Source organism: Harmonia axyridis, chromosome 6, assembly GCF_914767665.1.
Source record: "Harmonia axyridis chromosome 6, icHarAxyr1.1, whole genome shotgun sequence".
Lineage (NCBI taxonomy): Eukaryota > Metazoa > Arthropoda > Insecta > Coleoptera > Coccinellidae > Harmonia > Harmonia axyridis.
The window spans coordinates 35,930,765-36,052,660 of NC_059506.1; the positions used below are offsets into that span (position 1 = coordinate 35,930,765).

Consider the following 121,896-nt stretch of genomic DNA (forward strand, 5'->3'; position numbering starts at 1 on the left):
CAAAATCTTGGCTTGATGAAGAGTTTCCGGGGTCTGCACCAGGAAAATCAACCATTGATTGGTATGCTAAGTTTATACGTGGTGGAATGAGCACCGAAAACGGCGAACGCAGTGGACGCCCAAAAGAGGTTGTCACCGACGAAAAAATCAAAAAAGTTCACAAAATAATTTTGAATGACCGTAAAGTGAAGTTGATCGAGATGGCAGACATTGTGAAGATATCATCTGAACGTGTACATGATATCATTCACGAATATTTGTACATGAGAAAGTTGTGTGCAAAATAGGTGCCGCGCGAACTCACAATAGATCAAAAACAACAACGTGTTAATGATTCTGAGCAGTGTTTGAAGCTTTTTAAGTGCAATAAACCTGAATTATTTAGGTCGATATGTGACAATGGATGAAACATGTCTCCATCATTTCACTCCGGAGTCCAATCGACAGTCAGCTGAGTGGACTGCACACGATGAAGCGAATCCAAAGCGAGGAAAAACACAACAGTCAGCCGGCAAGGTATTGACATCAGTATTCTGGGTAGCGCAAGGCATAATATTCATTGTTTACCTCCAAAGGGGCCAGACCATCAACAGCGATTATTATATAGCGTTATTGGATCGTTTGAAGGATGAAATCGTTAAAAAACGGCCCCATTTGAAGAAAAAAGGCGCTGTTTGATCAAGACAATGCGCCGCGTCACAAATCAATGAAAACAATGGCAAAATTGCATGAATTGGGCTTCGAATTGCTTCAGACCTCAAAAGAATGCTCACCGAATAGAAATTTAGCGCCAATGAAGAAGTGATCGCCTAAACTAAGGCATATTTTGAAGCGAAAGACAAATCGTACTACAAAAATGGTATCGAAAAGTTGGAAGATCGCTTTAATCGCTGTATCGCCCTCGAAGGCAACTTTGTTGAATAATAAAATCGAATTTTGCCAAAAAAAAAAAATGTGTGAGAACCATAAATACTTTCTTAATTATTTCGATGGTTACTTCCTATAAATCAACTCAAGAAAAGTACATAAGAAACACCAAACATAACCCTAGAATGTAAAATGTGCGTAAACAGAGTTCAATAAACCCCAAACCACGAAGAAAACAAATCCATACAAGGCTTAACCTCTTGATTAACGTCTTCAAGATCCAGAAGATCAGGCATTCTTAATGAAGCCCACTAATAATCATAACTGCCCAGTATAAATGTTATACAATTAACAAATGAGGTGTAATTTGTTCACCGGTGAGGAAAAAAAATTGACAAGACTTTGGGTGGGATACAGAAATTAATCTACTACGAAATTATTCTTTTATTAATAACGTGTTTGGTGATTTTTCAATTCTCACTCTCTGACCAAACACCGTATAATTTTTGGGATGAAATTCTGGCGGGTTGAAACGAAAGATAAAGCAGAAACGTACGGTATAATAATGGGGCGAGGAATTGATTATTGATGCCCCAAAATAGATGCCGATGTTAGAGACTTGTTCATGAATAATTTTGGGGATTAACAACTTCAAAGGCAATTTATTAATGAGGGGACTATCTTGATATAGGTGTGATCTACGAATTCGTGTGAAGTGGGTTTAACAACGGTTTTTTCGGGTCACCCTATATGTTTTTGAAAACGAGAATTAATTGAGAATTTGCATAGGTACTTTGAAGCATTTAGTCATCTGAATATTCACACTTGAAATTGGACCTGAAATGTTTCATTCCAAAATTTCGCAAATAACTTTATAACTGAAAATTTGAATCTCCTCTACAAGAAAAATTATGATACCTAGATCTAGACGAAAAGTTCGTCGCGAACAAATGCCTTGTTATCAATCTCTATGAACAAAAGAAGCATAGCGTTTTTTAAAGACAGACATAAGATGTTAAATTATGTCAATGAAGATAATACATCGCTAAAAAACGCTCCGAAGTTCATACCACAGAATATGAAGAAAAAGACGTTTTTTTGCGACTTCAATATTAACTATTCGAGTTTTATAGGAACAAGGTTCTCATAATAATCTGGATTTTAATATAGTGATGAAAATACATATCTTCCAAGAAAAATTAGTGAAAATATCAGGCTTTCAAGGAGCATAATAGCAATTTCACACTATTTCAGAAGTATCTATTATAAAAAAGTGAAAATGCTGAAATCGAGAGGGGCAACATTATACAAAAGAGTCTTTCAATTAAAAATTACCGAAGTCATCGTGTGAAATCAACAGTTAGAATAACAGCTACATATTAATGTTAATCGTTCATCGTAGAACCTACCATATTTAAAAAAAAATGACAGAAACAGAATTGATTGTGATTCTGAAACTATTTCCCTCTATTCAGACAATGTTAGTCTTTTTTGTAAGGTGATCAAGATAATTTTCTTGCAATCTATACAAAATAGCTCACTTTTGACACTTAATAATAAAAAATTACCAATACGTTTCGAAAGTAAATATTAACACAATATTATTTGAATATTCAAAGTATGTAGCGCCACCTCTAGAGAAAAAGCTTAGGTATAATGAAAGATTTTGAATATTTTCGTATTAAAAGTTCAGTATTTCAGAAGAGAAATTCGAAAAAGCTCATCTTTCATGAAATCCTGTTTCTGTATTCATTATATCACTTTTCCTTCATTAGAACTTTATGCACTGACGAAACTTGCCCCACATCTGACTGTAGGTTCCAATTTTTCTCCTAGATGGCAGTCTATAAGCTAGAAACGCTCAATTCAATATCTAGCTGGATATTACATTTGATTATAATCCCCACGATATCATACTTTGAAAGTAAAAAAGCTCGACTCAGTTCATTGTTATTTGATTCATTTCGAATGCAGTGGGTTCAGTATACTTTTTGTGGTAGCGTAGCACTTTTTAAACCTTCAATAAGATCATGTTCTATGAGAAATGAGAAAATGGTAGCACTTTTTTTATAAAAATGCATATCTTACAAATAAATCTGTACGTCTTGATCGATATCAGTCATTATTTTAGGAATATTCAGCAAATACCTTCGTGAAATTTTGTGAAGATCAAACAGAAACATTGTGAAGTTCTTGCATTTTACTTTAATTTTAAATATTTAGAACTATGAGCGTCTGGACCCATAACCTATTATTAATTCTGATACCTCTTAGATTTTATTATGATCTTTCTTCCTAAAATATTTTCAGATCTCTACAACATCCGGTTATACCGGAAACAGACTACTACTTCCTTATTTCGAATGGCACACCCATCATTAGATAGCTTTTTTCAAGAAAATTTCGGAATATACCATACCTTGGGTAAAAACTCAACGGTTCATGAATTAATGGGATTCTAATGAAAAAATGGTAGCTATGAGGACATTTTTCGGAATTTTTCGGCAGAAATAGATTTTTTCGAAAGAATGACTTTACATAGCCCAACAGAGAGTAGTCTAGCGGTGTTAAATCACAAAATCTTGGAGGCCAATTCACAGGTCCAAAACGTGAAATTAGTCACCAAACGTGTCTTTCAATAAATCGATTGTGGCACGAGCTGAGTGACATGTTGCGCCGTCTTGTTGGAACCACAGCTCCTGGACATCATGGTTGTTCAATTCAGGAATGAAAAAGTTAGTAATCATGGCTCTATACCGATCACCATTGACTGTAACGTTCTGGCCATCATCGTTTTTGAAGAAGTACGGACCAATGATTCCATCAGCCCATAAAGCGCACCAGACAGTCAGTTTTTCTGGATGTAACGGTGTTTCGACATACACTTGAGGATTAGCTTCACTCCAAATGCGGCAGTTTTGTTTGTTGACGTAGCCATACAACCAGAAGTGCGCTTCATCGCTAAAGAAAATAAAATGGACGTAGTGCGCGATACGTATTCCGCACAGAACCATTATTTTCGAAATAAAATTGCACTATTTGCAAGCGTTGTTCAGGCGTGAGTCTATTCATGATGAATTGCCAAACCAAACTAAGAATAAATCACTTGACACCTTTTAAATCGGTCGCCATCTCGAACAGTAATGCCAATTTAAAGTTATATACCTCGAAAAAAAACACCCGTTATTACGCATTCGGGAGTCTTTGGCCCATCTACAGTGACGCCATTGCCTTCGATCACTGAATCTATGAATGAAAAATCAATCCAGTCAAGAATTATCATCTCTCGAAAACAATATCAACATAATAACTTGTTTTTTCGTTCCAATTCCTCTAAATCGATCACAACATGTTGATCATAGCCCTGGAAATCAGCAGCCATTCTGCGAACTGAAGAGAATCAGCTTGAATAAACTCAAAATTGTCAATTCCTCCAAGAAATCCCTTATCTTGTCAATCCACAACGCTTCGAGACGAAAAAAAAAAAGTGATCGATCACCAGAAAAACCTAGCCCCCGCTCTTTTTCTGAAATCTGTTAATCAACCATGTTAAAGGTCAATTGTGTTCCATCAATTCAGCATCAGTGTTCAAGAAGTGTTTATTGGTGACACATCTGGTGAGATTTCAAGATGAAATACTTCAACGTTGTAGGATTTTTCTTTGTCGCCTACCTTTTGGTAGTGGCTTACTCTGGAGGTGAGTATTTTTTTCTTTTCTTCCGTTGAAAATTATTGTTTTTCTTTTTTTACTATCCGGTTTTAGTTTTGAAGCACATCGCTCTAAAGTTAGATTTAGTCGCCATGTTTTTCTGTACACAGTTTTTAGGGTGACGTAGTATGAGGGTCTAAACGAAACCCTTGGTGTTTCATTGTGTGCGTCTGTTATGTCTCAACTATTTTCCACGCTTTTTTGTCGATAACTATTACCTTGCTTTATCCATTTATAAAAATAGCTATATTATGGTGTTGTAAATAAATCACTCAAAAAAAAATTGGGAAAATATTCACCATTCGCGTAATAGAGAGTTAAGAAAAATATACGAGATATATACGAGGTGTTTCATAAATATTACGAACAAATTCAGGACATTATTCCCTGAGATACTTGGGGTTTGAAAGGTCCTTTATCTTTTCATTTATTATGTTGAAGAAAATTGAAAGAAAAGTTGAGAAAAAATAGTACATCAGAACCTTTTTCCGAAATCAAATTCATTTTCATAATTCTTATTGAATTCGGAACATTAAGGATGCACCACATTCAATAAAAAATTGAAAACAGATTGATATTTAAAAAACTACTTAGGTAGATCAATCGAACAATAAATTTATTACATCAAAAAGTTTCGAAAATATCGAGGAATTTGTTATATATTTGAAAAACATGTTCCTAACCCCCTGTATATTAATGGAACAGAATCTTTCCAAGTCCATATAACTCAGAGATTAACATACTGAATTTGTTCTCAATATTTATGAAACACCCTGTATAGTCAATTTACAATGTTTCGTTATGTCTTTTCGCAATGTGCAATTGTTTAAGTCGTCCTCCTATAACTTATCATTGGAAGTATGAAATATTGTAGGAAGAAGCTATTATATTCGAAGATACTCTGTTTGAAGGAATATGTTGTGTAGATATTTTCTTTAAGAGCGGATTTTGATAATTTTGAACATACTTGTTGCTACTTTTGGTTTTTGTTTCAAGTCATATGACCATAGGATAAAGTTGAAGTTTAAATTTCAGTGTAGAATCAAAAAGTCGTATAAAAATACGTTCAAAACTTCTTTACAGTATAAGCAAAATATGAATGGATTTTTGAAAAAAATCGATAATTTTATCGCAATAATTTCAGAAACTACTGAAGGAATTTCCTTCTGGTTTTCATAGGTTAATTGAGCTTAACTTGGAGCAAGATCCAAGCTTTGTTTCATTGAAATCGAATCAAAACTAAAAAAGTTATTATCAATTCAAGATATTCCATTAATAAATATAATGATTTCCCATACAATACAATATTATAATTTGTAGTATTGCTTCCAAAATATTATTCAACTCGAAGCATTCGAAATCAATAAAACTTAATTTCACTAATAGTCACATGAGTTTTCACATCTTTGTTAATTTTTTGTTAATCATCTTTATTTCCTTCGTTATCTTAATCTTTTTGTGAGAGATTATTATCTTTCGAAATATCTAATATTTTTCGGTATTTAGGCGTTGTCTAAAATCGAATCGTTGGGTTATTCTCTTTCTGTCCAGCATTTCTTCATATCCAAATGCTTCGTGCATCTTCTGAATATAATTGATATAAACTCTCAGCGCCAAGTGACCGTATATGACGTCAATTTAATTGTTTATGTCTAATTGAAAATATTAACGGCAGACTATACTTGGTGGGTAGATAGAAAGGAAAGCTATTCAACACTGTGTTGATTTGGATTTGGTTTGTATAACGGGTGTCCCTATGAAAAATTTTATTATTATTCGATTTTTTGTTGTTTAGTATTAGTTTTTTATTATATATGCATCCTGTTCTATGAATTGAAAAGCATGATGCCAAATCTCAAACCAAAAACAAGGTTATTTTCTCATTTTGGGTGTTTTATATCAAATCTACAGCTTTAACTTTTTGTACATCCTGCAAGTTGTTCCTAAAAGAGAAATACAAAAGAAATTAGACATTTCTTGTGTGATTTCAAGAAAAAAAGCCCTATAAAAATGAGCCCACAAACGTTTTATTTTCGAGATACAGGGTGTTACTTGTAGTCCTACTTTTTGTGATGAGCAGTTTATAGAATCTTTTTTATCTTCGCTACAAATTGTACAAAAACTTATAAATAATTTATTAATCACAGTCCACTGACAGGATCTTTATAATAATTTAGATTTTCCTGAAGATTACTAGAGAATTCTTTGAAATTTTATTCTCGAAATCGGAAGCAAATACGACAAAACTACAATAAACCAAAGAGTACTGGACCAAATTATCTCTTTACATTCTCCTGAACTAGGCACTTTTCCAGAAAAAATATCATCCTGTAGATTTGCATTCAAAGTTAGCATATAACATGATGAAAAAGCTGTGCCAATTTTAAGTTGAATATCTTGTGAAAAGGAAGGTGCTATGAGAAGAAACTTGCTAAAAAACAAACTTCAACACCCTGTATCTCGAAAACAAAGTATTTGCGGGCCCATGTTTATGGTACTTCTCAAAATGATCAGTCGTTTTCGTTTGTATCTCCAATTGACCATATTCACTGTCGCCATATTGTTGTGCGACAATACCAACTACCCAGTGTTCCCAACGGAGAAATAATGAGTTTACTAGAAAAATACCGCTTATATCAAAAATATTATCAGCCATAGAGATTATTCTTTCACTGACTATTTCCAAAAATGGAGCGAAGCTTTCATTTATACACTCGGCCACAGTTAATTTGTATATAAAACTACCTTTCACTAATGTTTTTATTTCCAAAAGGTGAAATTTTTGCGAAATATTGTCCCAAACAAGCCTATCTGGCGTAGCAGCCAGAAAAGGTACTCCGGGATTTACACATAAACCACAATTATAAACTTTATATTGTGGAATTTTTCTAATAAACTCAATATTTCTCCGTTGGGAACACTGGGTAGTTGGTATTGTCGCACAACAATATGGCGACGGTGAATATGGTCAATTTAGGAACACCCTGTAGAAAGAACACAACTGAGTTTTTCAACGCAAAAGATGCATTTTTAGAATGAATTTTCTTGTTTATGCTGAAGAATATAAGTGGATACCTACGTTCACCTTTTGAACTGTAAGGTTTCCAAGAGATATTGTTATTTTGCTCAAATTCTGATACGTATTTTCCTTTCCATTTACGTATTGAATGCAAAACTGAAATCTGATTCCAATATAAGACTTCGATAAATATCCATGGACACCAATTTTGGCGTTGCATGTAAAAGTGACGTTTCATTCTTTCAAAGAAAAAGACGAGAAAGGTTTTATTACAAAATTTCCAAAATATCTTATTTTTTCTTATTAGATGTTTGTCTCTTGATTAGGCCATCTCCTAAATAAAAATCTATTGCTTAGCTCATTCTTTACTAGTAGAGTATATTATGTTCATTTAAATGGCGACAGAGACTGATTGATCGACAACATTCAATTGTTGCATCAGATAATATTGGCTACTGGCGCGAAGCTTCAAAAAAATTGGAATTCAATTTAGATAATCGGAATCGATCTAAAAATAAACATGTACTCAAATCGATTTACGTTATTTTTAGCCCACTAACTGAGTAGTTAGACAACTGCAACTGAGAAATTATAATTTATTATTCTCAATTAATTGAAATGATTGTCCTTGATTTCTCAGAACTGCCATTTCGTTGATATTCTGGTATATTCTGGAAACTGCAGTCTGTGAAAATTCCTATTGAAACTACCAAATCATCGTGAGATTCTACAACTTTGAAATTGTGGTCTATATTTATGTTTTGTTTCGTTATCATGTGAACCAAAAGGATTTTAACTTTCCTAATGAAAATTTCAAATTATAAAGGGTGTTTTTTTTTAGAGCTATAGAACTTTGAATTGCAATAAAACAACTATGGATTATTCGATTGACATGAATTTTATTTATCCGCAAGATAATCTTGTGGCATTACATTTCAAATATGATTTCTGGCTGGCTCGGATGTAGTCAAATCTGGACGTCCAATTTTCGATGACTTTTTCCAACATTTGTGGCCGTATATCGGCAATAACACGGCGAATGTTGTCTTCCAAATGGTCAAGGGTTTGTGGCTCATCCGCATAGACCAATTACTTTACATAGCCCCACAGAAAGTAGTCTAGCGGTGTTAAATCACAAGATCTTGGAGGCAATTCACAGGTCCAAAACGTGAAATTAGGCGGTCACCAAACGTGTCTTTCAATAAATCGATTGTGGCACGAGCTGTGTGACATGTTGCGCCGTCTTGTTGGAACCACAGCTCCTGGACACCATGGTTGTTCAATTCATCATTGACTGTAACGTTCTGGCCATCATCTTTTTTGAAGAAATACGGACCAATGATTCCACCAGCCTATAAAGCGCACCAAACAGTCAGTTTTTCTGGATGTAACGGTGTTTCGACATACACTTGTGGATTAGCTCCACTTCAAATGCGGCAGTTTTGTTTGTTGACGTAGCCATTCAACCAGAAGTACGCTTCATCGCTAAACAAAATAAAATGGACGAAGTGTACGATTCGTATTCCGCACAGAACCATTATTTTCGAAATAAAATTGCACTATTTGCAAGAGTTGTTCAGGCGTGAGTCTATTCATGATGAATTGCCAAACCAAACTGGGAATAAATCACTTGACAGCTGTTAAATCGATCGCCATCTTGAACAGTAATGCCAACTTAAAGTTATATACCTCGAAAAAAAACACCCGTTAGATGGAAGAATCGAATAAAAATTTTTTTTCCTTTTAGGAAAAAAGATAAAAATATGCAATTTTGAGCAAAAATCTAGGTGATTGAGTCCGAAAAGAATTGTTGCCTGCAAACTTCACAATATGAAACCCTGAAATTTTAAATGAGCTGTGGTACAATGTTATTTTTCAGTATATGTAGAAACATACTTTGGGAGTTCCTTAAATAGAATCTTTCAAAAAAACTTACGTAATACTTCCGTAGCAATGATTACATAAATTAAAATAATCTATTCATGATAAATCGATAAAAATGCAACGCTCTCTTTGTTTATGTCTAAGTTTCTATATTTGTCACATTCTTCAGTATTTGGTTATCAAAAACCGTCATCACCAAAAATATTAGAATATGAAGGAACCCAAACTGATTTGTTTGGTAATAGTTGAAGTTTTAAGGTCAAATGTTAAGTACCTAGCACGTGATTGATTCTTCTTATCGTCCATAGTTTTTATATTTCAGCATAATCTATTCGTTTTTATTTTATTATGCTCTGGAAGCTGAAAAAATTGTGTTAATAATGAAAACAACTTTTATAGCTTACTGATTCTTCAAAATTTGTTCTCGTTCCATCATGATCATTTGAAATGTTCTTTGCATGACGTTTGGTATAACTGCAAAATCATTGAATGGATTCTTTCAAGAGTTGTCTTGTACACGGTGGCACTTAATTCACAACAAGATCGCAAAAATAACCTTCTGGTATTAAAAACAAAAACTCAATATGTGGTCTTGGTTTATTATGTCATTTGTCGAGTTTGTGGTTGAAATTTGTAGAAAATTCATCTTTATTGGGTCATAACAATCGGATCATTCATTCATATGTAGCTCTGCCCAGAATTTTGAAGAAAAAAATCATTTCAGCATGTATGCCTGAAGAGGAAGGTTCTTCTAAACAATTGGACTGCAACAGATGCAGATGCAGACGTGGAATTTGGCTTTGCACTAAAAAAGGCTGCCTTTCGAATTTTTTCAAAAGAGGTAAATGCATCAGATATCACGAATCCACGAAAATTCTGATCAATTTCAAGTTTTTAGATTCTCGGTATCCTTTATCCAGATGTTGATTAAAACTGAAATAACTTTATCTCCTCAAAATTTATTCGATACAATATTTATTTCGTCAATCACATGTTTTCTTTCTCAGATGAGTAGATATGTTTACGGAAAAATTAAACATGTACCTGTTGGAAAAACTATTGTATGGATTAAATTTCGCAATTATTTTCCTTTTAATCAGTATTAAGATGAATTTTCTACAAGTAGATACCAGAACAATCAAAAATTCAATAAAATATGAGGGCCTAGATACCATTATTTCAGAAACAACAAGTCAAATTCAGAAAATTAGGTTTTCAATTCGAATAAATCAATGGAAAAGGTCAAGAACTAGTACTCATTGCAGTTATTACTAAATCAAGCTCCATTTATGCGACTATTGTACCCTTGGAGACCAAAGTTCTCTATACCTTAACATATGGTTTACCACCAACCATTGTTGACGGTTAGTTAATCTAAATGACTATACAATCATTCTGAAATTCGTCCTGAAAATAATGTGGATTCTTTTACAAATTTAAACAAAATTTCAACCTTATCAGATTTTGTGTTACGCAAATATCAGGTCATTTTTTTATTTTCTGCTTGAATTTTCTATGGTTCTAAAAAGGGGATGAACAACGAATTTTGAATGAAGCTTGTTTAAAATTGTTAGAATATACACCCAAAATATCTACCCTATCGGATATGTTGGTAAGAAGATATTGGGTATCCTCTTTGATTTTCTATGTTTCTAATCACGTGATCAAATTCAGATTTTGTATAAAATTTGAAATTGTTGCTTCATCTCTACACTCAAAATCTCAACTCAGTCGATTTTGTGTTCACGGAAAGATTTTACAATTATTTTTTCAATATTCTTTTATGAATTTTTTCTGGTTCTGGTGACGAGATCAACATGAAATGTTGCAAGGAGCTTGAAATTGTTATTTCACATTCTAAATGCAATTTTCTTCATACCGATCGAATCAGCTGTGTTGAAATTATTAGAAAAACACAGTTTCGAACTGCTCTATCATCAGAACCTGAAAATTTCTTGTTTCTTGGTATTGCTGTTCGAGAGTTATCGTGTTCACGGACGGATTTGACCTAGTATACGTTATTAGTGAGTAGAAAGTTATCGTTTGAGACCTTTCTTGGATCGAAATTGAAGACATCGAATCGAAATGGCAAAAGGTTCAAAAATTCAAAGCCCCAAGGCGAGGGCCTTTGGCCCGAAAGTTGCTAAGGTTTATTATTGAAAATGACGAACAAACACACATCGAAAATATACTCGGTGAGTCCGTGATAAAGTACAAACCGTGCATTCATCACAAAACGCGATCAGATAAAGGTAAACATCGTACAAAAATTTCCTAGAATGTTTCAGATAATGAGGATGAGTTCAACTGTGACCATAAAGCAGTGACGCATTTCTTATCACTTTTGATTAATGACTTCATCTATCAATGAAATGGTTCGAACGAAACCAGATCAACCAAATGTTGATACGACATGTCAAATTGTATCTACTCTGAAGTCTTAAGAACCATATTTGAAAGCTCAGAAAATCAGTTAAAAAAGTGTAAAAGAGACCAATTGAAAATTCCTGGTCTACCATAGTAAAAGACATGTTTTCGTCAAAATTCGATTTTATTATTCAACATACAGCGATTATAGCGATCGCCGATCTTCCAACTTTCCGATACCATTTTTGTAGTACGATTTGTCTTTCGCTTCAAAATAGGCCTCAGTTTCGGCGATTACTTCTTCATTGGAGCTGAATTCCTTTCCAGCGAGCATTCTTTTTAGGTCTGAGAACAGGAAAAAGTCGCTGGGGGCCAGATCTGGTGAATACGGTGGATGCAGAAGCAATTCGAAGCCCAATTCATGCAATTTTGCCATTGTTTTCATTGATTCGTGACACAGCCCATTGTCTCAATTAAACAGCACCTTTTTTCTTTAAATGGGGTTGTTTTTTAACGATTTAATCCTTTAAACGATCCGATAACGCTACATAATAATCGCTGTTGATGGTCTGGCCCTGTTGGAGGTAATCAATGAATATTATACCTTGCGCATCCCAGAATACTGTTGCCATAACCTTGCCAGCTGACTGTTGTGTTTTTTCTCGCTTAGGATTCGGTTCCTCGTGTGCAGTCCACTCAGCTGACTGTCGATTGGATTCCAGAGTGAAATGATGGACCCACTAGTTTAGAAAAATTTAAAAAGAAACTTTGGTACAGTAGGTACTACAATTTTTGGTTTCTTATCGTTTTGTCGTATCTGCTACCAATTTCGAGAAAAAAATACAAACAATTCTTTAGTAAACCACAGGAATATCCAAATTATTATAAAGATCCAGTTAGCTGCGATGAATAAATCAATTAAAAGTTTTGATCCTTATTTACCCAATCTGAAGCGAAGATCAATAAAGATTCGATAAACTGGTATAAGCATCACAAAAAAGTAGGACTGCAATAAACACCCTGTATCTCGAAAACAGAGCGTTTGCGGGCCTGTGTTAATATGACTTTTTTTCTTAAAATTAATCAAGAAATCTCTAATTTTCCTTTGTACTTTCAATTTAGGAACACCCTGTATAATGAAAATTTCAAGGTTTATGCAAGAACAAGGGCATTGCCAGAACCGGTGAAAATGCAAGCAAAATATAGAACAAATTATGGCTGACATTATGGTTTACTAATTCCTTGTAAAACATTGTCAATGTCAATTCAGTCTTATTGAAATCAAATGAAATAGAATTGCCAAATTTCCTCAACATATGTCATTTTTCGTCTGTGTGTGTGCAACATGACGTAATTAACTGTCAAACGTCATTGTCAATCCTAACCTTACACTCTTATCGATGTCAAATGACATAGATATGACAGTTTTCTTAATTTACTATCAAATTTCGTCTGTGTTCGTGCAAAATATTCTCAGATGATATAAACTCGCGATTTTTCGGTACACCCACAAAATTTGCTTAGACATCGCACTAATGGTTGTTTTTTTCTCTTTTGCACAGAACTGCCAATCGCAGCCGATCTAAGGAACATACCCTGCGCACCCAACGACTATTTCCAAATCGACTGTAACACTTGTTACTGCAATCTGGAACAATCTGGCTATCTTTGTACTGAAAATATATGTACGGGGGACGACCATGTAGGACCATCGACTCAAATACCTCTGGCCAACTCCAGCATTCTGCTGATCGCCAACAACACGGCACAGATAATCAATAATGCCTCGGACATAGAGGACAATAGCACCTCTCTTCTTCCCAAGATAGACGTGACAGTTCTGAAGGATAAGACCAGGAGACATCCCAAAATTTTCAGTTCTAAAGCTGCCGATGTGAAAAACTCGACTAGCGCACGCGTCAACTAAATCCAGGTAAAAAAAAATAATTCGAGAACGACTCGCGGAGTGGTCACCCATTCGGATGGTGATCTCGCTCGTCGCTGCTTATCTGCAAGATTGGCGCAACTAAATTTTGTTTAATTTTGAGCCGGGATGGTCTCAAATGATAAAGGTTCGATCCATCCGGCCTTCCGTAAACTCGATAACTCTCGAATGAAAGACCTAGAGACTATGATCGTTGGAAATTGAGTTTTCCTGATAATAGCAAACCTGTAGATTAAATCAAGATGAAAATACGCCTTTAGATGTATATGCTATGTCAAGATTTATGTTGATTTCGTATCCAGAACCATAAAAAATTCCTTCATGGGAAGTTTATAAAGGGTGTTTTTTTTAGAGCTATAGAACTTTAAATTGCAATAAAACAACAATGGGTTATTCGATTGACATGAATTTTATTTATCCGCAAGATAATCTTGTGGCATTATATTTTAAATATGATTTCTGGCATATGACCGCCACGGCTGGCTCGGATGTAGTCCAATCTGGACGTCCAATTTTCGATGACTTTTTCCAACATTTGTGGCCGTATATCGGCAATAACACGGCGAATGTTGTCTTCCAAATGGTCAAGGGTTTGTGGCTTATCCGCATAGACCAATGTCTTTACATAGCCCCACAGAAAGTAGTCTAGCGGTGTTAAATCACAAGATCTTGGAGGCCAATTCACAGGTCCAAAACGTGAAATTAGGCGGTCACCAAACGTGTCCTTCAATAAATCGATTGTAGGACGAGCTGTGTGACATGTTGCGCCTACTTGTTGAAACCACAGCTCCTGGACATCATGGTTGTTCAATTCAGGAATGAAAAAGTTAGTAATCATGGCTCTATACCGATCACCATTGACTGTAACGTTCTGGGCATCATCGTTTTTGAAGAAGTACGGACCAATGATTCCACCAGCCCATAAAGCGCACCAAACAGTCAGTTTTTCTGGATGTAACGGTGTTTCGACATACACTTGAGGATTAGCTTCACTCCAAATGCGGCAGTTTTGTTTGTTGACGTAGCCATTCAACCAGAAGTGCGCTTCATCGCTAAACAAAATAAAATGGACGTAGTGCGCGATACGTATTCCGCACAGAACCATTATTTTCGAAATAAAATTGCACTATTTGCAAGCGTTGTTCAGGCGTGAGTCTATTCATGATGAATTGCCAAACCAAACTGAGAATAAATCACTTGACAGCTGTTAAATCGGTCGTCATCTTGAACAGTAATGCCAACTTAAAGTTATATACCTCGAAAAAAACACTCGTTACCATTCTTTCAATTGATATGATTATCTAGGTCACGAAAATGCTTACAGTTGGGCGATTAGTCCATTATTTCAGAAATTATAGGTGTCAAACTAAAATTTTCAAAAATATTATATTTCCTTCCAGAACTGTTCAGCTGTACACCAGGACAAGTGTTCAAAAAAGACTGTAACGATTGTAAATGCACCCAAGATGGAAAAAATGCAATTTGCACCACAAAAAACTGCTCCGATCCCACTCTACAATTAGCAGCCCCTTCTACACCAACCACTCTACTTTTCTCAGAAGAACCTCAAGCAGCATCCTCAACGCAATCGTCTAGTCCTGGTGCAACACCCAGTACAACACCTGGCAATCTGACCGGAGCAGAAAACCATTGAGCCGATATACCTTAGATTTTAGTGCAGTTGTGGCTTAAAACCGATCTATTCTCAGCTTCAAAATTAGTATTGTCTCTATTACAACTGAAGTATATCGTATTGTATTGAGTGTAACAGATTTAGGTACTGTATGAAAAATTTGAGTTAGCGTACAAAGTAGACAAGGATGTTTTTGGAGTGGCTGGGTATTTTGCCTTTTCTGATGGTTCTTAGTTATTTTCACTAAAATCATCGGTTGAATTCCATGATAACGTACTCAATTTCAAATCTCACCTATCGATTTTTTTTTTGTATGTCCATGTTTAAAATTGTTCACAATACACCAACTAGCCTTTTTAACTATGACTTCCTTAGTATTCCTTAATATTTTCAAGACTCTCGAAAGTTTAATCTTTCATTAAATAGACAAATTCTTAAGACTGGAATACAAGGTTTCTCTGATTATACCTCTACCAAATTCTTTCTTCATACATCATAAACTGTATTTTACATGTTATATTTCCATAAATGACTCCAACATAAATTAATATAACAAGCTATTAGAAAACATAGGAAACTAGTGAATACATTTGTTTGTTATTTTATATCGACTATCTGAACATACAAGCTAATAAAACAGCTGCAAAATTCCAGTTTTTATTGAGTTTTATTGATATTCAATATTGATCTTTGAATCTAGATAATAACAAATTTTTCCTGTTAATTTGTAAATTTCAAAGTATATCTATAGATGAAGAACCTTTGTTACTTATTAATTAGTTAAGAAATTGTCACCAATAACGTCTTTATGTGTTATGTGGACAATGAAAGTGTGTTTGTGTGATCACATGAGTTGACAAGAACAAAAAGTATTCTCCTATTTTAGTAAACTATTAATGAAGTTATCTTGTTTATTTCAACCACTCACTAACCAGATCACCGAAAAAAATTGATTTTTGTTTAAAAATTATTCAAATATTCTCCACTAGTGCCATCTGTATAAATTCTGTAGAATTTATTTTGATGAATAGTTCCATGACTGATTAACAGATGGCCTAATTGAAATTTCGAAAAATATAAAATGATTCGTTCTATTCCATATAAGAATGTATGGACTCGAAAATGTATCAGTTGAATTCATATATGTGATTTCTGAACCATTTCTCTTCATGAAAGAAGGAATAAAAACAATTCTACTCAATATGTACGAAAATTATTCAAAAATGCACAAGTAGCGCCATCTATATAAAGTCTGAAGAACATGTTTTGGTAGAATGTTAGTTCAATGTCTGATTAATAGGTGGCAATATTGTAATTTTTAAAAATATATTAAAATGATTCGATTCTATTCCTAATTCAATAACTTAAATCTGAATGAATTAATAAAAATCTGTGTTTTGAGCCATTACATAATATTAATTTACTTTTGGTGGAGTAGAATTGAATGAAAATTAAAGAAATTTGCAAACAAATTCCAAAAGGTTTTTTTTTCATTATTTAACAAAGAAGTGAGTCGAAAACTGAAAGTTTGAAAGTGAAAATTTGTAAAAAAAATGTTCGATGAAAAAAATTCAAAAAAGTTATTCCGGTACCGGGAATCGAACCCGAGCCTCCTGGGTGAGAGCCAGGTATCCTAGCCACTAGACCATACCGGATAATGTAGATATCTGGTTAGATTTGGGATCTGAACTGTCAATATGGCTAAATTAAAAGTTTTTTCAAAATCCATTTTGAATTATCATTAATGAAAATAAACAAACATGTTTGCCACCTCGAATTTACATTTTGTTAAAAATCATTAATAATAAACAATTCCTTCAATTAGTTCCAAGTTCCAATAACTCACTGGAATGGAAAGATGAATGATAACATAACCTTACTAGAAATTGGTTCAAAAACAAATAAAAATTTTCCATCCATATTCATCATTGTTACTCATGCTTTATAATAAACTCAGATAAAAATTTGATAAGCTACTTCGTAATGCATAATGATTAAAAACAGGAACATGGGAAAATCTATATTATCTAATCTCATTTTTTAACCAACAGTTGCATGCTTATAATTACTGCATTTCCGTTTTTTCTGATTAACACACTCAAAAAATCCCCATACGGATCCTATGAGTATCATTCTGAAATAAGCTTCACTACTTTTTGAGCTCTTTTTGGAAGAAGCAAAACAGAACATGAACAGTGGTGTTGATTTCGAACCTGCTATTGAAGGAACAATAATTGAAAATGAAAAAAAGGAACAAATAAAAGAGCCTTTGATGCCGCTCTGGTCAGAGTGTGGCCCACTAAAAAGTTTGGAAGAATTAGATATTGTTATTGATACTCCTCCGGCTTGGTTAAGCAACATAATTCCTTTGGAAAAACGAGATGAAACTGTTGTTCAGAATGTTTTATCAGATTGTCATTCTAAAATTTCCAACTATCAGTCAAGACCAAGGTTGGATGCAAAATTCGTACCAAAAACTTTGGTGTGTCACGATTACAAAGGAGGATACTTAGAAGATAGGTGAGAATATAGCTCCAAGATAAATGGTAAATTTATTCATTTGAAGCTACAACAGAGTTATTAATGTTATTGATTTTCAACTTGTGTATGTTTTGTATAATTTTTTCTTTTTCAGGCACCTCATAGTGGAATTGGATACAGGAAATCAATACACTTTTTATAATTGGTCCCACATTGATATTTTCGTATACTTCAGTCATAATTTTATTACAATACCTCCACTCTGTTGGATCAATGCTGCTCATCAAAAAGGAGTTAAGATTTTAGGTGATAAAAAAAGGAGCTGACCTTTCAGATGATTTTCTAAAATAATAAAATTCTAGGAACATTCATTACCGAATGGGATGAAGGCATTGCAATATGCAAAGACATTTTTAAAGATATGAGTACAATGCAGAGCCTCATCAAAAAGTTATGCAAAATAACTGAAATGTTTAAGTTAGATGGTTGGCTTCTTAATATTGAAAATAAGTTAGAAGACACAACTATTTTGAAAGAGTTCGTCAAAGAACTAACAGAACAACTGCATTCGATTAATGATGAAACTCTAGTAATTTGGTATGATAGTATATTAGAAAATGGAAAACTGCTTTGGCAAAATGAATTGAATGAAAAAAATCTGTAAGTATCCTTTTTTGGATTATACCTCAAGCCGTAAAACAAATTTTTCAAGGTGTTTTTTCGAGAGGTGTGACGGTATTTTCTTGAATTACGTGTGGACTGAAGAGACACTCCTACAGTCTATTAAAATGGCTAAAGAGAGAAGCTTGGATATTTACGTTGGTATTGATATCTTCGGGAGAAATACTTTCGGAGGTGGACATTTCAATACATACAAGGTGAGTTGCAACTACAACATATCGAAAAAATCCTAAAATTTATATTTGTCCAGGCTGCAGAAGTAATACGAAGGCATGGTTTATCAATGGCAATTTTTGCTCCTGGTTGGACCCACGAGTCCATTGTTCACACTGAAAAGGATTCAATAAGTCTGATGGAACATTTTTTCAACAAGGATTGTGCGTTTTGGAACAGTCTTTGGCCGTATTTGTATACACATCCTATAACGAAATATTTCCAAACATCTTTCTATAAAGGAGCCGCTTCTGTAAGTTCCAAATATTTTCTTTATAATCTCATTAACTTGATAATATTCATTTCATTTTTAACTGAAAGTTTCACTTTTCTTTGTTTATAGAACCGATTCAGTATTTCTTTGCAAGAAACGCAACTTTCAAAGATAGTACATCCGAAGTACAGTTATCTGGTTCCAAATTACGCAGAAATACCAACCTTGGAAAGAAAATGTCACTGTATTAGATTGGATTACAATGATGATACCTGTACTTGTTTGATAAACAAGCAAGGTATGAGCAGCGATATAATAATACACAATCTGTTCATTTGCAATATAGAAGCTAGCGGTGAAGTGATAGTTTATTTTAAAAAAAAGTGTAAACCGTTTGGAATACTTGGCTTGAGGATACTGACTTGTTTGAAAAATGGTTCGCGACATGTTATAACTTTGAATGGAAGAAAGAAAGAGAAACTAATACAAAACTGCTCCGTAACTCAGGTCAATCCACTTTCTGAAGAAACTGACTTATTTAAAATTTTCAAGAAACAGCAACAAGTAGTCGAAGGAGATTCAGAGATTATGTAAGTTCTGATTTTGATTTCAATTAAAATTCACTGTATAAGATTGGTGAACACAACGAACCCAAGTTCATTGATGAAATGAAAATCATTACATTTATCTGTAGATTTATTTTCAATTTTGGTTGAACATCCCTTTCGTTTTATTTTAGGGTGTATACTTTCAGTATTGGACCGTCCTATATACTAGAAATAGGTGCAATTCTAGAAGAGGGTGATGCAGTGTGTCTTGAGAGTTTTGGTATTGAACCATCTGGTGAAAAAAATATTGTCTTAAATAAAGAATTGGTGTAAGCCTGATGACTTCAATAAAGTTTGATATCATCGTAACGTTAACTTAATGTGGTTTGAAATGTCGATTTCCAAAATCATGGTGAATGTCCTTCCTCCGCATTTAGCTGTTGTAGAAGTACGTAAAAAGACCACGAAGACCTCATTATCTGTAGAAAGACATAAGTGTAGGTCTCCAAAGAAAAATTAGCAAGATCCAAATATACAGGGTTAGTATTAAAGTTGTACATTCGACTGATCACGAAAATGCTTGCATTTTGGGCGATCAGTACATTATTTCAGAAATCTAGGTATAGCTTCGCCCTTGAAACCTCAGTATGTTTTAGATGCGAACTTGATGTTTGAAAAACGTTTTATTTGAGGGGTCTGTGACGAATAATTCAGGAGATATAACGATTTTTGGAGGCAAATTCAATTTCTTCCAAAATTTCGAGTTCAAATTCTCTCAAAACCGCGAGCTTTCACAGGAGTGTATTAGCCTATTTTGAAATCGTACTGATTATAACTTTTTGCATGAACCGAATCTAGTGAAATAGTAAATGAAAAAAACTGTTCTATTCGATGATTGGAATATACAGGGTGTTTCCTAAACATGCGGCAAAAATTCAGGGGGTTGTTCCTTGGACTATTTTAAGCATGTTTTGTCCTTGGATGATTTTTGAAAAACCTCTTTGTTTCGAAGATACAGGGCGAACAACATTTTTCATATTTTTAAAATTAATAATAGTTTAAATAAAAATGCGTACCGCACTGTGTTTACTAAGTAGGTACAATTTATTTTTAAATTTGTTTAACAACATTCCAATTACTAAAAACGGCCAGTTTTTTGACTAAAAATTGATAAGTGCAGATGGTAAAGGAATACAGATTGAACACGGTTTTCATTTGAATTCGTTTTGTGATGTATTAGCAATTAACATTTTATCTTTGACTATTATGAATCGCTAGATTCATAATAGTCAAATAGTCTGCTTGTATGCTGGCTAGAGGTTGTCATTTTCAACAGTTTTTGTAGGTTGAGTTGAATTTTCATGTAATTTTTCATAATAAAATGTTATTATCTGAAATTTTGTTTCCCCTATATCTTCGAAACAAATAGGTTTTTCAAAAATCATCAAAGGACAAAATATTCTTAGAATAGTCCAAGGAACAACCCCCTGAATTTTTGCCGCATGTTTAGGAAACACCCTGTATAGTAAATTTTATGTGCAACTTTAAGATCCACCCTGTATATCACTCAAAACTATTCATTTTATAATTCTTACCGACGTGAAAGTAACTGTTGAAAGTTCAAAGAAGTGAAGAGCGTAAATTTTTATCGGCGTGGCTGTCTTTTGCATAAAGAAAATCAAATTTTTTTGAAACGGAATCGCAGATCCCACCCAGTTACAATGGAAAGATCCTGAATGTAATTGAATGCTCTGAAAATAATAGAAAAATTAAAAAGTTCTACTTATATCCAAATTGATACCTACCTTACTATGAGCTTCAGATCCAAACCAACAATATAAAAAGAGCTGTGTAGTCATTGCAAAAATGAAGGATGCCATCAATAACAGCTCTGAAGTTTGATGATTTGCGACCTTCAAAAAAAAATTATAGAGAATTGATCATTCCAATAGTCCACTTTGGATATTGAAGACATCATTTTTGTCATCAAGGTAGTACAACTTTTTTGAATAGATCTATTTTGTGTTTCATCAACCAATTCCTGATAATTTGTTGTCATAGTACTTTTACTTACCACAATAGATAGCCGAAAAAGAGATGTACAAAGTAACATTATAACCAGTGAGATTTCTCCAAATACTAATTGGGAAAAAAATATATTCACCCTCTTGGATAAACTGAAAAATAATAAAGCAATTAATCTCTGAAGAAAATCTCAAATATGTATTTGAAAAGAAAGCCTTGAAGGCAAACTCTAACACATAGGATGACCAATAAGAAACAAAACGTTAGTATCGCGTCCATTGAAGGTAAATTCTCTAAAATCCCCTAAAAGGGATATTACTTTGGTAATATAAGAATAATATCTTAATTTCCATAGAATGCTTAGAATACTTTGTGAAAAGTATTCAAGATCCTTGAAAAAAAAAAGATGAACAAGACTAAAATTCTTATCACTGTCATCTCACTTACAAAAACAGCTACAACACTGGAAGAAGCATTAGCAAATAAGTGGCTCTGAGGTGACTTTAAACACCTTTTCACCATAAATCCAGAGACATCATCAAAAGAGCGCTTATAGATTTAAGTTTTATATTGATTGAATTCAAAAGTTGTATTACAGCATAATATGTCATAAAATCTGATTTGATCCATGCATTATGTAACATAAAAGTAGTTAAACTAACTTATAACTCACAGCAAAATCTCCTTATGATGTGCAAATATATCCCTGAAGTACGAGTCATAATCATCCCCCTCCATATTTTCGCCTGTGGCGCCATCTCTCTGCAAAGGCTGAAAATTCTCTAGTTTGGCCTTCAAAAAGTCGCACTGACTTCCAATAATCGCCATCAAACCAGAACATAGAATATCGACGCTAGAATGGATGAAATGATTCAGAAAAGTGGCGATACACTGATGAACGTAGACAATCTCAAACCATGGAGATCCCAAGAACTGCAATGGTGGCCAAACGTCAAAAGGAAACCTTTTCTCTGCAAACAACACCGGTAAAGCCAAAAAACCTATCAGCGTGCAGATGCAGAACCAGAAGTAGGACCTGGTGATGAAGAAGTGAGACTTTAAAGAGTTGACGATGATCATCTTGTACTCAGCTGTCTTTGGCTGGATTATTTCCGAGTCTAGCTGTTGCATTATGGTCTTTAACACGTCTCTTTTGCGCAGAAAGAATATAGTCTGCACCATGGTGATGGATCTTTGGGTGCAGTAACATATTTGCTTCGACAACTTTTCCAAATCGCCTTGGCAGTAGAATATAGCAAGAGCCACTGCTGCGTAGTCTAGTACCAGGAAGAATATTAACACCCAGAGGGAATACAGGGTGTATATTTTCTTAGAGAAGTATTTTCGGTCGTCACGCCAAAGGCCACTTATTCGTAACAAAGTTATGGTAATACCAAGAATGCTAAAGATGCGAAAATCCTTCATTGTGAGGCTTGCAGTTTTAAGCTGAAAAATACCATTGTTAGGTGTTCTGCATTTATGAAAGAATCCACTTGGACATTCGGGTGCGCCCTTACACAAATGTCATACAAGGTGGCCAACAGAAAACAGACCAGCCGAATATTTTGAGCAAGTGTGAGTTTTTACCGGTTGTACAGGGTGATTCACCGGGATGGCCCATTAGACGTTTATGGAAAATTAATTATAATTTTGAGCTGAAAATTTGCATGTTGAGGTTCGAGACAATGATCTTTCTCCCTAAAATATTTTCAGATCTCTACAACTTCCAGTTATACCGGAAACAGACTACTACTTCCTCATTTTGAATAGCACACCCAGTACATTATTACATCATTAGATAGCTTTTTTGACGACAATTTCGGCAATATGCCATACCTTGGGTAAAAACTCAACGGTTCATGAGTTAATGAGATTCTTAAGAAAAAACTGTTGGCGATGAGATCGCACATTTTTTTAAATTTTTCGACAGAAAAAGCTTTTTTCGAGAAATTCCTTTTCTTTTTCGATTTTGCAAATACGTAGTAAAGGGTGTTTTTTTTTAGAGCTATAGAACTTTATATTGCAATAAAACAACGATGGATTATTCGATTGACATGAATGTTATTTATCCGCAAGATAATCTTGTGGCATTACATTTTAAATATGGTTTCTGGCATATGACCGCCACGGCTGGCTAGGATGTAGTCCAATTTTCGATGACTTTTTCCAACATTTGTGGCCGTATATCGACAATAACACGGCGAATGTTGTCTTCCAAATGGTCAAGGGTTTGTGGCTTATCCGCATAGACCAATGACTTAACATAGCCCCACAGAAAGTTGTCTAGCGGTGTTAAATCACAAGATCTTGGAGGCCAATTCACAGGTCCAAAACGTGAAATTAGGCGGTCACCAAACGTGTCTTTCAATAAATCGATTGTGGCACGAGCTGTGTGACATGTTGCGCCGTCTTGTTGGAACCACAGCTCCTGGACATCATGGTTGTTCAATTCAGAAACGAAAAAGTTAGTAATCATGGCTCTATACCGATCACCATTGACTGTAACGTTCTGGCCATCATCCTTTTTGAAGAAGTACGGACCAATGATTCCACCAGCCCATAAAGCGCACCAAACAGTCAGTTTTTCTGGATGTAACGGTGTTTCGATATACACTTGAGGATTAGCTTCACTCCAAATGCGGCAGTTTTGTTTGTTGACATAGACATTCAACCAGAAGTGCGCTTCATCGCTAAACAAAATAAAATGGACGTAGTGCGCAATGCGTATTCCGCACAGAACCATTATTTTCAAAATAAAATTGCACTATTTGCAAGCGTTGTTCAGGCGTGAGTCTATTTATGATGAATTGCCAAACCAAACTGAGAATAAATCACTTGACAGCTGTTAAATCGGTCACTATCTTGAACAGTAATGCCAACTTAAAGTTATATACCTCGAAAAAAAACACCCGTTAGGTATAGGGTTTACTGTGAATGATAAACCAAAAATTGACCTGTTTCTGCGTTTTCAGAAAAACTCATACTTACAGAAATATCCTGGTGGGCTATTATATATGGACCACCCTGTACTTAAATACAAACTCATAACTTTTTGTCCAGTGAGGTATAGGCTTTGAAATGAATCAAAAAATCAATTGTACAAATCCCCAATATCAAGATTTGCTTATGATGAATCTGAATATTAAAATCTACCAACCTGTTACAGATATCTTCTCACAATATTTTTTATACGGAACAAACCATTATAGGTACAAGAAATTGACGGTCAGAATGAAGTAACAATCGTCATTACCCCATATCATCTGATATTATCAAAAACCAGCTATTACCGTAAAATACATCCTTTTACATATCATTTTAAATGATTGGGTTTGATGAATCCTTCAGAAATTGTAATCCCATTCTTCAAATTGCAGCCCGTTTAAGTCATAAATATTCATGAATGTTCTAAATGTAGTTGTGTGAGAAGAGGATGTAGGAAATGATTTTAAAAATTCTTTACTATACAGGGTTAGGACTATTTAGATACAGGGTGGCTTAAATTACAAAAAAGTTGCGTAATTTAGGGATCAGTGTGTTGGTGTTGACAGATCCAAAATATCTCCAATGGTTCTCGAGATATCTCGAAAAAAACTGAAATTCGAGATTTTCTTTTCATCTGTCTAACCCATTTGTTCTTGAAGATAACTTTACGAAATTCGATTTTTAGCCATTATCCAATATAGAGATTCTAATGGTGTCGATTTTTTTCTGTTTCCCATTGATTCAGAGACGCGATAGTCAAAGGACGCCATATCGGATCTCCTTATGAGGTGATAAAGAAAAAAATTACGAATTCAACAATGTATTACACCCTACAAAAATATCTAGTCTAGCTACGCAAATTTGAACTTCCTTTTTATTTTTTTGGTCTAAATGACGGGTGTTTTTTTTTCGAGGTATATAACTTTAAGTTGGCATTACTGTGCAAGATGGCGACCGATTTAACAGCTGTCAAATGATTTATTCTCAGTTTGGTTTGGCAATTCATCATGAATAGACTCACGCCTGAACAACGCTTGCAAATAGTGCAATTTCATTTCGAAAATAATGGTTCTGTGCGGAATTGGTATCGCGCACTACGTCCATTTTATTTCGTTTAGCGATGAAGAGTACTTCTGGTTGAATGGCTACGTCAACAAACAAAACTGTCGCACTTGGAGTGAAGCTAATCCTCAAGTGTATGTCGAAACACCGTTACATCCAGAAAAACTGACTGTTTGGTGCGCTTTATGGGCTGGTGGAATCATTGGTCCGTACTTCTTCAAAAACGATGATGGCCAGAACGTTACAGTCAATGGTGATCGGTATAGAGCCATGATTACAAATTTTTTCATTCCTGAATTGAACAACCATGATGTCCAGGAGCTGTGGTTCCAACAAGACGGCGCAACATGTCACACAGCTCGTGCCACAATCGATTTATTGAAAGACACGTTTGGTGACCGCCTAATTTCACGTTTTGGACCTGTGAATTGGCCTCCAAGATCTTGTGATTTAACACCGCTAGACTACTTTCTTTGGAGCTATGTAAAGTCATTGGTCTATGCGGATAAGCCACAAACCCTTGGCCATTTGGAAGACAACATTCGCCGTGTTATTGCCGATATACGGCCACAAATGTTGGAAAAAGTCATCGAAAATTGGACGTCCAGATTGGACTACATCCGAGCCAGCCGTGGCGGTCATATGCCAGAAATCATATTTAAAATGTAATGCCACAAGATTATCTTGCGGATAAATAAAATTCATGTGAATCGAATAATCCATCGTTGTTTTATTGGAATTTAAAATTCTATAGCTCTAAAAAAAAACACCCTTTAGTAGTTCATTTGTTATGTGGAACCATCACTTAATTTTTGTAATTCAATACGAATGCGAATATTTTCGAAATGTGAAGAATATTTACCTTTTCGTCCAACAGACATTTTTGTGTCAGTTATTTTACAACTGTTCCTTGTTAATTCTTGGGTGGATAATCCCAAATTGGTTCTCAGATCTATAAAAAAAATTAGGAGATTGAAGTAAAAAGAAATTCCAAGTTTTTTCATGTTGAAATAACGAAACTGTGTGTTTAACTTGCAGCGTTTTATATTTTATAGATGATGTACATTTGTCATTATTAAATTGAAACACGAGTGAAGAAATTTCAGTGATTTCAATCTGAATATCCTCTCAAATTTAAATAGGTGCCGCCAAAGTTATTACAAGAGTAAATCATCCTTGAATAATTGAATTGCAAAATACTCAACTAATACGCAATATAAATCATAAAGTTGGCAGGGAATATATATTATGAAAATGAGTGGAGAAGTTAGGTTTTTGGGAGAAGAAGCAAAATTTATATGTTTTTAATATTTTCAAGAAATTCACAGAATTTTTTAAGGATATTGCATCTTATGAATCGATAATACGCAGGGTGTTCAATTTGAAATAAAGACGATTCTGTAAATTTTGCATTCACATAATTTGGCAAGCTGTTGTCCACACCCTGTATATCACAAAATTTCAGATACCATCTTCAAGATAGTAACTCATGTATAAAATTTCACCACAAATAAATTTCAGTAGGACTCATCATGACTTAGTTATATCAAATATTTTAACTAATTAATATCAAAACAAAACCTCTCATGTAAAATATCTCGAGGTGAGGGTTGCAGTATACTGTATAATAAAAAAAAATGACTAATGATACTTTCAAATTGGATCACATCCATCAAATTTAGCAGCGAACGTTTGTATCTGTTCGAAAAGACACAAATGAAAACTCCCAAGAGTAACTAAATAAAGAACACTAATTATACTTTCGAACCTGTCAAAAAATTATACAATATTTTATCTCTAATAAGCTGAGGTACGTGTAGAAACAGGAGTGAACTAAGTGAATTTGATATTTTAGGAATGTTCGCTTCATTGGGTATACAATTGGGAGTTTTTGATATTTGGGTTCATTTGATATTTCTTATTTTTGGTTTAGCATTATGGTTATTCTTTCCTAGCTCCTATTCGTCCAATTGAAAAGTCCCCGGTCTGATGCACAGATGGCGGTGCTAGTATTAAATTCATATGATTTTTAGTCAGTACCAACCTTCAAACAATACGTGTCAAAATTTGACAGCAGTCCGATCATTAGTTTATGAGATATTGCGTTGAGGGTGTAGCTACTTTTGTTATTTGAAAAAAGATGGAAAAAAGTGAATTTCGTGTGATGATAAAATATTGCTTTTTGAAGGGAAAAATACAGTTGAAGTAAAATCTTGGCTTGATGAAGAGCTTCTGGGGTCTGCATCAGAAAAATCAACCATCATTGATTGGTATGCTAAGTTTAAACGTGGTGAAATGAGCACCGAAGACGGCGAACGCAGTGGACGTCCAAAAGAGGCTGTCACCGACAAAAAAATGAAAAAAGTTCATAAAATAATTTTGAATGATCGTAAAGTGAAGTTGATCGAGATAGCAGACATTGATATCATCTGAACGTGTACATCTTATCATTCACGAATATTTATACATGAGAAAGCTGTGTGCAAAATTGGTACCGCGCGAGCTCACAATCGATCAAAAGTAACATGTTAATGATTCTGAGTAGTGTTTGAAGCTGTTTAAGTGCAATAAACCCGAATTTTTACGTCGATATGCGACAATGGATAAACCATCGCTCCATCATTTCACTCCGGAGTTCAACCGACAGTCAGCAGAGTGGACTGCACACGATGAACCGAATACATGGCGAGGAAAAACACAAAAATCAACTGGCAAGGTTATGGCATCAGTATTCTGGAATAAGCAAGGTATAATATTCATTGGTTACCTCTAAAAGGGCCAGACCATCAACAGCGATTATTAAATAGCGTTATTGGATCGTTTAAAGGATGAAATCGTTGAAAAACGGCCCCATTTGAAGGAAAAAAAGGTGCTGTTTCATCAAGACAATACGCCGTGTCACAAATCAATGAAAACAATGCCAGAATTGCATAAATTGGGCTTCGAATTGCTTCTGCATCCACCGTATTCGCCAGATCTGGCCCCCAGCGACTTTTTTCTGTCCTCAGACCTCAAAAGAATGCTAACTGGAAAGAAATTTAGCGCCAATGAAGAAGTGATCGCCGAAACTGAGGCCTATTTTGAAGCGAAAGACAAATCGTACTAGAAAAATGGTATCGAAAAGTTGGAAGATCGCTATAATCGCTGTATCGCCCTCGAAGGTAACTATGTTGAATAATAAAATCGAATTTTGCCAAAAACATGTGTTTTACTATGGTAGACCGGGGACTTTTCAATTGGCCTGTTACACTGTGTACAACAAGATATCTATACCGAATTTCATTCAAATTGAATGAGAAATGAAGAAGTTGTAGATGCGTACACACAGACAGACATAAAACAAATTTGTTGAAAAACATTGGAAACTATTAGAGGTTGTTTATTGAAATTTGGTTCGCAATTCAGTTGTCATCTAATATTGATTCCTATAGTTTGAACGGACGATCTATGACCACGAAGGTCAATTTTGAATTGTTTGTAATGTAATAACTTTGATGAATGAAATAATCATTACATTGCAAAAATTTTTAGGATTATCGGTTCTTTTTGTCGAGTTTTACTGCCAAATCCTCTCCTGTGAATCATTTGTAAGATGACGGTCCTAAAAATAGTCAATCGGCAAACAGCTATACAAAATATTTTCGAATGCAACCGAAAGTAACCCTTGACTAGATAATCAGACATCTGATGAGTTAGCAATCTGAGGAAATACCTCAGAACAGTAGTCACTCTCGGAGTTAATTAACAGTAAAATGAGAAAACTGACAGCGAGGAATATTTTGAAACATTTTATTTTTGATTAGGTGAGAATGACGCTTTCGATAAAGTATTCGCCAATACGTATCACGTTTAAGATGATAAGTTGTCGAGAAAATGTATAACTTCAAAAGATTTTGCTTTAACTGAGTATAAATTAAAGAAAATAGGAGAAAAATACATTTGTATTCCTTTTTTGGAATTTGTAAGACAAACAGCGTTTGGAGGGAACAGCATATGGATGGATGACCGCTATAATAGACGTATAAATCTTTCTCAAGGAAGAATTCAGGCTGAAGGTTTCTAGATTCTAGACCAGTTGATTTCGCCATATTGTAGAGCCTTTGGTTTGTGCATTTTTCGATAAAATGTAGGGTGTTCAATTTAAAATAAGGAAATTCTGCAAAAGTTCATTTACAAAATTTGACAAGTTGTTTTTTAATCCCTGTATATTAATGGTTCATGATAGTAACTCGTGTAAAATATTCAACGAAAACCATCTACTGAACACCCTGTGTGACTGAAAATATAGTTATTACATAGTTCTCAAGCAATAAGGAAACTTTACAAAAAGTTCGATATCTATTTCTTCCCTAACTGGATATAACAGGCCAATTGAAATGTCCCCGGTTACTATCATAGTAAAACACATTTTTTTGGCAGAATTCGATTTTATTATTCAACATAGTTGCCTTCGAGGGCGATACAGCGATTATAGCGATCTTCCAACTTTTCGATACCATTTTTGTAGTACGATTTGTCTTTCGCTTCTAAATAGGCCTCAGTTTCGGCGATTAATTCTACATTGGCGATAAATTTCTTTCCAGCGCGCATTCTTTTCAGGTCTGAGAACAGGCAAAAGTCGCTGGGGCCAGATCTGGCGAATACAGTGGATGCAGAAGCAATTCGAAGCCCAATTCTTGCAATTTTTCCATTATTTTCATTGATTCGTGACACGGTGCATTGTCTTGATGAGACAGCACCTTTTTTTTTTCAAATGAGGCCGTTTTTTAATGATTTCATCTTTTAAACGATCCAATAACGCTATATAATAACGGCTGTTGATGGTCTGGCCCTTTTGCAGGTAATCAATGAAAATTATTCCTTGCGCATCCCAGAATACTTATCTTATAACCGTGCCAGCTGACTGTTGTGTTTTTTCCTCGCTTTGGATTCGGTTCATCATGTGTTGACTGTCAATTCGACTCCGAAGTGAGCCATGTTTCATCCATTGTCACATATCGACGCAAAAATTCAGGTTCATTGCACTCAAACAGCTTCAAACACTGCTCAGAATCATTAACACGTTGTTTCTTTTGATCGATTGCGAGCTCGCACGGCACCCATTTTGCACACAGCTTCCTCATTTACAAATATTCGTGAATGATATGATCTACACGTTCAGATGATATCTTCACAATGTCTGCTATCTCGATCAACTTCACTTTACGGTCATTCAAAATTATTTTGTGAACATTTTTTATTTTTTTCGTCGGTCACAGCCTTTTTTGGGCATCCACTGCGTCCGCCGTCTTCGGTGCTCATTTCACCAAGTTTAAACTTAGCATACCAATAAATGATGTTTGATTTTCCTGGTGCAGACCCCGGTAACTCTTCATCAAGCCAAGATTTTGCTTCAACTATATATTTTACCTTCAAAAGCAATATTTTATCAGCACACGAAATTCTTTTTTTTTTCATCTTCTTTCAAATAACAAAAGTAGCTACAACGCAATATCTCACAGACTAATTATTTGATATGTTGGTACTAACTAAAAATCATATGAATTTAATACTAGCAATACCATTTGTGCAACAGACCAGGGACTTTTCAATTGGCCTAATATTGAGTACGTTTTTTGCAAGACCCTGTATAATGAACCTTCAAGTTTTCAATAGTGATAGGTAGTGTTTCCCTTTCCAATATATTCCATTGGTTGCGTGAAAAATACGAACAATAAAAATAATTTCCTCATCGAAAACAGAAAAAAAAATACAAAAATTCCAACAATTTTTATCGCAAGTTTCAATACATCGAACCTGAGAATTGCACTAAACCACTATCGCTAAAAATAAAAAACATCCATTCCCGAAATGCCATCTGCAAATTAGAAAATATTTCCTCCTGAAATAGAACCATGAAAAGAATCGACTAGAGCACTTCATTTGGCATCACTAATTGGAAAATAAACGACATGTTTTAGACCACATCAGACTATTTTCCTATCAGTTTTCAACCAGTAGATAGATTCCCCCTATTCGTCTTTTTTTTACTCCGGTAATGTAAAAAACTGGTGGGGGAACTATAAGAGAGAAAACATCAAGTTGACAATCAGTAAAGCTGTTTACGTGATATTTGTCTAGTTAAATCTGATTGAAGATGGTATGTTTAGCCAATAGTGAACTTTAACTAATGAGTTGGCCATAACAATAGTTTGCTTTTGAAAAATCAGAAAAATATTGACGTGAAGATGGGATTTTTATGGCGAAGCTTTTTCAAATTTGTATTCATGTAATTTTCACTTTGATATATACCTTATTTTAGTCTTCTGGGCACAATTTTGTAGGACGTGACACTTCAACAGAATGTCATGTAACACTTTTTTGAAAAAAAATGTGTTATAGGAAACGAAAGCGCTTATACAGGATGATTCAAAAGTCCGGATCATAACTTTCTGAAGTGATAATTCTAGTAGAAATATGAAGTTCTTTCAAGTAAATTTTTTTTAAATCTCGAACCCCTTCAGAGATACAGGATGTAGAACTTGATTTTTTTTCATTTTTTTTTAATTCTGAACGAGTTAGGATGTTAGAATTTCGTATAAATCTTCTTGTCATTATTTTTCAATCAACTGATGTGTATCAATTCATTCTTAAACCCCATATTTTGCGAGTTATTGAGAAAACAGTAGTTCAACTTCTGAACTGAACTGAATTGAAAAAAAATATTAAATTTCATTTCCTGAAATGTTTAAAGGATACCGAGGATGCCCAAAAGATGGCAATCATGAGAAAGGCCTTCCAAATGTTCGACACGACAAAGTGTGGTTATATTGAAACACTGAAAATTTCCACGATCTTGAACACAATGGGTCAACTTTTCGACGACCACGAATTGACACAACTGATAAGGAAGAATGATCCTGATAATAGTGGAAGGGTAAATTTTGATGGTTTCTGCAATATTGCCTCTCATTTTCTCGAAGAAGATGACGACGAATCGACCCAGCAAGAACTCAAGGAAGCTTTCAGGTAAAACATATAAGCATAAAGAAATGTTTGAAAATATCGGTCAAGATTATTGATTTGGTTCGAGATGAAGCTAGCGAGAAAATTTGATAAAACAAGAATTTTCTAACAAAATCTGTGATTCGTTAATATATCATATTATTCTATGAACGAATAAGACGTCACTTTGACAATTGATAAACATAGATATTCATAGAAACAAATTCAAATCAGACGTCAGTTTGACAAATAAAACATAATTGGAGCATAGAGTAACCACAATTTCTTTAAACTTCATAATTTGTGCTGGCAAGTCGCTTTCTGACTACTTTGAGTAATCGGATACAATTCACTCGAATATTGCAAAGCTTATTTGTAACTTCTTATAGATTATATGATAGAGAAGGTAATGGCTACATAACTACTGCAACCTTGAAAGAAATCCTTGGTGCACTTGATGATAATTTGAGCAGTAGAGATTTGGACGGAATAATTGCTGAAATTGACACTGATGGATCCGGAACTGTCGATTTCGATGGTGAGCCAATTCTTCTTCTTCTTTTCGTGAGTTATATGTCAAGTTCATTTTAATCAAACGATTTTTTTTTCAGAATTTATGGAAATGATGACTGGCGATTAAAATATATGGAGTACAAATAAACAACTAACTAGAAAAATTCTTAACACCCCACACTCTATTAAATAATAATTATTATAATATAAATTTGACTGAATAAATATTTTAATGTACCAACATCTTATCTATTACTTCCTTAGATAGACTGAAATTATTTGATCCTGATTTTAATTAGATCCAATTATTAGTTTTATACTTTGAATAATTTAGAGCGTGATATGTAGGTACTGAAAGGAAAAAAATCGAATAATTGAATTGAAAAAATTCTTATATATTTGCTGATTTTTAGTGAGCATGTTGCAAAATATACCTACAACATGAAGTATAAGTACCAAAAAATATTTCATATAAAATAAAAAAATATATAAAAAAAAACATTGTTCCACATTAACAAGTTACCATTCCTCCATTAACATCTATTGAAGCTCCTGAGATGTATGAACTCTTGTCAGAAGCCAGGAAAGATATTACCTCAGCAATTTCTGAAAAAAGATCGAGTTGAAATCTGTAAATACAACAAATATATCACTGAACTCCGTTTGACAAAAATAATAAGTGGATTTCTAGTTAGCTATATTGTTTTCGAGCAATTAAAATGGCATTTTTGCAAAATATAGTCCACATATTGAAGGAATTAAACAATTTCTGCACTAAGTTTGAATTACGCGCCATTTTGGCTGTCACAATGACACATTGATGACGTCATGACAAATTGAAAGGTGACATATGGGAAACATGCAGTGTTAGACGAACTTTATGGTTTTTGTGCCTCAGTTCACTAAAGTTGCAATACTTTTGGCAATAATACCTTCTGGGGTTCCAAATCTAGACAAAGGAATCTTGCTAGCAAACACCTCCTTCAACTTATCTGGCACCAGGTCTGTCATCGGAGTTGTGACAAAGCCTGGAAGTATGGCATTGACCCTTATGCCTTCCCTGCCCAATTCTTTAGCTGCTGTCTTTGTCATAACCTCAACTCCTGCCTTACTAGCTGCATAGTTGGATTGTCCTATGTTGCCGTTCTTACCAACAATGCTGCCAACGTTGATAACCGTACCTTTTGGTACTTGATGCTCTACCATCGCCTTGCAGAAGGTCTGGATTACCAAAAAAGTACCCTGAAATTTGCAGAAAACACTAAGAAGAGTTATTCTTATGTTTCATATAGAATGAAGTTCTCCATATCAGTTGAATGAAATGCTTACGACAAACTCTTCGAAATTTTAGCTGAGAGTACGAGTATCGAATACGTGTTTCGGTTACCAGTGTGAGTACCGATTAAAAGAATGCTAATCGGTTATAAGGACGACAATCTATTACGATTACAAGTATCAGTTACGAGTATAGATCACGATTACGGGTATCGTAACGATTATTACTAAAAGTATCGATTACAACCATAGAGTATAAGCATCTGCTGAGTTTTTTTAAGAATACAATTCAGTATATAATAAGATAAGATATAATATAATGTAAAAAAATATCTTGCCTTCAAATTGACATCCACGACCTGTTGGAAGTTCTCCTCAGAAAGGTTCAGCAAAAAATTGTCTCTGGTTATGCCAGCGCAGTTCACAATAATAGATGGTGGCTTGCTGTAAGTCTCCAAAACTTTTACAAGAGCAGATTTCACACTTGCAGACTCAGAAACGTCAAGAGCAATGGATATGTTTTTCGTTTCCTGCTTATCGATTAGGTCAACTGTTTCCTTGGCATTTTTTGCGTTGATATCCGCTGCTATAATGTTGGCACCATCGCGAGCCAATATTTTACAAGCAGCTCTACCAATCCCAGATCCTGCGCCTACAAATTATTACAATCTTAAAAGAAGATACGTAAAACTGCTCATATAAATTTATTGAAAATCGTATTCGCATTATTTTTTTTCCTAGGTGGCAAAATACTTTATTAGAATAATGAAAAGGACCCTGAAAATAATTATTTTTGTATACGAAGAAATTCAAATAGAAACAGATACTCATGGCCTACTCTATGTTACGCCTTTGGAATTATCTGATACATATACGCGACTGCAAAGCTAGGTTATGTTGAATACTCAAATAAAGTATTTATCGTATATAACTTACCAGTTATAAAAGCTGTTTTTCCGCTAAGAGACATTTTTTCGATGTTTGCTGAAAGTAAAAATAGTTCTTATATTCTTGATTCCCACGATTATAATTTGGGAATATCAAATAACTCAAACTTACCTATTTCATTAACTCTTATCGCCGCTCAGAGTAAAGGTCACACTTATACTTCATGTTCATGATCATATTTGATTCGTTTAATACCACCAACTATAAATGTTAAGTATCGTAGATACGTGAGAAAATATTCTGCCAAAAGATGCAGCACTATGTGTTTTTTTTTCTATTCTAAAAAAAATTACATACCGCAGGACGTTTTTTCGGATTCGCACGAGGATTTAAATTATCATTCTACATTTAAAAGCGAATTTTCATCTCGATGGAATCGATAATTTTGAAATAAACGTAAAAACAACATTTACGGAACCAAAAAAATAGTCCCAAAATCTTCATCTATACCTTTGGTAAACCGAAAAACAATTTTTGGTTCTTCTAATACATTCAAAACTACTGATTATGAAAGAAGCTTTCAGACTTGTTCAAAAAAGCCACAATTTCTCTCAAATTTTATTCAAGAACATCGACAGTCTCCACAAAAACTGAGTGAATTTCAACCACAAAATCCCTTTTTGAATAAATAATTCATTAAGTGCTCGCAAACAAAAATGAAAAGGCTCAAAAGCCAACCATAAATCAAAAATCTAAATATGAAGGACAGCTGTTCAGGTCTGAGGCTCTTCCAACGGGATTTCTGGTATCGATCACCTATTACAGACATATACTTCATACACATCTTATCATAAATACCAGACTGCAACAAATACCCCAACATCTTGTTGAATCTTTCGAAAAGAGGATGGTTCTTTCGGAAAACCATGACGTCATGAGTCACGAGATAGTACTGGTTCATTATGAAGACCAAAGGCTCTCTATCTTCGTTGAAGTAAAACTTTCCTATTTCATACTGAGTCAACTTCTCACTTCTGATGGACACAACGTTACCTTCGTAGGCAGTTTTGTTGGTGCAGGTTTCACAATTGGTGCAAGACATTACTCCCTTATGTAACCTAATCAATTTGTCTTCATCAAGATCAGAGAAGATGCAAACCTTCCAATCGACATCCTTGAATTCTTCAAGCTTATGTATCTGATGTTCGAACTTCTTCACCACCAGATTCGACAAGAGTTTGGCTGTGAAGTGGTTAAGGAAGATTAACAAAAAGAAGTACCACGAGGTGTACAACGTCTTCTTGGACTTTGTCTCCGACATCTTGACTTGAACGGAAGTGAAACACATGGAGTAGAGCTTCAACAGCTCCTTACCCCAGCTGAAGTGACCCTTCATGATTGTTCTATTGATCATGGATAAGGTAGCAAGGATAACCACGAAGACCACCAAGAACAACATCCACACTGTAAGACTGAAGGTGTAGATCAACCTTTTCCAAAATGGTCGTACCTTAGCTACTGGTATTATATAGGCATATCTGTTGACTGAAGTGCCCTGAGTGAAATCGAAGCTTATTGACCCTTGTTTAGTAGGATATATCCCTCCTATCAGAAAATCTACCTCTCTGCGCTGTAAATTACCCAAAGCACCGTTGAATGAGAAGTCTTCTCTGCTTTTCATACCAGCAAAAGCTTCCACCACAATCACTTCCGTTTTGAAGTTTAGCTTCTTGGACATGATGTTGAGGATGTCCAAGTCAATACCTGAATCTGGTACGCCATCTGTAAGGATTACAGAAGGGACGTTGTAACTTGCTCCAACTTTTATTAAAGGCAAAGTTTCATCTTTACTCAACTTCTGCCTTTGGGAACTTTCAAGTTCTTCTTCCTTACACATGGTCGATGGTTTATCGATGACGGTCTCGTTTCTGCTTCTTCCTTCAATCAATCGGCTGTATACTCGAATTTGATCCATCGAAACCTTCAAAATGATAGAGCTTCGTATGAAATACCAATCAAAGATATCATATAAATCTGCTTTAATTCTTTCGGTTATAATAACGAAGATAGCTCTTGGATTGAAGTATGTTCTTTTCTCCAAATACATCAGAGTATCGTTCAGTTCTTTCTTTCTAACATCTACAAGGTAAACTTCCGGTTGTTGTAAAGAGAATGGTATTTCTTCTTGATCCGAAGCATAAAGTGTTATTGGAACGGAAAATTTCAGGTCTGAATTCACTACGACAAAATTAGTGCTGTTGGCCAAAAATGGGGTGATAACTTGATTCAAACAATTCAGCAGTAGCATAGAGGATTCTGGATGGAAAGTTAAAGGCATTGTTGCTTTTTTGAGATTCGAGATGAAAATGTTTCGATATTGTAGAAATTTGTTTGGGGTAGGGCTGTGAAACATTTATATTTATAGTTGGAAGGAGGGTAAACAGAATTACAGAAAGGTGATGATATTTACACTCAACGTGTTAGTTTTATATAATCAGGACCGGCTCTAGAATGTAAAATTTCAGAAATAAGATCATATTAATCGCAAAGGAAAAACTAGTGAAATTCAATCTGAAGATTTATATCGTTCTTCTTTTTAGAAGCGATATTCATAATTTTACAATTTACATACATCATTGTTAAATAATTTTTATCAGTCTCCCTTGTAGAAATTTGAAAAAATCTTGTAATAACCTACTGGAATAGAATAACCATCAAAATCAATATTACTCAATATGATCAATATAACTTTCTTTCGAAGCTAGGCATAGCTTCATTTTGAAAAAGTGCGCTGCTTGACCTTTCAATTGCTTCTCTTTCGAATGAAATAACTGCAAAACTCCGCTTCTGGCTGTTAAATTATATATGGGAATGATGGATATCCGATTCATATACACGCTTTAAAAGACATAATTCGTCATCATTACCACTAAAAGGCTCAACAAACCGTTTTGCTTGTCTTTGAATATTGATGGAAAACTGCATAGTTGAATATGTATCAATATTTCCCCAAATTAATTCTGATTTATGTATACTCAAACAAAAAATATTATGATGAAAATAGGTCGTAATTGATGTTGATCAAAACTGCATTCTAAACATCTTGAAAGTATACAAAATTATCCAATTACATACTTCTTATCTAAACAGTCTCTTGAGTGAATATTACGGATATTCGACGAAATTATAGTAGAATCTGTTCGGCGTGAACAAGCGTTCAAAAAGGTAATCATTAAATATGATCAAAATAAATTCTCATTCAATTTGGTGGGAATAATTTCCAATTAAATAACTAAAGAATTGGGAAGACATGTAGTGACATCTAAAAACATTTTCTGGAACGAAAGGTTAGTTCAACTTTCTGTTCATAGATGACGCAATGAACGATGTGAAGGTTTCTATAAGTGAGGCTCCATCTATGCGCGTATTACTAAACTAACCATTCAGTTGCATATAGAAAACTATTCTCATCTTGACTTGAAAAAAACTATATTTCTATTACTACACCATCTATGAACGGAAATTCGAAGTTGGCTTTAGTTCTAGACCACGTTTCCAGATGTCACAACCTGTTATTCTTCCTATTTTCAAAATATACGAATTAAATTAATTTCAACAGACAACTGTTCCCTCTGATATTCATAGTTAGCATCTCATTATTATCAATCCTTGCAATTTCTGAACTAAAAACAGAAATCGAACTGTCAATATAAAATTATTTGAACAAGTAAAGTCGAAATACAGACATTGTGCTAAAATGATATAAAACGAGTGTTTCGTCTATCTTTGCTCACCTGTAAAGAATTTTCGGTTCTTCTAATGCACTACTTATTATAGAAAAAGCTCTCAGACTTGTTCGAAAAAAGACAATATTTTACTCAAATTATTTATTTTTCTTTTTTCAAAAAAACTTTCGCTAAAAGCTTGCAAACAAAAACAAGAGTGCTCAAAAACCAACCATAAGTTAAAAATTTGAATATAAAAGACAACTGTTCAAGTTTGAGGCTCATCCAACGGTTCTTCTGGTACCGATCGAATCCCAGAGGATTGTACTTCATACACATCCTTTCATAAATACCAGACTGCAACAAATACCCCAACATCTTGTTGAATCTTCCAAAAAGAGGGTGATTCTTTCGAAAGACAATGACGTTATGAGTCACGAGATAGTACTGGTTCATTATAAAGACCAAAGGCTCTCGATCTTCGTTGAAGTAAAACTTTCCTATTTCATACTGAGTTAACTTCTCACTTCTGATTGACACTACGTTACCTTCGTAGGCAGTTTTGTTGGTGCAGGTTTCACAATTGGTGCAAGACATTACACCCTTATGTAACCCAAGCATTTTATCCTTGTCAAGATCCGAAAAGATGCAAATCTTCCAATCGACCTCCTTCAACTCTTCCGGCTTATGTATCTGATGTTCGAACTTCTTCACCACCAATTTCGACAAGAGTTTGGCTGTGAAGTGGTTAGAGAAGATCAACAAAAAGAAGTACCACGAGGTGTACAATGTCTTCTTGGACTTTGTCTCCGACATCTTGACTTGGACGGAAGTGAAACACATGGAGTAAAGCTTCAATAGCTCCTTATCCCAGCTGTAGTACCCCTTCATGATTGTTCTATTAATCAGGGATAAGGTTACAAGGATAACCACGAAGACCACCAAGAACAACATCCACACTGTAAGACTGAAGGTGTAGATCAACCTTTTCCAGAATGGTCGTACCTTAGCTACTGGTACTATATAGGCGTACCTATCGACTGAAGTGCCTTGAGTGAAATCGAAGCTTATTGACCCTTGTCTAGTAGGATATATCCCTCCTATCAGAAAAGGTACCTCTCTGCGCTGTAAATTGCCCAAAGCACCGTTGAATGAGAAGTCTTCTCTGCTTTTCTTACCAGCAAAAGCTTCCACCACTATGACTTCCGTTTTGAAGTTCAGCTTCTTGGACATGATGTTGAGGATGTCCAAGTCAATACCTGAATCTGGTACGCCATCTGTAAGGATTACAGAAGGGACGTTGTAACTTGCTCCAACTTTTATTAAAGGCAAAGTATTTTCTTTGCTCAACTTCTGCCTTTGGGAACTTTTAAGTTCTTCTTCCTTGCACATGGTCGATGATTTATCGATGACGGTCTCGTTTCTTCTTCTTCCTTTAATCAATCGGCTGTACACTCGAATTTGATCCATCGAAACTTTCAAAATGATAGAGCTTCGTATGAAATACCAATCAAAGATATCGTATAAATCTGCTTTAATTTTTTCGGTTATAATAACGAAGATAGCTCTTGGATTGAAGCATGTTCTCTTCTCCAAATGCATCAGAGAATCGTTCAGTTCTTTCTTTCTAACATCTACAAGGTAAACTTCCGGTTGTTGTAAAGAGAATGGTATTTCTTCTTGATCCAGAGCATAAAGTGTTATTGGAACGGAAAATTTCAGGTCTGAATTCACTACGACAAAATTAGTGCTGTTGGCCAAAAATGGGGTGATAACTTGATTCAAACAATTTAGCAGTAGCATAGAGGAATCAGGAAGGTGAGATAGAGGCATTGTTGCCTTTAAGAGATTTGGGAGTGGTATGTTTTTTGGTATTGGAGGAAATAATTGTATCGGGTAGGGTTGTGAGAAATTATAAAAAATCGACTCATATATATAGAATGCAGTTTAGTTCGGGGTGTAATCAGAGTTGCAGATGGGGTTGGCATTCCCTCCTAAACATGTTAGTTATATGATCAGGACCGTCTTTAGAACCAAAATCTCTAGAGCCGCACAGGAAAAAACAGTGGAATTTTACTTAAAGATTTATATCATTTCCATTAATTTCTTAAAATGATATTTTTAATTTTACATCTCACATAAATGGTGGCCAAATAATTTTTCATAGTCTCCCCTGCAGAAATTTGGAAATCCTTGATTTTAAATAATACATAGTAAGAAAACGATCAAAATATGATCATTATTACTTTCTGTAGCAGCTACTGCAGCTAATCATAGCTTTATTCATGAAAAAAGTACATTGCTCGACATTTTTTTTCTTCAATAATGTACCTATACCTAGTTACAAATAATAGAATTGTTAAACTCCGCTTCTGACTATTAAATTATATGGGAATGATGGATATCCGATTCATATACACGCTTTAAAAGACATAATTCGTCACCATTAGCACTAAAAGGCCCAAAAAACATAAAAATGGATCTCTTAGCAAAATCGGTTTGTTTTTATATGACAATTGATGAATTGCATAGTTGATATCTTTTTAAAAAAAAATACCTTTCTTTATTCTTAGGTTGATATCAAAATAATATTCTGTTTTTATGAATACAACAAAATCACAAAAAATTGAGAAAATAGGTTGTAATTGATGTTGACATAACTGCATTATAAACATCCCAAAAGTATACAAAATTATTCAATTACTTCTTATCTAAACATTACTTTTGAGTAGAGATAGAAAATATATTCTTCCCAGAAATTATTATTGTAGGTAATGTCCTAGAAAATTCAACTCGTAAAATGTATATGAAGATTTATGTTAATTGCATACAAATTATTAGGTACATTTTCGAATAATCAATAAGACTTAAATGCTTTTGACTTGAGTCATTGAAAACAATTATTGCTTATCAATGTTGATAAATCTTGATAATCAGTTATTAAAAATTTCTGAATATGTTATATTATTATTGAATCTAACATATTTTTCGATTATGAGTTTTTTATTAGAATAATCCAAGATTATTTCTCAACAGAATCATTCAGTAAATAATTGTTAACAGTAAAATTCTATGAAGATTCTGATATTCCCCATTTAACCTAAAAAAGTGAGTTTGAAACTTTTGAAAGATTAAAACTATTTTCATGTCGTAATCTATATGTTTTCTTATAATATCATCATCCTCTTATTTCAATTGAAGTTTATGTTCTGAAATTTGTACTTTCAAAAACTCCCTTAACCTCAAAGTTGAACTTTGGATTGTTAGATTAGCAAATCAAAATATGTTGCTACAGCTCTGATCATTGCGGCAATAAAATTTCAAATCAATTCTCTTCCTTCTCAATTATGTACCTTAGGACTATTATTTCCAAAACCCTTCTAGAATTATCTAAAAAGTCTGAACAAACATACATAAGGACTTTGAGTCAATGTATTCAACGGTACAGTAAAGTTCAAAAATAATTATACTTAAGAGTTTTTTATTCCTATATTTTAGAAAGATGTCCAGTAAATTTAATGGTGAAGGAGATAGATTCCGCGGAATCACCGTTCATTCAAATGTTGAACCTTGTGAATCCTCAGATTTACCGAAGAAGCTAGAAGGTTGGAAAACTTTATTTCGAATCACAATTTTCGAGTTTTATTTGTATACTTGTAGAATCTCTCAATTACTGGAAGGAAAATAACAAGAGAACTATATGGTTTAAAGTATTTTTGGAGCAATCTGAGTGGGTACCGCATCTCGCAAAGGTATGGGTCCATTTTTAAACCTTAGGAGATATGAAATTATGCAAATCAGTTTCCTTTTTTAATGGACCTTTTTCATTATGTAATAATTTTTAACTTGTCTATCGAGGCGATTTCGCTAGTGCAGCCTTTGAACTTAAGAATATTTCAGAAAGGTTTCAAATATCACCATGCTAAAGAAAATTATGTTATGATGTACATGTGGTTGCCAACAGACGAATCGAACAATATACCTGCATACGCACATACTTTAGTTGGAGTAGGAGGTATCGTAGTTAATGACAAATCACAAATTCTTGTTGTAAGAGAGAAGTATGCAACTAGAGTAGCCTGGAAACTTCCTGGAGGTTATGCAGAGCCTGGTAAGTTTAAGATAGAAATTTTTCGAGTAAACTACAATAAATTTTAAGGTGAGAACTTGATTGATACTGCAGTACGTGAAGTTATGGAAGAAACAAATATCTCTACCGAATTTCATAGCGTCATTGCACTGAGACATACGCACGGTAGGGTTTATGATTGTTCAGATATATATATGGTTGTTAGTTTAAAACCAACTACAACGGAAATTAAAAAGAGCAATCAAGAAATATCGGAGTGTTTATGGATGGATATTAACGAGTACCTTAATCATCCTGAAATTCACTCTCTCAATAAATTGCTTGTTGAAAAGTTTCTACAATATAAAGACAAGAATGTATGCATAAATTGTGTGAGTGGTGTTCATCAAATATTAAAAGTTCCTTACACATTTTACTCGATTGAAGACGATAAAAGAGAAAATGAACCACAAGAAGAAAACAGATGATATAGGAATTAATATAAGGTTCAAACTTTTAACCTAGATAAAATATTTGAAATTAAAAGAATTAATTTTACATATTCTAATTTTTTTATTTTTCCTATCTCACCTAAAATTGAGATTTTCTTCACAAAATCTGTGAATTGAATAATGGAAGTTTAAAGAAAAAAAATTTTAGAATGGAATTGTTTTTATTAATTTTTTTTATACATATTTCTGCAACTCAGGTTGTAAGAATTGCATTGAAAATTGAAAACAAATCATAAATATATTGCGAAAATTTTTCCAACAAATACATGACGATATTTTGAGAATCATTTTTTTCCTAGGGCCTTTTGCGTTTGTGCAGTCTTCATCTTGGCTGCATCTTCCTTATCTGTAAAATGAAGAGGAATTAAGATGATTTAAACATTTTTTAACAATAAATCATAAAAATTATGATTTAGTTCAATTCGATATACCTACCTTTTAGTTCTTTTTCTCTTCTCAACCTTGCTTCTTCCCTTTGCTGCTTAATGATAGCTAGACGAGCCAAGTCTGCCTTAGCTTGATCTGTTTTACCTTCAGCATGAAGTTTTTGATAATGAGCCTTAGCTTTTTGCTTTTCTATTTCTTCTCTTTCTCTCCTAGATAGCTGAGGTGCAGCATTGTCTACATCATTATTGAGTGTTGACAATTTTTTATTTTTCTTTTGTACCCTATTTGGATTCTCAATCTCTATCAGACTCTGAACACCCTTTGCCTTTTGCTGAAATTGAATAATTCACATGAAAATAAATATTTAAAAAGGAGGAATTTTCAATTTAACCTACGTCATCATCATCACTACTTGTTTCTTCTTCACTTTCTGATCCTTCGTTAATTTTTTTATCACCTTTTGCTTCTTCTTCTTCATCCTCACTATCTATTTCATTTTTAGACCTCCACTTGGACTTTTCTTGCTCTTTACGTCTTTCTTCTTCCAACTCTTCTGGATTTGTGAATCTACGATTTCTGCCTTTGTGGCTAGTGAATTTTCCTGTGAAAAGATAAATAAAGAAAATTTGAGATATTTCGAAATTTGTCTTGGCCCAAAAAACATTCAACAAAATCAACTTTTCTAATCAATTGACTTGCATAAAGACCCCCAAACTAAACAGTGTCCACTTTTTGAACACGAATAGAAGTAATCCTATCATAAATGCAACCAATGATCCTTAAACGAAAATCAGATGAAACCCCAATTAAGAACGACAAAGAACATGATGCAACGATGAAAATTATTGAAAATTCAACTTACCTCTAGGCATATTTAAATTGCTAAGTGAAAAAGTCAATTACTACAAAAAAACACGAAACGTAAAACTTTCAATCCTCGATTGAACAAATTACAGTATATTGCAAAAATATACGGTTAGAATTTTTGATCTGAACCAATGCCAGTTTCTCAATTGTCAATTTTCTTTTAGCTGTCTCTGGCTATAACCAAATTACAAATCACAGAAAAATATAATTTTCGTTTTTTCTTCTATTTATGGAAAATTGTTGATGCGAGAAAAGAATGTTATCATATTTGTGTTCTGTGATTATCACTATCTATTTTTTTTTCGAAATCTGAATAGGGAAGATTCTTGTTTAAATGTTTATAAAATAAAAAAGCATATCTCCATTCAATAATGTAATTACTTCAGATTTCAAAGACAAACCTTCAACAATTAAAAAAAAAATGTTTATCACATCTAGGAGTACTCTATGTGTTGACCATAGAGTGCAATTTATTATATTTAAGGTTATGTAATATTCAGAAATCAACAATGATTCAAATTTAAATGCATTTCAAGGTTCTTGGTGTAATTAAATTCAAATATTTCAGGTGATTATATTGAAAATTGACATGGAGATTATATGAAATCAACAAGATAAGAATTCAATAATGAATGGTATTTATATTATGAATATTAACAGATGAAGACTATAAAAGGAATGGAGAAATAAAATAAGTAATTTTTATAAAAGAATATATATTAGCATATAAATTTTATTTATAATTTTTACATAAGCCTGGCATCTAGCGGTTAGTACTTTATTGATTTAGCGATATCCATTACAATGTTGAACATTTTCTTTCTGAAACCACTCACTATTTCTTGATCAAGAATAGGACATCCGTCAACAGTTCTATTACGCGTAGCATAATTAATTATATGCTCTGCATTGCAAAGTACGTGCACACCACAGTCATAGTTATTATTTTGTTGCAAACATCTGGCTTCTATTACACTGTCTTGAAATGGTTTACCTAAATAATTAGCTAATTTTTGACCGAATTCAATAGCCTGATGTCTGTTCAATCCCGAGCACGAATCAAAGTGGTAAATTTTAGAATCTGACTTCGAAAATACTAGTAAACTCCAATGACTTCCTCCAGCAGCTTCACAGAATTCATTGTCGTTTAGAGCAAATAGTAATAAGTTTTTTCTGTGGGCCTTCAGGGGTTCTAAGAAAGCACCAACTTCATTTGCAGGTGTCATCTTAATGCACTGAGTAACCTTGAATAAAACATAGTTCTTTAGTTTGGAAGACAGAATATTTGGATGAACTTACCTGTGGAGGTATACATAGTACACCTTTGTTCCCTCTGAAGATATTGGATTCCAGATATTCAAAGTAGAAAGCAATAACACTGTCATTCAGCCAGGAAGGTGTTTGGAGTAATTCTATATCTTGTTTTCTCAACAAACTGTCTTCTAAACACACTGTTATACCACTGTCAAGATTTGGATACATTGTCGAAGTCTTTTGATGCTATTTAATAATTGAAGGGAGTAGTTACACTAACAAATTTCAAGATGAAATGAAATGTGACATCTTACATAAATATCAAATATATATTTCAAAATAATTCAAACTGCATATTGAGGTTATTGACAAAAACCATAGAATATTCTTTAGTCAAAGAATATCGAATTTTCTTGTTTATTTTTGCTTAGTCTGGTAGTTGATAATTTTTTTTTTTTGGGAAGTTGATGTTCATTTTACCTCAAATATTGTAAATATCAACAAATCTTCATTATTTTAATCAATGCAATTCGACTGTTTTAGACTTTCAGGCGTTTAAGGGTCAAGTATCTATGCACAGAAATAACAACGTGAGAAAATGATGAGGCTATTTAACGTAAGAAAAACATAGCTTTATTGTTTCAAAATCGGTCCCTGTCGTGTTCGTCATGCCATGATTTAGAAAAGAGGGACTGCTGCTTGCTCTTTATCTGGTAAATCGAAGAACTGTGTTTTAATTTCCATATCAATTTGAGCATTTTCTGTCTATATTCAGCTATAGCCTTTTCTGTTATTTTCGGACAATCGTTAACAGTTCTGGCCTTGGCAGCATAAGTTATTATCTGTTCCGCATTAGCCAAAACGTGAATACCACAATCTTGAGGCTTTTTCTGCTGCAAACACTCGACCTAGAAATAGAACAGTTTTTTTTTGATTGGTGAACATAAATGAAAAAAAGCTCCTCAATTAAATATTTCCGTAAGTAATATCATTAGGGCATCTACTTTTTTCACAGGAAAAATTTATTGCCGAATGGTATTTGACAAGACTATTTCATGAAACTGAGATTCCTAGAAACCCTGGTTTGTGCACTGATTCGATTTTGTTGCTGACTTTTTGAGGTAGTCCACCCTGTTGCTTTGGCTAGAACTTACCAGAGTTCGTTTAGGGGTCGCTCTTTAGAATTGTTAGAATTCCTGCTATCTGTCTATCGGCTTCCAAAAATGAAATAATGATTTGAGAAACTACAAACTCTTACAAGGAATTAAAATATATCTATGGTTCAAAACCACAAAAACTATCACTTCATTACGGGCTCATAGATTTCAACGAATACGCATAAAATAACAGAATTAACAAGTTAAGATGAGGATGATTGAATGATATTTGAAAACTTAAGCAAAATGGACTTGATCTAAGAAGAACTATATACCTCTCTCATTTCGACGTTGATGTTGAAGTATGCTAGGAGTTTCTCATTCAAATTGCTGGCGGCAGATGCGTTAAAACCACGTTTCGAATCGAAGTGGAAAATGCCGTTGTCCCATTTAGAATAAACTAATAAACTCCAGTGCGAATGATCCAGATCATCTCTATCAGCGTTACCGTGAAGAGCAAAAATGATCAAGTCTTTCTGCTGCACCTCTAGGGGCTCTAAGAAGGCGCCTATCTCATTTGCTGGAGTGATTTGTATTAAGGCAGTTATCTGGAAGTCCCAAAAATTTAGGTTATATGAGGTTATGAGACCTCTTTGCTAGGTAATTATAATAAACTTGATAGAAATGATCACTCACTTCTGGGGGCACGCATATACTGCATTTATAGCTTGTGAACACTCTGGAATTCAAGAACTCGAAGTAGAAGGCTATGAGAGTTTCAGTCAGCCAAGCGCCAGAGTTGTTGAGAATCCTTATGTCTGATCCGGTTACTCTGCTATCTCCAAATGTTAAGCTTGTATCACTCGATTCTTGCTGATCTAAAGCTCGTCTACTCATTTCATAATGAATGCATATGCGTTTGATTTGGAAACATTGGTGTGTTAAATTTTAAATGAAACTTTGAAAAGATGACGCATGGACGAAATGACGTTTATGATCATTCGAAAAACTGAGATGCATAGAAAACCTGGTGTGTCTACTTATACTTGTGAAACTTACAGACAAAACGGGAGATTTTTTCCAGATTTATACCTACTTGATTTCGAGGGATCGCGTCTGTTTCAGATGGCGCATACATCGTTTATATGACCTTTGAGTATAGAACAATAATATTTTATATTCTATGCTCGTAACAATCTTCTATACTCTGTCATTATGGCATCAGTATTCTGGGATGTGCAAGGTATAATATTCATTGATTGCCTCCAAAAGGACCAGCCATCAATAGCGATTATTATATAGGGTGTTTTTTTCGAGGTATATAACTTTAAGTTGGCATTACTGTTCAAGATGGCGACCGATTTAACAGCTGTCAAGTGATTTATTCTCAGTTTGGTTTGGCAATTGATCATGAATAGACTCACGCCTGAACAACGCTTGCAAATAGTGCAATTTTATTTCGAAAATAATGGTTCTGTGCGGAATACGTATCGCGCACTACGTCCATTTTATTTTGTTTAGCGATGAAGAGCACTTCTAGTTGAATGGCTACGTCAACAAACAAAACTGCCGCATTTGGAGTGAAGCTAATGGCCAGTTGCACCATTTGCCTAAACAATGATTAAAATTTAAACATTGATTACTTTCTGATTTTTCTTAGGAAACCAGAAATTAATCTGTGATTAAATTTTTACTGGCCTTTATCCTCAAGTGTATCTCGAAACACCGTTACATCCAGAAAAACTGACTGTTTGGTGCGCTTTATGGGCTGGTGGAATCATTGGTCCGTACTTCTTCAAAAACTATGATGGCCAGGACGTTACAGTCAATGGTGATCGGTATAGAGCCATGATTACTAACTTTTTCATTGCTGAATTGAACAACCATGATGTCCAGGAGCTGTGGTTCCAACAAGACGGCGCAACATGTCACACAGCTCGTGCCACAATCGATTTATTGAAAGACACGTTTGGTGACCGCCTAATTTCACGTTTTGGACCTGTGAATTGGCCTCCAAGATCCTGTGATTTAACCCCGCTAGACTACTTTCTGTGGGACTATGTAAAGTCATTGGTCTATGCGGATGAGCCACAAACCCTTGACCATTTAGAAGACAACATTCGCCTAGTTATTGCCGATATACGGCCACAAATGTTGGAAAAAGTCATCGAAAATTGGACGTCCAGATTGGACTACATCCGAGCCAGCCGTGGCAGTCATATGCCAGAAATCATATTTAAAATGTAATGCCACAAGATTATCTTGCGGATAAATAAAATTCATATCAATCGAATAATCCATCGTAGTTTTATATCAATTTAAAGTTCTATAGCTCTAAAAAAACACCCTTTATGTCGAATAATAAAATCGAATTCTACCAAAAAAATGTGTTTTACTTTGGTGGACCGGAGACTTTTCAATTGCCCGTTATGGTTCCAATGCCGCAATTGACTCATGAAAGATCGAGCGCTCCAAAGCTCTGCTTTCCTCGATCCCAAAGGTTCTCGACCGAAATTAAGCCAGGATGAAACGTCAAAATAGGCACGTCTTAATGAAGGGTCCGATAACTTCTTATCTGCCTTTTTCTCCTCAATCTCCCCCCTTTCTTCTGGCCGTGCATGGCATAATAACGCAGCTCATCCGATGGAGTTTTCACATAACAGTTAATCGAGTCTCTCGTCCACGGTCTACTGCCGTCGACTCCTCTTCTCTAGGTCAGTGGTGCGCGGGGTCTGCTATCGCCTATCCCATGTCTTCGGCGACCTTCCAAAGCCGATGCCACCGACGTCCAAAGACGGCCCATTGAGAAGCGAACCATGTGTCAACGTCTCCTTTTGTTTTGTGTTGTTTACGTGCCCTCAGCATCGTGATCTTAGAGAAGTTCGTGCGTGGTGCGCCCTTTTTGGAGTTTTGAGTTGAGAGATGTGGGGCCTCCTTGTTTTGGTAAGTTTAGACCATCAGCTGATCGACACGGGATGCTAGAGATCGTTAAACCATTGACAAGAGTGTGAGCATTTGGTATTTACCTGTTGTGCTAACGGTAAATGTTTTACGTTTCTCGTGGGTCTTTTATCTCGTGGTTGTCGAATGAGAAATTTCGAAATATTTTGATATAAGACGATGTTTAAGAGTAGTGATAAAACTGAACAATGTTCAGGGAATGTTAAGTTGTTTAAATACAAAAATATCGAACATTTTTGTTGGATACCCTGCTTGAATTTTCTATTATTCTGGTGATGCGATCGGTATAAAATTTTGCGACAAGTTTGAAGTTGTTATTTTGTATCTACACTCGAAATTTCAACTCGATCGGATGTGTTGTCACTGAAATATAAAATTTTTGTTTTTCGATAACTTCCTTGAATTTTCTATGGTCGTGGTTACGTTATCCCTCAGAGTAATAAACGTAGATAGAGGGAGCTTATGTTATTTTCGGTTAGCGAATTTCGTCCCTAACATGAACTATCAACTTTGACATGAAGCGCGCTGAAATGGAAACATCAAATATACGATATTTCAATCAATTCGCGAGTTTCTCCACTTTTTATGTCCCATAGTGAATCAACGTCTCATATCAACTCAAAAAATATTGAAACAAATACCCAAATATATCAGAAATTCAGAAAACAAACTTCAAGCGCGCCAAACGACGTGAAACAACCGATGACACTAGGAGAGCAAAAGTTGCCAAACCTTGGATTTCAGTAGGTAGATACAGAAAATAATAAACATTCTGATCATTACAAATTCGACAATTAGGAAAAATATCGGATTCCAAATATTCTTATTTGCATATTTAATGGGGAATCACTCAAATAAATATATTTTATTCAATATAATATACAGTTGTATTTTTTTGGGATATAACATTATATACATTCATAAAGATATAGTAAAATTGTGGATTTGAAAATATATCACAATCCGACAACGTAATCTAACCATGTTGGGGACATGTTGAAAATTGCGTATACTCCCTCTATCTATGTTTATTTCTCTATGCGTTATCCACACAACATTTTGCTCAAAAATTTAATTAGTTATGCTATAGACTGTTCCTCGATTGGAGAAACAAACGCAAATGACAGATTGCTCGAATCATCTCAAGAAAAAAAGATGGGTCAATTTAGGACCACCCTGTATACATAAACGCAAAATCTTTTTTCCAATATTCTTCTTCAATTTGAGGACGGATTCATAATCAATGAATCGAACCTTATCGTTTGAGACCATTTCCAGCTCAAAATTGTGAGAATCATATTAATAACTATCATATTGAAAATTTTGAGTACTTACTGCTGTAAAAATTATTTTTGTTAAATTTTAATGGTCTAACCAAATTACAATCGAACAATTTCTGTGGAATTTTATAAAAGTTATGAACGGTAGATGTTAGAATTTTCTTCTATTAGTTTTTTGAATTCTATAGATTTGAAGATACTCCTGAAATTACCAAAATCCAGAGGTATTAAAAATTTTTTTCGAAGCTAAAGATCAGGCGTATTACGAGTTGGAAAATCATGAGAAATACTAGAAATGTATGTTCAATGAATCATTTATGCTGATCGAGCTATTTTTAGTAGGTGAAACTTTAACGGAAGCCTAAGTTTCACCATATCCATTTGAGTCAACTGAATTTGTCAAGCGAAATTATTAACCTACGTTAGACAACGTATGAAGTGGGACGACGATAGTCTGGTAAATAAAAGGAGGTTCTAACCATAAGAAGGAATTTAGCGAATAAATGGAACTCAGGTTCAGAACCCATAGAAAACTTAAACAGTGAAAGTAAAAAAAAGAATTAATATCAAAACTTCCGGATCTGTGCACTGAAAACATAGAATTATATTTTAAGGAAGAGAATTAGCATTTGAAGATAAAATGTACCAACAACAATACCAAACAATTAACAAAGATAATAATGACTTTTGTTACGATAAAAGCACATGACCAAACGTTTATCGAATAACTTTCACTGAAAACGGCATTCTTGCCATTGACTTCTTCGGCCATCATCCACATTGCATAGTTGTCATAGTTATTAATGAAAATATTCAGTTCATAATGCATACGACTTTTCCTCTAGTATTTTCGCTTTTATTTACTTCATCGAATGCACTAACAACTAACAAGAATAGTATCAACATTCTATGGTCCATCAGCTGATTGACAAACAGACCTATTCTTCATTTGATCTACTACCAATATACAGGGTGTAGAAAGGTATAATATTTATCGATTACCTCCAAAAGGGCCAGACCATCAACAGCGATTATTATGTAGCGTTATTGGATTGTTTATAGGATGAAATCGTTAAAAAACGGCCCCATTTGAAAAAAAAGGTGCTGTTTCATCAAGACAATGCGCCGTGTCACAAATCAATGAAAACAATGGCGAAATTGCATGAATTCGGCTTCGAATTGCTTCTGCATCCACCGTATTCGCCAGATCTGGCTCCCAGCGACTTTTTCCTGTTCTTAGACCTCGAAAGAATGCTCGCTGGAAAGAAATTTAGCGCCAATGAAGATGTAATCGCCGAAACTGAGGCCTATTTTGAAGCAAAAGACAAATCGTACTACAAAAATGGTATCGAAAAGTTGTAAGATCGCTAAAATCGCTGTATCGCCCTCGAAGGCAACTATGTTGAATGATAAAATCGAATTTTGCCAAAAACATGTGTTTTACTATGGTAGATCGAGGAGTTTTCAATTGGTCTGTTATTAGTGAAATTTATGAAGTGTGATTATGAAGGCCCCATCATACAAATCTGATATGAAAATGAGACTGAGTCAAACCATAAGCATTTTGAATGATTTAATCATCCCAATTGTCTGTTCTTATGGAACAACGATCAATAGAACCAACAAACCACATTCAGTAAATGAAACCACAAGATCTAATGGAGTAAAAGTAGTTGATAAACTGAAGCATTCTGGTGTAAGTGGTCGCCAATTCGAAAGTATTGTTTAATATCCTTCCGAGTATTAAATTAAAATAAACGATACGGAAAAAAAATCCGTTAATTCAATTTCGTCATCAGTAAAACCAGTCTTTCTTCTCATCGTCGATGCAATACGACTACAGTCGTTTAAAGATGTGGGATCTGATATGAAAACAAGATTTAGATCATTTTCGCTGTAGGAATATTAGGCCAATTGAAAAGTGCCCGGTCTGATGCACAGATGGCGGTGCTAGTATTAAATCCATATGGTTTTTAGTTAGTACCAACCTTCAAACGATACGTGTCAAAATTTGACAGCAGTCCGACCATTAGTTTGTGAGATATTGCGTTGTGAGTGTAGCTACTTATGTTATTTGAAAAAAGATGGAAAAAAGAGAATTTCGTGTGCTGATAAAATATTGCTTTTTGAAGGGAAAAAATACAGTTGAAGCAAAATCTTGGCTTGATAAAGATTTTCCGGGGTCTGTACCAGAAAAATCAACCATCACTGATTGGTATGCTAAGTTTAAACGTGGTGAAATGAGCACCGGAAACAGCGAACGCAGTGGACGTCCAAAAGAGGCTGTCACCGATGAAAAAATTCACAAAATAATTTTGAATGACCGTAAAGTGAAGATGATCGAGATAGCAGACATTGTGAAGATACCATCTCAACGTGTACATAATATCATCCACGAATATTTGTACATGAGAAAGCTGTGTGCAAAATGGGAGCCGCGCGAGCTCACAATCGATCAAAAGCAACAACGTGTTAATGATTCTGACCAGTGTTTGAAGCTGTTCAAGTGCAATAAACCTGAATTTGCGTCGATATGTGACAATGGATGAAACATGGCTCCATCATTCCACTACAGAGTCCAATCGACAGTCAGCTGAGTGGACTGCACACGATGAACCGAATCCAAAGCGAGGAAAAACACAACAATCAGCTTACAAGGTTATGGCATCCGTATTCTGGGATGCGCAAGGTCATTGATTACCTCCAAAAGGGCCAGACTATCAACAGCAATTATTATATAGCGTTATTGGTTCGTTTAAAGGATGAAATCGTTAAAAACGGCTCCATTTGAAGAAAAAAAGGTGCTGTTTCATCAAGACAATGCGTCATGTCACAAATCAATGAAAACAATGGCAAAATTGCATGAATTGCTTCTGCATCTACCGCTTTCGCCAGATCTGGCCCCCAGCGACTTTTTCCTGTTCTCAGACCTCAAAAGAATGCTCGCTGGAAAGAAATTTAGCGCCAATGAAGAAGTGATCGCCGAAACTGAGGCCTATTTTGAAGCGAAAGACAAATCAATATTTTCAGCTCAAGATTATGATTAGTTTTCCACAAACGTCTTATAGGCCATCCCGGTGAATCACCCTGTATAACATAAAATACTTCATTGATGAAAAAAAACCAAGTATTCAATTATCTTCGTCCTTGTTACACACAATAAAAAAATAGCTTTCAAGTTGAAAGTTGAGCAGCTCCTATTCATTATTTTTAAAATGACAATTGATAATTATTGTTATTTGATGCCGCATACGTGCAAAATTTTTCAGATGATTTTATTCGAATCCGGACCTGTCTTTTGTCAATTAACGGTCTTCGCAGAATAAGAAGTAACTCCCATATGTGCTGACCGAGTTTGATCGTACATGATGTCCATTTGCTAGCCTGCACTTGATTTTCTACTTTCTCCTCTGCTTAATAATAATGATATCGATTTTATTCAAGAGTAGGTAGAAGATCTGGACGATGCGCTTTTAGTTTTTAATGGCTATGACGTCATAAATGGGATCAAACGGGATTGTTGGATTCATAAAAAAGGAGAAAAAAGCCCAACTGAAATCGGGAGCTTTTGCGCTTTCGTTCGAATGTGTCATTTCGTATGAACCTTCAAACCGATATGAAAGGATTTCTGAATCGGCTTGCCATAAAAACAAAATTACGTGAAACTTTCAGCACAAAGTCATTTTTTCCTTTATTAAATTATCAATTCTCTGTAGAAAACGAAAATGCATTTGAAAACACCTCCAATTAAGGAACATCCTGTACATGGATACCAAATTACTGAAGGCGAACATTTGCTGCAAATTGCACGAAATGGGCTTCGAATTGCATCTGCATCCACCGTATTCGCCAAATCTGGCCCCCAGCGACTTTTTCCTGTTGTCAGACCTCAAAAGAATGCTCGCAGGAAAGAAATTCAGCGCCAATGAAGAAGTAATCGCCGAAACTGAGGCCTATTTTGAAGCGAAAGACAAATTGTACTACAAAAATGGTATCGAAAAGTTGGAAAATCGCTGTATCGCCCTTGAAGGCAACTATATTGAATAACAAAATCGAATTTTGCCAAAAATATGTGTTTTACTATGGTAGACCGGGGACTTTTCAATTGGCCTGTTATAGACCCTGTACCTATCCTGAAAATTTCAAGTCTCTAGCACATTCCCTTTGGTAGTTAGGTGTACAGGTGTTCGAACGGACGGTCAGAATTTATTCTGATCGAACCCTATCGTTTAAGACCTCTCGCAGCCCAAAATTCGAAAGATACAGATATCTGGGCAAAATGCTAAAAATATCAAACAAATTTTTTGGGTATTTCGAGAGATCCTTGAACTGATACCGCCAATGAAATCTCTCATTTATGATAATATTAAAGATTCTTCCAAACCAACCTCTTCTTTTTTCCGTCCAGTGAATGTGTTTAAGTAAAATTATACATAAATTGCATATAAATTTACCAAGTTCTCAGAGGAAGTATGTTAGTGGGTTAGGCTTGAATTGTGTGCTTTCACAGACTTGCCAATGAAGTAATTACAATCTGAGAGGCGGTGTAAATTTTCATTATGCACATTAAATTTCACGGACGGCTTCTTGTTGGGTTTTCCAAGATTTCACTCTGAAGCAAACGAAACATATAGGCTATTTCACAAATTTTTCGTATCCTGTCAAATTATCCAGGGATATTTATGGAATTTTGTTTATTATTTACAATAATAATAAAACTTTGAAATAGACAACATGATAGTTTTAAAGAATCCACGGCTGATGGTCTTAGATAATAATACAATACATGTAGAAAGAAATCTCAAAAATGACTCTGTTTCAAATAAAACATTGATATTAAGAAGATTTCCAATGAAATAAACGTGTAAAATAAAGCAATCGGCATTGTTATCTGAAATATCAATCAGTGCCAATGACGTCATATATGACGTAGTATAATATTCTATTCTATCTGACATAACCACAGAATAAAGTAATGCTTTCAATACAATGGCATTTATCACTTTTTTGGTAGAGTTTTCTTCAGGTCGTAAAAAATATTAAGAATATATTACAATTTTGATAGGCTAGATGACAGTATTAAAGAATCCAAGAACTAATAGCCTTAGGGAATAATATATGTTGAACGCCCTTTCAAACGGTCATAACTGACTGTCCTAGAGTGTAATAAGTAAATCGTTTGAACAAAAAGTCATCCATATGGTTCACTGATGGATCAAAATTGGGGTATATGGACCTAAACTGAGGATCTCTAAAGCCCTGGGAAGTGAGCCCTCTATTTTACAGACTGAGACACTGGCTGTTAACGTATGCCCTAAGGAGTGTATTAAAATGAACCTCAAGGGGACGCATGTCTACATCATCACGGACAGCCAGACCACGCTGAGATCCCTGCAATCGTACTGCCAAGGTCTCTGTTGACCTGGGAGTGCTGTAACACCATAAGGCAACTGGTCAGAGGCAATAAAGTGACTCTATTATGGGTACCAAGGCACTGTGGTATTGAAGGAAACGAAAAAGCCGATGAACTTGCAAAAAGTACATCAAGGTTAACATCTGCTGGACCTGAGCCTTTCTGTGGGCTAGAAAAAGACCAATATAAAGCAGCGGTCCATCAATGCGAGTTGAATAACAGAATAACCCACTGGATAAACACTCCTGGACTTACTCAGGTCAAGAAATTCGTGATGATTCCACCTACCTACGCCAGAAAGCTGTTGAAGCTGTCACGAGCCGAGCTTTGGGTGATGGTGGGACTGCTGTCGGTTCAAACATCATTTATACCGTATGGTACAGCAGATGAGATTTGCAGGCTCTGTGGATCAGAAGCTGAAACAGCTCAACACATGGTATGCAAGTGTCCAGAGCTGGCTGGCCTAAGAACCATTCATATGGGGAAGCCGGTCCTGGATACCCGAGAGATAACGGCCAAGGTCCCTAAGAAGCTTGTCAGTTTTATCAACGCCATTGACGACCTCCTTGGGTTTCCATGAATGAGTAGGGTAGAGAACAAAAGATCTACATGGTCGCAGTTCCCGGAAGGCTCACCGAGCCACAACGACCCCAGTTCAAATAATAATAATTGTATATGTTGAAAGGATTATAATAATATTCAAAAATTGTCTGTGCTTTCCTCCTTTAGATTTATAGTGCTACGCTATGCTTGTTCCAGGTACTCTTCACCGAATCCTCCACAGCATACGGTGGTTATGACACCGGCGAAGGTACCAATTCTTGTGGACGACCCTACAGAGCTGGAAGGATGCACAAGCCTCCATGTAATCTCGCAACGGAAGGAGGGTACTGCAAGGATGCTGGAGAAAACTATCCTTGGCATGCAGTACGGAGATTTGTCAAAGAAAACAGAGGCTTAATGAGGAGGATGTATGGGGAACAACCAGAAAGTGCCATTTTGAGAGAAGAACTTGCAAGAATGTCACCAGAAAATGTAAAGGACCGGTAGGTGAATTTCTCACTTCAAATCCTCTATTCTTCTTCTTCTTCCCCTTACATTAGGACCAAGGTCCTGTGTTTGCATCAATGGTTTTCCAGGCGGAGTTGGGATGATGAAGAGCAGCTTTCATACCATCTTATAGGCGGTCGTCCAGGTGGTCTAGGAGTATTGGGCCTTGTTTCTTTAGCTATCTTAGCCAACCTGTCATCTGGCATTCTATCTACATGGTCTCTCCATTCTCTTCTTCGGTTTCTTATTGAACTTTAAAACGACTGACGATGTCGTTCATAGCTTTACCTAACATATAGATGCGCGAACTTAGTTTTGAAACTAAACTATTCTTTACTAAGTTCAGTAAGCAGAACTTAGTTTTACAACTAAACTATTTTTAACTGTTACTGTTCTAAGGAACAGTTTAGCTTATGACAATTTAGTTTAGGACATTCAAGCTTAGGAGAGTTCCATTTAGGATAATTTGATTTGATACAACTTGGATATGACATTTTAGTTCAGAACAGTTTAGTTTAGGTTAGGACAACACACAAATCCATCAGTAAATTTTCTTTCTGATAACATCTTCTGGCCCGCTGCTGGAGAAGGCAAAAAAAAGAATAGTACAATTCAGTTCATGAACTTCTGAAATAAAAACTAAAAAATGAAAATGACATAGTCGGTTTCTCGCCAGGTTTCCAAGACACCAGCAACCTTTAGATTTGGAAAACGAACTGTACAGGGAAGATGAAGAAGAGGACTACGAAGACATACTCCATGGAGGGGCATATTACAAGGAAGAATACGAGTTGAAGTTCGAAGGACGTTACATGAGAGACGACGACGTCCTAAGAACCAAGTTCATATTTTCAGAAGAACCGACGATCTCCATCAAGTTGGCAGGCCTGAAAACCGCCCCCATGTTCAGGCAAGCCACTACTGCTGCAAGTACAACAGTGGCGAATGAAGGAACCATCGGTACCACTGCTTCCACAAGTGGTACCACCGCCAATCTTCCAAATGGTGGTACTACCGAAGATCCATCTCAAGGGTTGGAAAATTCAACGGTGGCTTCATCCAGGGAGGCTGACGAGAGTGTGGAATCAACAACTGACCTTGAGGAGGACACGACAGCTACGCAAGATGTGGAAAAAACGAAAGCTACTACGACTCCCTCTTTTACTCAAGTGACCACTGAGAGGACCGAAAATGTTGATGTTTCAACTCGTACATCGATTGGTGCTAAACCAAGACCAACCCAAGGAGTTTTGTTTCAGGATATGGAAGAGGCAGCTTCTGAAAAGGTCAAGGTCAACTTTAAGATGGCTGGTGTGTAAGTAGACAATAGGATCATTGAATTAAGGGTAGTCACTGTTATCTTTATGGCTAAACTCAATTTAGTACCTAAAAACTGTTTGATCGATAAGGAGATCAGTTTATATTACCTCAAAAAATATTAGGGAACATCACCAGTTCAAAACGTAATTAGAAATATTTCTTCAAAGCATTGATGTATTTTGAAAATATTCGTGAAGAAATCCTTAAAAAAAATCATTAAAAACGAGACAAAACTCAATTCTTTTGAAAATGTATAAAAAAGACTCCTAAAATACAACCTTTCGATGAAAGTTGGAACTATTGTAATATTCCTAATTTCTAGCGATGATTCAATCGTACTGGCAGCACCGCACTTTATTTTAGGCCCTCCTCTTCTGGGCAAATATTGACAAATCACGAGAATGCGACTTGGTGGTGTCCCCTTTTTGTATAAATTGGAAAAAAGAATTGACGTTATCAAATCGTTATTTAGTGTTTCTTTCTCAGAAATGCCTGTCCAGTGAAAGAAGAAGTGGTTGCCCCCTTTTGGGCCAACAATACTAGAGGAGAAGTTCTAGCCCTACTGAATATGTACCCTTTTGAGCAATACGTGCATTGGGAAAAATGTTCCTTTGAAAACAAACAGATGTACTGCAGGTAAGTAAATTTCTCAAAACAACCTTTCTGCTATATTTGTTAAGGGTTAGAAGCATGATTCAATTTAAAATAGTTTTAAATGACAACACTGTTGCCTGTTGACATTTCTTATGTCATTTGTGTTCAGAAACAGGCCAACTGAAAAGTCCCCGGTCTACCGACTGACTGTTGTTTTTTTCCTCGCTTTGGATTCGGTTCATCGTGTGCAGTCCACTCAGCTGACTGTCGATTGGACTCCGGAGTGAAATTATGAAGCCATGTTTCATCCATTGTCACATATCGACGCAAAAATTAAGGTTTATTGCACTTAAACAGCTTCAAACACTGCTCAGAATCATTAACACGTTGTTGCTTTTGAACGATTGTGAGCTCGCGCAGCACCCATTTCGCACACAGCTCTCTCATGTACAAATATTAGTGAATGATATAATTTAAACATTCAGATGATATCTTCACAATGTCTGCTATCTCGATCAACTTCACTTTACGGTCATTCAAAATTATTTTGTGGATTTTTTTTATTTTTTCGTCGGTGACAGCCTCTTTTGGACGTCCACTGCGTTCGCCGTCTTCGGTGCTTATTTCACCACGTTTAAACTTAGCAAACCAATCAATGATGGTTGATTTTCCTGGTGCAGACCCCGCACACTCTTCATCAAGCCAAGATTTCGCTTCAACTGTATTTTTTTTCCTTCAAAAATAAATATTTTTTCAGCACACGAAATTCTTTTTTTTTTCATCTTTTTTCAAATAACAATAGTAGCTACACTTACAACGCAATATCTCACAAACTAATTGTCGGACTGCTATCAAATGTTGACACGTATCGTTTGAAGGTTGGTACTAACTAAAAATCATATGGATTTAATACTAGCACCGCCATCTATGCATCAGACCGGGGACTTTTCAATTGGCCTAATAGGTTATGTCATTTATGGAAAGATACGTGCTTCAACAACGTTCAGAAAATGTTAAATTGTGTTACTTAGTTAATCGAATCACTACTCGTCTTATTGTAGACAAATTTGAAAGTGGTACCAGGTACGACTCAGTACTTGCTACTGGTACTTTGATATCGGTCCTGTAACATTCATTCTCTTTTTCTTCATCCTAACAGGGAAGGTTGTAGATGCGAACAGCAGTACCGCCTGCATCGCCTTTTGGCCTATGACCCTCAGAATGAATGCAAAGGAATTTTTTCGGACTGGTTCAGGTTCCCTTCCTGTTGTGTTTGCAAATGCTACGGTTTACCTTCAGAGTTCAGGGTAACTTCAAGGAGTCCAAGGAACAAGGAGTCAGAGTGGGTTGATACAGGAACAGTTGCAGATTGAAGTTGATTGTATTTATTTTGTATATAAAGAATTGTTGTTTTGTTACAGGCTCTTTGTCAGAAAGTATTCTTGTCAAAATACGCATTTCAACCTATTTCTGCTCTATTTTCTATTTGTTGTGCGGTTTATTAATTGTTATATATTTATTTATCATTCTTTTTCTTATTTCCAGTGTTCCTTTTGAATATATATTTTCAAATAGGCTAATAGGCAAGAAAAGTTTGTCAAATAGTCTATTGCTTGCTTAAATGCTTTTATGTATTGTATAACAGAAATATTAAACTTTCTTGTCCCTTTTTTGTTATTGACATTATGAGCTTAATTATTTTTATGTAGAGTGTTATACGTTTTTTTAATATTCTTATTCCTCAAACTATTGATGACTGAAATATTTATTAGGCAGGTATTTGCTTATATTTTTCCTTATTTTTTCCTATGTAGAATTGAAATAAATAAGTGAGAATGTTTTATAGAATAAGATATAAACCTTACAAGTTAATTTAAGTGTACATAATTTCCAAACAAATTGAAATTTGAAATACATATATTGAAAAAAAATATATAATTTACAACTGACTCATCAAATTTTTAATTTTATTCTTCGAAATATATATAAAAGGACCTGATGGTTGGAAAAACATCAAGTTTACGCATCTTTTTATTAGCGTGTAAACCGGCCTTTTCATCAATAGTTTTCATTTAATTTCAAAAATATAATATTTACATTTTTGAATAACTTCATTACTCAATGCAGTACTTACAAACAATTATGCAATTTATCGAAAGGCTCGTGTAATAAATTTTCCAGTTTGTAAAATTAATGAAATAAATGTTTTGAACTTGAACTGATATATTATTTTATTCTCTGGTTTTAGAAACGTTAAAATAAACATAACCTCAAATAATGACGGTTGCGCTAGTTTATAATTTGAACGTTTCATTGTTTTTAAATTACCAATTATATTCATATTTCTAAAATAAGATAAGAAAAACTTCTAGTTCAAAAGTTATAACGTCTTCAAAGATGAATAGAAAACTGGATAAATCAGCAAGTGGTAGTAAGGTTACTTTCCAAAAACACTTAATCAGAAATCCAATGAAAAAGAATTCTAAAGCTGTTGTCATAAAGGAGAAATTTCAAGTTGAACCGTTAATTTTGAATGATGGAGAATCAAGTGGTGAACCATTATCTTCACGATCGACGACAAAGAAAACGTCGTTCAATGTATCAGACATTGATACATCTATGAAGAGTCTTTCTCTAAATCCCAAATCGAAACCGAATTCCAAAACTAATTTATCTGAAAGAGATTCCAAATCAAGTAGCTCATCTGATAAAAGCACAAAACTAGACGTTCCTGGCATCAATTCTTCTTTGAATTTGAGTAGGAAAATTGATACATTGGGAAGAGTAAAATCAGCACCAATTAAAAGTTCTTCAGGAAAAAGAGCATTTGATGAAAAGGTATGTCTATTGATTGATATCCCAATTCAATGATATCGCATTGATTAAATCTTGTTTTTACATGTAAATGTCTCATCTAAATTCAATCAATATCCTAATGAAATTTGTTGTAGGTTACCAGGCAAGTGAACTTTCCTTACGAAAAAAAAATCTTTAGAGATTTGATGCCCCTATCATCTCCAAACAAACAAATTCATACCGTGATTTCATCTAGAGATCCTTTACCTCCAAAGGATAGGGAACCAGTTCTTGAAGACTTCATTGAACAAAAGACGATACAAGAGTATTCTTATATACCGAATTTCAAACTTGAAAATAGAAAAAGTGGGACACACTGTAATAATTTACGGTTATATAAAGTACTTCAGTTTTTAGAAAACTGTTGAAGTGTATTCTCCGATCTCATCTGATGTTTACCTGTTTAAAGTAATATTTGTGTGAAAAAATTAATTTTTATAAATACTATTAAGGAGAAAAAATATTTTTATATTGTTATTCGTAGACTTATTCAAATTTTTAGATAGTTATATTTTGACTGTGATCATTGAATATTGACAAATTTTGAAAGAAACCTGTTCATTATTTGTAACAATTACTGCGTTGTATTTGTATGATGTGTAATTATCATTAAATTAATTGTTTATATGCATATTTTTTTTTCTGTAGAAGGCAGATTCGAACCCATTTCAATGAGCTATTGACTATATCATCTTTGTCTAAGATCAGAAGAAATTAGAATTGTACAGATGGTTCTAGCAGCCAAAAACGTAAAAAAGGAGAAAATTTGGTACTCGGTGATTTCAAATATTCATGAATAGGTGTAATAGATATAGGTTATAGATAAATTCATATTTTTCTCATTCATTGGAGCTTCATATATTCTGTACTATTGCCAACAAGGTGAAAAAACTTTTAGATAAAACAATATGGGGACTCTTTGAGTTGAGAGGAAGGAAATAACGACATGAACTTTCAAGTTTTAGCAAACCCTTTGCCTTTATGGACTTTCTCGTTATCGTATCAATTGTTCCGGTTTATCTGACCTACAAAACATAAAAACTCAATCTAATCTTCTAAAGAGAAAACAAGAAACTGATTTCGTGTAAACATGTAGAATAGGTATAAAATAATAAGATATTTCATATTTTATGGTGCAAATATTATTTCTATAGTTGGGTCAAAGACAAATCCATAGATAAGGAATGGTTTATTTCTCTATGGACAAATCGAATCAGTTTAAGTAGGTTATATTTAAAAATTGTTAAAGGTTTACGCTAGTTATTTAAATATTTTTATATTATTACTCTTTGTCACAAATTGTTATTATGGCACCTCAACCTTCACTGAAAAATCTTACTAATCGAGCCTTCGGTAAACCTGCAGCACAACAGAATCCAGTAAGAATTATTAATTATAATGATTTTCACGACATGCTTGTACATTCACCGAATTCTATTTGGTTATATGTTATTATTTTTATTTAGACCCTGCAGGAACTAGGAGCACCACATGTCGATAGTTTCAACTTCTTGATAGAAACAGGATTGAATAAAGCAGTAGAAAATTTAGAGCCCAAACAGTATGCTATAAATGATGATAAATTAAAATTTATCATTTCGGAGGCTTCTTTATCAAGTCCAACTGTTCCTGTAGGAACAGTATGTTCAAACAGAGCTATATTCCCTAAAGAATGTAGACAGAGAGCTGGCACTTACAAGGGAAAATTACAGATTAAAATTGATTGGTGGCTAAATGAACAACCTCAGGAACCGATATATAAAGATTTGGGTGACATACCAATTATGGTAAAGGTAAGTAGTGATCTCATTCAGTTACTTCAGTGTATTCAATATTTTTTTATAGTCTAAAAAATGTCATTTACACAATATGACTCCTGAAGAATTGATTGCAGCAGGGGAACATGAAGACGAATGGGGGGGTTTTTTTATAATTAAAGGTCATGAAAAACTTGCTAGAATGCTTCTCATGACAAGAAGAAATTATCCAGTAGCTATTCAGCGAAATGGATGGAAAATGAGAGGTAAATTATTTTCTCCTCTGGGTATTTCTATAAGATGTGTGAGAGAAGATCACACTTCAGTGGTATGTTGAATTTTGCATGTATAAGATCAAAACAAAATTATACCAATTGATTTCAGGTAAATGTCCTTCATCATCTATATGATGGCACTGCAAAACTTATGTTCACTCATAATAAGACCCCATTTTTCATACCACTCATGCTTGTTTTAAAATGTTTGTGGGATTATAGGTCAGATTACATTATTAACAATAAGTTCATGATGAAAGCTTATGATGATAATAAGAAATACCAAGAGTAAGTTTCTACAAAGTTTAAATCTTGTTTTATGTAATTCTACCGTTAATTTTTTTAGTTGCATCTATCGAATGATGAGACAATTGGACGAACAGAATCTCCAAAAACACGAAGATTGCAAGAGTTATGTGGGTAAAGTATTCAGGGCCAAATACCCCGAATGCCCACCTTGGTATACAGATTCTGAAGTGACCGATTTCATCATTAAACATGACATTTTGATTCATCTGGACAATAATAAGGACAAATTCAATATGCTAGTATTCATGATGCAAAAATTGTTTACTTATGTTGAGGATCAATGTCAAACAGAAGGAGCCGATTCAGTTATGATGCAAGAGGTTCTTCAAGGTATTAATCTACAATATACTTTTTTATAGTTTCATTCGTACACAAAATCTTCAACAGGTTTGTGACAGTCACCAGAATTGAAAAATTGTCTGAATGCCGTGAAATTAATTTAATTCATTGATAACTTATAGAAGTTTATAAAAAAAAAAATAGATTCTATTATTTTCATAAAAACTAGATGACTTTTATTTCTTAATAATTTATTCAAGGTGGCCATCTCTACCTCCAAGTTGTGAAAGAAAAGCTTCGGACTTGGCTAGGTCGAGTGAGATACAGACTGGTCAATAAAGCAAGCAAAACGGTCGGTTATAAAGTGACTCCGCAAGACGTATATCAAGCCAGTAAGTATGCTGGTGGACTTGAAACAGAAATGGAGAATTTTCTTGCTACTGGCAACATAAATTCCAAGACTGGTTTGGGTCTAATGCAAGACAAGGGATTGGTAATTGTGGCCGAAAACCTGAACAGAATGAGATACATGTCTCATTTTAAATCTGTTCATAGGGGAGCTTTTTTCATGGTGAGATCTTTCAGAAGATTTTTTCTTTGACATTACGAATTTTTTTTTTTTTAATATTCCTTATTTTATTACGTTGCTTGCAGGAAATGAGAACGACTGATGTCCGGAAATTACTTCCCGATGCTTGGGGTTTCATTTGCCCGGTTCACACACCAGACGGAGGACCCTGCGGTCTTCTCAACCATTTGACTAGTGCGTGCTTCATTTCGAAGGAGGCCGACGAGGAAGTGGTCAAAAAGTTGCCCTTAGTTTTGGCTACGTACGGTGCAATCTCATTGGAAGACAGTAAATATTGCCACATGAACAAATGCACATTTGTTATTCTTGACGGCAATGTTCAGGGCTTCGTGAAGGATAAACATGCATGTAAGTTTTTTTATACTTTGGGGTAACTTAATAGATATAAGGTGTAATTTTTGGAATAGGCAGTTTCATAATATGAAAAGTATTATTTTATTTATTGGCATGCAGGTTGATTAGACTTTTAAAATGATATTAGGCGTATTGAAAAGTCTCTGGTCTGATACACAGATGGCGGTGCTAGTATTAAATCCATATGATTTTTAGTTAGTACCAACCTTCAAACGATATGTGTCAAAATTTGACAGCAGTCTGACCATTAGTTTGGGAGATATTGCGTTGTGAGTGTAGCTACATTTGTTATTTGACAAAAGATGAAAAAAAAGAATTTCGTGTGCTGAGAAAATATTGCTTTTTGAAGGGAAAAAATACAGTACACCAGAAAAATCAACCGTCATTGATTGGTATGCTAAGTTTAAACGTTGTGAAAAAAAGAGGCAAAATTGCATGAATTGGGCTTCTAATTGCTTCTGCATCCACCATATTCGCCAGGTCTGGCCCCTAGCGACTTTTTCCTGTTCTCAGACCTCAAAAAAATGCTCGCTGGAAAGATATTTAGTGCCAATGAAGAAATAATCTCCGAAACTGAAGCCCATTTCGAAGGGAAAGACAAATCGTACCACAAAAATGGTATCAAAAAGTTGGAATATCGCTATAATCACTGTATCGCCCTCAAAGGCAACTATGTTGAATAATAAAATAGAATTTTGCCAAAAAATGTGTTTTACAATGGTAGACCGGGACTTTTCAACTTCTTATTAATTCTTAGAATTATTCCATAATATGAAAAGTATTATCATATTTATCGGCTTCCTCGTTGATTAGACTTTTAAGAATGATACGCCTTAAGATGACAATAAAAATATAACCTCAAACAGATAGCTATTAGCCAAACCAGAGATCTGGCAAAAATAAAATCCAATATGGCGGCGGTTGGCGTGTTGTTTGTCATAAGGAGTCATTGGAAAAAGTCACGTGATCTGGACTGCTTAATAGTAAGAAAGTAATTCATCAAAGTAGTCGAATCCTGAAATTATTAGCTTCAGCTAACAGATGTAATACAATCTTCCTTTATTTTTCTTAATATAATTTTTTTTTCCAGTCAGATATGTGAATACCCTCAGGCGTGTGAAAATCAAAGGTGTGGAAATACCCAAAACAACAGAGATCGTTCACGTCCCCAAACAAGAAACTGTTGGTCAATATCCGGGCATATTCCTCTTCACTGGCCCCTCTAGGATGATGAGGCCGCTTTATCATATCGAAACTGGCGAAATAGAGTATGTTGGTACCTTCGAACAGGTTTATTTGGATGTTGCTGTCACACCTAAGGAAATTTATCCAGGTATGTTTTTTTAGGTTGTGAATTTCTTAGTAACCTTACTTTTTACGTAATTTTTTTTCTATGTAATTTTACCAGCCTAAGTTGTTTTGGCGAATGAATGCACTATTTTTTATGACATTTTCTCAGGTGTTACCACTCATTTAGAACCTTCGAAATGTGATTTTCTTTCTCATTTGGCTCGTTTGATACCTATGCCTGACTGCAACCAGTCTCCGAGAAATATGTACCAGTGTCAGATGGGCAAACAGACTATGGGGACGCCCTGCCTTAACTGGCCTCTTCAAGCCCAAACTAAATTGTATAGACTCACGACTCCAGCTTCTCCCCTTTTTAGGCCTGCTCATTACGATACCTTGGGTATGGACAATTTTGCAATGGGTACAAATGCTATCGTTGCTGTCATCAGTTATACGGTAAGTTTTAGAGGTTAATCCGAATGCTCTATGGTCCTGACCTAACCTAGGAAATTCAGCTTTCAAGTTGATGTAACCTAACCTAATATAAAAGTATAATCAGTGATAGAGTGCACTCTTCGTTTTTTACAGGGTTACGACATGGAAGATGCCATGATTATAAATAAAGCATCATACGATTTTGGATTTGCTCACGGTGCAGTAATTAAGTCAGAATTCATCAATCTAGACAATCCAAACGACTTTTTCTGTAGGGATAGCAAAAAAGAGTTTTTGGATGAATTCATAGATACAGATGGTCTACCATATGTAGGTAGGAGGATGCAGGCAGGAGAACCGTTCTATTGTTATTTCAGCGCTGACAAATCGGAATACGTAGTCGAGAAGTTTACGTCCCAAGAGGAGTATGCGGTGGAGAGTGTGAAACAGTGCACCGGTTTTGGCCCCAAAACACCAAGGATGGCGTGTATCACCTTTAGAATAGCGGTAAGAATTCAATTAATGGAAAAATTTAATAGAATTCAAGTGCCCGAGTAATGTGCATCGAGGAACTCCAAATTCAATTTTCTTATGTTTTTTTAGTATCTTTGATACTATGTATCTAACAATAGACGTCAGATTGAGAAGTTTTAAAGGTTATGGGGCTTTGACAATCGACGTCAAGGTTGACGTCTGTTTGACAGACATTACTGTCGATCATAGAACATTACATTACATTTGGGAATTCTTCTCGATTTGGGTTATTATTGCAAATGCAAGTTTCAACTCAATTATTATGGTAGGATAGCTTGTACAACCAATTCATTGGCGTTTTCAACGATATTCTAAATACTTGATGTCCGAATTACCCATTATGGGTGTCCATGGGTATTACATGTGTGATGATAATAGTGAACAATTGGTTGCAGAGAAATCCGAATATTGGAGACAAGTTTGCCAGTAGAGCTGGCCAGAAAGGTATCTGTTCGCAATTGTGGAATCGGGAAGACTTGCCCTTCTCTGAGACTGGTATGGTACCGGATATTATCTTCAATCCTCACGGTTTCCCCTCTAGAATGACAGTTGCTATGATGATCGAAGTGTTGGCTGGAAAATCGGCAGTTCTGCACGGTCTAGTGCACGACGCCACACCTTTCGAGTTTTCCGAAGATGATGCTGCTATCGATTATTTCGGAAAGCTTCTGGAACTAGGTTCGTATACTGAAGTTTTCCACTTATACAGGGTGCTTCGTGCAGGACAATTTGGATTGTCTGGATCACTGTTAAAAAGCCTCAAATCTATTCGTTTATGGTATACAGGGTGTTTTCAACCTTCATAACCTGTATTCATGAAATACCTTGAAATATTGTTTTGATTATGTTTGATTTTTCACTTTTTGTTGAGACTTGTCTGTTTTGTAGGTGGTTACAACCGTTGCGGCTTGGAAACTTTCTACTCAGGAATAAACGGTAATCAATTGAAGGCACAAATATTCACAGGGGTTGTGCACTATCAGAGATTGAGGCATATGGTTTCTGACAAGTTTCAGGTAAGACGAAAAAATTATATCCTATTTACGAAATCAGTTTCTTTTTTTTTTTTTTCTCTTCAGGAAAAAATTATATCCTATTTACGAAATCAGTTTCTTTTTTTTTTTTTCTCTTCAGAAGATTTGATTGAGTTTTCATGTTTTGTAGGTCAGATCAACCGGAACAGTTGATACCATAACGAGACAGCCCATAAAGGGAAGAAAGAGAGGAGGTGCTGTTCGTTTTGGTGAGATGGAACGAGATTGCTTGATCGCTCATGGTGGTGCCTTCTTGCTGCGAGACAGATTATTAAACAATTCTGACGCCACTTATGTGAGTTTTTTTCTTTGTTATTGATCTGGAGATTTTCAATAAGTATATTAGGTCAATTGAAAAGTCCCCGGTCTGCTCCACAGATGGCGGTGCTAGTATTAAATTCATATGATTTTTATTTAGTACCAACCTTCAATTGTTATGCGTTAAAATTTGACAGCAGTCCGACCATTAGTTTGTGAGATATTGCGTTGTGAGTGTAGCTACTTTTGTTATTTGAAAAAGATGTAAAAAAAAAAATTTTAAGTTGAAGCAAAATCTTGGCTTGATGAAGAGTTTCCGGGGTCTGCACCAGGAAAATTAACCATCATTGATTGGTTTGCTAAATTTAAACGTGGTGAAATGAGTACCGAAGACTGTGAACGCAGTGGACGCCCAAAAGAGGCTGTCACCGACGAAAAAATCAAAAAAGTTCACAAAATAATTTCGAATGACCGTAAAATGAATTTGAATGATATAGCAGACATTGTGAAGATATCATCTGAACGTATACATCATATCATTCACGAATATTTGTACATGAGAAAGCTGTGTGCAAAGTGGGTGCCGAGCGAGCTCATAATCGATCAAAAGCAACAACGTGTTAATGATTCTGAGCAGTGTTTGAAGCTGTTTAAGTGCAATAAACCTGAATTTTTGCGTCGATATGTGACAATGGATGAAACATGGCTCCAACATTTCACTCCGGAGTTCAATCGACAGTCAGCTGAGCGGACTGCACACGATGAACAGAATCCAGCTGGGAAAAACACAACAGTCAGCTGGCAAGATTATGGCATCATTATGCTGGGATGTGCAAAAGGGTCAGACCATCAACAGCGATTATTATTTGGCGTTATCGAGTCGTTTAAAGGATGAAATCGTTAAAAAACGGCCCCATTTGAAGAAAAAAAGGTGCTTTTTCATCAAGACAAAGCGCCGTGTCACAAATCAATGAAAACAATGGCGAAATTACATGAATTGGGCTTTGAATTTCTACTGCATCCACCGTATTCGCCAGGTCTGGGCCCCAGCGACTTTTTCCTCAAAAAAATGCTCGCTGGAAAGAAATTTAGCGGCAATGAAGAAGTAATCGCCGAAACTGAGTCCTATTTTGAAGCGAAAGACAATATTACTACCAAAATGGTATCGAAAAGTTAGAAGATCTCTATAATCGCTGAATCGCCTTCGAAGGCAACTATGTTGAATAATAAAATCGAATATCACCGAAAAAAATGTGTTTTACTATGGTAGACAGGGGACTTTTCAATTGGCCTGTCAGATTATAATTTTCTCCTAAAATATTTATGATTTTTTTTGTTACAAAGTCCATGTAATTCACTTAATTTTTTTTCCAGGTTAAGGTTTGCGGATTGTGTCAGTCAATGATCACTTGTATGACTGAAACTACGAGGATGAATGAAAACAAAGAGCTAATGGAAACGATAGACTTTTGTAGGTTGTGTGGATTGACAGACCACGTGAGATCAGTGCTTATACCTTATATATTGAAGATATTCATACTGGAATTAGCGTCCTGCAATATCAGCATAAAAATGGCTCTGAAAAGTTTCAAAAAAGATGATGAATAGTTAAATAATGGTTTAAGAATAATGATTTTTGATGAAAAGTATTTGTTGATAGTTTTAATACTAATGTACATTTTGTTTACAAATAAATCTTAATTATTTTGTTACATTGTTATTATTCTAGATTCCAATAAAATTTGAAATGATGATATTTCAAGTTATTCTTCTTTATATCTTAGACTTGAGTAAATTATCAATTTTTCTGTAAAAGAAAGTTACGCTGTCCATTTCAAGCACCTAGTTTCTTGATGGATATGCATACACTTTATGCTGCAATATTTTATGCCACATGTTACACAAGTATACTTGGAGAAGAATCCACAAACGTTACAGAACTTCCTAGCAGCAAAATCTGCACTTCTTGCCTCAGCATCTAAATAAGAGATTCTACCAGTTTTTTCTGCCTCAACTCTATCGTCTTCAACCATTTGTTCGAATGTCTTTCTATATTTACTTTGGTAATAATCTGCTGAACGTTCACCCTTTTTTTTTCTTGTCGATCTCTGCTCTAGATCATCGTCAAATTTGGGCAACTTTTTGCTCATAACAAGATCTGCATGGGGATCTTCTTGATAGTTATCGCTTTCCAACAATTCTAACATTCTTCTAAAACGTCTTCTTCTTGTTGAATCATCAACGATTTTTCGTTTTTCGCATTCCTTTATTCGACCGGAGCCGCGAGTTTGTTTTTGAGCACTCATGCTATATCAAGTTTTGAAACTTATTTATGTAAGCAAATAGTTTTAATCAAATTACCAAATGTTTATGTTATTCAAAAAAACTTGGGTTAGAACCAATTCGAGGCATAGAGCATCTGAACATAGAAATATTTAAGATCTCCAAAATTCATATATTTTGAGAATTGGGAAAACCTCTAAAGTAATTAATTTTTCGTATATAGAGCTATTGAAACTTTCCAATATACAATTCTGCAATTTGAATCACACAGCAACAATTAGTTCAGTACTACCATAATTATAGAAAACTATATTCCAACTCATGTGTCATCTATAAATGAAAAGTCGAACTAACTATTAGTTCCTCTACATTTTTTCAGATGTCACTACCTGTTTTCCTTATACTAGAATTATTTTAACATGAATTAATTCCGTTGTTGTAAATTCATGATTCTTTGATTCTATTGTCATTGACCAATGAATCAATAAGTGATTTGTATCAAATTTCCTGAATATGAAATCATCAAAAATATTCCAAATTCTATGTTATGTCAATTTCAAAACTCTGTGTTTTTCTTGTTATGTCAACCTCATTTCATTAAATTAAAATATTCAAGAGAATCTCTACAAAAATTTGTAAACAAAAAGATAGTATTATTAAATTACCTTGATTAACTTTAGATTAAAGTGTACCATAAGTTACTAACTGAAATAGGTTATATCAATTCAGATATAGAAACAATCAAGTCGAAACTCAGAGTAGCATGAAAACTGTTGAAAAGAGCACTGACACTGTTGAAACTATTTCAAATGGAATCTCTAAGGGCCCCATTGAGGAAAAGAAAAGAAATAATGGTCTCATGAAATTATCTAACTATGTGTTAGCTTTACGTCCGTGGTCTCTCAGTGCAAGTCTCATGCCTACCTTATTAGGTTCTACAATAGCCTATAAATATCCTGGCGAAGCAGATTTTAATTATTTCACGTTGTTACTCACTGTAATAACTGTTGTATCTGTACATGGTGCTGGAAATGTGGTCAATACATATTTTGATTATGTAAAAGGTATTGATAACCGAAAATCTGATGATAGGACTTTGGTGGATCATATTCTAACTAAAGATGAGGTGATTTAGTCATTTAATGTTCGTTTTGAAAGTAATTAAATAAAATGTTTTAGGTTGTATCTCTCGGAGCATATTTATATTTTGCTGGTTGTATTGGTTTCATCCTATTGGCAATACTATCTCCAGCGAAAATGGAACATTTAGCCTTAGTATATTTTGGAGGTTTATCATCTAGTTTTCTCTACACAGGGGGTATAGGGTTTAAGTACATTGCATTAGGTGATGTATTGATATTAACCATATTTGGACCTATTTCTGTTTTATTTGCTTTCATGTCTCAAACTGGATATGTAGAATGGTCCACAATGTATTATGCTATACCATTAGCTCTCAATACAGAAGCTATTCTTCACAGTAACAATACTAGAGATTCAGAAGCGGATAATAAAGTGGGTATTGTAACTTTAGCAATTATTATAGGTCATACAGCATCGCATGTGTTATATGCATTTCTGCTATTCACCCCCTATATAATGTTCATGGTAGCTTCCTTGAAGTATTCTAAGTGGTTCATGATACCTCTTGTGACATTGCCAAATGCTTTTAAAATTGAAAAACAGTTCAGATCGAACCATATGCATAGTGTACCCAAGAAAACAGCCAAATTAAACCTGTTCTTTGGCATTTTATATGTCTTAGCTTGCAGTATGGTGACATCTCTCCCTTACATCACAAAAAGATAATTTTATTAGGTTAATTGTAATTTATGTAGGAACTTTTTTTTCAATTTTGTGAACATATCAGGGAATTCTTCTACTTGACACGAAATATTATTGTCAGGTTAAGGTTTGGTTGAAGAGATAAAAAGTTTATATCATATTTAATATAGAAATTGCTTACATGATTTCTCAAAAAAGAAAAAAAAACCGCGAAAATTTGTATCACTAACTTTTATTTCAAGCTAACTAATATAGAGGTTAGTAGATTGAAAAAAATATTCATTTTATTATCGAAACTTGTTTTCTCCCTAAAATACTTAAGATGAATTTATTCTGCTGACAATCATATTACGATTGAAAGAATTCAAATATCAGGATGCGATATAAGCTTTTAGGGTGTGAATTTTTGTTGATAATTTTTTATGATTGTGCAGCTTGAATGAAAAAAATGAATTCAGTACAAATAATTTATAAGTTGTTGGTTTTAGTAGGAATCGATTATTTCATATTAGTCTATTAAAAACTAATTAAGCATTGATTGACTTTAGATTATGAACTGTAGATCTCAGTCGAAGAAACGGGATATTTTCACTATTTATTATAAATTATTCAAGACAATATATCACTAGAACTCTTCGGACTAAATATATCAATTGAGAATGATTATATTTGGGTGGTATTTTCCCATGTCCTATTTAATATTATTTATTTGAATGTAATTTTATATTTGTATATGCAGGCATTTTCTGTTGTAATAATTTCTTAATTATGGGTAGATTTTGTATAATCGGTGCTATTTTTGTAAGTGGTTGATGTGATGTATTTATGAAACTGAGCCAATATACTGATTTCCGACAATAACAAACATGTTTGAATAGATATTATATCAATTGTGAATACGTTTTAATAATTTTATATTTTTAGTGATTAAATTATTTATGAAGAAATAACTTTCTATTATTGAGGGAACAATTCTATAAACCTGAAATTTAAAGTCTTTAATAGTTTTTTTTGTGAATAAAAAGTATTTTTGTATAGAAACAAACACGTTCAAGTCAAATTTGCAGAAAATATTTGGCTGTTACTAGGAGGGCAGTGTTTTTCTCTATTTACTAATATCCGATATCGAAATCAGTTTGTTGTAATAAATTAATAGATATTTACTTCTCCTAGTTGACAATAAATAATATTTTCTGATGATATTCACGTTTAAATCATATATTTTTGCAATGTTAATTGGGGCAAACAATCATTATTGTTAGTCTTTTTTTCCTGTTCGAATAATGGTATTTAGAGGTACCAAACGAAAAAATTTGAATTCAATTTTCAATTCAAATATTTTGAGAATTGGGAGAACTGCTAGTGACATCTTAAAGTATGGAATGAAACTAAAGCATAGTTTGACTTTCCATTTATAGATGGTGCAACCATAGACCTTACAGTGTTCTATCAAGTCACGGTATAGGAACCTATATTTTGTTTGCTACACCATCTATGGACGGAAAGATGAACGAAGCCTTAGTTCCAGTCCAGGTTTTTAGATGCCACTACATGTTTTCCAAATTTTCAAAATATTTTATTACCATTCATTTCGTCTCCGAACAGATTGAGTAAAGAATGGTGTCGAATGATAAGGCTCCACTTGCTTACGACAAATTCGTCCTCAAATTCGATTCTGTCCGTTTCCTAGTAACTGTAAATTTTGAGGGTAAGATCGAATCTCGAATGTACGGATTAAGTTTGTTAATGAGCAAAATCCAACCAAGGGTTCTCTGAATAGATTCCCCTGATAATTTCAAAACTACAGAATCTCCCTGACTTTTTAAACATTCAGTTATTGCCCTAAGTGAATTGAAAAAAAAAAGAGCAAGCTTGAGGTGAAAAAACCTAAAATCATTGAAATTGTTGAGGATAATTTTGGAGTTTGGATAAAGTATAAAAATGGGTATTGTATCAAGTAAAAATTCTATTAGACCACAAATACAATTTAGTTTCATATAAAAGTTTCCTCATTCAGACGCAAACTCGTCTTTTCCTGAATTGAAAAGTAAAATTGGATTGAAATTAAACAGAAAAAGGCAAATTTGCGATTTGCTATCTTAATTCTAAGAATATAATCAATCTCCCTAAATATACATCTAGTCAATCTTTATATACAAACAGAGTGTTGGCAATTCAGAATAGAAATAAGTATGCGAAAAGCAATAATCGTCTATGTATGTTACAACACTATGGCAGTTTTCCTTCTCTCTAAGTTTCTGTAGCAGCACAACTTAAATTATAAAGAGATCCTTAATATCAAAATCAGCCTTTGCTGTAAAGAATGAATTGATATTTACCTTTCCAAATTAACAATGAAATATCTGAATTGAAAATATTCAGGCTTAAATTATATATCTACATACAGGATTTATTCGCATATAAAAATAATTACAATTCAAATATAACTTAAAGAATTATTTAATTTGATGACGATCTGGCTTTCTTGGAACGCCAATTTACGATTCTCTCCTTCAAGTCCAATGCTGAAACATAGGTATGATTATTATTTAGAACTTTTTATTGAAATATTAAACAACAGCAAAAAAGTTAGAAAACTTTTCATCATTATGTTGATATAAAACTAAAGGGTTTTCGAAAAAAAGGTTTTATTATGATATTAAAAAGGAAACTCTTTCCAAATATCCAAGTACTAGATATACACTAACATTATACAAAAGAAAGGTAACCTCCATAAGTGTCATCTATGTACATGTTTTCCAATAAGTTGTTTCATTTTTATATAAAAAATAAAACCTCTTTCACTTCAGGTTGATATTAAAAGTGAAACCTCTTTCTAGGCTTTCCAGTATCAGATATACAGTAATAAACATACAAAAGAAAGGTCACCACCATAAGTGTCATCTATGTGAATATTTTCTAATTAAGAGTTTCATTTTGATCTTAACAATAAAACCTCCTTCAGTTCACTTTGATATTAAAAATGAAACCTCTTTCTAGACTTTCAAGTACCAGATATTCAATAATAAACATTTTACATATGAAAGGTCACCTCCATAAGTGCCATCTATGTGAATATTTTCTAATAAAAGGTTTTATTTTGATCTTAATCATAAAACCTCTTTCAGTTCACTTTGATATTAAAAATGAAATCTCTTTCTAGATATTCAAGTACCAGATACTCAGTAATAAACAAACATTTTACAAAAGAAAGGTCATCTCCATAGGTGTCATCTATGTGAATATTTTCTAATTAAGAGTTTCATTTTGATCTTAACAATAAAACCTCCTTCAGTTCACTTTGATATTAAAAATGAAACCTCTTTCTAGACTTTCAAGTACCAGATATTCAATAATAAACATTTTACATATGAAAGGTCACCTCCATAAGTGCCATCTATGTGAATATTTTCTAATAAAAGGTTTTATTTTGATCTTAATCATAAAACCTCTTTCAGTTCACTTTGATATTAAAAATGAAATCTCTTTCTAGATATTCAAGTACCAGATACTCAGTAATAAACAAACATTTTACAAAAGAAAGGTCATCTCCATAGGTGTCATCTATGTACATATTTTCCAATAAGTGGTTTCATTTTGATATCGAAAATAAAACCTCCTTCACTTCATTTGACATTAAAAACGAAATCTCTTTCTGGACTTTCCAATATCAGTTATACAGTAATAAACATACAAAAGAAAGTTCACCTCCATAAGTGTCATCTATGTGAATATTTTCCAATAAGAGGTTTCATTTTGATATTAACAATGAAACACAATTTCACTTCATTTTGATATTGAAAATAAAACCACGTTCTAGACTACGAGTACTAGATATACAATAATAAACATTTTATAAAAAAAAAGGTTATCTCCACAAGTGTCATCTATGTAAAGTGTTTTCCATTAAGAGGTTTCATTTTGAAAATTTATGGAAACTTCAGGTGACTAGACCACGTCTGAGCAGCCAGGAATTTTTCTATTCTTTCAAATGATCAAAATACATTTGTGATCAGTATTTCTGATTTTTCAGTACCTGATAAAGTTCAGGGGAGAGATGAAGCATTGTTCGAAGATCATAAAGAAACAAATTGGTCCACCCTTTTGGTTCTTTTTTTTTTCAACATAATAAAATCTTACCAGGAACCAGCATATCCTCCGTAAGAGGTTGCCTATTGAACGGATCCGTACTGCTGTTCAACAAATGCCTCATGATGACCGCCCGGTCCATAACTTGTCCGCTGGGCAAACGGACAGGATCAGTCATCAGGGTGTCCATCAGAGGGTCCTTGAATTCGTCTGGCGCGTCAGCCATCCAATCGTCGGTCTTCTGATTGTTTATCCAGACCTTGTTGGCCTTCACGGCCAAAGCCTGGAACTGCTCCAGTTCGCTGGTCGACTTGATTCCTATCCTTTGTAGCCGTACCAGAGCGTCATCAAACAGTTCCTTTCTGAACGATCTCTGCGATTGAAATGAAAATGATCAAGCAGTTGTGACAAAAAATGTGGTGTTGACAACTTAACCAAGCCCATGAAGGGTATACCTAAATTTAAATTGAACAGATGAAAATTACGTTGGTGAACCTGAATTTATAAAGGGTGTTTTATTAGAGCTATAGAACTTTAAATTGCAATAAAACAACGATGGATCATTCGATTGACATGAATTTTATTTATCCGAAAGATAATCTTGTGGCATTACATTTTAAATATGATTTCTGGCATATGACCACGACGGCTGGCTCGGATGTAGTCCAATCTGGACGTCCAATTTTCGATGACTTTTTCCAACATTTGTGGCCGTATATCGGCAATAACACGGCTAATGTTGTCTTCCAAATGGTCAAGGGTTTGTGGCTTTTCCGCATAGACCAATGACTTTACATAGCCCCACAGAAAGTAGTCTAGCGGTGTTAAATCACAAGATCTTGGAGGCCAATTCACAGGTCCAAAACGTGAAATTAGGCGGTCACCAAACGTGTCTTTCAATAAATCGATTGTGGCACGAGCTGTGTGACATGTTGCGCCGTCTTGTTGGAACCACAGCTCCTGGACATCATGGTTGTTCAATTCGGGAATGAAAAAGTTAGTAATCATGGCTCTATACCGATCACCATTGACTGTAACTTTCTGGCCATCATCGTTTTTGAAGAAGTACGGACCAATGATTCCACCAGCCCATAAAGCGCACTAAACAGTCAATTTTTCTGGATGTAACGGTGTTTCGACATACACTTGAGGATTAGCTTCACTCCAAATGCAGCAGTTTTGTTTGTTGAAGTAGCCATTCAACCAGAAACGCGCTTCATCGCTAAACAAAATAAAATGGAAGTAGTGCGCGATACGTATTCCGCACAGAACCATTATTTTCGAAATAAAATTGCACTATTTGCAAGCGTTGTTCAGGCGTGAGTCTATTCATGATGAATTGCCAAACCAAACTGAGAATAAATCACTTGACAGCTGTTAAATCGGTCGCCATCTTGAACAGTAATGCCAACTTAAAGTTATATACCTCGAAAAAAACACCCGTTATAAACGATGTATGCGCCATCTGAAACATACGCGATCCCTCGAAATCAAGTAGGTATAAATCTGAAATCTCCCGTTTTGTCTGAAAGTTTTACAGGTATAAGTAGGCACACCAGGTTTTCTATACATCTTAGCCCGAAGGCTACACATTTCAAGCACACATCGTCAGACCCAGAAATAGACAATAAAAAGGCTTGGGTTTGAAAAAGTGACAGATAAAATTGAAAAAGCGATCTTACCTCGTCGCCCGCTAGGGCTGAAGCGAATTTATCACAGTCTAGATGGAGGTAAATGTCAACTAACTGACTTAACAGCCTTCTCGGCTCCCATCCGTACTTATCGGGATTTTTGACCTTCAAATTTTTGCATTTCGGTCCACACAACTGCTGAAGATTGAAATTGAGCATCGAAGCTAATCTGAAAAAATCACAATATGTACATTGTAGAAATCATGGTTGAGTTACGCAATTTTTGATGTCCGTCATTTCAAAATATTTCTGAACTAGCAATCGTCACATCAAGAAATGCTCTGTTGAGTCGGTAACTGAGGATGCACTATCAATGTGCAAATCTTTAACAGGCCAATTGAAAAGACTCGGGTCTACCATAGTAAATCACATTTTTTTGGCAAATTCGATTTTATTATTCAACATAGTTGCCTTCTAGGGCGATACAGCTATTATAGCGATCTTCCAACTTTTCGATACCATTTTTGTAGTACGATTGTCTTTCGCTTCAAAATAGGACTCAGTTTCGGTGATTACTTCTTCATTGGAGCTCAATTTCTTTCCAGCGAGCATTCTTTTGAGGTCTGACAACAGGAAAAAGTCGCTGGGGGCCAGATCTGGTGAATACGGTGGATGCAGAAGCCATTCGAAGCCCAATTCATGCAATTTTGCCATTGTTTTCATTGATTTGTGACACGGCGCATTGTCTTGATGAAACAGCACCTTTTTTTCTTCAAATGGGGTCTTTTTTAACGATTTCATCCTTTAAACGATCCAATAACGCTGTATCATAATCGCTGTTGATGATCTGGCCCTTTTGGAGATAACCAATGAATATTATACCTTGCGCATCCCAGAATACTGATGCCATAACCTTGCCAGCTGACTGTTGCGTTTTTCCTTGCTTTGGATCTGGTTCATCGTGTGCAGTCCACTCAGCTGACTGTCGATTGGACTACGGTGTGAAATGATGGAGCCATGTTTCATCTATTGTCACATATCGACGCAAAAATTCAGGTTTATTGCACTTAAACAGCTTCAAACACATTAACACGTTGTTGTTTTTGATCGATTGTGAGCTCGCGCGGCACCCATTTTGCACACAGCTTTCTTATGTACAAATATTCGTGAATGATATGATGTATACGTTCAGATGATATCTTCACAATGTCTGCTATCTCGATCAACTTCACTTTTCGATCATTCAAAATTATTTTGTGAACTTTTTTGTTGTTTTCGTCGGTGACAGCCTCTTTTGGGCGTCCACTGCGTTCACAGTCTTCGGTACTCATTTCACCACGTTTAAACTCAGTATACCAATCAATGATGGTTGATTTTCCTGGTGCAGACCCCGGAAACTCTTCATCAAGCCAAGATTTTGCTTCAACTGTATTTTTCCCTTTCAAAAAGCAATATTTTATCAGCACACGAAATTCTTTTATCAAACAACAAAAGTAGCTACACTCACAACGCAATATCTCACGAAATAATGGTCGGACTGCTGTCAAATTTTGACACGTATCGTTTGAAGGTTGGTACTAACTAAAAATCATATGGATCTAATACTAGCACCGCCATCTGTGCATCAGACCGGGGATTTTTCAATTGGCCTAATATCTCTGGTGTCAGCACAATACTTGCAGTTCCATTTTCGTGAATGTCTTTTGCATGAACCTAATCCAACTCACCTGTCAACTAGTTCAGGACGTAGGAATGGCTCTTTGATGTCGATGGTGAGGTAGTGGAACATGTCGACAGTTTCCCTCCCCAAAGTGAGGTACGATCTGCACTGCCTTTCGTCAGCTGCCAATTGCCTCGTTCTGCTCTGTTGCTGTTCCGGCGACAACTTAGACCACCTCGCTTCGTCGCTCATCAGTTCCTGTATCTTATGCACCCTCTTCAAACTTTCCAACGATTCGTCAAGTAGGAAGGTTGTGTCGTTCATCAGCATGTTTACGAAACGTACGAACTGCTTGCCGTTTCTAGATTCGTTCACTAGGGCTTGTCGATGGACAGGGGAATCCCACATTCCTACAACAATAAGTACACTTTTTATTATAGCTGTTCGATCAATGAAAATATAGGAATTATACACATTTGAAACTTTATTTGATTTATAGGCAATGTATTCCTTATGTCAGTTGTCACGTCAAACAGATAAGAAATTGTGTTGGTAAACCTGGATTTGACATTTTAGGGGGAAAATGCCAGGCTCAAACGTCAAAAATAGGTCTGAAGTAAGATGCATAGAATACCTGGTGTGTGTAATGATTTGATTTTGTTTCAGACTTTTTGAGATATCCACCTGTTGCTTTGGTGTTCTGCTTCACCAGAGTTCTGTAAGGTGGCGCTCTTCAGAAATTTTTGAATTTCCGGTATCTATTTAGACTTTACAAACTTTCTGCAATAAATTACAATTCAGTTCCTATCGAATTTTCAATGAAATGTATGGAATATAATGACAGAGTATAGAAGATTGTTACGAATATAAAATATTGTGACTCAAAGGTCACGAGAGCCGAGAATCGAGAGAAATGTCAAATATAAACGATGTATGCGCCATCTGAAACAGACGCGAACTCTCGAAATCAAGTAGGTATAAATCCGAAAAATATCCCGTTTTGTCTGAAAGTTTTATAGGTATAGGGTGTTTTTTTTTCGAGGTATATAACTTCAAGTTGGCATTACTGTTTAAGATGGCGACCGATTTAACAACTGACCAGTTTGTCAGTTTGGTTTGGCAATTCATCATAAATAGACTCACGCCTGAACAACGCTTGCTAATAGTGCAATTTTATTTCGAAAATAATGGTTCTGTGAGGAATACGTATCGCGCACTACGTCCATTTTATTTTGTTTAGCGATGAAGCGCACTTCTGGTTGAATGGCTACGTCAACAAACAAAACTGCCGCATTTGGAGTGAAGCTAATCCTCAAGTGTATGTCGAAACACCGTTACATCCAGAAAAACTGACTGTTTGGTGCGCTTTATGGGCTGGTGGAATCATTGGTCCGTACTTCTTCAAAAACGATGATGGCCAGAACGTTACAGTCAATGGTGATCGGTATAGAGCCATGATTACTAACTTTTTCATTCCTGAATTGAACAACCATGATGTCCAGGAGCTGTGGTTCCAACAAGACGGCGCAACATGACACACAGCTCGTGCCACAATCGATTAATTGAAAGACACATTTGGTGACCGCCTAATTTCACGTTTTGGACCAGTGAATTGGCCTCCAAGATCTTGTGATTCAACACCGCTAGACTACTTTCTGTGGGGCTATGTAAAGTCATTGGTCTATGTGGATAAGCCACAAATCCTTGACCATTTGGAAGACAACATTCGCCGTGTTATTGCCGATATACGGTCACAAATGTCGGAAAAAGTAATCGAAAATTGGACGTCCAGATTGGACTACATCCGAGCCAGCCGTGGCGGTCATATGCCAGAAATCATATTTAAAATGTAATGCCACAAGATTATCTTGCGGATAAATAAAATTCATGTCAATCGAATCATCCATCGTTGTTTTATTGCAATTCAAAGTTCTATAGCTCTGAAAAAAATACCCCCTTTATAAGAGACACACCAGGTTTTCAATGCATCTCAGTTTGAAGACAAGCGCATTAAAATCATGAACCATTAGACTCAGAAACAGACAAGAAAAAGGATTAGTAAGAGTACTGAATACTGTATTACACTAAGACTTCTTCCTATCTGTTTTAAGGCAACGAGAAACAAAAAATGAAATAAAATTACAAAAAGCATTACTTATGACCGTTATAGACACTTTCCTCCCTAATTTAGCGTTGTTAGACCTGCATTTCGACATGCGTATTTGAAGAAAGAGATCCGAAAAAGGCCTAGTGTATAAAAAGGGCTCAAGGTGCACAATCTGACAGTTCTAGAAGGTCTTAGGCCACACCCACCTTTGATGATCAAGCTTATGTGATACCTGATCGAGAACTTATCATAAAACTCCGAGCTCGATCCAGTCGTTTCGACATCTGTGTAGAATTTCATCAGCGCGCTCGGCAGCGATTCCTGAGACAGCGGATGGTGCATCAGGCGAGAGTGCAGGTTCTCGCAACGCGGGTGGATCGAGGGGCTCAGCACGAAGACCACCTCGACTATCTTGGCCACGAGGTAGGGGTTCTTGATCATGGAAGACTTGCAGATGCACACGAGGAGCCAGGTGATCATGGAATTCTCCATGTTGTCCGCTACAACAGACGGCATGGACCTGCAAACACAGTATATTTTGAGTGTTCGTCCCTAACCTACAAAAAAGACTAAAACATATGTCATAAATTGGACGTACAAACGAAACTGACAGATTCCGAGGATCATTTCAAGAAAAAAAGTCCTGTAAACATGGGCCCGCAAACCCTTTGTCTTCAGGATACAGGGTGTGAGAGTTGGATTTTTTCGATTTTTTTCTCATAGCACCTTCCCTTCACAAAAATTCAGGTTTATTGTACTTAAACAGCTTCAAACACTGCTCAGAATCGTTAACACGTTGTTGTTTTTGATCGATTGTGAGCTCGTGCAGCACCCATTTTGCACATAGCTTTCTCATGTACAAATATTCGTGAATGATATGATGTACACGTTCAGATGATATCCTCACAATGTCTGCTATCTCGATCAACTTCAATTTACGGTGAAAAAAAAAATTTGTGAACTTTTTTGATCTTTTCGTAGGTTACAGCCTCTTTTGGGCGTCTACTGCATTGGCCGTCTTTGGTGCTCATTTCACCACGTTTAAACTTAGCATACCAATAAATGATGGTGGATTTTCCTGGTGCAGACTCCGGAAACAATTCATCAAGTCAAGATTTTGCTTCAAGTGTATTTTTCTCCTCAAAGAGCAATATTTTATCAGCACACGAAATTCTTTTTTTCCATCTTTTTTTCAAATAACAAAAGTAGCTACACTCACAACGCAATATCTTACTAACTAATGGTAGGACTACTGTCAAACTTTGACACGTATCGTTTGAAGGTTGGTACTAACTAAAAATCATATGGATTTAATACTAGCACTGCCATCTGTGCATCAGACCGGGGATTTTTGAATTGGCCTAATGTTCCACTTAATTTAGGCATAAATATTCCAATTTAGTGTTTTCATCCAGTGATATGCTAATTTTGAATGCAAATCTTCTGATATGTTTTTTGGAACAGTCCCCGCTTTTTTCCTTCAAAAATTTATTCTGGTGGACCACTGGTAGTTTAGAAAAATGTGAAAAGAAACCTTGGTCCAGTACTACACTTTTTCTTGTAGTTTTCTCATATCTGCTACCGATTTTGAGAAAAAATTTCAAACAATTCGCTGGCAATCCTCAGAAAAATCCAATAAACTAGTATAATCATCATAAAAGAAGTCTGCTAGTATCTCGAAAACAAAGTGTTTATGGGTGTGCTTTTTCTTAAAATCATAAAAGAAATCTCTCATTTTCCTTTGTACTTTCAATTTAGGAACACCTCAGAAACAAAATTATTCTACTCAATGAACAATTACTTACTAAATGCAATAATTTCTGCAAAGAAAAATTTATATTCCCTATTCAAAGCATCTACTTGACTTGGAAATGATCTTGAAATCAAACTCCTAGGTCAGTCCAATTTCCCCCTAAAGACTAAAAAACTAACTTTTTGATCCAGGCTCCTTCGAAGCTGTTATTTCTGGTTGGTCTTTCGACATGGGTCACCCTGTATATTATTCTCTGAGACCACTAGATTCTTTAACCTATCAAGTTAGTAGGTTATAAGAGCAATAGATGGAATGAAGCTTTGAAAGGCTGTATATTATTTTCGTGGGAACACCACCATGTGACTGCTCAATTCGAAAAGAAATTAGAGATAATTCTTCTAAGAAATCACAGATTTTTCTTCAAACAATAATGTACATTGTAGTATTCAAGTATTTTCAATTAGCGAATGAAAAAAAAAGCAATAACTTTTCGATTTTCGCAAAAGAATTGATGATGATACTGGACATGATGTATTTCAAAAATATTCGTAAAAATATCATTACAAAAGCGGCAAAACTATGATTTTTATAAAGAGACTCGACTTCCTTTTGACAAAAGTTGTAATTATTGTAATATTCCTAACTTCTACTGATCATTCAATCGTTCTGGCAACACCGCACACTATTTTAGTCCCTCCTCCTCGTGACAGATCACGAGAATGTCACGTGGCGGTGTTCATTCTTAACCTAAAAGTGACTATCAGTATATCAGTACTTACTGCAAAATGAACAGAAGAAACTCGGCTATATCTTCGATGTACCACTCGGGCAACGCTGAAAACGTGGCCTGGCTTTCTGCATCGTCCTTGTTCATCAGCATCAGCAGATACTCCGCCACGGACGTGTAGAAAATCAGGGTCCTCTTCATCAGATTCTTATCTAGCAAGCCGGCCTCTGCGCACAACTTCGAGCTTGAGGGGGCAAAGGGAAAAATAGTTTTGATTCCTTTCGACAACTATTCAACGTTTATAGACACCTACTTGCTCATCTTTTTCAATTCTACTTTCCACCTCTTTATCACGATCTTGTTGTGGTGGGCTTGAGGCGTGTTCTTCCACTGCGCTTCGGTGGACACCTTCTCGTCGAGCAGCTTCTGCAGCTCTCTGATCGACTTCAACAACCTCTGGTACTTCTGAAGAGCCGGCAGTAGGGACAAATGGTGGCAGTGGAGTGTGAGGAACCAACAGATTGTCGAGAAGTTTGGTGACAGGAACTTGACGGTATCTTCTGCAAGACAGAAAATATTAAGAACTATTACCCGCAGTTTAATATCGAAATATAGAAATATTCGAATAAAATCAATAGAAGGGAAGATACACCAAACCTGTCAAAAGGGGAGGAGATAAGCACATAGCTCCACCCACTGCAAAATTCCAGTTCTTCCAACAAAATAAAAGCGCAAGAATAAAATGAACCATATTATCAAGACGAATCAACGAAAGAAATGAGCTTACTTGAGCTATCTAACCAATTTTCCACCTCCTGAGACGTGTACTTTATCCTGGTCTCGTTCTTTATGTTGACCATAGTTTCCGGATGGAAGGGATACTGGGGATCGATCTTATCCAACTTGATCTTCATCGACAGCATCTGTAGGACGGTTTGGAGGTTCAGCATGAAGCCATCTCCGGCCAACGCCCCTTCGTTGGCCTGAATCTGAGATCTCTTTTCGTTGCACTTCAGGACGAATGCGATATAATTAAGGGTTGGATCCCTGCTTTCCATATTTGCCAACAAGCAATGGAAGATCCTGTAGACACTCATTCTGGTGGTCTCTAATTCCAACTGAAACAAGGAAATACGTTTATTTACCGACGATTTGCTATATTGTTGGAGTTCCACAAGGGTCGCTCTGTGGTCCTACTTTATTTCTCTACAAGGTAAACGATAATTGTTTCTTACCTGAAGTGTCTGATTGACCGATTTATCTGTCTGTGAGTTGCCGGAGAAGAATTTTTCTGCTATGAGTGGCTCATCTTCGTCGAAAACAGACACCGATAGGAAAGGTGCCAGGAAAGATGTACAGCTTATTTCCCTGCCCGGCACCGGAGTACAAATTTCTGGCATGAACTGTGGCTGCTTCGTTATGAAAGTACAAAAAGGCCTGTTGTTATATCGGAGCTCTGCTAGTTCGAGCAGAGTTTGTATGGGTCCCCTGAGTTTATCGTCGACCACACTGGCCTCTTGCATTGACGCAAATAAACCTAGGAACACGGGGAAAAGTCAGAAACATTCTGTATATAAGTTTGTGGTAGTAGCTACTTATAATACAAGTGCGATTCCATTTAATTTCTCATCTCTTCACCTTAGGCCCCTTTTAGCTTGAGTAAGGTTAAAAAAAAAGCTAATTTTCTATGTTCCCTGACAGTTGGCAACACCTAAATCGCCATGTTTAATCTGTTCAGCGGAAACTACAGTTGTAGGACGTCATTTTTCTGAGCGACTTTGATTTACACTCACTAAGCCCAACACGTTGTGAGAACACTGAGAACTGTCAAAACATGGGTTTTAGAGGTTAGGTATTTTCTAACTGTTCAGAAAACCGCTCTCTGATCATTTTAAGATTTTTGAGGATTAGATTTGCAACTGCTATGTAAAACAGTGATTTAGGTGTTGCCAACTGACAGGGAACATAGAAAATTAGTTTTCTTTTAACCTTACTTAACCTAAAAGGGACCAATAGTGAAGAGACACAAGGAAATTATTAAAAAACCGATTATAAACATCTTACCTTGCATTATAGGTCCGAAAATAGTAGACATAACATTATCGTTTACATGAACGCTGGCAACAAGTTCAGATAAAAAGCCACGCGGCATCGTTTGATCCGTGAGCGATTTGAACAGAGGCGATTTTGGACCATTGATTGTTTTTGCTTCTATCGGTATAACAATTCCCTACGAAGAAAATAATGCGGTTCAAATAGATATCTCAGTGTAGCCTTGCGAAAAAATAATAATGAAAACGGATACTGATCCCCACCTGTAAAACCAAACTGGCGTATTGTACCAATTGAGCCCTGAGTTCGGACAGAACGCTGTTCAGTGGTGGCATACTTGACTTCCTGGGATGGTTTCTCTCCTCGACTCCTACTCTTGCGTAAGAGTCTAAGATGAAATTGAGAGCTCTGCCTGTACGGGTATTCTCATCGCAATAGCCACCTTGGACAGGGGGCACGGATATCGGACAACTGCTAACAGGACTTGGGGAAGGGCTGCGCAACATAAGATTAAAATTAACGTATGGAGCGTTCATAAAATCGTGCAACTAGTTACCTCAAATTCAAGGTGGGACTGGCAGAAAAGGATTTCATACTGCTGCATTCTCCGTTGTCCGCCGTATTCACATCCATGGAGACCTCTTGGAAGGGGTCCTCGCCCTCTCTGATCATGACCAACACCTCCATTATCGACATGGATATCAATTCGGAAATTCTCGGACTCTGGGACTGGGCTAACATTTCAGCGGTTTGGGGTAGGTACAGTCTTGATTTCAGGTCCAATCTGTAGGTGGCGCCCAGTATTCTGGCTACGGTGTTGCACAGCTGATCATCGGTCAGTTCTATCGAGCTGGCTCTCTTTCTTTCTTTCCTTATGTCGCTTTCGTCAACCTGTAACGGTTTATGGTGAAATATTAAACGACGCAGATTTTGCTCTGTTTAAAGGATGGGGAGAATCGAATCATAATTGTAGCATTGATATTCTTTTACGAGTTTCATTCAAATTGATGAAATATTTCTATAAATGTTGTTTAGGGATTTTTGCTTTGAAAAATGTTGGTTGGCAGAACAGTTTTCTGTAACACAGATTTGACAGATAAAAGATTAATCCGTGACAGGAAAGTTCCGAGTACCAACATAGTATAATGAAATATAACCGTTAAATGTGTGTGAAACTGAGATATTCCCGCACGACAAAATTAAAGAAACGATTTTTCTGAAATACCCCTAATAACATAAAATAAAATATTATCCGTGATCTAAGATGCATAGAATCCCTGGTGTGTGTACTGATTCGATTTTGTTTCAGACTTTATGAGATATCCACCTGTTGCTTTGGTGTTCTGCTTCACCAGAGTTCTGTAAGGTGGCGCTCTTCAGAAATTTTCGAATTTCCGCCATCTGCCTGGCGCCGTTTAAAAATGAAATACTGATTTTAGACTTTACAAACTTTCACAATAAATTACAATTCAGTTCCTATCGAATTTTTAATGAAATGTATGGAATATAACGACAGACCATAGAAGATTGTTACGAATATAAAATATTGTGACTCAAACGTCACGAGAGCAGAAAATCGAGAGAAATGTCAAATATAAACGATGTATGCGCCATCTGAAACAGACGCGATCCCTCGAAATCAAGTAGGTATAAATCTGAAACATATCCCGTTTTGTCTGAAAGTTTTACAGGTATAAGAAGACACACCAGGTTTTCTATGCATCTTACCGTGATCCAAATCGATTATCATAATTTTATGCATTCATTTTAAACATCTTATTCAAATAGTTCTTTCATTATTAGTGAATCTGGCAACGTTAATCCAAATAAATAATATAATTCAAACAACTTTTTACTCGAGCTTGATCTGGAAATTTAATTTAATTTGAATTTAAGGCTTTAACTGTAAGACTGGTCATTTCTCGATTATGATTGGATTCTGCCCATCACAACAGTATTGATTAGGATTGGAAGGATGATAGGGAACAACAAATTGTTTAAATGTAGATTAAACGATATTTGCTTACGAATCGTGGAATGACTGGGTATTTATACTTGTGCAACTTCAGGGTGTTATAAAACCAACCAACCTCCATGTTCTCAAATCCGGAGTCGATGTCTGTGTTCGTCCCACCAATCTTGTCGCTTGAACCGATACATTCGTCAACTTCCATGTGAGTAGAGCTAGTATCTGAGTCACTTCTTTGAGGCGGGGGCCTAGATCTATGCCTGGCGCCGCAAGGTACGTCGATAGGCTTGCTAGGAATTTGAAACACCCCATCGCTGGTTCTCGGTGCCTCACTGTTCGAGGGGTATTCTTCGTTTGGTTTATCCTCTGAGGATAATAGAAGAAATTTGAATGGAAATGATAATACTCTCGTAATGGCCGAAAGCATAATGAACACATTTTTATCGTGTTGGCATTATTGAAATCTGCAAACACTTTTCCAAAACATTTTGAATTCGAAATTATTTGATACTGACAGTTGAATCGACAATTCAAATGAATGAAAACTGACACTTATTCATGTATGCCAACAAAACAAATTGAATATGCCAACAAAGTACTTCTTATAGAGAAAATCTAAGTTAAAAGAAAAAAATTTCGAACTGATAATTATTCCAACTGAATATATAAATCATTTCAGCTGCAAAATGATCTGAATTTTGATGAGTACCACCAGACTCAGTAATTTTTTAATCGATCTTTTTTTCAATATTAAAATAGATTCAAATTTCACTCAATTAGACTATTCAATTACTTCAAACATGAAAGTAGTGTCTCTGCAACAGCTCACATGAAATAGCAGTTATTTTAAACATGTTAGAATAACTTTCAAATTGGAAAACAACGAACCAATGAACACATGTAATTATAAGTAATTATTTACAGTTATTTAATCTGCTCATCTTAAGGTAGACATGAGATTGAATTAATTAAATGGAGATTGTAAATAATTCATTAAATCATGATCACTTTCAAAAATAAGCACCGAAATATTAATTTATACAAGAATAATTTTATTATATTAGAGAAAATAGAGATGAATTATTTGAGAATTGAAAGGGTGTCATTTTTACTTTATTAAAAGTGTTTTACTCACCTTCAATCAGTTTTGGTTCTTCTGAAGGTTCTATGCTTGGTTCTCTTTGGGAATTTATTGGGGATTGAGAGATTGGAGTTTCCTGAGGAGACACTGAACCTGTAGTAGCTCTTTCCAAAGCAGCTAATCTTGCTATTCGTTTTCTACGGATCTAAGACAAGAAAAAAAGTAAGTACACAGAAATGGTTTGAAAAATTTAATTTCTGAAACTTACCCACTCAAAAGCAATCATTTTTCCTTACAAATGAGTCACAACTACCTTTTATTCATTATACAGTCTGGCGGCAAAATGATGGGAAAAAAGAAGTATCTACTGGTCTCAAGAAGGCGGAAATAAACAGTTATACCTATCGCGAACTGTGAGAAAGCATTCCTTTGTTTATTCTAAATTTTGGAAGAAACTGTATCAAATACTAGTAAAACAAAGACCCACTTTATGGCAATAATTCGCAATTTGCAAGGTTGAATATTTGAAAATCAGGACAAAATAACATGACTTTTTCACTTTCCTTATTACTCATCTTTAACTCATAATTTTTTTTACAAATATAACTTCATATATTTTAAATTATATGCGTTTTACTCCCAAGAACTGATACGTGAAAACATCGGTTTTCCATTGATTGATAGAGTCCAGAAATACTTGTTTTCAGCCAAGTTCAATGCCAAAAAAACAGCTTTACATGAAAAACTTCACATTCAATAAATAAATGAAAGGGAACTCACTTCTTCTTGGTTTAATTCGCTCATATTTCTTGTTGACAAACACTTCAACTCACACTTTCATGTATATTTGACCAAAACTGTTTCCAAATAACTTTATCACTTCCAACCGTACGAGCTTTTGGCTTTGTAAGCAGTACGTCAAGAAGGTTGATTGCACGAATGTCAGTCACCTCCAAACAGCTGAGATAGAGCCACAAAGCTTATGGATGATGTTGCTAAAATTTCAATGACTTTCACGTATGTTACTTTAATAAAGTCAAGCTGAATTCTTTAGTTCTAAAACCTTGGAGGTTACTCTTTATGTTTGAGCGCATCGATTAGTAACAAAACAAATTCAAAAACAAATCAATTCATTACTCCTCCAAAATTCAAGAATGACAATTGATAATGAATACGCAAGCGCCCCATTCTGTTTTTATTTCCTAGATAGTGTCTATCTTTTCGTCTTTGATCCAAGGAATAACATTTTTTTGGTTGAAATTCGGAAGGATATCGAATAAATATAATATTATTATAATAATTTCTCAAATGAGAAAATTGAAGCACACTAAAGAGAAGAAGAATGATAGACATAAATTGATTGTATTTATATTCTATGTAACAAATATCTGAGGTTATGTTATTTGTTTATATGTCAAATTTCTCAATCATTTGACAAAGAAAACTGATTATTCTGGAGAAATTTGTGTTAAAATGAAGAAGCGGAGGAGAATCAAAATTATGATTATCGAATATCATTATTTCTATTATTCTTAGGAGTTCTTATTTCGGTGTTTGCTGGTATATTCATTCAATATTAATGCAGATTTCATTTTCTACATTTTCCAACATTTGAAGACAAATGTGGTATACACTAAATGAAATATATGAAATTGATAACATTTCTGAAGCTTAAAATGAAAAAATTTCATGGTATGTATTAATTGCTCAATATTTCAGTTCAAATTATGCATAAAAATGAAGAGTCGTCGAATAATGAGCATTTTCTTGGAGTTATTTGACAGGTGCTACAATCTATTCTGCAGTTTTTCAATTAATTTCAAAAACTAATTCAATATTCTAGAAACAAATCTTTTACCTATACTATAGCACTTTTTTTGGAAGAATAATAGCTGGATGGCAAAAAAAGGTCTATGAATTTCGATAAAATCACAGGAAGTATAACAATAAAAATTCTTTGAATGAAAAATGGTTTAGTTACATCATTCTGTTAAAAAACTATCATTTGTGCTCGGATCTAAATGTACTTGGCATCTTTTTTTTAATCTGGATAATAACGTCCATAAATCATAAGTTAATTAATTAGAACCTGTTGATTGTTCTTGATCGTCGGATAGTGACATTAATCTGCTGGATCCATTTACCTATAACGGTCAAATTTCGTCCTCTATCGATTTTCAAAGCAAATAGGAATGAGCAAGTTAATCACAGCTCGAGTGCTGGGTAATAAATAAAACCGCCCAACCTCTGAGTATGTACCAGGGCCTTTCAAAAGGTTGCCAAGACTGTTTACCAGAAAACATTCGTTATTCCATTTTCTGCGTTTGAAAATAAAGGGAGGGAGTATATTTTAGGAGAAACAAATGGATGTTTATTCCATTTGCGTCAATTCTGCTCATTAACATAGCCTCCGAGGTGAAAATGGGCCTCATCACTGATGATGATTTTTCCATGAAAATTAAGAGCTCAAATTTTTTCACCAGTTTCATTATTGCCGACCCAGAAGGTGCTTCACAACAACCCAAAATTGCTTTAGTTTTGCGAACTGTGATTTGAAAAATTTTCACCATTTTTAAAGTGAATTTTAACAATTTCAACGTTTTGTTGAAGAAAGTATCGTTCCATTTTTAGTAATGGCGTAGTTTCTACTTGACAAATGTCGAGAGATGACAGCTTTAAAAGAAATAGCTGCCCAGATAGCTGGTTCTTCAAAATGAAACCTCTTATTGGAAAACCCTCTATATTCATAATTTCTATTCTGCAGAGTTTATTTCATGGAATATATGAGTCAATACCCCATAAATGGTACAATTCTACATTAAATTAATCGTTTCAGATGATACAAAATTATAGACGTATTCTTTTCGATTGCCCCTCGTACTTTTATCTTCGTCAATGGCGGTCTGCATTGAAAGTGTCCAATTCTTTTTTTTTTTTAATTCGCCAGTCTTGCGATGTGGAGTAGGATTTGAAGACCGTTTCTACTAGATGCGGCCGTGAAGAGTTGTTAAAGCAAATTGTGCGTTCATTTTATGAATCAAGTGAGAAATGCAATTATTGTTTTATTGAGTTGTGCTCTAATTTCGTAACTGTTGAGGTGACATCCGCCGGGAACAGGAAATGTAGGTATTTTTTGAAATATTTGAGGTGAAAAATTGTGAAATTTGGTCATTGAAACAATTAAAAATTTGCGTAAAATAATTGTAAGTTTTTGCGATTTCATAATTTTTTTACAACATTTTTAATGGTAAATTTTGTTCAATAACTTTAGAGTTATGGGATTTGAAAATGAAAATTCGAATCATTTCTTTCATTTTCAACTAACATGACCTGGCAATACAAAAAAACAATGCAAATTTAGCACCATCAAATTAATTAGAAAAATCTTTTTATGAATGTAAAGTTTTCATAAATTCATAACTTCTTAACTACTATACCTACTCTCTATATTTCCAATTTCATAACAGAACATGAGCGAGTTTTCAAAGAGTCAATTAAAAAAAATCGAATAAAAGCAATGAGAATAAGAAATAAAAATTCAATTCCATTTTCTCATTCATGATATCAACTCACAAAGAAGAAAATTCAAACTTCAAATTTCACACCATAATCAGTAATTTATCTCTTACAGAATATTTCCAATTTTATTGATATACAACATTGTGTTCTCAAGAAATTGATTTTTTCAATCGAAATTTTCAAGAATTTAAAACTCTGAAACGTTGCTTGAAAATATTGTATTTTTTTGTTATCGTGCCAATGCATATTTTCGATTTAATGGTAAAACATAATCAATTTATGGAGCAAAATGAAAAAAAAAATAACTCTGACATTATTGAAGCTACCACGTTGTGATAAGAAGTATCGCTCATAATATTATCGCAAAAAAGTATGTTTTGAGTTTCATAAATGTAGATCACCGAGTTTTTGAAAAATTAATTCTTCAATTCCTTGAATTTTGCCTTCAAAATTCGTAGATTGGTTTCTGAATCTAATAAATCTACATTCTGACAAGATTGCGTAGCAGATTCTCAAATTATTTGTTCTTGTTTGACCTTCTTTGATATTTCAATAACGAATTTGGTTTGTTTCAATGTTCAATAAACAACAATTATACCTCTTTCCCAATTAATAAGCTAGGACGTTCAGGAAACCACAATAAATACCTAACTTAATTGCTACTTTCAAATGTAGAAACGTACATCCATAATTTTTTCTCGATTGATCTGTCTATTATATTTCCCTTCTCCAATAAAAAACATTAGTATTGACAGCTTGATAGTGATTATCTGTAAGATCAACTTGGAATAAATTTACTAGTTGTGAAATAACTTAGACCTTCTACATATTTATTCATCTGTCATCTCAAAAGTGCCGTACAATCTCCGTAAACTTATTTCAATAATTAGCATATAATAGGAGGTCTTTTTGATCGATTCTTATGTAAAACTGAAGTACAATGTTGAGGTGTTAGCCTTGCAAAGTACTCAAGAATTTAGATAGTGTGAAAACTTCGAATTTTCGAAGTATTTCTTTCTAATTTTCTGTTTCCTGATGAAATCGTAGGTTGGATTACGCCATAGAACTAGATAGGCACAAAAAGAAGATTTCTTTTTAATTAATACTCGAATTAATCTTGATAACTTTCTCCATTCATCTCATATATTGCTGTTATTATAAGAGACACCGATGTCTACATCGGAAATTCCGATGAATTGGCCATCAAAATTGCCCAATTCATCACATCTAGATTTGAGTCTGGTGTTTTTCTTAGAAATCATTCGAAGAAAAATTCAAAATGATAATAATTCTTTTTCTCTATTTCAGTATCGTAATGAGTTCATTACAGTACTAAAAACAGTGCTGTAATGAACTCATTACAGCATTGTTTTCAGTTATATTTTTCGTTTTGTGGTTGTCTAAATTGACTTCCGATTCTATCAAATTTCAACACACGTCAATTGTCAATATAAAATAAATTGGATATAGTGAAATGATTTGCAACATTATTCACAATTTCTCTTGATTCTGGTGGTGTTCAATCGAATTCCTCAGACATAATTCACGAATTTAATGCGTAATTATAAATTATTTTAAAATTTGAAACGTATGATTCAAATTCAAATTTCGTAATCTGTCAATTTTCGTAACAGTCGGACCAACTGCCAAGATACAATACAAAAGTCACTAGGATGTATAATAAAAATTTTTCATTGAATTTGGACAAAATTCCACAAAACTTGACTGAAATAGAGAAAATATCGTCTAATACTCCTTCCAGAAGGCAATTCAAACACAAATGTTGGAATAAGAGCCCATTCTGCAACTTGTTTTAGAATACACTAATTCTAAATTTGAATTTGTTATAAATTCGAAAAATTTGTGAATATCAATTGAAAATTCGAACTTATTCAAAACGGACAAATTTCAATTCAAAACCACAGAATATACTAGCATTGGTACGAAGCGATACGCGCACAGAAACTAATCCCTAAAGTGTTCTTACTCTTAAAGAGTCAATCTTCTTCTTTCTTCTAGTTATAACATGCGATCTAGACAAATGAACACTCTAAGATGTTGAATTGGGACAATGTCGAACCCTAAATACTCTCCAAGACCTCGAAAGCTGTTTCTACAACCAGGAGTTCTTGAGGACGAGGAAGATGTGATAAGCGAAAGAAGTTTCGCTGGTGGTAATCTGTTAAGTCCACATCCTTACATTGAGATTACTCCTTCGGCAGCACACAACCTATCTAGGATCTCCACACAAACATCACTTACCCATGTTGCCGTCAGCAGATTGGACAGTGGAAGAACGGAAAGGTAACATTTTTTTTTTCAATTGTAGAAGCTTAATATTAGGCCAATTGAAAAGTCCCCGGTCAGGTGCACAGATGACGGTGCTAGTATTAAATACATATGATTTTTAGTTAGTACCAACCTTCAAACGATTCCTGTCAAAATTTGATAGTAGTACGACCATTAGTTTGGGAGATATTGCGTTGTGAGTGTAGCTACTTTTGTTATTTGAAAAAAAGATTGAAAAAAAGAATTTCGTGTGCTGATAAAATATTGCTTTTTGGAGGGAAAAATACAGTTGAAGCAAAATCTTGACTTGATGAAGAGTTTTCGGGGTCTGCACCAGTAAAATCAACCATCATTGATTGGTATGCTAAGTTTAAAGGTGGTGAAATGAGCACCGAAGACGGCGTACGCAAGAGAGGCTGTCACCGATGAAAAAATCAAAAAAGTTCACGAAATAATTTTGAATGACCGTAAAGTGAAGTTGATCGAGAAAGAAGATATTGTGAAGATATCATCTGAACGTGTACATCATATCATTCACGAATATTTGTACATGATGAAGCTGTGTGCAAAATGGGTGCCGTGCGAGCTCACAATTCATCAAAAGCAACAACGTGTTAATGATTCTGAGCAGTGGTTAAAGCTGTTTAAGTGCAATAAATGAATTTTTGCTTCGATATGTGACAATGGATGAAACATTACTCCATCATTTCACTCCGGAGTCCAATCGACAGCTGAGTGGACAGCACATGATGAACCGAATCCAAAGCGAGAAAAAACACAACAGTCAGCTGGCAAGGTGATGGCATCAGTAGGTATTCTGGGATGGGCAAGGTATAAAATTCATTGATTACCTCCAAACGGGCCAGACCATCAACATCTATTATTATATAGTGGTATTGGATCGTTTAAAGAATGAAATCGTTAAAAAACGGCCCCATTAGACGAAAAAAAAGGTGCTGTTCCATCAAGACAATGCGCCGTGTCACAAATCAATGAAAACAATGGCAAAATTGCATGAATTGGGCTTCGAATTACTTCTGCATCCGCCGTATTCGCCAGATCTGGCCCCCAGCGACTTTTTTTTGTTCTGAGACCTTAAAAGAATGCTCGCTGTAAAGAAATGTAGTGCCAATGAAGAAGTAATCGCCGAAACTGAGGCCTATTTTGAAGCGAAAGACAAATCGTACAACAAAAATTGTATCGAAAAGTTGGAAGATCGCTATAATTGCTGTATCGCCCTCGAAGGCAACTATGTTGAATAATAAAATCGAATTTTGCCAAAAAATGTGTTTTACTATGGTAGACCGGGGACTTTACAACTGGCCTGTTACATAATATGAATGTGGCCCACAAATTCTTTTACCATATTTGAGATATATTCTCTGGAGTAGGTAAACATTTTTTATTGAAATCGTATAAAACACTTTATAGTGGAAATATCTCCTTGACCAAATAGGAAATTGCCATAGAAATGAATAAGTTCTACTATTCCCAACATTTTTCACAGGAGTATATACGTTTTTATTATAAACATTGAAGTAAGTGAGAATATAAAATAAAATTATATTACAAAATGCTCTTTTGCATCTTGAGTTTTTGCTACAGTTATACGAAAAACTCTACAGGGTTCATTTGGTTTTTGTTTCTATTTGAAAATGTGCATTTTTTCTATAATTAGTTGCTTCAGGTGAGATTGTTTTCATTGGTTTTGATTTTTGATTGAGAAATTCTATTCTGCTCAAAATTTTCTATAAATCATAATTTATTTTTCAATCTCAATTGCATGAATGGACGAGCGCTCAAAAGTTCCAGACTTCTAGCCAGTGTTTTACTCATTTTTTTCGATATCCTGATGCTTGAATCAATGATTCTGACTACACTATCACCACCAAATTTTGAAAGAAGCTTGAAGTTTTTATGCTATATAAATACTCCAAATCTGAACTCACTTGGATCTTCTGCCAATGTTTTTTTCGATATTCTGCATGAGTAGTCTATACTGTCTTGATGATGCGATCAGCTTGAAATTTCCTTCTTATGTCTCCAATCAAAATCTTCAACTTCTTCGGTTTTATGATCACGGAGATAAAAAGGTTTTTGACCATTTTCCATTATTTATATTGATACAAACCATACGATGTTATATATTTTTGAAATCGGGAAAAATTAAGCTTTCAAAAAATGACCCAGAAATATAGTGTTCCCATTAGAAAAAACATAACTTTGGGACATAGCTTCGTAATTTAAAACCCTGTTAAAAAGACGAGCACGTCACTGGATTCTACGTAAAAAAAGTGCTTGTATAAAGTTTTAATTTCAGAGCTCTATCATCAGTATTAGCGGAGATATGAATTTTTTCGATATCGCCATTTTTCCAATTTTTGCTTATAACTCGAAAACAAAAGGAGGTGGCCAAAAATGAATACAAGTCGTGTTAGTTTCTCAGAAAAAGAGAACGAGAATGGGGTATCAGATTTTGTCTATCTCTTTTGATTTAAAAGTTGTAGTGCTAAAACATCGAAATTTGCCCATCCTGTACATGTAATTACATTTGCGATGTTCGGGGAGCGACCGCTCAACAAAAATCAAGAATTTCGCACCGAATCCAACTTAATTTTGGGTTGCATCTTATGATGATCCTACAGATTTCTCAACTGTCGAGATAACGATCTCGGAGACTTGTGTGAATAAACATATCAAATTGATAAAACAGTGTTAAAAAGAACACGGTCCCCGTGTTGCCAATTTCAATTCACACCAGCAAGTAAATTTGTTTTGTTTTTAACGTCATATGAGGTAAATTTCGCAACGGACATAGTAGAAAACCACTCAAGTGATGTGAAACATGAGTTTCAACGATAGAAACGAAGAAAATCAGTGTTTCTTCAACACTGGAGGCTCAACGCCCATTATAGTCGGTAAAAATCTAACGCCCCCTCTGTATTATGTGCCTAGTACGCCAACGTCATCCTCATCTGGAAGGTAAACCAATTTTTGTATTTAAGCTTTCAAATCTCATTCAAATTTTGGCTTATTTTACTAATAAAAACTTCTTGAAAAAAATTAACCCTCATATGAATTTCTCAAAGTTTCGGATGAAAAAATATCTGAAAAAAAAATGTCTCTATATCTGTCATTTGCAGTTTTTCTGTCGAGTATAAAAAATCAGTGGATATATTGAATTTTCAAGAAATTAAATTGGCAAAAAATATTTGTGCAATAATAAACAATAGTTTACAAGCTGTACCGCCATGATGATACTTTATTAAATAAATATAAATTTTCTATTATTTCTCGGAAAATTCGCAACAAAAAACTCTACAATGGAATGAAACATCAGAATATTTTTTGATATAAAAATAATCTTTATATAAGAACAGTCTAACTTGTAGGAAAGTTTCGATAATACTGAGATTTTTCGAAGTAACGGGTGTTTTTTTCGAGGTATATAACTTTAAGTTGGCATTACTGTTCAAGACGGTGACCGATTTAACAGCTGTCGAGTGATTCATTCTCAGTTTGGTTTGGCAATTCATCATGAATAGACTCACGCCTGAACAACGCTTGCAAATAGTGCAATTTTATTTCGAAAATAATGGTTCTGTGCGGAATACGTATCGCGCACTACGTCCATTTTATTTTGTTTAGCGATGAAGCGCACTTCTGGTTGAATGGCTACGTCAACAAACAAAACTGCCGCATTTGGAGTGAAGCTAATCCTCAAGTGTATGTCGAAACACCGTTACATCCAGAAAAACTGACTGTTTGGTGCGCTTTCTGGGCTGGTGGAATCATTGGTCCGTACTTCTTCAAAAACGATGATGGCCAGAACGTTACAGTCAATGGTGATTGGGTATAGAGCCATGTTACTAACTTTTTCATTCCTGAATTGAACAACCATGATGTCCAGGAGCTGTGGTTCCAACAAGACGGCGCAACATGTCACACAGCTCGTCACACAATCGATTTATTGAAAGACACGTTTGGTGACCGCCTAATTTCACGTTTTGGACCTGTGAATTGGCCTCCAAGATCTTGTGATTTAACACCGCTAGACTACTTTCTGTGGGGCTATGTAAAGTCATTGGTCTATGCGGATAAGTCATAAACCCTTGATCATTGACAACATTCGTGGCCGATATACGGCCACAAATGTTGGAAAAAGTAATCGAAAATTGGACGTCCAGATTGGACTACATCCGAGCCAGCCGTGGCGGTCATATGCCATAAATCATATTTAAAATGTAATGCCACAAGATTATCTTGCGGATAAATGATTGTTTTATTGCAATTTAAAGTTCTATAGCTCTAAAAAAAACACCCTTTATTTTAAGGGAAAGAGCATTTTAGTATAAATCTTATCTTTCACGTGGCTACAAGAAAAAGTCTAAAGGTTTTAAATCTCTTCGAGAAATAACACGATCAGAAAACTTTTCTTGCAAAATTGTGATTGTTTTCTTTCTTGTGTTCTACGCAGCGCCTTCTTGTTTAAAATAAACCTTCTTCATATCAGTATCTTCCAATTTCAACCATAAAAATCATTAATAATAACTCGGTAGTGCAATCCATTCACCTTAACAGTTGCACTAGCCTTATTTTCAAATGAGTAAGGTCCAATCACACCACCAGCCCAAAAACCTCACCAGAGTGACACGTTGAGGATGGAGAGGCTTTTCAACACTCATTCTTGGATTTTCCGAGCCCCATATGCGACAATTCTGTTTATTAATTTAGCCTCCGAGGTGAAAGTAGGCCTCATCACTGAAGATGATTTTTCAATGAAAATTCATATCATTTAGAGGCATTTCAAGGACCCAATCAGCGAAGATACAACGTTGCTGGTGATAGACCGGCTTGTACTCTTGTGTTAACAGAATTCATGCCAGAAATATAAATACCAATATCCTTCCAGGAGAACCTTCCGGAACAACACCAGCAGAAAACTAAGAAAACGCGCCATCTTCAAGAATGGCGACTGCAACATCATCCAATCCAGAATCGAGAACAAAAGAAGGCTTAGGTTCCTCCAAGACCTCTTCACGACATTGGTTGATGCCCAGTGGAGATGGACCCTCATCGTCTTCTCCATAGCCTTCCTAGGATCCTGGTTGGGCTTTGGTCTCATCTGGTGGCTGATTTCCTTCACTCATGGTGACTTGGAATACGAACATTTGCCAGATAAGCAAGAAGAATCAGACTGGGTGCCTTGCGTAACACAAATCTACGACTACACTTCTTGTTTCTTGTTCAGCATAGAAACCCAGCACACTATTGGTTATGGTGGGAGGTCCACAACTGAAGAATGCCCAGAAGCCATCTTCATAATGTGCCTGCAGAGTATAGTAGGTAAGACTCTTGGCTTTCTTGGAGCTTGTGACTTTTTGGAAAGGAGTTAGGACTTTTTCACCTCTTATATTCCTTAGGTATGATGATCCAAGCCTTCATGACTGGCATAGTCTTCGCCAAAATGACCAGACCAAAACACAGAACCCAGACCCTGCTCTTCTCGAAGAACGCTGTGGTTTGCCAAAGGGACGGCAGCCTGTGCCTTATGTTCAGAGTTGGAGACATGAGAAAGAGTCACATCATAGGTACCAATGTACGTGCCCAACTTATAAGACCAAGAAAAACGAGGGAGGGGGAAATACTGAATCAATTCCAAACGGAACTGACCATAACTGCAGATGGTTGTGATGGTAACATTTTCTTCATATGGCCTATGACGATTGTACATACCATTGACAGTTCTTCGCCCTTCTATCACCTGTCGGCCAGCGATTTGCTTCAAGAGAAGTTCGAGGTTGTGGTTATGTTAGAAGGTAGGCGATTTTGAGGTATTTCAAAGGTTTAAACTTTAACCAGTCTTTTTTTGTTGTTGTAGGTACCATTGAGAGTACAGGACAGTCCACACAGGCGAGGTCCAGTTATTTGGCAAGTGAGATACTGTGGGGTCATAAATTTGATCCCATAGTCAACTATAACAAGGAAAGACAAGGATACGAGGTGAACTACTCTATGTTCGACAACACTCAACCAGTGGATACGCCGCTGTGCTCAGGAGCTGAATTATCTGAGTTTTACAAACTCAAGGATATTGATATAAGTGAGTTTGAAAGCCTCATTCTTTCATTTATCTAGGAAGTATTATTCCGGTTGACGAATAGACCCTTGTGGAAACCCTTGATTTCATTTCGAGTTCAAATCACTTCTTTTTTTTTCAGATGGTACCAATGAGGAATTACTCGCAGTCGAAATAAGCAAAGAATGAAGATATTGATATTCCAACAAAAGAACAAGATAACCAAGTAGATGTAGTGATTTTTATTTATTTTATTTATCGGACAATTATCTGAGAATCTTATCAATAAAAGTATTGACAGAAACTTTCTCTTATTTTTTCAAAATAATTCGATTGAAGATACTCTAGAATGATTAGTCATTACGAGTAATTTTTTGTGAAAATTTGAGTGTAAATTTGGATTGTGTTTAAGATAAATTGTTGATAGATTCTGTATTGATTATTTTCTGCAAAACAAGAGTTTTCAATAAGAGAACGAATTCTACTAGTGTGTATTTCAAGAATTCGAAATAGGACTGGTTCTTTTGAGCGCACCTATTACCTGCGCCCTTGGAAACACTTTATATAGGCAAATGGTCCTTTTTTCTTACTTACTTACAAAATTTCAACACGGTTGGAGCTGAAATATAAGTTTGGTTTTGATGATCTGCTTCTGTTTTCTATGATGCGATCAGCATGAATTTTCCCATTAAGATTGACATCGTCATTATCAATTTAAATGCGAAATTTAATCTCAATTGGAGCCGTAGTTTTGAAATTATTATGGAAAAATTTCGAACGAAGATTGAATCCAAAAAGGAGATCAATAATCTCAAATTTTCATCACGAACAGAAAAATCGTAAATTATCACCCAATCAATCAATATTTATTGATATCTTAAAACATAGTATAATATAAGGAAATGTTAAGAAAGGAACAAGTTCAAAAAATTTTGATTTATTGAAATAATTCTAACAAGATTAGGACAAAAAAGCATTGAACAACTCGTTGCGGATAATCTTCAGCTTCCTCGGTGGCTTAGTGGTTAGAGCATCGAACTAGTTCTTCGGAGGTTGCGGGTTCGAGTCCCGCTCGGGGAGGTACTTTTTCCAGAATTAAAAAATTGTCTGAATGCCGTGAAATTAATTTCATATATCGAACAACTAAGTTAATCAATCAGGGAACAATTAATCTGTGCTATAATAGCATTTTTCAGTCTGCATTGAACTAATATTTTCTTAAATATTCTTCGTTAACCGGATTCAACCAACTCGGCAAATGGTTGTACAGCTGAATACTTGCAAAAGTTTCATATTAACTAGTATCGTGTTGTCGTATACTCTTAGAATACCATCATTCCAAGTTTGGTAGCGATAAAAGTCAAAGCATTTCATTAATTTACAAAGAAATATTGTTGAAACCATGTTCTAGCTTTTCTGTAGTGTTCGGTACTGATACAGCTCCGCTGCTGAACACAGTGGCGTATCAACTGGCCTAGTTTCGTCAAATTTTGAGTAATTGGCCTCATATCCCCCTCTCTCTTTGTTGTAGTGAACAATTGGTTGAAAAACGTGACCCCACAGTATTTCGTTTGCCAGGTAACTAGTTCTGGCTTGTGTCGCTTGGCCAGTGTTTTCCGTTGTTCCTGAAAAAAAAATAACGATAGTAATCTAATACGACTCTTTCAAACCTCTCATCACCGGAGAACGGGCATCTTGAAGTGATCATTTTAGTTATGGGAACATAAAAAAGGTCAACCGGAGTCAGATCAGGGAAATACGGTGGCCGTGACCAAATGAGTCTAGTAGAAAACGAAGAGTTTTTGCTTCGTTTCCTGAGGCGACAATGCCCTGTGAGGAATCCAGTGAGGAGGTAAAGATCCAGAAAATTCTTGGATCTCGCAGTGTCATAGTTTCGAAGAAACTTTTAGGAATGATTCAGCCCTGGAAGATTCCGCCAGAGTATTTCTCTTTCAGTTTTTTCCTTCGCCTGAAACTCTTTCTCGTAGGTACATTTTCCTATACTACAGAAAGGCTCTGGGCAAATGAAAGGTTTTTGTGGTCCTTTTATGGCAGATGTTTTGGAATAAAAAGACTTTTTTATTCTTGCCTATTTTGTTGAGTTTTCTTTAACACTCTAATAGCACCTTATGTGAGCTCAGATTTTGATTGCAGGCTGACTATCAGAATGTATCACTATATCACATTTCTGATAGTTTTTTGTAGCCAAACGTTATTACGATTCTAATAAATCTATACAGGGTGTATCAAGTTCGACGGCCTATTAGACGTTTCTGGAGAACGGGGCCGATTTGAATTCTGAAAATTCGGACTATGACATTGTTCAGGATGCCCTATTCAGCTAAAATATTTTCGAAATTCCGGCACTTCCGGTTATACAAGAATTGAAAAATTGATTTTCAAAAAAACCTTTTTTTTTAAATTTATGTCTCAGATATTATCAAGATTTCCATTCTCAATTACTCTTCACTAAAATGATTGCGTGAATTATTTTTACTGTGAATATCCTATGCGTATACTCAATTCACTTTCTCAAACTAGAATGATGTAGGAATATCGTGCATATCTTGAACTTGAGAAATATCAACACAGGGTGTTTCAAATATTGTGCCAAAAATTGTGAACAAAATTTGATCATAATTTTCGATTTTCAAATTAGAACTCAATTTTTTTATGATTGCGTTGGATTCTACGGTGAAAAATAAGGGTAGTGTCTAACATGATTATACTCCCAAATTCAATAATTCAAGAGTTATACGAGATTTTATGAATTTATGTTATACGTAGGGTCAATTTCATTCAATCTGTTTCTAGAGTGCGTTTCATATCAGTATTCTATGATCATAGAAATTAAAATATGCAATTATTTCAAAGTGACATGTGTACTCATTATTGAAGCTAGTAGATTATAATTTCACGATATGAATCCCAGTTATTCAGATAATAAAGTTCCGGATCTATTCCATATCCACGGTGAATGCAACAGAATTGTTTCGAGAACTTGTCGAGGATTCAACCAGAAATATCCACATTAACCACCAATTGACGAGAAGATATTTCGTAAGTATGTTTCAAACTTTCTGTTACTCCCTTTTCAAAACCACGCTGATTTTTTCCTGAATTCATAAAATGTATTCTACCGCTTTTTTATATAAATAGAATTGGCACACAGGAGTCCTGCATGATTTTATCTCATTTGGTAGGTACAGGTTTTTTTCTTCTAGGTAGGTACTCCAGTAGGATATTCATAAAGTATGAAACATCCTTTCAAGAAGATAAGGACATTTCTGATTTAAAATTCGATAAGTTCTACCAATAATTCTATTGCATTCATCGTGAATATGGAATTAGATATTTATAATACAAGTGCAGAAGTTATTGATATTCTTCCAAGAGTTCAAAATGAACGAGTGGTAGAATGAGCCTTCTGTACGAGTTTTAAACATTATATTCCCGAATTCACTGCCTTTTTATTGAAATTAACGAAAATTCCAATAAATACCTATTAGTGATTTTTGCATTGAAAAATGTTGGTTTGCAGAACAGTTTTCTGTATCATAAATTTGACAGATAATAGATAAATCTGTTCCAGTCTATTTTGTTCCACAAAATGTGCCGGAAAGACCTCATTTGCCACATAATAAGAGAAAAGTATATCCAGAATTTTGTTATTTTAATATCGGAAATTCAATTCGTGAAATAAAATTAGTGTTGCTTTGATAATGAAAATACATGTAAAGTAATTAGATAAGTAAATTTCTATGGTCATAGAGTATTACTGCTAGTCTGGAAACAGATGAAATGAAATTGACCCTACGTATAACATAAATTCATAAATTCTCGAATAACTCCTGAATTATTGAATTTGGGAGCATAATCATGTTTGGACACTACCCTTATTTTTCACCGTAGAACCCAACGCAATCATAAAAAAATTGGGTTCTAATTTGAATATCGAAAGTTATGATCAAATTTTGTTCACAATTTTTGGCACAATATTTGAAACACCCTGTGATGATATCTCTCAAGTTCAAGATATGCACGATATTCCTACATCATTCTAGTTTGAGAAAGTGAATTGAGTATACGCATAGAATATACACAGTAAAAATAATTCACGTAATATTGACTATGGAAGTTCTCTCTTTTTTTCGGTTTTTCCTTAATATTTTGAAAACTATGAGAACTAACGCAATAATTTTAGGAAAGAGTAATTGAAAATAAAAATCTTGAGATTATCTAAGAGATAAAATGAAAAAGAAAGTTTTTTTTGGAAAATTTTTCTTTCAATTCTTGTATAACTGGAATTGCCGGAACTTCGAAAACATTTTAGCTGAATAGGGCATCATGAACAATGTCATATTCCGAATTTTCAGATTTCAAATCGGCCCCGTTCTCCAGAAACGTCTAATAGGCCGTCGAACACACCTTGTATATTTATCTATCTATTCTTATGATACTAACCTTCAAGGCTGACCAAAACCTCGAAATTTCCTCGCAGCATATCGCCAGCTGACAAGTAATAAAAAGGCGAATTTTCGTCGATGACGTGAACTATGGTCATTGGCCAGATGAAGAACAAATTTCCTTGGACGTTGTCTGAGGAGAGTTCTAATTCTGTGTGGAATCTATTCAGAACCTCCCCCTCCTTGGTTCTTCTGCAGGCCACAACTTGTGCTCTGACGTTAGCATCGATTATATGGCTTTTTCTCATGTCGCCAATCCTGAAGATGAAGCACAGTTGGTCGTCTCTTTGGCAAACCACTGCGTTTCTTGAAAAGAGCAGCGTTTGGGCTCTTTGCTTTGGTCTGGTAAGCTTGGCGTAGACTATGCCTATCATGAGGGCTTGGATCATCATACCTGCAATGGAATAGTATAGGGTTTCTCTGTAGGAATGATACAATTGGGTATATTGGCAACACTGTATTATTCTTTGACATTTATTATGTCATTTGTGATCAGTAGGCTCATTTGTAAATACTGAGATCGTTTTAGGAAGAATTGATGGGAGACATTATTCATTAAATATAAACACTATTCGTCTTATTGAAGACGAATTTGAGAGTGAATCTTCTTTACACAATAGAAGATTACCGGCAGCAAGAGAATACTCATTGCAGCTAAAATTAAACCAACAATGGTAAAAAATGTTACTCTTCAACATATGCAACTAAACGCTCTTCGAAATGAACCAAGAGACATTTTTATCAACCCAGCATGAAGTTATCATATATGGGATACGCCGTTTAACCTGAAGACCAAAATAGCAAAGTTTATAGTTCTCTACAATCTCTAAAGACCGCAGACCAAGTCTGTGGTCTTGGAGGCCACAGAATTGGTCACCACGAAAGGAAGAACATCTTAATCTCCAGACTTCACCTTAGCAGCGTTTCCTCATTTTTAAAGATATCCTAGCTAGATCTGGCATTTGCTAGTGACTTACCTACGACGCTTTGCAAGCACATCACAATGATGGCGTCCAAACACTCCTCAGTGATTGCCCTGCCACCATAACCCGTCGTTATCTGCGTCTCAACGCTGAACAGGAAGGAAGACGTAAAATTGTAGATTTCTGTAACGCATGGCGTCCAACTGTTCTTCTTCTGTAACGGTGGCATGTGGTCGGGTTCCAGATCGCCATGACTGATGCTGATGATCCACCAGATCATAGCGAAACCCAGGAAGGACACGGAGAAGCTTATCGCGAAAACCAGAAGGGTCCATCTCCATTTGGCGTCTACCAGAGTGGAGAAGAGGTCTTGGACGAACTTGAGCTTGTGTCTTCCTGCTATCTTATGTTGGGTGACGTTGCAAGTGCCATTTTTGAAGATGATACGTTTTCGGGGAGGTTCTGGAAAGGGTGAGGTGAAGGGGCGTCTGGAAGATCGAAGAATTTAGTTTAGGGTGCTCAAAAAGTTTTTTTTGAGAGTTTGATAGAAGGTATAGTTGAAAGTTTTTGGTGCAGAGTTGCTTGAAGCAGCTTGCTATGGGTGAACTGCCAAAAAACGTCACGTAAGGAAATAGCCCATCTCTATTTTTCTCTTTATTTCTGTCTCTTTGTGTTATTTAAACAGGGTATTCCTTAGAGATCGTGTTGAACTTGAGGAAAATGTAGATCAAAAGGCAGCCTACCTGTTATGAAAAATTCCCCTTGATGGGAGTCTTACCGTTTTTAAGAAGTAATTTTTTTAATGGAAACATTTACTTTAAGCTGTTGGTACAATATACTTTTCCAATAAAATACAGGGTGATTCACCAGGATGGCCTGTTAGACGTTTATGGAAAACTAATCATAATTTTGAGCTGAAAATTTGCATTTTGGGGTTTGAGACAATGATCTTTCTCCCTTAAATATTCTCAGATCTCTATAATTTCCGGTTATACCGGAAACATACTACTACTTCCTCATTTCAAATGTCACACCCAGTATATGATGATTTATTTTCAAAATCAACGAATTCAATTATCAATTCAGGAGAATTGATATCAAATGAAATATAGCCGAAAGTACCAGAATGTGAAGGAAATCATTGAATAGTAAATGTGTTTTTGTGAATGAGTTTATTGATGGAAATTGTGGTTTTTCACCTGTTTTTACCGTTGGATCCATTAGACCTCTGGCTGGGTTGATGAAACAGAGTGGGAGTCAATTTTTTCGTAGTCAATATGGGACTGACTTGAGACTTTTCTGTAGAATCTATGTCAGCATTGTAACTTTCAAGAAAATTCTCCATATTCACGATAAAACCGCCACAGTAGGATTCACTGCACCTTGCTAACAGAGAAACTATAATATACGATTGCTAAATATACATCGTATCGTTATTTTATTGTTTTATCTTGGAATCTATCTTTACGAGATCTTGAAATTAGACGATTAGCGATTTATCTGATAGGAGTTTCGCTCATAAGTGAATTTTATTGTCGTTTGCACTCGAGAAAAGTCTCTTACCGAGTTGATTTGACCTATTCTCAAGTAGAGAATATAACAGGCCAATTGAAAAGTCTCCGGTCTACCATATTAAAACACATTTTTTTTGGCAAAATTCGATTTATTATTCAACATAGTGGCTCTCGAGGGCGATACAGCTATTATAGCGATCTTCCAACTTTTCTATACAATTTTTGTAGTACGATTTGTTTTTCGCTTCAGAATAGGCCTCAGTTTCGGCGATTACTTCTTCATCGGCGCTAAATTTCTTTCCAGCGAGCATTCTTTTGAGGTCTGAGAACAGGAAAAAGTCACTGGGGGTCAGATCTGGCGAATACGATGGATGCAGAAGAAATTCGAAGCCCAATTCATGCAATTTTGTCATTGTTTTCATTGATTTGTGACACGGCGCATTGTCTTGATGAAAGGCCAACTTGTTTTCTTCAAATGGGGCCTTTTTTATCGATTTCATCCTTCAAACGATCCAATAACGCTATACATATAATAATCGCTGTTGATGATCTGGCCCTTTTGGAGGTAATCAATGAATATTATACCTTGCGCATCCAAGAATACTGATGCCATAACCTTGCCAGCTGACTGTTGTGTTTTTCCTCGCTTTGGATTCGGTTCATCGAGTGCAGTCCACTCAGCTGACTGTCGATTGGACTCTGGAGTGAATGATGGAGCTATGTTTCATCCATTGTCACATATCGACGCAAAAATTCAGGTTTATTGCACTTGAAACACTGCTCCGAATCATTAACACGTTGTTGCTTTTGATCGATTGTGAGCTCGCGCGGCACCCATTTTGCACACAGCTCTCTCATGTATAAATATTCGTGAATGATATGATGTACACGTTCGAATGATATCTTCACAATGTCTGCTGTCTCAATCAACTTTACTTCACGGTCATTCGAAATTATTTTGTGAACTTTTTTTATTTTTTCGTCATTCGTTTTTGAGGGACGCATACGGTTTCGATTCATCACATCACTAACTCGTCCCAACAGTTCAAATTTTTCTACTAGCTGCTGAGGAAGTGCTTTAGTTTTGCGAACCACGATTGCAAAATTTTCACTATTTTTGTAGTGAATTTTAACGACTCCAATGCGTTCATTCAAAGTTGATTTTCAGGTGATTTTGACCCTTATCCAATTCTCCAATTCACCTAAATGTAATACAGATCCGACCCAAAGAAATTTGGATAAGGGTCAAAATCACCTGAAAATCAACTTTGACTGACATTGTATGATATATCGTTGAATTCAAAGTTAAAAGTTATTTCGAGAAGTGTCATAAAATATACAGGTCCGAATTGAAAAAAATGAGGTTGAGGGTGGCCCAGAGAGCACGAAACGTTGGATACGAAATCTGATTACGTCATATTGAGAACAATTTACTGTCGAATGAAAAATTCCTGTAACATTATTTGATAATATTTGAAATAAAGAGGGAAAAAAAGAAAAATCAAAATGACAGAATTTACTTTTCTTATGATATCTCGATAACCGGCCTGATAATCTCGATTTTTTTGAACTGCTTGATAATGCTTCTTTGTATGCAACTTTTTCTCCATTTGACCGACCTTCTAACTCTTATGGTTTAAAAGTTATCAATACAATCCCATTGAAAAAGTGGCCACCCTGTATAGAATTTTTCGAAGGTCAGGACTGTCGATTAGATCGGAAGTTTTCCCCCAGCACGTGAGTAGCCTGCATAACGAAGTGTAGCGGCGCAAATGTAAACACACCTTTATTCCTGTCGACAGATACGCGGTATAGAAAACAGGTCAATTTCACCAAACGATCAGCAAGCTACACTCCGATAAAAAAGTCACGCTCTTCGACAGATTAACAGAACGTTCCACGCGCCCACTTTCCATTCTTCAATTAACGTTCACCTTCCTTTTCATTAGTTTCGCTAAATTCCGCCAAAAACCCCCTAACCCGCCACTGATTAATGGACTCCCTTTATTAACATTAGCAAAGCGGCCATTTGACAGGGGGAAAGTGATGAATTGTTGGAAAACGACAAGGCCTCACAAACGAAGTTGTGTCGATCTCCATTGGCGGAGGCAGGAGGAGGCATTGTGAGGGGCGTTTTTTTTTAGAGCTATAGAACTTTAAATTGCAATAAAACAACGATGGATTATTAGATTGACATGAATTTTATTTATACGCAAGATAATCTTGTGGCATTACATTTTAAATATGATTTTTGGTATATGACCGCCACGGCTGGCTCGGATGTAGTCCAATCTGGACGTCCAATTTTCGATGACTTTTTCCAACATTTGTAGCCGTATATCGGCAATAACACGGCGAATGTTGTCTTTCAAATGGTCATGGGTTTGTGGCTTATCCGCATAGACCAATGACTTTAGATAGCCCAACAGAAAGTAGTCTAGCGGTGTTAAATCACAAGATCTTGGAGGCCAATTCACAGGTCCAAAACGTGAAATTAGGCGGTCACCAAACGTGTCTTTCAATAAATCGATTGTGGCACGAGCTGTGTGACATGTTGCGCCGTCTTGTTGGAACCACAACTCCTGGACATCATGGTTGTTCAATTCAGGAATGAAAAAGTTAGTAATCATGGCTCTATACCGCTCACCATTGACTATAACGTTCTGGCCATCATCGTTTTTGAAGAAGTACGGACCAATGATTCCACCAGCCCATAAAGCGCACCAAACAGTCAGTTTTTTTGGATGTAACGGTGTTTTGACATACACTTGAGGATTAGCTTCACTCCAAATGCGGTAGTTTTGTTTGTTGGCGTAGCCATTCAACCAGAAGTGCGCTTCATCGCTAATGGACGTAGTGCGCGATACGTATTCCGCACAGAACCATTATTTTCGAAATAACATTGCACTATTTGCAAACGTTGTTCAGGCGTGAGTCTATTCATGATGAATTGCCAAACCAATCTGAGAATAAATCACTTGAAAGCTGTTGAATCGGTCGCCATCTTGAACAGTAATACCAACTTAAAGTTATATACCTCGAAAAAAAAAACACCCTACACCTCTGTACCTAACTTTCATATGGGTGGATCCATAATAATATTTGAACCCATTAAGGAACTAAACTGAAATATTCGGACTCTGAACCAACCCTCAAAACATCAAGTCTCTAGCACTTTCTGCTTGAGAGTTAGTGTTTATACTCCGGCCGGATGGACGAACAGATCCGATATTGACGTCAATCTCTTCATTTTAGATAAAGTCGCACTAAATTATAAAAACGGAGCTCCTTTTGGAAGGAAACTGATAATTTTCTGAAAATCCGCGTCTACGCCACTGTCGATCACGAACAAGTGATGCAACTATGGAATTTTGCCGGTAATCTAGCAAACGTACGTGCGACAGGCCCGATTGTATCAATATCCGGGCTAATAGAATGAACCGAACGGTGTTCCATCAATTTTAGAGATGACGGAAACATCTTGAACGTAATCCGCGCCAACTTTCGTCAAAAGATGGCGCTCTGTTCGGTGTTTCGTATCCGACTTTTTTCTTCTGTGGTTTTGTTCGTTTAGTTTGACATTCGAGTCGTAGTCTGGCTTACAGTAGGGATGATTCGCGTTTGAGATATTGATCTTATGGGGTCAAGTCGAAAACATTATGTTTCCTGTTTATTGAAATGACCTTGTTGAGTTCTTCGTTCTAAAGAGTGTTTTTTAAGAGCTATAGAACTTTAAATTGCAATAAAACAACGATGGATTATTCGATTGACACGAATTTTATTTATCCGCAAGATAATCTTGTGGCATTACATTTTAAATATGATTTCTGGCATATGACCGCCACGGCAGGCTCGGATGTTGTCCAATCTGGACGTCCAATTTTCGATGACTTTTTCCAACATTTGTGGCCGTATATCGGCAATAACACGGCGAATGTTGTCTTACAAATGGTCAAGGGTTTGTGGCTTATCCACATAGACCAAAGACTTTACATAGCCCCACAGAAAGTAGTCTAGCGGTGTTAAATCACAAGATTCACAGGTCCAAAACGTGAAATTAGGCGGTCACCAAACGTGTCTTTCAATAAATCGATTGTGGCACGAGCTGTGTGACATGTTGCCTCGTCTTGTTGGAACCACAGCTCCTGGACATCATGGTTTTTCAATTCAGGAATGAAAAAGTTAGTAATCATGGCTCTATACCGATCAGCATTGACTGTAACGTTCTGGCCATCATCGTTTTTGAAGAAGTACGGACCAATGATTCCACCAGCCCATAAAGCGCACCAAACAATCAGTTTTTCTGGATGTAACGGTGTTTCGACATACACTTGAGGATTAGCTTCACTCCAAATGCGGCAGTTTTGTTTGTTGACGTAGCCATTCAACCAGAAGTGCGCTTCATCGCTAAACAAAATAAAATGGACTCATTGTTCAACCGATTCTATTCCCAAATTTTTCTTGCTAATTGAATTTCTTCTCAGATCGCTGAAAATGTTAAACGATCTACCATAAAAATCCCTTTTCCACTTAATTTCTACAATTTACTTTCCTACCGAACCCTCATAACTCCCAAATCTTATTCTATGCCCTTCAACCGAGAACTACGAAATTCTCCCAAACAAAAATTATTATTGAAATCAAGTATAGGGTGATTGCTGACTACGAAACTCATTAACAGGGGCGTTAAATCAACCAGCTAGACTGTTTAATTATGGAGCTGAAACTTGGCGAATTTCGGAAGTCGTAAATATTTCCATTTCATACCAAAACGTTGAAGTTTCTCCAGATGAAAATGATTTTCAAGCGTAGTCGATACAATTGCACAACCCTTAATCCAATTAGAATGTGTCGGAGTGATTGTTTTTCCATCTTGTGGATCGAAAATATTACTTTGCATCAAAATTTATACAACCAGTGTTCTTATTTATGTATTTGAAAACATAAGTAACATTCACGTATTCAATTTTGTTGAAAATCAGAGGTAAGACCTTAGAACATTAATAAGAGGAATGGAACTCGCCTTACCACTGATGCATTTGTTTTGATGCCAACATTCGTCACTCCTTGTCTGACGGGATACTATTGCAGTAGCGTAACATAATTTGATTAATTTCGAAATTATCAATTGATCCTCAAAAATAATTCACGATGTGTTTTATTCATGAAAATTCTCTCGTGTTTCAAAAGAGTCAATGTTTTTCTCAGTTTAATGATTTATCTATTGTAAAGTTATGAAAAAAGTCATCCTGATAAAGCATTCAACAATCAAATCAGGATTCTCCACGTCTATGGCTCGCACACACAATCGGCTAGCTCGATTGTGATTGGTGACACTAAACTTCCATCTCTCTTGTATTCGAGATCGAGTAAAAATGTTTACTTTCCGTTCCTTCTATTTAACTAGCGTTCATTTAAATTCGTGGTCAAGAGTGCTGTGGAGAAATTAGAGTTGATTTTCTGTGATTACAAGTAGCGCTTAGCTTGTACCATATTTGAACCCAGATTTGAAGTATATAAACAAATGTTAGGCCCAGTTTCACCAAATGCTTTAATCTTGACTTGGCTCTTAAGTGAGGCCTTAGATCACGATTAATGTAATGTAGCGTTTCACCACACTCCAAAGCGCCATTTAAACGACCAATCGCGATTTAGCACTAATCGGCCATTTTTGGAGGATTATAACCTTTCAAGTTGAGATTAATAATTATTTATCAGTATGGAACTCTTGTCTATGTAATTATTTTTCCGGAAATTTCTAATTTTTGGGTCAATTTTATCAAAATATGACGATATGTATAGGCTCAATATTTCCCATTTAAAATACACGTAAACTTTGTTTTTGTGTTTTATGAAATTTATTGCAAAGAATAATTTATTGATATGTTTGATTGAAATATTATTTAAGAAGCAGTTAAACTTGTTAATAAAAATAAATAAGTTAATAAAATTACTTAAATAGTTTTTTTTCCAGAATGTGTGGTTTTGTGAAATGGGATAATTTCTCTTTAACTTCTGCAAGTTTCCGACATTTCGAAGCACATCACTCGACATTTTCGGCAAAAATTAACTTTGTTTTTTGTTTACAAGATGACAAATGATTTGAAATGTTATGAGTTATGAATGAATGACACCTGACACCTAGCGCCAATGGTGGTCATCACTGCTAATACGGTTCAGAACACTATATAACTCTTTGTTCACAACGTTGCCAAATGGTCTGACTATTTAATCGCGATTTGGTTAATCGCGATCATCTTCGGACGGGTTGATGCATGGTGAAACAGAAAACACTGTTAAGCCTGCTTTAGTAACAAGTGGAGTTTAATCAATCTGGGATCAAGTGCTGTTTGGTGAAACTGGGCCTCAGTGATATGGTACAAGCTGAGCACTAATTGTAATCACAGAAAATCAAGTTTAATTTCTCCACAGCACTCTTGACCACGAATTTCAATGAACGCGCTCGTTATATTTTAAGGGTAAGACCAATCCATCTTAAGAAGAAACTCAAAGATTTTCTATGTTCCGGGAACTCCCCCGTTTAAAACTTCAAATGATGAAGTTTCCTTCTTTGCCACCTCCGTAGGAATCTACTTAATCGGTGAGCGAGTTGAGGAATTGAATTTACCGGCCAATATTTCATTTGAAGGGGGCCCACTGGCACCCTTATGAATCTGGAATGAGCCACGGGAAATCTCCAAAATTAAATAAGCCCCGTTTTGTCGGACCGCGTATTTCTCGGTGGATATAATTCATCCTTCTGCTGCGAAGCAGATTAGTCAACCGTTCTTGGATTTGAAGACTTTGAACGTTTCGTAACTTTTTTTACAGACTCATTTCAGACAAGCTCTCGAGAAAGGAAGATAACAATAGGCTATTCAATGGTATGAAAATATTATTCAATTCATTGAAATCCTATTCAAAGACTAATTTATAAAAGACTTTGAATATACTAACTGACAAAGAAACTGCAAAACCCAGAAGGAGCTGTTTAAATTTTGAATTTTTTTGGTAAACCATAGATAGTATAGCAAGGAGTAAATGATTGATTTGGAGAAAAAACGAAGGGTTTACAATTTTTTTAATGAATTAGTCAATAATGTATTTATCCACCGCGATTATCTGTACACTTACCAACACGTCTCGGCATTGATGCAAGAAGATGGTCTATTTCTTCTTGAAGGATACTATACCAAGCTACCTGTACTTCATATATCAGAGCCGCCAAAGTCCGTGGGGGAGGTCGGGCATTATCTTGCTGAAATAGTTGATTTTCGAGCCGGTTAAGATAAGGGAGAACATATGGCTCCACTATTTCTTGAAGGTAACGCAGCGCTGTCATGTTACTTGAATAAAGACTAAAGGTAACCTACTTGCATGTGCAAAAGCACCCCATACCATAACGCCTACTGTCCGGTGTACATGACGCTCAACATCAAACTGAGGTTCACGTCTTTCTCCACGACGCCGTCTAACCCTTCTTCGGCCATCATTTGCATCCAAGGAGAATCTAGATTCCTCAGAAAAGACGACCTGATGCCATTCCACATTCCAATGTTGACGTTCTCTGCACCAATGTAATCATTGCCGGCGATGCTCAACCGTCCAAGGTAACACAAGATGGGGTCGATAATGCTACAGTTCAAAAGACCTTATACAGTGGTAAACCGTTCGGACAGTTACAGGATGGCCTTTTCTCCTTACCACTCATCAGCCAAAGATCGAGTTGTCGCTAATCGGTCTCTAATGGACATAATTCTTAGACGTTGATCTTGAACTTCATTTCATTTGTACCCCTTCGACGTCGGGTGCCTACTCTTCTTCGATTTTAGGAATTATCAAACCACGCTTGACAACATCCCATAACAGTAGTTGGATTTCTGTTCGTACGGTCAGCGATTTCTCGAAATGACAACCCCGCCTTCTGTAGAGTAATAATTCGACCTCTTCCAAATTCACTTAGCTGGCGGTAAATTCCGCGGACACGTGCTCTAGGAGTTTTAACAACAACTAAACATCAACTTTGGATCTCCTCGAACAGCTGGTTTGTTGTTAAATTCAAAAAACGTTCAAAACACGACTACAATATTTAAGTAACAAAAATTTTATACATCAAAAAACCTTCACGATTTTTTCTCCAAATTCAATCATTCACTCCTTGCTATATCTACTATCTATGTTAAACCAAGAAAAAAATGAAATTTAAACAGCTCCTTTCGGGTTTTGCAGTTTCTTTGTCAGTTAGTATATAATAGTGGAAAAAAGAATGATTCGTATTTAATATTAATCAAATACTCGAAAAAAACCAATCACTCAATTTTTTTCCTAATAAACGATCGACTGAAAGTTTCTGACCCGGCGACAGTACTTTTCTCCAATATTTTCACCCTCTATCGGCCCCACTCTCCGGTAGGGTCGTAAAACTGCGAAACCCTACGCAATCCAACCGGAAATTCTGTTAAACGCGATAGCGTTCCGACTTATTAGCTTGAGGCGAATTGTTCCTCCAGGAAATCAAGTTCATATTTGGATAAAACAGACCCTCGTCTCTCTCTTCATTATCTCTTCATTGTCCCACCAATTTACTGGCCAATTTTTCATTTGGACGTTTCGCTTGCGGAGTTGCCACTGTTGTTAACCGTTAATAGGCCGGAGGTCAATACGACTGGTCAGTGTAAAGGTGTTTTTTTAGAGCTATAGAACTTTAAATTGCAATAAAACAACGATGGATTATTCGATTGACATGAATTTTATTTATCCGCAAGATAATCTTCTGGCATTACATTTTAAATATGGTTTCTGGCATATGACCACCACGGCTGGCTCGGATGTAGTCCAATCTGGACGTCCAATTTTCGATGACTTTTTCCAACATTTGTGGCCGTATATCGGCAATAACACGGCGAATGTTGTCTTCCAAATGGTCAAGGGTTTGTGGCTTATCAGCATAAACCAATGAGTTCACATAGCCCCACAGAAAGTAGTCTAGCGGTGTTAAATCGCAAGATCTTGGAAGCCAATTCACAGGTCCAAAACGTGAAATTAGGCGGTCACCAAACGTGTCTTTCAATAAATCGATTGTGGCACGAGCTGTGTGACATGTTGCGCCGTCTTGTTGGAACCACAGCTCCTGGAGATCATGGTTGTTCAATTCAGAAATGAAGAAGTAAGTAATCGTGGCTCTATACCGATCACCATTGACAATAACGTTCTGTTTTTGAAGAAGTACGGACTAATGATTCCACCAGCCCATAAAGCGCACCAAACAGTCAGTTTTTGTGGATGTAACGGTGTTTCGACATACACTTGAGGATTAGCTTCACTCCAAATGCGGCAGTTTTGTTTGTTGACTTAGCCATTCAACCAGAAGTGCGCTTCATCGCTAAACAAAATAAAATGGACGTAGTGCGCGATACGTATTCCATACAGAACAATTATTTTCGAAATAAAATTGCACTATTTGCAAGTGTTGTTCAGTCGTGAGTCCATTCATGATAAATTGCCAAACTAAACTGAGAATAAATCACTTAACAGCTATTAAATCGGTCGCCATCTTGAACAGTAATGCCAACTTAAAGTTATATACCTCGAAAAAAACATCCATTACCAAACGATATAATTTTTCACGTGTTTTTTCGAAAAAATAAATCACCCGCGCCTTCTCCACCCCCAATGTGCAGAGCGACCCCTCGCCAGCCCAAAATTCAACCCCCGAATTGCAGGTAGCAGTGTTGTGTAGAGATTTACACAATAGCGCGACAACCAGAGACGTTGTAAATCAAGCGGCACGAAGCAGAATGACCACGCCGACAATTCCGAATGCTGGGCAATAACTCACGGGCGCGATATTCGCGCCCCAACCCCCTCTAGGGGGTGGAATTATGACAACCGGCACCGGAAACGGATGGGGCCAACGTTGCGTTGAATTTGGTTCAGGTGAGATTAATAGCGGTTTGTTTTCGGATGTTTTTTCGAGTTGGAACGATAAGGGATGAGAATTGGGGTGGTTCATTTACAGGGATTCGATGGTTTTAATCCTGGTTATCGTATAAAGTATATTATCGAAGTGAGTCGTGTATATTTCCACCAACGCCATCTATTTGGTTCATTCGAGAACAAATCCGCTTGTGTGTAGGTTCCTAGACTCGCTGTTTTGTTATCCTTCAAGTTCATTCCAAATATATCTGGACAAAAGGAAGCACAACTGTTAATAGCCATGAGTAGGCGAAAGCATAAGTGAAGAGTACAAGGTAGAAGTAGAAAGTAGAACTAAACAGTAGAAGAGTAGTAGAAGAAAGTAAAAGTATAAAGTAGAACTAGAAATAGAGGTAGAAAGGTCATGGTCATCAGAATGGGTCTAATAGAGAACGATAAGTACAGATTCTGTTAGGAGGAAGAAGAAACATCATCTGGTGGGAATGTCTCCCAATCACTAGCCAACGCAAAATATGCTTTGGATAAGAAACTTGTAGAAGTGAAGAAGTAACCTCCTTGAAGCAATCCCAGATACCGGAGTTCAGTAGAACTCTGGAACTGAAAGGAGAGCTGTAGACCACGTTATGTCAAGAATAGCTCTGATGGAGGGCATAATAGACCATTAGATTACAGTGCGAAGGAATCCGCTTAAATCCAATCTAATCTAGGGCTAAAAAGTAAAAGTACATAGTAAAAGTGAAAATTGGAAGTAGAAAGTAGAACTTGAAAGTAGAAGAAGCAAGTCGTAGTGGAAAGTGGAAGGTAGAAATAGTAGTTTCAGTTACAAGTAGATAGTGAAATTGGAATTAAAATAGAAGTAGAAAGTATAGTGGGAAGTAGAAATAGAAAGTAGATATAGAAAGTAAAAGTGGAAAATAGAAGTTGAAGGTATAAGTAGGAAGTAAATTAGAAAAAAGTAGGAAGTAGAAGATAGAAATAGAAAGTAGAAGTAAAAGTAGACATAGAAATAAGAAGGCAAACCAGACATGGAAGGAAGAAAAGTAGAAACAAGAACAAAGGGCATACAGAAAAAATGAAACCATTACAAAACGTTAATATAAAATATTAAAAGAACCCTTCGGACCATTTCTCGGTTCTAGCAAAACAACCCAGACCTAACCAAAATTCCCAAAGACCTTAAAACGGGCTGCAGCCGTAAAATCCATATCGATCCAGGTTTTCCTGAGGGATTCCGAGGGCCATAATTCCACAGTTGGCTCCAGTCTGTCGTGCTGCAACTGTTTACGGCAATTCACAGAGTGCACCCGCAAAAACTTCCCATTTAACAGGAACATTGGACCCTTTGTGAAATTCGGTAGTCGAATGAACGGCTGGGATGAAATGTGGCCGCGTTTGGAGATAGCAGAGGGGTGGGGGGAGAGGGGTGATGAACCCTCCTGCGGGATTCCCAGCGTTCTTGGCGCTTTTTTGTTTCGGATTATTTCAAGTTTATACGGATGAACGGTTCGTTGCAGTTTTTGGAAGAAAGGTTGTTATTGCTTCTTTTAGTTCGTATGTTACGGAAAGATAATACTTTTGCTTCAAGAAGGAGGCGTTAATGTTTCCATACTCACGCGGAGTTTGAACATCCACAAGATTTCTTCAAAGTCCAAATATTGAAAAGAGAATACGTTTTTTCCTCTCTCGAAATAGAAACTTATCCACAGAAGTTTACTGATTGTATAGGATTTTTTTTTCGAGGTATATAACTTTAAGTTGGTATTACTGTTCAAGATGGCGAGAAGCTGTTAAGTGATTTATTCTCAGTATGGTTTGGCAATTCATCATGAATAGACTCACGTCTGAACAACGCTTGCAAATAGTGCAATTTTATTTCGAAAATTATGGTTCTGTGCGGAATACGTATCGCGCACTTCGTCCATTTTATGTTGTTTAGCGATGAAGCGCACTTCTGGTTGAATGGCTACGTCAACAAACAGAACTGCCGCATTTGGAGTGAAGCTAATTCCAAGTGTATGTCGAAACACCGTTACATCCAGAAAAACTGACTGTTTGGTGCGCTTTATGAGCTGGTGGAATCATTGGTCCGTACTTCTTCGAAAACGATGATGGCCAGAACGTTACAGTCAATAGTGATCGGTATAGAGCCATGATTACTAACATTTTCATTCCTGAATTGAACAACCATGATGTCCAGGAGCTGTGGTTCCAACAAGATGGCGCAACATGTCAGCTCGTGCC

General features: G+C 35.4%; 18 protein-coding genes and 1 non-coding gene across 25 annotated transcripts; 9 read left to right on the top strand and 10 right to left on the bottom strand.

The window, feature by feature from the left end:
- The first annotated feature begins 4,199 nt into the window (after positions 1-4,199).
- Positions 4,200-16,326, top strand: LOC123683152. Its single transcript, XM_045622052.1, has 5 exons — positions 4,200-4,564; positions 10,204-10,320; positions 13,409-13,764; positions 15,116-15,119; positions 15,192-16,326. Exons 1-5 carry the CDS (start codon positions 4,498-4,500, stop codon positions 15,443-15,445), a joined length of 798 nt encoding a protein of 265 aa, XP_045478008.1. The 5' UTR covers positions 4,200-4,497; the 3' UTR covers positions 15,446-16,326.
- A 681-nt stretch (positions 16,327-17,007) lies between these two features.
- Positions 17,008-17,079, bottom strand: Trnae-cuc. Its single transcript has one exon. It is a non-coding gene; the product is annotated as a tRNA-Glu (tRNA).
- Positions 17,080-17,256: 177 nt separating this feature from the next.
- On the top strand, positions 17,257-19,936 carry LOC123682105 (cytosolic endo-beta-N-acetylglucosaminidase). Its single transcript, XM_045620516.1, has 7 exons — positions 17,257-17,944; positions 18,060-18,211; positions 18,268-18,565; positions 18,618-18,783; positions 18,837-19,052; positions 19,143-19,603; positions 19,753-19,936. Exons 1-7 carry the CDS (start codon positions 17,613-17,615, stop codon positions 19,892-19,894), a joined length of 1,767 nt encoding a protein of 588 aa, XP_045476472.1. The 5' UTR covers positions 17,257-17,612; the 3' UTR covers positions 19,895-19,936.
- Positions 19,903-23,262, bottom strand: LOC123682106 (odorant receptor Or1-like). Its single transcript, XM_045620517.1, has 5 exons — positions 22,260-23,262; positions 21,636-21,738; positions 21,367-21,474; positions 21,157-21,312; positions 19,903-20,040 (listed from the first exon to the last, which is right to left on the bottom strand). The coding sequence occupies exons 1-5, from the start codon at positions 23,009-23,011 to the stop codon at positions 19,969-19,971; spliced, it is 1,191 nt and encodes a 396-aa protein (XP_045476473.1). The 5' UTR covers positions 23,012-23,262; the 3' UTR covers positions 19,903-19,968.
- Positions 19,965-33,367, top strand: LOC123682108 (troponin C). Its single transcript, XM_045620519.1, has 4 exons — positions 19,965-20,100; positions 32,367-32,641; positions 33,007-33,155; positions 33,229-33,367. Exons 2-4 carry the CDS (start codon positions 32,388-32,390, stop codon positions 33,255-33,257), a joined length of 432 nt encoding a protein of 143 aa, XP_045476475.1. The 5' UTR covers positions 19,965-20,100; positions 32,367-32,387; the 3' UTR covers positions 33,258-33,367.
- Positions 33,368-33,504: 137 nt separating this feature from the next.
- Positions 33,505-35,572, bottom strand: LOC123682107 (estradiol 17-beta-dehydrogenase 8). Its single transcript, XM_045620518.1, has 5 exons — positions 35,465-35,572; positions 35,342-35,389; positions 34,744-35,057; positions 34,063-34,372; positions 33,505-33,736 (listed from the first exon to the last, which is right to left on the bottom strand). Exons 2-5 carry the CDS (start codon positions 35,373-35,375, stop codon positions 33,642-33,644), a joined length of 753 nt encoding a protein of 250 aa, XP_045476474.1. The 5' UTR covers positions 35,376-35,389; positions 35,465-35,572; the 3' UTR covers positions 33,505-33,641.
- A 3,608-nt stretch (positions 35,573-39,180) lies between these two features.
- On the bottom strand, positions 39,181-40,851 carry LOC123683154. The gene has a single exon (XM_045622053.1). The coding sequence runs from the start codon at positions 40,849-40,851 to the stop codon at positions 39,181-39,183; it is 1,671 nt and encodes a 556-aa protein (XP_045478009.1).
- A 933-nt stretch (positions 40,852-41,784) lies between these two features.
- On the top strand, positions 41,785-43,645 carry LOC123682457 (nudix hydrolase 8). Of its 3 annotated transcripts, none has more exons than XM_045621066.1 (5): positions 41,785-41,859; positions 42,517-42,623; positions 42,679-42,770; positions 42,919-43,129; positions 43,178-43,645. In XM_045621066.1, the coding sequence occupies exons 1-5, from the start codon at positions 41,819-41,821 to the stop codon at positions 43,573-43,575; spliced, it is 849 nt and encodes a 282-aa protein (XP_045477022.1). In that variant the 5' UTR covers positions 41,785-41,818; the 3' UTR covers positions 43,576-43,645. The 3 variants fall into 3 exon arrangements, with proteins under 3 accessions (XP_045477022.1, XP_045477023.1, XP_045477021.1); XM_045621067.1 differs by lacking the exon at positions 41,785-41,859 and adding an exon at positions 41,944-42,126; XM_045621065.1 differs by lacking the exon at positions 41,785-41,859 and adding an exon at positions 42,154-42,460.
- A 96-nt stretch (positions 43,646-43,741) lies between these two features.
- On the bottom strand, positions 43,742-45,023 carry LOC123682458 (28 kDa heat- and acid-stable phosphoprotein-like). Its single transcript, XM_045621069.1, has 4 exons — positions 44,849-45,023; positions 44,382-44,587; positions 44,035-44,317; positions 43,742-43,945 (listed from the first exon to the last, which is right to left on the bottom strand). The coding sequence occupies exons 1-4, from the start codon at positions 44,856-44,858 to the stop codon at positions 43,884-43,886; spliced, it is 561 nt and encodes a 186-aa protein (XP_045477025.1). The 5' UTR covers positions 44,859-45,023; the 3' UTR covers positions 43,742-43,883.
- Positions 45,024-45,552: 529 nt separating this feature from the next.
- Positions 45,553-46,474, bottom strand: LOC123682775 (sentrin-specific protease 8-like). The gene is made up of 2 exons (XM_045621555.1): positions 46,153-46,474; positions 45,553-46,097 (listed from the first exon to the last, which is right to left on the bottom strand). The coding sequence occupies exons 1-2, from the start codon at positions 46,333-46,335 to the stop codon at positions 45,624-45,626; spliced, it is 657 nt and encodes a 218-aa protein (XP_045477511.1). The 5' UTR covers positions 46,336-46,474; the 3' UTR covers positions 45,553-45,623.
- A 243-nt stretch (positions 46,475-46,717) lies between these two features.
- On the bottom strand, positions 46,718-48,214 carry LOC123682774 (sentrin-specific protease 8-like). The gene is made up of 3 exons (XM_045621554.1): positions 47,901-48,214; positions 47,540-47,812; positions 46,718-47,015 (listed from the first exon to the last, which is right to left on the bottom strand). The coding sequence occupies exons 1-3, from the start codon at positions 48,099-48,101 to the stop codon at positions 46,749-46,751; spliced, it is 741 nt and encodes a 246-aa protein (XP_045477510.1). The 5' UTR covers positions 48,102-48,214; the 3' UTR covers positions 46,718-46,748.
- Positions 48,215-49,847: 1,633 nt separating this feature from the next.
- On the top strand, positions 49,848-62,044 carry LOC123682485 (protein spaetzle 4). Its single transcript, XM_045621120.1, has 5 exons — positions 49,848-50,147; positions 57,618-57,904; positions 58,585-59,223; positions 59,715-59,864; positions 60,982-62,044. The coding sequence occupies exons 1-5, from the start codon at positions 50,127-50,129 to the stop codon at positions 61,193-61,195; spliced, it is 1,311 nt and encodes a 436-aa protein (XP_045477076.1). The 5' UTR covers positions 49,848-50,126; the 3' UTR covers positions 61,196-62,044.
- A 41-nt stretch (positions 62,045-62,085) lies between these two features.
- On the top strand, positions 62,086-63,296 carry LOC123682486. Its single transcript, XM_045621121.1, has 2 exons — positions 62,086-62,660; positions 62,774-63,296. Exons 1-2 carry the CDS (start codon positions 62,220-62,222, stop codon positions 63,044-63,046), a joined length of 714 nt encoding a protein of 237 aa, XP_045477077.1. The 5' UTR covers positions 62,086-62,219; the 3' UTR covers positions 63,047-63,296.
- Positions 63,297-63,871: 575 nt separating this feature from the next.
- Positions 63,872-71,504, top strand: LOC123682258 (DNA-directed RNA polymerase I subunit RPA2). The gene is made up of 14 exons (XM_045620794.1): positions 63,872-64,057; positions 64,145-64,471; positions 64,524-64,763; positions 64,820-64,998; positions 65,057-65,349; positions 65,559-65,869; positions 65,953-66,235; positions 67,332-67,574; positions 67,701-67,987; positions 68,120-68,473; positions 68,896-69,178; positions 69,389-69,516; positions 69,665-69,829; positions 71,167-71,504. The coding sequence occupies exons 1-14, from the start codon at positions 63,986-63,988 to the stop codon at positions 71,398-71,400; spliced, it is 3,399 nt and encodes a 1,132-aa protein (XP_045476750.1). The 5' UTR covers positions 63,872-63,985; the 3' UTR covers positions 71,401-71,504.
- Positions 71,426-72,195, bottom strand: LOC123682259 (zinc finger HIT domain-containing protein 1). The gene has a single exon (XM_045620795.1). It carries the CDS (start codon positions 72,096-72,098, stop codon positions 71,613-71,615), a length of 486 nt encoding a protein of 161 aa, XP_045476751.1. The 5' UTR covers positions 72,099-72,195; the 3' UTR covers positions 71,426-71,612.
- A 449-nt stretch (positions 72,196-72,644) lies between these two features.
- Positions 72,645-74,046, top strand: LOC123682454 (ubiA prenyltransferase domain-containing protein 1 homolog). The gene is made up of 2 exons (XM_045621063.1): positions 72,645-73,201; positions 73,255-74,046. The coding sequence occupies exons 1-2, from the start codon at positions 72,839-72,841 to the stop codon at positions 73,882-73,884; spliced, it is 993 nt and encodes a 330-aa protein (XP_045477019.1). The 5' UTR covers positions 72,645-72,838; the 3' UTR covers positions 73,885-74,046.
- Positions 74,047-75,806: 1,760 nt separating this feature from the next.
- Positions 75,807-92,077, bottom strand: LOC123682035 (ubiquitin conjugation factor E4 B). 2 transcript variants are annotated; one of them, XM_045620418.1, is made up of 15 exons: positions 91,710-92,077; positions 90,984-91,134; positions 89,907-90,214; positions 88,436-88,770; positions 88,143-88,374; positions 87,892-88,057; positions 87,063-87,364; positions 86,615-86,945; positions 86,141-86,387; positions 85,880-86,071; positions 83,554-83,867; positions 81,308-81,650; positions 79,632-79,809; positions 78,001-78,322; positions 75,807-76,385 (listed from the first exon to the last, which is right to left on the bottom strand). In XM_045620418.1, exons 1-15 carry the CDS (start codon positions 91,731-91,733, stop codon positions 76,321-76,323), a joined length of 3,510 nt encoding a protein of 1,169 aa, XP_045476374.1. In that variant the 5' UTR covers positions 91,734-92,077; the 3' UTR covers positions 75,807-76,320. The 2 variants fall into 2 exon arrangements, with proteins under 2 accessions (XP_045476374.1, XP_045476375.1); XM_045620419.1 differs by having other exon boundaries at positions 89,970-90,214; positions 91,710-92,076.
- Positions 92,078-93,878: 1,801 nt separating this feature from the next.
- LOC123682484 (ATP-sensitive inward rectifier potassium channel 12) lies at positions 93,879-103,116 on the top strand. 4 transcript variants are annotated; one of them, XM_045621116.1, is made up of 6 exons: positions 93,879-94,051; positions 96,468-96,752; positions 101,650-102,083; positions 102,161-102,556; positions 102,619-102,840; positions 102,959-103,116. In XM_045621116.1, the coding sequence occupies exons 2-6, from the start codon at positions 96,520-96,522 to the stop codon at positions 103,003-103,005; spliced, it is 1,332 nt and encodes a 443-aa protein (XP_045477072.1). In that variant the 5' UTR covers positions 93,879-94,051; positions 96,468-96,519; the 3' UTR covers positions 103,006-103,116. The 4 variants fall into 4 exon arrangements, with proteins under 4 accessions (XP_045477072.1, XP_045477073.1, XP_045477075.1 ...); XM_045621117.1 differs by having other exon boundaries at positions 93,953-93,970; XM_045621119.1 differs by lacking the exons at positions 93,879-94,051; positions 96,468-96,752 and adding an exon at positions 98,308-98,424.
- Positions 103,117-103,737: 621 nt separating this feature from the next.
- LOC123682661 (ATP-sensitive inward rectifier potassium channel 11-like) lies at positions 103,738-109,634 on the bottom strand. The gene is made up of 4 exons (XM_045621409.1): positions 109,405-109,634; positions 108,260-108,693; positions 107,281-107,676; positions 103,738-104,441 (listed from the first exon to the last, which is right to left on the bottom strand). Exons 1-4 carry the CDS (start codon positions 109,548-109,550, stop codon positions 104,224-104,226), a joined length of 1,194 nt encoding a protein of 397 aa, XP_045477365.1. The 5' UTR covers positions 109,551-109,634; the 3' UTR covers positions 103,738-104,223.
- Between the last annotated feature and the right edge of the window lie 12,262 nt (positions 109,635-121,896).

What these genes read in the sequence shown, in the direction of transcription:
- LOC123683152 (XM_045622052.1), top strand. Translation starts at nt 4,498, where the DNA reads ATGAAATACTTCAACGTTGTAGGATTTTTCTTTGTCGCCTACCTTTTG. An exon ending in GGTAGTGGCTTACTCTGGAG is followed by an intron (nt 4,565 to 10,203) that starts GTGAGTATTTTT and finishes AAATCATTTCAG; the next exon opens with CATGTATGCCTGAAGAGGAA. An exon ending in TTCGAATTTTTTCAAAAGAG is followed by an intron (nt 10,321 to 13,408) that starts GTAAATGCATCA and finishes TCTTTTGCACAG; the next exon opens with AACTGCCAATCGCAGCCGAT.
- LOC123682105 (XM_045620516.1), top strand. Translation starts at nt 17,613, where the DNA reads ATGAACAGTGGTGTTGATTTCGAACCTGCTATTGAAGGAACAATAATT. An exon ending in TCTATAAAGGAGCCGCTTCT is followed by an intron (nt 19,053 to 19,142) that starts GTAAGTTCCAAA and finishes CTTTGTTTATAG; the next exon opens with AACCGATTCAGTATTTCTTT. An exon ending in GAAGGAGATTCAGAGATTAT is followed by an intron (nt 19,604 to 19,752) that starts GTAAGTTCTGAT and finishes GTTTTATTTTAG; the next exon opens with GGTGTATACTTTCAGTATTG.
- LOC123682106 (XM_045620517.1), bottom strand. Translation starts at nt 23,011, where the DNA reads ATGAAGGATTTTCGCATCTTTAGCATTCTTGGTATTACCATAACTTTG. An exon ending in TTTTTCGGCTATCTATTGTG is followed by an intron (nt 21,475 to 21,635) that starts GTAAGTAAAAGT and finishes TTTTTTTTGAAG; the next exon opens with GTCGCAAATCATCAAACTTC. An exon ending in CAACAGTTACTTTCACGTCG is followed by an intron (nt 20,041 to 21,156) that starts GTAAGAATTATA and finishes GTCTTTCTACAG; the next exon opens with ATAATGAGGTCTTCGTGGTC.
- LOC123682108 (XM_045620519.1), top strand. Translation starts at nt 32,388, where the DNA reads ATGGCAATCATGAGAAAGGCCTTCCAAATGTTCGACACGACAAAGTGT. An exon ending in GAACTCAAGGAAGCTTTCAG is followed by an intron (nt 32,642 to 33,006) that starts GTAAAACATATA and finishes AACTTCTTATAG; the next exon opens with ATTATATGATAGAGAAGGTA. An exon ending in CGGAACTGTCGATTTCGATG is followed by an intron (nt 33,156 to 33,228) that starts GTGAGCCAATTC and finishes TTTTTTTTTCAG; the next exon opens with AATTTATGGAAATGATGACT.
- LOC123682107 (XM_045620518.1), bottom strand. Translation starts at nt 35,375, where the DNA reads ATGTCTCTTAGCGGAAAAACAGCTTTTATAACTG. An exon ending in AAAAACAGCTTTTATAACTG is followed by an intron (nt 35,058 to 35,341) that starts GTAAGTTATATA and finishes AATAATTTGTAG; the next exon opens with GCGCAGGATCTGGGATTGGT. An exon ending in TCGTGGATGTCAATTTGAAG is followed by an intron (nt 34,373 to 34,743) that starts GCAAGATATTTT and finishes TGCAAATTTCAG; the next exon opens with GGTACTTTTTTGGTAATCCA.
- LOC123683154 (XM_045622053.1), bottom strand. Translation starts at nt 40,851, where the DNA reads ATGCCTCTATCTCACCTTCCTGATTCCTCTATGCTACTGCTAAATTGT.
- LOC123682457 (XM_045621065.1), top strand. Translation starts at nt 42,366, where the DNA reads ATGTACCTTAGGACTATTATTTCCAAAACCCTTCTAGAATTATCTAAA. An exon ending in TTGAGTCAATGTATTCAACG is followed by an intron (nt 42,461 to 42,516) that starts GTACAGTAAAGT and finishes CCTATATTTTAG; the next exon opens with AAAGATGTCCAGTAAATTTA. An exon ending in GGGTACCGCATCTCGCAAAG is followed by an intron (nt 42,771 to 42,918) that starts GTATGGGTCCAT and finishes AGAATATTTCAG; the next exon opens with AAAGGTTTCAAATATCACCA.
- LOC123682458 (XM_045621069.1), bottom strand. An exon ending in CAAGTAGTGATGATGATGAC is followed by an intron (nt 44,318 to 44,381) that starts GTAGGTTAAATT and finishes ATTCAATTTCAG; the next exon opens with CAAAAGGCAAAGGGTGTTCA. An exon ending in AAGAGAAAAAGAACTAAAAG is followed by an intron (nt 43,946 to 44,034) that starts GTAGGTATATCG and finishes TTCATTTTACAG; the next exon opens with ATAAGGAAGATGCAGCCAAG.
- LOC123682775 (XM_045621555.1), bottom strand. Translation starts at nt 46,335, where the DNA reads ATGTATCCAAATCTTGACAGTGGTATAACAGTGTGTTTAGAAGACAGT. An exon ending in TACTATGTATACCTCCACAG is followed by an intron (nt 46,098 to 46,152) that starts GTAAGTTCATCC and finishes GTTTTATTCAAG; the next exon opens with GTTACTCAGTGCATTAAGAT.
- LOC123682774 (XM_045621554.1), bottom strand. Translation starts at nt 48,101, where the DNA reads ATGAGTAGACGAGCTTTAGATCAGCAAGAATCGAGTGATACAAGCTTA. An exon ending in GTATATGCGTGCCCCCAGAA is followed by an intron (nt 47,813 to 47,900) that starts GTGAGTGATCAT and finishes TGGGACTTCCAG; the next exon opens with ATAACTGCCTTAATACAAAT. An exon ending in TCAACGTCGAAATGAGAGAG is followed by an intron (nt 47,016 to 47,539) that starts GTATATAGTTCT and finishes TTCTATTTCTAG; the next exon opens with GTCGAGTGTTTGCAGCAGAA.
- LOC123682485 (XM_045621120.1), top strand. Translation starts at nt 50,127, where the DNA reads ATGTGGGGCCTCCTTGTTTTG. An exon ending in CCAGAAAATGTAAAGGACCG is followed by an intron (nt 57,905 to 58,584) that starts GTAGGTGAATTT and finishes GTTTCTCGCCAG; the next exon opens with GTTTCCAAGACACCAGCAAC. An exon ending in AACAAACAGATGTACTGCAG is followed by an intron (nt 59,865 to 60,981) that starts GTAAGTAAATTT and finishes TCATCCTAACAG; the next exon opens with GGAAGGTTGTAGATGCGAAC.
- LOC123682486 (XM_045621121.1), top strand. Translation starts at nt 62,220, where the DNA reads ATGAATAGAAAACTGGATAAATCAGCAAGTGGTAGTAAGGTTACTTTC. An exon ending in AAAGAGCATTTGATGAAAAG is followed by an intron (nt 62,661 to 62,773) that starts GTATGTCTATTG and finishes AATTTGTTGTAG; the next exon opens with GTTACCAGGCAAGTGAACTT.
- LOC123682258 (XM_045620794.1), top strand. Translation starts at nt 63,986, where the DNA reads ATGGCACCTCAACCTTCACTGAAAAATCTTACTAATCGAGCCTTCGGT. An exon ending in ACCTAAGGAAATTTATCCAG is followed by an intron (nt 67,575 to 67,700) that starts GTATGTTTTTTT and finishes ACATTTTCTCAG; the next exon opens with GTGTTACCACTCATTTAGAA. An exon ending in TTGCTGTCATCAGTTATACG is followed by an intron (nt 67,988 to 68,119) that starts GTAAGTTTTAGA and finishes CGTTTTTTACAG; the next exon opens with GGTTACGACATGGAAGATGC.
- LOC123682259 (XM_045620795.1), bottom strand. Translation starts at nt 72,098, where the DNA reads ATGAGTGCTCAAAAACAAACTCGCGGCTCCGGTCGAATAAAGGAATGC.
- LOC123682454 (XM_045621063.1), top strand. Translation starts at nt 72,839, where the DNA reads ATGAAAACTGTTGAAAAGAGCACTGACACTGTTGAAACTATTTCAAAT. An exon ending in ATATTCTAACTAAAGATGAG is followed by an intron (nt 73,202 to 73,254) that starts GTGATTTAGTCA and finishes AAAATGTTTTAG; the next exon opens with GTTGTATCTCTCGGAGCATA.
- LOC123682035 (XM_045620418.1), bottom strand. Translation starts at nt 91,733, where the DNA reads ATGAGCGAATTAAACCAAGAAGAA. An exon ending in TTTCGGACCTATAATGCAAG is followed by an intron (nt 87,365 to 87,891) that starts GTAAGATGTTTA and finishes CCGTGTTCCTAG; the next exon opens with GTTTATTTGCGTCAATGCAA. An exon ending in CGGTCAATCAGACACTTCAG is followed by an intron (nt 86,946 to 87,062) that starts GTAAGAAACAAT and finishes TCCTTGTTTCAG; the next exon opens with TTGGAATTAGAGACCACCAG.
- LOC123682484 (XM_045621116.1), top strand. Translation starts at nt 96,520, where the DNA reads ATGTCGAACCCTAAATACTCTCCAAGACCTCGAAAGCTGTTTCTACAA. An exon ending in GACAGTGGAAGAACGGAAAG is followed by an intron (nt 96,753 to 101,649) that starts GTAACATTTTTT and finishes ATATCCTTCCAG; the next exon opens with GAGAACCTTCCGGAACAACA. An exon ending in ACTCAAGGATATTGATATAA is followed by an intron (nt 102,841 to 102,958) that starts GTGAGTTTGAAA and finishes TTTTTTTTTCAG; the next exon opens with ATGGTACCAATGAGGAATTA.
- LOC123682661 (XM_045621409.1), bottom strand. Translation starts at nt 109,550, where the DNA reads ATGGAGAATTTTCTTGAAAGTTACAATGCTGACATAGATTCTACAGAA. An exon ending in GGATCCAACGGTAAAAACAG is followed by an intron (nt 108,694 to 109,404) that starts GTGAAAAACCAC and finishes TCGATCTTCCAG; the next exon opens with ACGCCCCTTCACCTCACCCT. An exon ending in GTGCTTGCAAAGCGTCGTAG is followed by an intron (nt 107,677 to 108,259) that starts GTAAGTCACTAG and finishes ATTCCATTGCAG; the next exon opens with GTATGATGATCCAAGCCCTC.